Below are 123,170 nucleotides of genomic sequence, written 5' to 3'. Positions count from 1 at the left end.
CAAACAAGTAAATGACATTACAATATTCCCCCGTTACACTATTAGTCATGGTGTTATAGACAATCTTCTCAGCATTTCTCTCCATATCTTGGGTTGCGGCAATGGGTGTAGTGTCAGAACTGGAAGAGGCTTAAGGACAAGGCCTTGGGGTGCTCCGATGGTTAATGCTAGAGCGGTGGTGATGTCAGCAGAATGAATCGTCTGAAGTCTGTTTGAGAGGAATTCCAATATCCATTTTATTAACAACGAGATTTAGTTGAAAACTGAGCCAAAACGAGTAAACTGTATTCTGATGTAGATTTTTTGGTAATGTCCAGGTGTGTGTGAAGTGGAGACATGTTTCATCTTCACTCCTACATTGCTGAAAAATGTTTTTTTAATTTCTTCTTCACAAGAAGACCTGTATTGCTGTGATGTTTCTGCAATTATCAGTGATGGAAAGAAGATCTTTCACAAGCAAGATGCCAGCATGTGTTCTGCCACCAGTTTTCTGGGATTGACAAGTGAACGACAGGTTAAAATATCTCATTGGAACATACTCTTTCCTGTGGCATTCATATATTACCTGTCTCCTTTCCTCCTGCACACAGCACAGGGACACTGTTGGAGTGTCTGAGTTTGTTCTTACCTCAACACAAACACATTCTAATGATGAACAGAGATGGGTAAAGAGATTGACTAATCAGACCCCCATAACAACCGATATCTTGACATCAATTGCAGCCACTCATATTCTGTTTCTATGCTGATTAATGTTGATTTGACATGATTTGTTTTTCTTTCTTTCACCTTTCCTTTTTTTTTTTCTTGCATGGATTTGGAGAGCTTGTACAGTCCTTAAAAGACAAATTCAGATATCTTTGGCAAAGTTTAATTGATTACATTTTAATAACTCTTAACAAATATCTTAATCATCATATGTAATACACACATGTTAATCTCTACTTTTCTATATTGCAGTGCATTTAACGATACTGAAGAGAACAAGCGCAACCGATCAGATGCATACGTCTCCAAAAACAAACATCAATTTTGCACATTTGGGCCTTTGCGTCCGTACAGTTTTCAAAAATTAGCAATTCAACATTGTGCATTGTACATGAATCACAGTTCTTATGTGTTACACAATCCTCTCACCTCTTTAAGTAATGTAGTATTGTTTATTTTATCTAACTTTGCTTGAGCTTTTGCACAATACAATTTTTTTTAACAAAAGCAATTAATTTGGTTAACATTTCAAACAGTAAATACATTGTTTGACATTTTATTTTGCACTTTAATGATCCGTATATTACACAGGGCTGTGTATCCATCCGTCTTCTGCGGCAAGTATAAATCAATCATTCATATTCACGTTGGCAGCTAAGAGACTACAACTCACTAACTGTATTTAGCTGCACTGTGGGAGGATGCAGGCATACCCAGAGGGAACCCATACAGACACCAACATAAAAACTCCAAGAAAAAAGTATTTGATTTGAACCCAGAGCCTTCACCCTGTGAGGCAACATTGTTCTTGACTACACCCATGTGCCGCCTGCACATTAAAATACAAACACCTAACCACAAATATTAAAAACCTTAGAAATGTTAGAACACAAAAATGTATAAAGCTGACAGTGCTATGATATAAATCAGCTAGAGTTGATAAAATGTATAATGGGCACAGTGTGATTTGTTGGAGAGGATGAATGTTTCATTTTCTTAAGCTTTTCTTGAGGATTAATGTTCAACTGCATGGAATTTATCATTAATATTAACATCATTAACCTAAAAAATAATTAGACCAGTTGATTAAATTTACATTTTGGGATTGATCCTGTATTGACACCAACTGAAGGTGGCCTACATGGAGGGGCTTGCTTGGGGCCCAATAAGGCTTTTTTCTAGCTCTGCAGCAGAGTGCTTGACATTAATTGAACCAAACACAGTGCTTGAACAACATCTTCTGCTAGAGTACGGCAACACCACTTGGACAAAAGACACAGAACTGTTGTAGTCTGCACTGTGATGTTAGAACTAAACTCTATCCTCAATTACACAATAGCCAGTAGAGAGAGAATTACATTATAGATGCAATCTCTTTCTGTTCTTCTGGTCAATACACCCACAGCAGCATCCTGGAATCCTGTGGAGAGTTTACAGAGATGTGTTGGAAACAGCCTGAGAATAGAGAATTACAATAATCCAGCTTGCGGTAACAAATGCATAGATTAGTTTTTCAGCATCTGTGTCAGCATGTTTGCCTTTCATGACATTCACTCTGTTATTTAAGATATTCTTATCAAGATGGGGGATGCATATTTGAATAGTACTGTAGGTTTTGATGTTTTGATGGGTCTGGATTTGTTTGGCAACTTTCCAAACTACCTTTCGATTCATTTAACATTTTTTCACAGGTTACATTTGTTCATCTCCTCCACTGTTTGAAGATAAACAGGCATGTTTTTGAGTGCCTTATTTTCCGCACTATAAGGCGCAACTAAAAACCTAAAATTTTCTCATAATCCCGTAGTTTGCCTTATAATCCGGTGCATTTTATATATGGATTAATATTCATATTAATATTGGTTAAAAACATGATCGCTGAAAAAAAGCCAGCAGTCTGGCTGCCAGTCATGCCGCACTCCGCCACCAGAGGAGCCCCCTCACAAGGCACTCGGGCCCACGCCCCCTAACAACGGTAGTCAAGGGGCGTCACCAAAGTCCCGGCTCTGACTGAGCTGCTCTCAGACGGTAGAGCAGACTGTAGGAGCACCGGTGATTACGTAGCAAAACATCAGGAACTTTCAACAATTCTATTAATAAAGTTTGACTGACTGATCTCAGTATTTCCTAACTATTTGGCGTCAGAAATAACCCACTTTAAACTGAATTGGTCTTAAAAATGCCATTGTGCTGTCATCTGGAATCTAGTGACGGTCCATTCTATTAGTCTGTGGAAACACATGGAGAAACTGGCATAAAGGAGAATGAAAGACCCTCAGAGCTGAACTTACAGCCTTTATGAAATTTCAAGAGCAGAGTCACTGCTAGACAAAGGTGTCTGATGTGCTGGATTGATTTACAAATGTAGTTGATAGCTCTGGGGGGGTGTCGGAGGGGCGCATTCAGGCTTGTTGTGTATTCTGTCTGCAGCGACGTGCTGTGAGATTCATGGTGGTGAGACATTGACGTTAAAGTCAGTTCTAGGAGTAAAACAGCGTCATATTTTCCAGTAAATTAACAGCCTGACATTAAAAACTAGTTAAAAAATTGTTTAGGACACACAGCAGCAAATAGCTGCACATCACCTCCGCCTGGACTACCGATCGATCGAAACAATATTTAATTAATAAACGAAGACGAACGTCGGAGCTTAAATATCTGCTTCGAACTTCAGATCAGGAAATAATCCGCTCTGTTCGCACTGACTGCACTCGTAATGAATTTAACTTCTTTCTAAGATGACAAAGTGATCAAGTGATCAGGTTTCCTTGATGAGGCTCAGAATGGATTATTGACATAACAATAGGGGCCGTTCAGAGGTAGTCAGGAAGTCATGAATGCAATCATGACTGCCTGAGCAGCGTGGCTCTATCTAGTGGACGGATTGCGCAACTACAACCGCCGCAGTTTATCAAATGAATTTATTTCTTTTTTATTGTGTGCGCCTTATAATCCGGTGCACCTTATATATGAAATAAATGATAAAACAAACAAATTGTTGAGGGTGCGCCTTATAGTCCAGTGCGCCTTATAGTGCATAAAATACTGTAAACTAGAATTTTGAGTAAACTATAACAAACTACATGAATACTCAAGGAAGAAAAGTGTGGATATTCACACAGTGGAAATGTACGGGGTAATCGATAATGTTAATGATGATAAACGATGTTGCTTTTAGGTGTCAGTGAGGAAAAACAAGCACCCTTCTAAAGATCTGATACAGAAGAAATTCAAAGGAAAGCAATCAATATTAATGTTTAACGTCTGCTTGTTTAATTAATTATTAATGGCTTGTTTGTCACAATATACACCTGTGCACAGAACAACACTGTGGATGTAGAAAGACATTTTGGTTCAGTGTTTTGAGCAACAAGCAAATGAAATAGATTACCAATGAATATTTTACTTTTGTGGTTGTATATTACATTTTTATAACAATATTTCTTCATCATGTTATAGCTTTACTAAAGATAAGCCACCTGTAAAAAAAAATCAAAAAAAAGTTTTTCCATAAAAGGGAAGAAAGTGGTGGAGCATATGGTAAGATGTATGCTTCATTCATTCACCTTCTTGATGATATACTGGTTGCTGGGGCCTATTCCAGCTGGTGACAGACAAGAGGTGGGGTACACCCCAGATGAAATGCCAGCTCATTGCAGGACAACGATGTCTGTCTTTAAAAGTAATTTCTAATGATTTTCATGCACTAATTGTATTTAGGGTGTTTGAAATTTATGAGTTTCTCCAATTTAAAAAAAAACATATATCTGGTAAGTCACATATAAATAAAACCCACAGTTGCACAACTATTTTTGATTTTAGATAATGCTTTGTTGAATTAAGGGGCCTGCTGGCAGAGCCCCCTGCTGTATCGAGTACCATTTTCATCACATTTGAAACCTTAATGTATTTGATGCAATAACTTCTCGATAAAAAAAAAAAAATTCTAGACATGGCTGTCTGTGTTCGATAGATGAATAGGTTTACAGCAGAAATCAGCTAGTTGACATTGCTGTTCACTGAAACCTCTGTCTTCAGCCCATTGAAATTTGACTACTAGTTTTTGAGATATACCTCTTTGTGCTAAATCTACCATCAATTATCTGCTGTGACATTCCACCCTGTAATATTTCAGTGATTAAGACTGGTGATAAATATAGTCTCAGTTTAATAGTTGACAAAATGAATCCTAATAATTTCCTGCAAAAAAGATTTTGCGGTCTCTCAGACCAACAAAGGTCATTTTGGGAATGAAACAATCCCACATGCTGTTGTTACTTATCACATCCCACAAAGCGGTGATGTATTGTAATTGTTAGTGTTTGTGTGTTCGTCGATCTGTCCGTCTGTCCGTCTGTTCGTCCGCCAAACATCTTCACAACCGTTGTAGATAGAAAGATGAAACAAAAAGCACATTACACGGGGAGCAAAGGGGATGAAAATGAGATGATGACATTGACCTTGAGAAAACTCGGTCAAGGTCAAATTTCAACATTTATATTCATCACAGATTTTTGGAAGGCGATCACATGATACCGTACGCGCATTCTATTGGCTGGCGGCATCAGGAAGTGTGCTACGTTCTGTGAGTCTCGGACTTCCGTGAGATACACAAATGTTTAAATTACTGTAAATAATAAGATAAATAGTTCTTCGCTCTATCACGGAATTCATTAACCGTGTGTGGTTCCTGAAACGCACTAACCACGACAAAACTATGACGCACTGTATACCTTTATAGGTACACATCTCTGAAACCTGATGAGATATGATCACAAAACAAAAAGCAACATTTTCAGGAAGCCAGAGACACAAAAATGTGTAGGTCAGGGTAAAATGTTGAATCCAGGGGTGTCTCGCGATGTTGCAGTCTCTGACTGCCTTGGTCACATGGGATTTGTGTTAATACGTTTTGCATAGTATGGTTGAAAACATATAAGACACAACGGAGTGAGTGTTTTGGGTTTTTTTTTTGTTTTTTTTTGCTTTCAATGCTTTGTGGTTCAGCCCAACAGGATGACATTTCTCGGATTAGTGTCTTTGTTTTCTGTGTTATGCATGACCTCCTGTGACAGGATGTTTGCAGCGGGAGGATATGAAAAGGCAATCCGCATGCACTTTGATCAGGTCTGATAATTATCCTAGCAGCAAAGGTAATGCTGTGTCTGATGTTCCTCCTGAGTGATAAACCAATTTAATCATCACCTAATTGCTTGTTGTGAGTTGAACAGCAGCACTTTGCTCTGCAAATTCACTTAAACATAGCCTCCATATGTTTGGGTTGTTTTGGTTGGATATTGACACAGACAGCCTTGACCTTATAAATCCCAGTGCTGTTTGGTGCTATCACTCATATCACTGGAGATTAGAGGTGAAAGTGGAGATGGAACAATTTGTGATAAAAGGCAGCCACTAAACATTTGCAGAAATGGTGTGTCACTGTTAAAGAGGAGGCTGACGTCCCTCCCTGTGGCAGTATATCCAGTTTCAACCCACAAGTTACCAGAGCTAATGGTGATGACATGTAATTCACAGTAGAGGAGATTTATCTTTTTCCTGCAGGTTTTCCTCAAAACATTTTTGTCATTTGACAGAGGAAAAATCGAAAACATGTCAGTGAGCTGATGTTCACCCCCTAAGGCATCGCATGTCCTAAATCAGGCAAAAGGAAAGTGATATATATTGGTACATTTTAAATACACAATATCAATACAAACCTCGAAATTCAGTGATTTTGAAAGAAAGTCAAATGTTTTAATGTCTCAGATTCTTCACCTTGTGATTTGATGACAGCTTTTTCAAACTCGTGGCATTCTGTCAACCAGCCTCATGGGGTCATCACCGGCATGATTTTCCAACAGTCTGAAGGAGTTCAAATACATGTTGAGTGCCGTTGAACTGATTTTCCTTAATTCCCCTGCAAACACTCTAGTATTTATGCAGAGTAAGTGAGATTTCAGTTTTAAATAAATCAACAATGTCACCAGCAAAGCGCCCCCACACCGTCACACCTCCTCCGAGGTTCACAGTGGGAACCACAGGAGATAACATTGGTTTGTCTTCTTCTGTCACATCGAAACGATAGACGGAACAACAAATCTCAAATTTAGGCTTAACAAACCAGCTCACATACTCCTCTGAACAGACGATGTCCAGAACGTCACTGCAACGTGTTCATGTCAGATCTAATCTGAGGTGCTACTGATTTGCAATTCCTGAGGGTCATAACTGATGATCTAACCCACTGCAGCAGACATAAGTCTGCTCCTCTTAAAAACATCTAAAAATTCTTGTACTTTTCTGGACTGAGTGACCTCATGATTGAAGGTAATGATGGGCTGACGGTTCTCTTTGTTGGGCTAAGACATAATGTCACTTAGAGCAAATGTGAATTTGAACAGCGCTACCGGGAGACCAGCTTGTTTGTGTTCTCAGAGACGTGGCTAACTGGTGACGTGCCAGACACTAACGTCGGACTAACCGGCTTCTACTCCGTACGAGCGGACCGGGACACGAACATCTACATCCCTCCACGGGCGGACCCTGAGACTTCACGAGAGACCATCTGTGGGACCACCTCTGCTCTTCGGACCCGGCACCCAGAGGCACTCGTCATTATCACCGGTGACTTTAACCACGTCACCTTGGACTCATCTCTCCCCACAATGGTCCAGTGTGTAGACTGCCCCACACGGAAGAACAGAACCATCGATCTGTTCTACGCTAATGCTAAGGAGGCATACACCGCCACCCCCCTCCCTCCACTAGGTAAATCAGACCACAACCTAGTGTACCTACAGCCCACCTACATCCTGCTGGTGAAACGGCTGCCAGCAACAACACGGCAGGTCAGGAGGTGGTCCCCGGAAGCAGAGGAGATGCTGAGGGACTGCTTCCAGACCACCGACTGGGATGTCATCGTGGGCTCACATGGGGAGGACATTGAGGGGGCAGCTCAGTGTTTTACAGACTACGTGAACTTCTGTGTGGACACCGTGGCCCCTGTCAGGACAATCAGGTGTTACCCCAACAACAAACCATGGGTAACCAAGGAAGTCAAGGCTGTCCTGAACAGGAAGAAGCGGGCGTTCAGGAGCAAGAACGAGGAGGAGATGAGGAAGGCCCAGCAGGAAGTGAGACTCTGCCTGAGGGAGGCCAAGGAGGCGTACAGGAGGAAGCTGGAGAAGCAGCTGGGACGCAACCAGGTGCGGGAGGTCTGGAATGGGATGAGAACCATCACCGGACACAGGAAAGGGCGCAGCACTGTGGAGGGGAATATTGAATGAGCGAATGAACTAAACAGCTTTTTCAATCGGTTCAGCTCCCCCACCACTCCCGGCTCCTCGTCCCGGGCCTCTTCTGGTCCTGCAAACCGCTCCACTTATGCTCCATCCTCCTGTGCTACCTCTCCTTCCACCCCTGCCACTTCTCCCGAGCCCACTCCAAGAACTGCGAAGCTCAACGGCCCCACCTCAACCACTGGACTTCCAACCTCGCCACAACCTCCTGCTCCCACCACGACGGAGACCGTCATCACTGCAGACCTGGTGACGACAACGCTGAGGAGGCTCCGTCCCTAAAAGGCGGCTGGACCAGATAAGGTCTCCCCAAGACTCCTCCGAGCCTGTGCTTCGGAACTAGGGGACCCCCTGCAACAATTGTTCAACCTCAGTCTGCGGCTGGGGATGGTCCCATCACTGTGGAAGACCTCCTGCATTGTCCCTGTACCCAAGAAAGGATGCCCTACTGAGCTCAACGACCACCGACCAGTCGCTCTTACCTCCCACGTAATGAAGACCCTAGAGCGACTGGTCCTGGAGCTCATGCGTCCACAGGTGCAGGGTGTTATGGACCCTCTCCAGTTTGCCTATCAGGCCAAGGTTGGGGTTGACGACGCTGTCTTGTACCTCCTCCACCGCATACTCTCCTACCTGGACGCCAGGGGCTGTACCGTCAGAGTGCTCTTCTTCGACTTTTCGAGTGCCTTCAACACCATCCAGCCCCGGCTCCTGCAGGATAAACTGACCTCCATGGCTGTGGACCCCTACCTCGTGAGCTGGATTACGGACTACCTAACGGACAGACCCCAGTACGTCCGTATGGGGGACTGTTTGTCTTCTATGGTGACCAGCAGCACGGGGGCGCCACAGGGGACCATTCTATCCCCCATTCTCTTCACCCTCTACACATCAGACTTCAAGCACAACTCGGATACCTGCCACATACAGAAGTACTCCGATGACACGGCGATAGTGGCATGTATCCGGGAGGGTGATGAGGGGGGGTACAGGGCATTGGTGGCTGACTTCGTGGAGTGGTGCCAACAGAACCAGCTCCAGCTCACGTCTCCAAGACAAAGGAGATGGTTCTGGATTTCCGGCGGGCACCTCCCTCTCCACAGCCGGTGATCATCAAAGCCAGTGAGGTGGAGGTGGTATAAAACTATAAGTATCTTGGACTGCAGCTAGACAGCAGACTGGACTGGTCACTCAACTCGAACTGTTTCTACAAGAAGGGGCAGAGCAGGATGTACTTCCTGAGGAGGCTGGCCTCCTTCAACATCTGTCCTAAGCTCCTTCTCATGTTCTATCAGTCCGTAGTCTCCAGTGTGCTGTCATACGCCATTGTGTGTTGGGGTGGGGGGGCCAGGAAAAGAGATATGGACCGTCTGAACAGACTCATCCGCAGAGCGGGCTCAGTGGTCGGGCTGAGCCTGGACTCTGTGGATATGCTTCTGGAGAGCAGGACCATGTCTAAAATTAAGGCCATCATGAACAACACCAGGGACCACCTACACACCACCTTCTCCCAGCAGAGAAGCACCTTCAGCGGCAGACTGCTGTCACACAGCGCCTCCACAGAGAGGCTGAGGTCCTCCTTCGTGCCCCGTGCCATCAGGGGGTACAATGACTCTCTCAGGAGGAGCGGGGGGGAGGTGGCGAGGTCAGCAAGGGGTTGAATGGATTTAATTTAATTTAATTTAAATTTAATTTTATACTGTTTATATATTTATATATATATATTTATTTTTTATAATGTTTTATATTTTAATTCAATTTTATACTGTTTATATTTTATTTTATACTGTTAATATTTTAATACTGTAATATTTTTTAAATTTTTTACTGTTTATATTTTAATTTTATACTGTTTATATTTTAGTTATAGTTTAGTATATAAGTCCTGTTAGTGCTTCATGTGTCTGTCTGTTAGTATAGTGTATGTCTTGTGGTATGTCCTGTGATGTCAGTGTTTCTTTTTCTCCTGGTGTTTATCCAGTATTATTTGTTATGTAATGCCTGAGCAGTGGATATATACAATTTCCTCCGGGATTAATAAAGTATCTATCTATCTATCTATCTATCTATCTATCTATCTATCTATCTATCTATCTATCTATCTATCTATCTATCTATCTATCTATCTGAATTTAAAGTGTTAACTGTATACCAACATAAGTTTAATTCATTTTAATAAATGGCCTCAGACTCATGAGAAAGCAGCAGCTGACTTTTGACAAGACCTTTTAGCTGAAAACTGAGATGATGACCTCATGGAGCTGGCTGAGATCAAGCTAATGGTGTGCAAAGCTGTATAAGCATTTAGCATTTTAAAAGCTTTTTTCTTCACTATGTAATTTTATGTGTGTTATTTCATGGCTCTGATCTGTTCAGTATAGATTTACAGCATCTATTTTAGATCTTTCACAGATGATTGTCTCTGCTGATAACCATAGGAACCCAAGCTCGGAGTCATGACTGAGACAAAGACCTTCAAAACCAGAATGTGATAAATGTGTTTCTTGTACACTGGACAATGGTGACATTTTCAAAATAGAATCATCTGAAAATAAAAAAGGTCAAACTGATACTGCTCTGACTTGGACAACAGTGATTTGATAAAAACGCTGGAACCAACATAAATCTCCAGAAAAAGGAGACATAGTCAATTAAAACCTTTGGCCCGAGGTTGGTTTTACCAAATTTAATCAGATAAACACCCATGAAACTGCAATATGCTCCAAACTCCAAAGGTTGACCTGTGTTGGGGCATTTACATTTCTGTTAGTGGCAGGAGTTACACTCAGGAGAGGTATCCACTCACCCAGCTGGGTCAGTTACTGTATATCACACAACCTGGATTCACAGTTGTCATTAAAACAAAAATATGGAACAACAGTTTTGCCAGAGGCAAATTTTCTTATGATGATAAAGTCTCCTGTTCCAATTTCGTCTGTCAGACAAATCAGCACTTCTGAGTCAAAAACTTGAGTTGAGAAAATGTTAAAAGCAGCACTTTGCCATTACGTCTGCTTGTGAGTAATATATCTGGTGAGTAACTGAGATCACTTGAAGGCAGAAAAGCGATGTCATCCTAGCGACTCAAGAAATGGGGCTCAGGAGAATGGAAGAGGTCTTTGTGCCCCAACTTCACACCCCTGGCCCGCGTGTTTGTATCAAATCACTGATCGCTGTATTAGAGGTTTAATCATTCCTGTCTGCTGTAGCAGTTCTTTTCACTTTGTGTATCGGTAAGGTTTAGACAGTTTCTGTTCATCACCTCTATACAATATCACTATGGCAGGTAAAGAGAAAGAGGAATGTCTGCTTGTGATGTATAGGCATTCATACAGGCAGGAGTTCTAAATATACTGGGTTACTGTAATGATATCCAGGCCTGCCAACGTATTGGTGGGCATTGCTTCTCTTGTACATGGTCTGATGAGAGCAGTGGTAGGCCGTCAGGGCAAGCAAAGCCATACCTGCTGGCCTAGCATTACCGGAAAATGAAAAGTGAATGAATGAATGAATGAATGATAAAAATATTTTATATTTATATTTTAATGCATTTTGCTGAAATAAATATATTTCAATGTATAAACACACACACACACACAAACACACACACACACACACACACACACACACACACACACACACACACACACACACACACACACACACACACACACACACACACACACACACACACACAGTGGGATATAATATGACAAGGGCCAACACTGGGTCAGTGTTCTATTTTTAGGTTAGAGAAGTTTTATCCAATCAGAATTCAGCTAGCTTGTGTTGCCAGGTTGAATGAAATCTGTCCAGGACCTTCAGAATCTAGAACGCAGGTCTCACTGCACTGTGAGTGAACAGGAACATACTGTATAGTTAATAGACAGATGCAATAGCCAATCAGATCACGAGTTGGCTTTCTAGGACCTGCTAGCTGGCCCACATTATCCTGACATGTACGCGTCCTGTGATTGGATACTGACTTTGAGAAGGCGGTGCTATGCAAACGCTACGAAGATGCACATTTTGAAGAGAAGCTCTAGTGAGACGAGGGTCCGATCCCTGAACTAGCTGAATTGTTGCTGGAATTACAACGCACGGATAAACTGTACAACCAAGTCATCAAAGTGTTCTTGAGGAAAGAAAGATGAATGTGTTTAAATAAGCTGAATAGCTTCTTTGGTGAGTACAAGCATTTCATTTGAGTTAATCTTTCATATTTAAAAGAGACTTGTTTCATTATAATGCCATGACTGCTGGAAAATAGCCATTGTTATACATGATAGAAGTGATGCAACATCTAGTAGTGTACAGTATTAATGTACAGTGGTACTTCTTACGTACGAAATTAATTGGTTCTGGAAGAACTTTCGTAAGTAGAAAATTTTGTAAGTAGAGACGCATTTTCCATGCAAATGCCCTAATCCGTTCCAAGCCCCCCAAAATTCAGACATAAATGTTTTATAAAGCATAAAAATGCATTAAACGTAATAAATATATGTTACAATTAGATTATAATACAATAAATGAGAGTTGTGCATAATGTAAAAAACAAAGAATAGAGTATTGAATATAAATGATGGTCATTTACCTTTTAACAGCTGTCCTCATTGTTTTTTGCCCTCTTTGGTTCATGCCCTCTTGCCCCACCATGAACAACAGATTGAATTCCAGTCCTCCTTCTGAACAACCACCCACGCAATGCCTTAAACTCCTTAAACGTCCTTTTGTTTTAATAACATGGTGATTGTAGATGCATTACGGCCATATTCTTTGGTGGGATCAACCAAACGCATCCCTTTTTCATGCTTTTCTATGATCTCTTGCTTTGTTTGTACAGACAAAAAACCTCTTTTCTTCGTCTTTTGTCTTCCTCTTTTCTCCGTCACTTTCTTGGGGTCCATAGTGAATACTCTAAAAGTTAATATATTTGCGTAACACTATCAGAACACCTCACGGGTCGAGGGCTGAATGACAAGGACGCTACATAGACATCTATCTAGCTGCACGTAGAGGTCCCTCTTAGCCAATGGGATGCCAGGAAGATGCTAGGTAATAGCCAATGGCAGAGCAGCTATAAGAATGCTCTATTCAGGAACCTTTGGGGGCTGCGAGTAGCAGCCCATACTGTATTTTTACCTTTCACAACTTGAAATTTCTTTCGTAACTAGGGGCAATATTTTCCTGTAAGGCGTTTCATAAGTTGAAAATTTCGTATGTAGAGACATTCGTAAGTAGAGGTACCCCTGCCTCCCATTAATCCTCTGCCATTCTGGTCCCTCTAGCACCACTCTCGCCCTTGTTCACTCTATCTCTCTCCCTCCTTCTCCTATTTCCCTCTCTCAGGCCTTTGTGTGGTGGATCATCGGCAATCGGCTACCTCTGTCTGCTTCTGTGGCTGGCGATATCTAAAGCTGCACAATGGTCCTGTTTCACCATCCACTAGGGGAGTCTGGTTTCATCTCATTTGGTTCTGCTGTGGTTTTTAGGTTTTGCCAAGGTAATCTTACACTGTAACTTTTTTGAGAACAATGACTTAGGCACTGTTTGGTCTGTCCTCAGAGTGGTGGATCCTCAGCAATCGGTGACCTCTGTGTGTTTCATCGGCTGGTGGTGACTCGCTCTACTGGATGGATCAGTGTGCCTTTGTCATACATTTATTATTATTATTGTGTTGTTAATCTGTACATGCGGTATCTATTGCTTCGTCTCTCCACTCCTGCAAGAGGGGTCCCTCCTCTGCAGTCTTCCTGAGGTTTCTCCCATCCATTTTTTCCCCTGTTAAAAGGGTTTTGGGGGGACTTGTTCCTTATCCGATGTGAGGGTCGTACTGCTCGCAGTGCACAAAGGTCAGAGGGATATCGTCCATGTGCAGATTGTAAAGCCCTTTGAGACATTGTTTGTGAATCTGGGCTATATAAGAATAAATAAACTTGAAACACTGTATATCTGTATTTAGTTTCTCTAGCTGTGGTGTCATAAATGATGGTCATTTCAGTCGGTTTTGTTCTTTGATGTAGTTGTGTGACGTCTATAAAGGTGTGAACGCGGGTTCTTCTGTGTGAGTGACAATAAAAGGAGTAGGACTGACTCCTCTTCAGAAGTGATGGTTTTTGTCCCATTTGAGAGAAGTTATAAACGCCTCAGTCCTGAACGCTACATTGGTGGCAGCAGTGGGAACCTCTCACAGTATTATGGGATGTATTTATGCAAGTTTGACTAAGCAGGACATCACTGAAGACCTAGGTGTAAAATGCATGGCCCGCCACTGGATGAGAGAGCACAGAGAGGTGTTTTCAGTTTGAGCATGACACACATTGCAGGAATGCAAATTACCCATGAGACATTGTTATTAGTATTATATAATATTGTTTGTGATAAATTATTAAATCTGTTGTAGCAGATCATGTGAGACATTATGTGAGATAGACCCGGGAGGGTGGTCTCTGTCTACAGGAGAGCATGAGAAGGTTTGAAAAGACTCAGTGAGTCCATCATTTCTGTCTTTTATCATTTTCAATCCCTGCACCCAGACTGCTGTCTCATTATGACCGAAGTAGCTTCAGTGATCTCTGTTTGTTCGAAGAAGATGCTTTGTTATCGGCATTAGACAAATTGGTCTTGAAACTTCAAGGTTAGAGTGGAGAGTTAGTCCCGAATCACTGCAACTTGAGCACACCTCCTCGATGGGCCAACATGACCTAATGTTTCCAACATACATGTTTTGAGGGTGGCATTTCAAACTCTCAGCCACCTATGAAACAAACTATGATCTTATTTTATTGGTTTAAAGGCAAAGGAAAAATGAACATCCACTGGTAACATCCACTGGTAACATCCACATGGTAATTCGTAAAATTCTGAAATGATATATTAAGTTGTTCCTATCAGGACAGTTCATTGCTTCAAAAACAATAAACCTTCAATCACTAGCCAGGTGAAGGCTGTTCTGAAAAGGAGGACCTTTGTAATAAAGGACAAGGAAAATATTAAGACGATACAGAGGGAGTTGAGGCAAAAACTGAAAGAGACAAAGGAGCTGCACAGAAATAAAAAACGTGCCAGGAAGATCCAGGAAAATATGTATGAGGGCTGGAATGGCATGAAGACTATCGCAGGTCAAAACCAGACCAAATGAGCACGAAGAAAAAGTATGCTATATAAGAAATATAAGAAATAGGATTTTTTTATATAGAGAGATTTAAAAACAGGTCATTAGTTCAGCTGTAATATCTGAATAAGTTCTTTGATAAGTTCTTCCACAGGTTTGACTCAACTCCAACTACCTTCCTCTACTGTATTCCATGCTCCCTCCTCTCTCTTTGTCCATCCTCTCACACAGCTTGAGAAAGTGACACCAAATTCTGTAAGAATTCAGTTCTTCATCTTTTCCAGTGCCTTTAACTGGACCAGCTGCTACCTGTACATTGGATCACAGTTATCTCACATATACCTCTGGATTAAGGACTGCGCTTCAGAGCCGAGGACTAGTAGTACACGTGCACCCCCCATACAAATATTCTGATGACACAGCAATTGTTGGGTGCCTCAGGGCAGGATAGGGCAGAGGGGTGAGTAAAGGAAATGTATGGATGATTTTGTGGAATGGTGTCACCAGTAGAAGAGGCAGATCAACACAGAAAAGACCCACGAGACTACAGAAGGAAATTCTGGTGGAGGAAGCAGAGAGAAAAACAGCAGGAAAGCTGTTTAGATCGATCTATCCATCCTGTCTTTCCCTCTCTCTCTCTCTCTCTCTCTCTCTCTCTCTCTCTCTCTCTCTCTCTCTCTCTCTCTCTCTCTCTATCTATCTATCTATCTATCTATCTATCTATCTATCTATCTATCTATCTATCTATCTATCTATCTATCTATCTATCTATCTATCTCCATCCATCTATCTATCTGGGAAACACAACAAGAGTTATCTATGGCTCCTGCATACATTTATTACTTTCATGGAAGCAAATACTATAATCTGCATGCGTCATCAATGTAAACAGTGTTGTATTTATTCACCTTTTAGTGCCTTAGCTTAAATAAAGAGCTCATTCTATTGTCATTCAGCATCTCGGATTCTGTATTTGTAACCATTCAATAAGTATAGAACGTGGGAAACTTTGTCAAATATAAGAAATAGCATTGTTTTATATAGAAAGATTTAAAAATAGGTCATTGGTTCATCTGTAATATCTGAAGTCAGGTGGAGAAAGTACGAAATAAGGTCTGTTGATTTTCTAGTGCCTGGATCATTTAAGTTCTTATAAAGAGAGAACGTGAAGGAGAACACGTGACTGCTGTTGGTTTACTGACAGTGGAGTGGATGATTCACATTCAGAAAATGCACTAACTAAGAACTGAAGGAGAGTAAAAAACAAAACAAAATCAAGCTGCCAAAACAATTTAGCTCAGATTTCACTGGCAGAAGGAGTCAACAACATTTGGAGTGAGGTCTGGTGAGCAGGAGCTGGCTGAGAGACAATGTCTTTTATATAGCAAATAGACATAACCATAATAATCAGTGCATTCAAGCCATAAATTGAATGAAAAAGCTTCACAGAGTGGACAGTCTCCACTCCGTGTTCGTTTTTAAAAGACAGGTGCCAACAGGATGTAAATAAGTACATCACTGTCCAAAATGGCACCTGTGTATTCATGCCAGGCAAATTACTCTTCTGCAGACTCATCTGGATGAGGTTTTTGTTTTGAGTGCTGATTTAACATGCAAAATGAGGTCAAATGTAATCAGGCTACAAATGGGAAAAAGGTCTCATGATGGAATGAGTGACTGACAAGTGGCAGGCGAGAGACACACACCGCAGCTAGATGTAAGGGAATGACTTTAAGAATGACCTTTTGTCATTTCTGTACAGGAGAATGTGGCACAAAGTAATGTGATTTTTATAATGTCATGACACGTTCCTCGCTTTCTTCGAGTATTTAGTTTTGAGCTATACTGCAGTAGTTGTGGTTTGTTTATTTTGCAAGGTTTTCACAAACAGAATTCTGATTTTTGATTAACATTCATGACACACTTATTTCATTTAAATCTAAAACATAACACTAACTGTGAAAAATTATTTTGATGCTTCCTGGTGCTTCAAACGAATGTCACCTCCTTTCTCTGGTGACCTCAAGCTATTTTAGTCATGATTATCATAATGACGACAGTTTGGGCTGCACATTTCAAAACATGTAAGGTGTAAGATTATAGTTTGTATTAAATAACTGAAAAGTAGGATAGTCAGTGTGGCCTACGATCATTTGAATGAACTGTGGTTTGTATGTGGTTATCACAGACTCTTCTCAGTGTGTGCAGTTTGTGGGGAGCAGAAGACATGTGGTTCAGACAGTAATCTAGTCCAAGACAAGGCAGTCCGCTCCATTCTGTCTGCACCGTTGGACAAATAACAGATTGTCATATTAACATGTCAAACCTTATGTATTTTTGGTCTGAAGGTAAAAATGACAGCGTAAACAGTGGAGAAAAAAGATTGCACATCGATTCTCCCCTATAATCTTCAGTCTCCAGTGGTTAGTCTGGATTGAAATGCAAATTAATGATGCACAGTTGAATTTACAGGTTTTGTTTGTCAAATCCACTGCCGGACAATTTGGTCAGAAACATTATTCTTATTATTCGTGTGGCTCTGGGTACTTCAGTCTAAATTTGGGAATGTGATCACTCTTAAACCGAGAACAGAGAGCCTTAAGAGCATTACATTAGAGGATAAGCTTGAAGTCTCAGAGCAGAATTACTCATACAGCCTTATCCCCTGTAAATTGTCTCCTAACTGGACAAATTAGTTTCAGTGAAGTGCAATATCCCAGGTGTGCTCAAACTCTGATATAAATAACAACAGGAGGAAAGCATCTTCGTAGCTGAAATAGTATTCTACTGGTGAATAAGAAGCATTTTAAAAACATATTTGGTGATGTAATACCGGTAGTTGAATTCATTTGTATTGCTTGTCAAGGCTCTCAAACAAACAAAGTGATTTGGATGCTGTTAACTGAAAAAATAATATATTTTTTAGAACAAATATTTTTAAAAAGCACTCTGGGGATTTATGGATGCTGTAACTTCAACTCCCATAATTGTTCTTTTTGAACAGTAGTTGGCGCAGGAAACAAATCACACTGATTCATTTGATGATTTTGTGCCAAGAACATGCATCATTTGGACAATTACAAAAAGTTTAAAGCCAAGGCTTAAATAACCAGGATAGAGTGCTTCTTGTTCTTCCTGATTTCAACAGCTTGTGAGGAACGTTCAGTGTCTCGCTCTCAGCCAGGGAGCTGCCACACATCCCTACCTTAGCCTGAACACAAACTTCACCTCGAAGGTTAACACGACATTATCCGTGGGAAGGGGTGTGTTCTCCTGCAGACGGGTTGGGCTATGTCTAACACTCATTCTAAGTGCTGGTAGGGTAGGTCCACCGCGTGTTTTCTGAAGTTGGTGTCCATTGGGGTGGCTGAAATAGTTTTTGAATGTGTTTTTGAGTGTGCGGCTGTGCTTTTAAATTTTGATTTTCATTTTAACCCTCACTTCTAACAAATGACATTTTTTCTAATGACTCTGCAGGTTGATCGGAATCACAAGAGAAATCTACGTCACTCTCTGTGTTTGACATGAAATAAGGTAGCACTATAAGGTATTATAGCTGACATTGGCGCAGTGGGTAGTGCTGTCGCACCACTTCTGTGAGGAGTTTGCATGTTCTTCCCGTGTCTGCGTGGGTTCTCTCGGGGTTCTCCGGGTTCCTCCCACCTCCAAAAGCATGCACTTCAGGTTAATTGGCCTTTCCGAATTGTCTGTAGTGTGTGAGTGTGAGCGTGCATGGTTGCCTATCTCTGTGTGGCTCCGTAGCGCACTGGCGTCGTGCCTGGAGATTCCCCCGCCTCACGCCCTAAGCCAGCTGGGATAGGCTCCAGCTCCCCGTGACCCGCAACAGAAAGCGGTGAAAGAAAATGGATGGATGGAAGATATTGTTCATTATAAATTCAGTTTAAGTTGCCTGGTCAAATTTGATCTGTGTTAAAACCAAAAGTGTCAATAATTACCCAGAACTTTGTTTAGTATGCACAGCACATGAGCTTGATGTCGCCGTGCAGGGAAGGTTCATTTAAACATGTTTCAGTGTCCACATTATGCTCAACGGTCATTAATCACAAAGGCCTTGATGGATCGGATGATTATAAAACAAAGTTTGCTCATCTTGTTTGTCATAGTGTAAGTAATCTTGTGAAGATGAAGCAAGTGGGGGGGATAGTCAATATTTAATCAGTAATATGTAAGGAAGGAGTTGATAAATGCTTTGTCAATATGATCAAATTGCAAATATTAATTAACTAGTAATATCCTAGTGATTCATCAATGCAGGATCTATCAGTTGCCTAGTAACTCATCATTGTCTTCTGTATAGACCTTCATTAACTATTATGAAAGTAGGGAATCATCAATTCTCAAGTCATTCCTGAGTCATTCCTCACTCATTACTTAATTTACTAATTATTATCTACTAAGATTGAACATCATTGATAAAAAAATTAATTGATTAGGATTTACTGATTTACAAACGGTTAAAAGTTAACACTGACAATGACCAAAACTGTGTTCTTTGTCTTAATGAAGTACTTACAAATTTTCTAACTCAAACAGTGGTTTGCAAAATATATAAGGCAGCATTTTATTATGGTTTTTAGCATTTACCTCATGATGCATCATTGCAGACACATTAGTATGACTGTTGTTTTAACATCAGTAAACTGTGAAAAAGTTACATAAATAAAAATTGGTCCTTAGTGATAAATGACAACTGAGTTTCATGACCTGTAAAAATGATAAGAACATACCCATCACCGTCAAAGGAAAAACAAGCAGGCCTTCCCCTGTCAGCGTCCCTTCACTGACAAAACATCGCTAATAGCACGACATGGACAAATGGGTGAACTGTTCGAATTTACAAAGTCACAGAGGATCATAGAGTTGTTAAAAAGTTTGCTGTCGGAAATGAATTTCAAATTTTGAAGACCTGACATTAAATTATTTATTCATTATTATAATCATCTCACTTTCAGATGCTTATCAGAAAGAAGGGTCGCTGGAGTCTATTCCAGTGACTACTGGTGAGAGGTGTAGTACACCCTGGACAAGTTGCCAGTTCAATGCAGGGCCACGGAGAATGACAGAGAACCGCTTACGCACACACTCACAAATACAGACAACTTTGAAGTGACCAATTCGCTTAAGTTACATTTTTCTTTGGTGGTGGGAGGAAACCAAAGAACCTGGAGAGAACCCACACAGACACAGGCAGTACATAGAAACTCTGTACAGAAAGGCCCCAGGGGGAATCGAACCAAAGACCTTCTTGCTGTGAGGCAACAGTGCTTCGACAAAGACATTTACGTTACACTGAAACATTCACTGCTGAAGCAAGAGACAGTGGAAGGTGCGATTGACTGACCTCTTTTTGCAGGGTATATTCTGTTGAGTGTAGCTGCTTCGGTAATTAGCTTGTTTGGGGCATGTGGGTTAATGTGAGTGAAGAGCTCTTGCAGGAGAAGTCTGTGAATTTTTTTACTTTGATGACGATTTGGATGAGCAGCAGGAGGTCGATTCCTACAGTCACTGTTTGGCTTTTCATCAAGTCTCTGAGGATGTAAAAACTACACCTACAACATAATCGTTGTCTCACGCTGTGTGAATCCTGCTGAAGAGTTGATAATAGCATTAATAACAGGATGATGTGTCTTTGATCATAACTCACGCAAGCTGTGGTGTGGTTTAATCAACTCCATGTCATGTTCGAATTGTGATGAAAACATTTTTTCCCCCTTGTTTAAATATCAGTTTGAGGATGCTAATTTTGCACAAAAGCCCCCAAAATCAACAAATCAACATCAAAATATTATCAAGGATGACTTTTATTTAGCCTTCTATAATTCACTTGTATATATAATGTACTTGCAGCAAGACACATGGTGTTTTGTCTGTTAAGTAGCAGCTTGATTTTCACTCCAAAATCTTTACGTTAACCTGTGTCAAACAATTATTCTTTCATAGAAGCCAGGTGTATGTTCATGAACTCATTCGCGTTTGCATTGAGCAAACATTTTTTCAATGGAAATTATATTGCTGTCACCATGTTTGTGTCTCAGCAATCCAAACTTAGACAGGATAGATGTTAACGGCTGCTTATTTTCTCTTTGAAGGGCTGTGAATATTGGTCCACCAAGTCTCCCATGGAGAATAGAAATGGTGCCAATACTAGCGCTGAGCAATTTGTTTTCTATTTGCAAGTCCACCTGCGTCTCTGCGCAGGTCAGCTAACCAGTCTATTCAGCTCAGCCTCTGGTGACCTTTTAAGAAATGCCTCTAAATTGACTTTGTTACCCATTTTGGAGAAGGGGGGAGTTGGGTAGTCATATCTATTCCTCATCTCTGAAGTCTATTTCTGTTCTAACAAATAGCCTTTGAGGAGGAAATATGACATTCATGTGCCACATCGCATGGATCTGTTTAAGTGTTCAAACTGTTCTCCCCAGCTGAAAGATGAGGACAAGATGAGGCAAGTCAGAACAACTACGAACTTATCATATAGTTGTCATCAGAAGATAAAAGCTAGACACCATTCTTTAAGGGGGCTCCTTAATTTGAGTAAGGTGTTAAGAGTTTTTTAAAATCCCTTGACATCTGAGGAATCCGACCATACCATCAATTTTTATTAATATTTCATGTGACTTTTCAAGGGAGGGATGTTTATGATAGACATGATTCACATGTTTATGACATTTTATGCGACATGGACATCAACATATCAAGTTCGATTTGATAAAACAGATGTGGTTTAAGAGCTAGTGGTGCTGTTGCCTCAAAGTAAGATGGTCCTGCAGAGTCAAGCAGAAACACTGTGTTTGCATGTTCTCCCCAAGTTTGTGTGGGCTCTTTCCAGGTGTCCTGGCTTTTACACCATCCAAAATGCACAAAGGGTTAATGCTATTTTAAAGTTTCCATGGGCATAAATGTGTGAGTGAATGTTTGTCTTTCATGGGGCCCTTCGATAAACTGCTGACTTGTTCAGGGCGTATCACCGCCTTCTGCCCAATGTCAGCTGGGAATTGGCTTCCTGCACCTCAACCTGTTTAGTAAACAGGATAAGCCATTCATCCATCCATCCATCCATCTGTCCTTCCATCATCCATCCATCCATCCATCCATCCATGCATCCAACCATCTATCATCGACTGCTTATCCAGAGACAAGTCACGGAACCAACAATCACAGCAGAGATACCCAGACTTCCCTGTCCCCAGACACTTCAACTAGCTATCGAGGCATTCCCAGGCCAGCCAAGAGACATAGTCTCTCAAGGTCTTCTCCGAGGGCTCCTGGAAGAACATGCCCAAAACACCTCCACAAAAAGGCATCCGGGAAACATTCGAAATAGATGCCTGAGCCACCTCAACTGGCTCTGCTCTACGTGGATGAGCAGCAGCTCTACTCCAAGTCCACTGTGGTGACTGAGCTCCTCACCCTATATCTAAGGGTGCGCCCAGCCACTCTATGGAGGAAACTCATTTCAGCAGCTTGTATCCTCGATCTTGTCCTTTTCATTTTGACCCAAAACTCATGACCATAGGTGAGAATGGGAATGTAGACTGATTGGTAAATCGAGAGCTCCGTCTTTTGACTCTGTCACATCTCGGGTCTAATACTTTCTGTTTGTTTTCTTTCTGTTAACATATCATATCATTCCAGATCCTGTCTCATCTACAATCAGTTCATTCCCTACACCTGCCGTTTCTCCACACACCTGCAGCCACTCCCCAGTCTGTCCCCATACTACAAATGCCAGCTCAGCCTTCTGCTCTCTGCTTGTTTAGTGTTCGCCCTGACTCTCCAGCCTTTGATTTCTGCCTGTTGTTCCAATTCTTGTTTCTGACCCAGCCTATTTCCCAGACCCTGCCTTTCGTCGACCCCTCCTTGGATTTGTCTGCCTTATTTTGGATGGCCTTCCTGTGTACGACCTCGTCTGGTTTTTGGACTCTGCCTGTTTGTCTGTCATTTGGATGTTGGACTGATTACCCGGTACCTGACCTCTGCCTAAAATATTAAACCTGTTCTAAGACTGCCCGCTACTCTGTCGTGCTTTTGGGTTCCCCTTGCCAGTCGTGTTCGATCCCCTGACAGACTCAGCTTCTTCTTCACCACGACAGACCTATACGACTGCAGCATTGCAGCCGCTACACAGATCCATCTGTCAATCTCACATTCCATCATTCCCTCACTCGTGAACAAGACACTTGAACTCCTCCACTTGAATTAAAGACTTCCCACTAACCTTGAGGGGGCAGACCGCCTTCTTCTGGTCAAGAAGCATGACCTCGGATTTGGAGGTACTAATCCTCATCCCACTTGCGTCACACTCAGCTGCGAATGAATGAATGGCCTGGCTTGAACGTGGTGTGACACAGCACCTGTACAGAGTCGTGCAGAAGTACACCTTGTTTCCATTGCTTTTTCATCGGTGGCTTATGACCTCCACATCATTTGGTGTTGACATATAAAACAGGTTTTGCGGCTCTAATTGAACTCTGGCAGTTATCACGGGGTGGTTAACTGCTCTCACTAATGTTGTTAGCAAACACATTTTATATGGTCAAAGTTCACAAATGCAAACCTTCACACACCAGCTCATTAGCCTCTCATTCTCTCAGCAAATTAATGTTTGAGTAAGTATAATGGGAATGAGTCCATGCTTAAAAAACACTATTTTTTCCCCCTAGTCTCATGATTTGATTGGAGATGGGCAAATACATTGGCTATGAATGAATCCGTCATTTTCTTCAGTTGGGTTAGGGTTTCTATATGTTTAAGTATTTGATTCACATAAAGTTTATGTTTATTCAAAGCTAAGCAGCTACTGAATGTTACAATATATTTTTACAATACCAAATTGTACAAATAATTACAATGTAAAGTACAGTACACTAATGTAAAGCATTGTACAATATACATTTAAAAAGCAATTAAAACAGACATTTTCTTTTTATTCTCTCTTTGGCCACTGACACAAACACACATTCATAGTGAAGATACAAAGTACTTTGTTTGGTATAGTCCAGGGATCGGCAACCTTTAACACTCAAAGAGCCATTTGGACCCAGGCTCTATGGAAAAGAACTGGGAGCTGCAAAATAGTTTTAACATGTAAATGAAGGTAACACTGTATATACAGTCCTCATACATGTCCTGCACCATTCTAACTTCCTCATACAATACCACAGTTCATCTCTGGGCACCCTGGAGAAAGCTTATGACAGGGTGCCCAGAGAGGAATTGTGGTATTGTATGAGGAAGTCTGGAGTGGCAGAGAAGTATGTTAGAACGGCGCAGGACATGTATGAGGACTGTAAGACAGTGGTGAGGTGTGCTGTAGGTGTGACAGGAGTTCAAGGTGGAGGTGGGACTGCATCAGGGATCAGCTCTGAGCCCCTTCTTGTTCGCTATGGTGATGGACAGGCTGACAGACGAGGTTAGACAGGAATCTCCATGGACTATGATGTTTGCAGATGACATTGTGATCTGTGGTGAGAGCAGGGAACAGGTGGAGGAGAAGCTAGAGAGGTGGAGGTTTGTCCTGGAAAGGAGAGGAATGAAGGTTAGCTGCAGTAAGACAGAGTACATGTGTGTGAATGAGAGGGACTCAAGTGGAAGAGTGAGGTTACAGGGAGAAGAGATCAAGAAGGTGGAGGATTTGAAGTACTTAGGGTCAACAGTCCAGAGCAATGGAGAGTGTGGAAAAGAGGTGAAGAAGCGTGTCCAGGCAGGATGGAACGGCTGGAGAAAAGTGTCAGGTGTGATGTGTGATAGAAGAGTTTCAGGTAGAATGAAAGGAAAGCTGTACAAAACTGTGGTGAGACCAGCGATGTTGTTTGGTCCAGAGACAGTGTCACTGAGGAAAAGACAGGAGGCAAAGCTGGAGGTAGCAGAGATGAAGATGCTGAGGTTCTCTCTGGGAGTGACCAGGAAGGATAGGATCAGGAATGAGTACATCAGAGGGACAGCACGTTAGAGGTTTTGGAGATAAAGTCAGAGAGGCCAGACTGAGATGGTTTGGACATGTCCAGAGGAGAGATAGTGAATATATTGGTAGAAGGATGCTGAGTTTTGAACTGCCAGGCAGGAGGCCTAGAGGAAGACCAAAGAGGAGGTTTATGGATGTAATGAAAGAGGACATGAAGGTAGTTGGTGTGAGAGAAAAGGATGCAGAGGACAGGGCTAGATGGAGGCAACTGATTCGCTGTGGCGACCCCTGAAGGGAAAACCCGAAAGGAAAAGAAGACTATTAACTGTGTATTGGGCGTTTTTTTTTCATTTACGCTTGTGTAAATAATAGTGTTTTGCTTATGAAATCTATGAAGTGCTACAGAGAAAATTAAATGTTATTCACATAATGAACACGTTTAGAACATTGTGAACTCTTAAAATAATCATAACAAAACATGTCGAGTGGAAGGTTTCTTTCAAACTAATTAAAAAGCTGAACTTAAATTATCTAAGTAGCAAACAAATATATGGTGAGTCGTCATTCTTATATCGCCTTTGGACTTTTGGAGTGTGCAGCAAAGCCTTGACCTGAATTAAAAAAAATTAATTGAAAAAAGAAAAGAGCGCTGAACAATGAAAAATAAATAAAAAGTAATTTAAACCTATCTGCAGTTTTATTTTACCTGGCGGCTTTCCGTGACTGTGATGCATATTTTGAGCGAGAAAAAAAATAACAAAAATAAAGATTTTTATTCTAATGTTTCAAGATCACAGTAATCTTCCAATTTACTACAATTAAAAAATGCACTAACACAAATAAAAGACACTTCTACTGAATACATATATTTTATTTTCCCAAGTCACAGGGAGCCGCAGTATAAGGATGAAAGAGCCGCATGCCGGTTGCCGCCCCCTGGTATCAAGTCTTTGAATAAATACTAGACTTGAAGAATACAACTATCAAGCTTGGCATAGATATTATTGTACAAAAGTTTTAACAATACCCTCTCTTAGAGAGTAGTACATTTTTAAATTTGAGTGCAGATTCAGTATTGGTAGACATTAGATGATTGCCCTCCTCTTAGCCCAATTTTTAAAGAAAGTCAAGCAAAACTCAGACGACAAACAGATCGTTTTCAACTATACTTTTCATCATTTTTGCTGCTTGATGACAATGCTGAATTTATAAAGTGCCTTTTGAAAGATATACTGTAGGAAAAGAGCCTTCTGTTTCAAAGTTACTCATTTTTGAAAATCTGAAGTAAGAAGATTCATTTGCGTAAAGAGATTATGAAACCTTTTAGAGCCTTACACAACTATAGACCCTTTTCCTCACCTCAAATTGATCTAAATAGGACTTAAAAGTTTTTCTCATCATAGCAGCCCTGTGAAATCAGTGCGTTCATCCAAAGGGTCTAACAAAAGCAACAGCTCAGAAAGCTGTAGATCTCACATAATATCTTAATTATGGTAATTACATCCTATCTGGCTGCATAAGTCATTAACAGCCTTTAGCAAATAAAGAACGGTAAGAAAGACAAACACGTCACTCTCTCCTATCCTACTTACTGAGATTTTCTGTGAAGGTTAGCATACATTCTGAATTTAACATATGCACTGCTTGAAAAAATCTGGCATCATGTCAGGCTGTTTTTAACAAGGGCAACTGTACCTGCTTTTGAAGGTGCCAAAGAGCTGCTTTACACAATATATTATTAGTTCAGTATTTCAAAATTAATACATTACTTATTGTATTGCTGTGAGAAATGTTGTGCCAGTCCTTGAAAAAGTAATCTTCTTTTTTTTTTCCAAAAGACATCCTGCTTTTGAAAAACTGATGGAAGAACAATACATGTGTTTTCTACAATATTTAACAAACAATTGTTACTGCAGTTCATAATTCATGGAAGTACAATTGAATACATCTAACATGACTGAGCCTCAATCTGAGGTTGGACTGATTGTCTTTTAGGACACAGTATCTTTGAAAAAGCCCTTCGGAAGCTGCTGTGGCAAACCGGGTACAAGAACGGGTTGATGGCAGAATTCAGCCACAGAAGCCAGAATGTAATCTCATACCAGTGGTTCTCCACACATGTACCACTACAGGCAGCACGGATAATCATTAGAAGAGTGTAAGGAGCCCAGCAAATCCCAAAAATACACACAATGATGGCTAAAGATTTGGCAATCTTTTTGTCCCGTAAAAGACGAGATCCCTGCGTCCTTCGGCCAGGGGGCATGGAGGGGGCTGTGTGCTGAAACAACCTGGAGTTTTTTCTTTCAGGAGAGAACTTCTCTCTCTGCATGAATATCTGATTGGCATGTTCCCCACAGGAGGAAGGGGACAGGACATCATCATCCTCAATAACTGCAGAGATAGCTGTGGGTTCGCTGGATGACACCTTTCGAGTCTTCACAAAAAACACAGACAGGACGCCTCCTTCTCTGTGCTTCTTACTGACCGTCTGTGTCCTGGCATCATCCTCAGCGCAGGCACCTCCATTCCTGTTTCTGCGGTGGATGTTCAGGTATATGCTGAGGTTGAAGAAAGCCACAGACACAAACGGCGTGAAGAACTCAAAGGTAGAAGCACTGAGCAGGAAGTACCACGTGAAATAAAACTCGGCATAGCACTCATGAGCTGGGACGACGCTCCGGCCGACCAAAGTCTCCCAAAAGATGATGGCAGGACCGTAGAGGAGGAAGGCCAGCACCCACACGGCCACCATCTTAAAAACAGCCTGGCGGGTCATGTTGCGCTGCGCCCTGTATTTAACCTGCGTGGAAAAAAGAAGCGTAAGTGTGACTCACAGTTATGCAAATAAATCTGTTTGTTACAGCTCAGACTGCTGCAGCTGGTCACATACAAACCCACTGACAAACACACTTGCTTCCACTCCAAGTCCCTCGTACAAATGAAGCACTATTTTTAATGGGCCGCCTCAGAACTGCAGAGAGATGCTGTAAATAAAACAGACTCATGATGCCCGTATTCTTCGGTGTGTCGCTGAAGCCAGTGACGGGAGGCTGAGAGCCACATTCACTGATGAAACACAAGAGAGTGAAAGAGACATCTGGTTTCTCCTGATCCACTCCTACATCGTCTAACGGCTGTCGCTCATTCTCTTTGCACTCGCTCCATTTTCACTTCACGTCCTACATAATGTCTAAACTCTATCATTAAGCACGGCCCCAGTTTTAACCACTTGCTCTCCATTGTTGCCAAAATTACAGATTAAAGCCAGACGCCCTTATAAGGGGATAAATCATCAAATGCCTCTTAGCAGATGCAACACCTGGGCATGTCACTATAAGACAATGGTGTTGCTAATGTGTAACCAATACACTGCTCTGACTCAATAAATAATGCAATATAACCACTTAATGATGCTAATAAAAGATTTTTGCTCAAGCCTCGAGTGGTCATTATAAAAGCAGGACTCCCAATTTCTTTTGTAAATTAGAGAGGTCCTCCTCTGTGGATTGAAAAATACTCATCGAATAAATAATACTGCATGCAGGCAGCTAAAATCAACAACAAGCAAATATTTAGAAGAGCAATAAACTGCTTAGCTAGCAAAAACGTGTAGAAAAACACAGAAAATGTAGTGTCAAATTAAAACTTTTCTATTTTATGATTAGCACAAACCAAACTGATGAGGAGGCCAGATGATTTAACTTTCTACAGAAAGGCTATAGTTTAATTAAATTAACACAATAAATAATTTCATGTGGGACAGCGTTGCGAATACCAAACAACAGCAAATTACATTTTACATTAGAAATCAAATTTTACAGTGATTAAATATATAGAGTAATAAAAGTTTTTAAAACGCCCTTTAGACAGTGCTCTCTAGATACTCAGTGATAGTTGCGTGACACACAAGATGCAGATTATAAAATGTATCAAATGAAATTAAAGCAATGAGGAGGAAGTTGTCATCATTTCCCATAATGCACCTTATCAGCATTTTTCATTAGCTGCTTTTGCACATCCTGTGTTTGCATTTACACACAAACAGGTTCAATACTTTCATAAAGTCCATCATTGCCATCTTGCCTGACATCAAGATCAATTTTAACTTTCAATGGATGAGATGACACATAAGCTGTCTGCCTTTTTTTAGGAGCTGCATGGTTTGAAGGTCAACAAGGTGTATCCTTCATTGACCAAAGGCTGGAACGTACTGAACACTGATTATAAGATGATATGATCTACAGACATTTTTACTTCACCTTATGACACGAAGCTCATCGCCTGTAACCTAGCAGGGGAGACAGCTTGGATTTGATTGGTTGATCTATAGTTAAAGTGGTTGTAGTAAAAAACACTATTGCTGATGGTACTAATAACAATAATACAGTAAAAATTTGTAACAATATAAATTGTGTGAGAAGTGGGCTGTATTCGTTAGCTGAATTTGAAGGAGTCATCAAATTGGCTTTACTGGGTTGCTGTGACCTGGATAGTCACATCCTTCAAAAGATGAGGGACCTTGAATTGGAACGCAGCAAGAGCTGCAAGCAAGCAACATTTTCTCTATGTATCTGTTGGTGCATATCAGAGGAAACAAGATGGAAAATATAAAATGTGTTAAGACGAAAGCTACAAGAAACATTTGAAATAAAATACACGACGGAGAGAAGGCACTTCAGCAGTTTCTTTCTTGTCGATCCCGTTCAGAGGTGCAGTGTAGGCCACACGCGCTTGTTTCTCAAAGTCTCCATCTTCTGGAACATACTTGGTACTGACTGTACTGGGTGGAAATTTGGATATTTTTAAAGTAACTAATTTTAATGAACAATAAATAAAAAGTAACTGAAATAACTTGGTAGATGTCCATCATCGTGAATTACTGTAATTAACAGCCTGTAGCCAATCAGAATGGAGCATTGACAGACATGACCTTGATGAAAGGTTGGTCAGCTCACATTCACATAAAATTATCTACTTTGAAATACCCTGTACTCCCAAAGGGCTTCAGCATGGACAAGCTATTAAACCCAACAGGTGTTTGATGGTAGGATAAGTTCAAGAATGAAAATACACATCACTAGCGCTCTTGTCTAATTTGCGTGTTTCTGTATGCTCAGTTGACACACATTTCATTAGTAAATATCATCATCAACTAACCCCAATCAAGAGGTTACCACAGCAGAAAGTGACCCTGTCCCACGGTTTTCATTTTCATCAGCCTCTCCGATGGCTTCAAGCCATCAAAGAGACTGTACTCTCACTGGTTCTTAGGGAAAGTAATGAAAATCATAAGATGGATGTTTTTAAAACCATTTGAAAAGCAAAGAAGCAGGTTTTTGTCAAGTTGATTCACATTGTGTTTGTTCCCAACAGACAGGGAAAATAAAGTCACCCTTGTCTGTACATTGTGTATCCGACACAAAACAAGGTATGGTTTGTCCACATCTCCTCAGAAAAAAACTGGACAGAATAAAGTGAGATTTCACACATGCATTTGTAAGTCCCAGAAGCTGTGAATTTATTTTAATTTATATAATTTCCTTTTTTTTTTTTTTTTTTTTTTTTTTAAAGCTTAGTTGATTGCTGATATTTGCATTTAGCGTATTTACCAATCGCAACCGTAGAATCCACTGTATTGAGATCGACTGGACAAAATGACAGATTAAACATCTTGGTACACGAGTAACGACGAATGTAAATAACTTGAACGCAGAGAAAACTACACCAGATAGAAGCACACATTTTACAACTGCCCATAGCATCACGTCAATTTCATGAGAGTGTCTGTGTGGTAATAAGCACCTCTGCAGTCAGTACTTACTGCTCTGGTGACAGACAAGAAGCGGTCATAACTAATGAGGACAATGTTGAAGACTGAGGCGGTGCAGAGCAGGTAGTCCATGACCAGCCACACCTTGCAGAGACCCTTCCCCAGCATCCACCGACCTGTCAGGTTGTACGGGATGTACACTGGGATGCAGAAGGCACCTGGAACAATCATGCACACAAACACCGCAACATGATTCAACCAAAATTGTTTTACCATTCACACCTTTCCAGACCTCCTGGAGATGTGGATGTGGGATCCATTATGACAAAGACATGACTTGTTAGATAGTGCTTGTCACACACAGACCCCTACAGCAATGAATAAAGTGAAAGACATTTTGGGAACAAGGGCGGACTGCATTGGCTGTTTTGTTCAAGGAGAAGGATGCACAGTCTAATGCTGCAGATAAGAGCATCACAATAAGAAGGGTGTGAGTGTCTTACAAAAATCCTAGAAATAGACCTGCTACTGTAACTAATGCAGAAAGAAAGGTCACCAGAAACTAGTCAATGAATGGTGACACACTGGGAATGTTACTATGTGTTTGGGGCGTGTAAAAATAGCCTCTTGGTGGGTTTTCATTCAGATGGAGGAACAAAAGAAGCAGCCAAAAATCCTCACAGGGGACAGAAGAGACTCAAAAATAAAGAAGAAAAGGCAACAACTCACCCACGAGAAAATCTGATATAGCAAGGTTCAGGAAGAAGTAGTTGCTTTGAATTCTCAGGCTTTTATCTACAATAAAAGCCATGATGACCAGCGCGTTTCCAGCAACTACAACCACAACCAGTGTCACCATGAGGACCGATAAGATCACCGCCAGGTATCCTGGGAGGACAGCCCCAGCCTCCAACACCGCAGGAGTCAAGTTGCCGCTGGAGTTGGACTCCAGAATATGCGCGCCCATAGTTAATTCACAGACAAAATCATGGTAGACCCTTTTCGTGCGGAGCACCGAAACAACGAACAAGTCCAATTACGCGCCCAAACGTTCCGCTCCACTTTGGTAAAGGGTCCAACGTGACTGAACACCGGTGATTAAATGATAATAATAAAATTCCCATTTTCTCAATAGGACTTCTGTGACGAGGAGATACACAAGTTAAATAAAGATTGGTATGTGATAATATTAATAAGTGATCCTCTGGGTGTCCTCTCCTCTCTCTGGTCTGCTTTATTAACAGTGCTGGCTGTGCGTACTGCGGAGCGCACAGTTCATTTTGTTACCAAGTAAAGTCCGCTAGAAAAGAAGTACTATGTCCGGTCACGATTTCAAAACAAAACATTCAACGGTGCCGTTTTGGGAATAGAGATCAATATCGGAATTAAACAGCGCATTGATAAATTTTGTAAAATAAGTTTACTCAAGATATAATAGAATCTTACAAAAATTCAGTATATATTCAACACGTAGCTTAAAGGGTAGCCATTATAAAATCTATACCTATAATTGTTTCAGTTTTACATAGGGTCATCTTGAACCAAAAAAAAAACAACTGCTTTTTTTGTGATTCAAAACTGTCTTGCAGTAAAAAAAATAAATCGCTCAGAGCGCCTCGTCTTTGCGTGAGGCGAAACGAAAAGGTGTGAAATCTTCGAGCTTTTATTGTGGAGGCAAAACAGATTCCGGTATGAAGTGATTTCTGGTAGTTTTGACTTCTTTGTCCGCCAAGCGACAGATCAAAGTCTGAAGTCAGCAATCAAAAGCTGATCTGAGCAGCCATCTCCATCAGCTGCACGAATTCAGACACATCAAAATGAAATTCACTCACCGACAAGTCCTCCAGACAAGGAGCCCAGAAGTAACCTCCTCTGTCTGCTTTGTGCTCCAAGTTAGAGCAATCAACTAATCACTGAGGGAAGGATCAATGGTGGATGGATGGATGGATGGATGGATGGATGGATGGATGGATGGATGGATGGATGATGGATGGATGGATGGATGGATGGATGGATAGATGGATAGATAGATAGATAGATAGATAGATAGATAGATAGATAGATAGATAGATAGATAGATAGATAGATAGATAGATAGATAGATAGATAGATAGATAGATAGGGGTGTATATATAGATAGATAGACAGACAGACAAATTGCTGAAGCGAAATCATTAAGATTGATAATTATTTTTATTAGACATCTTTATTTGATATTTTTCAGCAGCGGCACATTTTATTTAATAACTATCATTTTTAAATTCAAAGCTGTTGAGCCTCTCTGTTGACCTTCTGGATTCTATGAGCAGGAGCAGACTGGTTATTATTTTGACAGTCCACAGAAATGCAGCCATTGTCTCTCTGCATCAGCCTGTGCAGCTGCAGCTGTTGGCTGGGGATGAAGCGCGCCGTGGCTGTGCAAGCCCCATTCAGAAGAATAAGACGATGGCTGATTCAGAATTACTCTACCTTTGACATTTTCCTCCTAACAGATGCCAAATTGTAAAACATGGTGACATAATGTAATCCAGCTTTAAAATAATCTGGGGGGGGGGGGGTTGATTGGCTGAGAAGCGTGAAGCTGTTGACAGCACTACTGTCTTGAAATATAACAGTATGGAGATTCTATCGTCTGCCACAGAAAGAAGAAAAACAGAAGAATATAATAGTTGAATCTAGCCCTGTTAGATGCAATTCTCACTAGTTGAATACTGGATCAAAACTTCAATTATTGAAAAATATTTATGAAATTCTAACATTTGCCCAAATGTAAAATCACTTCTCCAATGAACAATATGTTTAACAAATTAACTTGGAAACAAACAAAATGCAGAAAATAAAAGTTCCTAAAAGTCAAAGAGCACAACTTGGAGATAGTTGCAGAAAGTTTCATAAACAGAAAAAAACAAAACAACCAGTTTCTGAGATACGGTATTCGTTGTTCCATCGTCGTGTTTGGGATCCATCCATCCATCTTCTAATCACCGTTTTATCCACCGTAGCGGGGGTCACGGGGAGCTGGAGTCTATTCCAGCTGGTTTACGACGCCAGTGCACTGCAGAGCTGTTTGGGATCCCTAGATGATAAATTGATGGAATTATGCCACAAGCATGATGACATCATTTAATGAAATAAAAGATTGAATGAAACATGGAGGTGGTGAAGAAGTGGTCATCCATAGGTTTTCTGAAGAACTATGGTAGTGTGTTGTGATATTGTAATAACTCCACACTTATGGAGACCAAAAATCCTCTTAATACAAGGTTGTAAAAATGTTTATTAAACACTTACTTTCACTGTGGAGTAAGATGCCTGTGCACAACATTCCTACATGCCTGTTCAAACCCTTTTTTTTCTATTTTACCCAACATTGGCTGGAGCGTGCCTTGGTAGTGAAGGAGAACAATGAGTGATTGAAAAACTAAAATATTTCTCCTAATCTACACAACACAAAAAGATTCAATTTGATCATTTTTGTTTGTGTAAATATACTATGTATAACATATTAGCATTAAAATTTTAAAATATTTCTTGTTATCGAAAGGAAGGTGATTTTGAGCAGTTTTAAATGTACAGTTAAGGATTTACACCTGGAGTTCACAGAGTTTCTAGAGAAACATAATTTTAACATGGTTATTCTACCATCCATTAATAATGCTTGATGCTATTGCAATAGCTTTTGGTGCCTAACATTAAAACTATGTCCAGAAAGGTATTTACCTACAGTTAGTATTAGCAAAGAATCGTGTTGTCTCTCCTACCACAACATAATGAAAACTGGCAGAGAAACAACAACCCTAGATTTCTGAGATCTTTTTATTCCAAACACAGAGACAATAAATGATTTTAAATGATTTTATTTTTAAACTGTTCTTAAATTCTGCCACAAGCAGTTGGTTGATATTTTACATGTGAACATTTATACGACCCCAGGAGGAGGACATGCTTTTAGTTGCGTCCCATTGTTTGCTAGTTTGTCAGTGGCGTTATACAAAAACTACTGGACAGACTACATGAAAGAATCTTGCTGGAGCAGTGGGTCCTGGTCTAGAATACTCCAAACCTTTCTCCTTCATTTTGCTCGATGGAATCTTTTCCAAAATTATCATTCGTTTTTTTAATGAATGATGCATTGATCTTGATGCTTAAAAATAATCAGGCAGTCAGTGTCTAGGAAGTCATGAAATGTGATTCATATGCAAAAATCAGACCATCTGATTTAATAATAACAAGGTAGTCACAGACTTCAACATCCCGCGACACCCCTGAATTCTGATTTTCCCCTGACCTACTAGCATAGGTCAAAGATCAAAACTAGTGCTCTGACCTACTGTCATTGTCTATGGCTTTACTCACACTGACCTTGTCTCTCGTCTTTCTATCTTATCCAGTTCCTGAGTGTACAAATGTTGAAGTTTGACCTTGACCTAGTTTTCTCAAGGCCGAGTAATGTGCTTTTTGTTTCATCTTTCTATCTGCAACGGTCGCGATGATATTTGGTGGACGAACTAACGGACGGACAAACAGACGGACGACCACATAAACACTGACAAATACAATACATCAACGCTCTGAAGCGGGACGTAATCATCTTTTCATTTCATAGTGTGTAGTCTTCCCTGGAATCATGGTTACAGAGCTGGGAGGCTGCATTTGGGTAAAGATGGATTGGCTTAATGGGTGCATTTGGGCCGTGGCAGAGATGTGCATTCTTCTTAGAGCCATTCTGGTTTCACTGTGTGTTGTATTATTACTGTTTTTAATACCCTGAGGGTCCATACTAGCATTATTTAAATTTAAATGGATTTTGGTGCAACAATGAAAGTCATGAGTCTCACTGTGTTATAACAATGAACCACTGAAATATACAGTATGAATATGTAGACAAAATTTGAAATGTTTTAAGTGTGATAATTATTCTCTCCACCTTCAAATATGCATTTTGCTCATGGAGTTCTTGGCAAGCCACGAAAAACATGATTAAGGACTGGATGGAGGTTACAGTGTGATGGCAGGCTCTCAGGCAGAAACAACACTGCTAAAAGAATTAGCTCTAGTTATTCTCAATGGCTGTAATGAGCAGCTTTGTGCCTAACTATAGAGGGAATTCAGGAATATCAGCCTTATGTTGGTCATTTGTGTTCTCGTTCAAATTAAATGTTCTTATTGGCTAAAGCTCTTCATTGTTTTCCCTAAAGACAGGAAACACTGATAAGTCTGTGGTGGTGAAACCAAACTGCCATGTGCACAGAGCAGCCCCAAGTATTTTTAGAACGCAGTCCTCCACTGCCTAAAGCCAACCCTGGAGTAGTTAATATGCAGCCCATGTATTCCAGGGATTGAGTTACATGAAAATAGAGAGGTGAGGCAGAATCCCTCAAGAGCTGATGTGTGGTCAATGCACTGACAGAACACACACCTGTGAAAAGTATTTGTCACAACTAAACAAGATATGGTCAAATTAGAGGAAATGGATGAAACATGACAAAATGATTCATTTAGTGGTGCTTTACTTTTTAAAAAAATGAAATTATGGACTGTCAACATTTCGTTTCAAGGGTTTTCATTCATGCTGTTGAAGCAAACAGTTACATTAAATGTAGTTTAAAAACAAATGTGTTTTCAATACATTCTTTGCAACCGCAAGAAAGGCCTGTTTGTCCATATGGACACACCTCTATGAGCCTAAAATAATCTTTTCACAGAAGAGTGAAAACGTGTAATAGAAGTCTGTTTTTCCTTAGACATCATTTTGTTTTCTTGCTTTTTGTCTTTTTGGTCTTCACTCCTGATTTGGCGGCATCATCCTGTGAAATAAGAGGCAAGAATTACAGAATGAACAGACCATCACTTCTTACTTATCGCTATATTCAGTGGTGCCAAAGCCTCTTCCATGTTTAACATATGGGCTTTAAAAAAGCGCCCACAACTCGGTTCTTTCAAAATTATTGCCTGAACTCAAGCTGTGCCTCACTGAAATGTGCAAATTGCTGATTGACTGACCCCATGCTGTTTCAATGTATTGCAATAATTGCATCAAACTAACCATTGCATTTTTCAGCACTCTTATGAAGCATCTTCAAATAATTAGTGCTCTGACAATCCCTGCTGTCAACTAGTAGTTCAACAACTTGGACAGAGAAAAAACAAATGATAATTTGTGCTTCACACAGGAGAGCGACAAAAGATTATTTTGCACGTCACATTTCATCTCATATGGACTTTTTGAAGCCCATGGCATCTTTTAAGTAGTCAGCCATCATTAGAATATGTTATTCTACTTTTGGATTGAAGTTACCTGGAGTTCAAACTGACACAGAGGAGTTGTTTTGCTGTTTCTGAGCGATAATATAGTTCAGAAACTGAGTAAACGTGTTTTTCGTATTTCATTTGTACAACAGAAAGCGTGGGTTACAGTCCACAGCGGGAACATTAATTTAGCCCTTTTTTCTTTTTACTTATTTAAAATAATAGAAATACTTTGAAGAGCTTAAGGCTGCAAACCTTGGTGTTCAAATTTTTCCTGACATCCCCAGCCAACAACAGCAGTGAAGAAACGCCACATTTCTTCACTTTTAAAAGCAGACAGTGAAGTGATAACTAAGTATGTCTTCTGTACATACTGTACAAGTGCAGACTGTAGATTTGTTATTCTGTATCTGACAACTTCTATCCTGTAAATCCAGTTTTTTCCCCCACTTTTAACAAACTGAATTGTGACGTCAAACCTACTGTGGATTTAAAGATAAACACAGCTGTCGATGTGAGGACAGCTGAGATGTATATCTACAGAATCTAGAACACAATGATCTCGCCAACAAGGAAGTAGTTTCATTAGCACTGCATTCCTTGTCATCAGCACTGCAGGACCTTGTCCAGTTCCTTTAAAAGAACCTGAGGCCATCCTATTTGATGGTGCAAGTAAAAGTCAAGATCAGTTTAATTTAATTAAAGGAGTTCTAAGGCCTTGGGAGAGATTTAGGCTCTATTGACTGCCTTTCAAGATGGTAAATACACCCAAAAAGTAGTAATCAGTCTGCATGTGTTAAGTTTACAAGTTAAAATTTTGTCTTATTTTCAAAGTTTTTGCAGGGTCAAGTAGTCCTGATCATGGGATCCCTTTGGTATTTCTGCTTAGCTACAGATTTAACGACAGAAAATGAGATACTACATCACAGACAAGAGATTGACTGACTAGATTGTGACTTTAAGGCCGTCTGTCCTGACAGTTGCCTCTAGTGAGCAATTGTTAAAGTCCAAGATTTACTTTCAGGGGGAACTGACAGTTTGCTGTCAAGATGTCTTCAAGTGCAGATTTTTGGAATGTGTTGACAGGGTTTTGAAGTCAGATCCATTTTTAAGAGTGGGTCTGCTGTGCCTTTAATCTATGTGTAGCAGTAGCTCAAAGGTCAATCACGTTATCATTGGAATAACTTTGCAGGACATTAAGATGACTTCAAAGTAGACAGGACCAAACTTCAGACTGCAGAAATTAATGAGAAAGTGTTTGATGTCAAGAAAACATTGTAACCGGACACTTCAGCCGATGACAGTATCCTTAATCCTTAGTTACAGTGGGAAGACAAAGCAAGTCCAAAAGACACGCTGTGTAATTATGATAAACCGCTGTCTCATCAGCCTGTAACTGAACGGTGTCAAAAGAAATCTGACTTTTAGACATTTGGCTGTGAAATAGGCAGAAAGACTTTTGGTTTCAGTTGATTGTAAAAAGAGCAAGAGTCAAAAAAATGACAAGACATCAGGTGTTTTCAAGGCTTAGAAAACTGAATCAAATTTGACTGATGGTGTGTCAGTGGAGGATGACAGAGTGATTCATAAGAGGCCAAAAGTGTCTCACCACGGAGCCAGTGTATCCCTCCTCTACCAGGATGTTTCTGGCACAGTTGTTGATGTGTTTGAAGCGGTCAGGACCTAACAAAATTCCTCCATACCATCGAGACACAACCACCATGACATTACGCACATCCAGAATCTATGATGAGATGGAAACACAACTTATCAGCAAAAGAAGGATGAATTTGAGAGAGCAGAGCAGGAGACAAACACAACACTGGAAGTGGTTCTCAAGCAGCCGATCACTTTTTATACCTGATGCAAAACAGTTTGGGTCAAGGTTAGTTTTACCTTAGGTTTTAAAAAGCTTTCACACAACAACATTTTGGAAATTATACCCAGTAACACAGATAGCAAAAAACCTACTCCTGCAAACATGTCACATGAGTAGTTGGAAATGCTCCCTTTCAATATGGACTCCCTAGAATAAGATTATGGCATTATTTTTGCAAATCTTGATCAGAGGAGTGTTAATAAAGTCAACAGATTCTACAGCACAGACACACCTGGACAGGCAAGTATTATCTCTCTGCTGCTGGACTGGCCGTAGTGTTCTGTAAGACTGGATTCATAATTGTCACGCACAAAGTAGGGCTGTTTTGTCATCATTTTTGCTCATTTATACGGAAGGAAGCACTTTCAAACATTTACAATCTGTTCGTCAAACTTTGCATTTCCAGTCACAGAACGTTGCTGTGGTGTAAATGTAGAGCCACAGTTCAAAAGTTTACTGTCACAGCCTAAAACTGTTGTTAATGTTCAACTAAATTTTCAATGCATTTTATTCAAACTTGATGTCATGAAACTCCTAAAATCAGTATGAATTAAACACTATCTGTAAAATATTGCTTTTTAGCCAAACTGAAACCACTGAAAGGTCATCCTTGACGAGCACTCCATTGTTGCCTCCAGTCATTCTTTCTGTCAGTCATACATCTGGCCAGTTTGTTGGTATTTTCATGTCCTTCTTGAGTATGTCCGTATGTTAGTGTGGGATGTCCTCATGACCTCTGCCTATGTGTTGGTTTCCACAGCAACAATATGCTGGCTGGCAGCTCTTGATGCCTTTAGCAGTGTCCTGCTAGGATTATTTTCCTTACAGCAATCTTCTCGCCCACCCTTGGTATTCCCTCATACAGGATCCTGTTGGTTACGTGTATCCTTTTGCTGATGTAAAGCATCTGTCTGCAAAATCTTGTTGTAGCACCCATCTATAGACTTCTGTAGGGTTGGCTTCAGGGTCCAGCATTCGCTGCCATAGAGGAGAACACGTTGGGATCCTGTTTTGTTATATGCATAGCCCGTTTAAACTGTCAGTTTCTGCTTCTTGGGGTCCAGGGGCTATGCCAGTAGTTTTTTCCTAACACAACAAACAAACTCTACTGCTGTGTAGAAGAAACTGAGTTTGATTTGGAGGGGGAGGTTGGCATTCCGTACACAGGTCATGCTGTTAGATCTTGCTCAGTTGAATTGAACCATGAGCCCAGTACCAGAAGTCCTCGATTTCAGCACAGTACTTCCTGCTGTTGTAAAACGTTGATGTTCCAGTGGAACGTTGGAGGTTATGACCTCGGTTTTCTTGGCATTAAGCCTAACGCCAACCTTGGCATTTTAGCACTACTCTGTTCAGTAGTTCTTGTGCTTGTTCTACATTGTCAGAGAGCAGGCTGCATATTCAATGTCTGTGAGAACTACTGTGGGGTGTCATCTCTACTTTCTTGGTGTTAGCATGAAGCTAACATCCTGTTCTCACCCACCAATTTCCTTTTTGAGTGTATAATCCAGGACTATCTGTCAGCTTTTCCTAACTTCTTAAAACATGTCCATTTTATAATGAACACAGAAAAATAGTCATTCAACATAAACCTTTACTAAATTCCTAGTAAGAAGCAAATATATAAAGTGTCCCAAAAGGCCAAACTAGTTCCTTAACATAAAGAGGAAGGTTTGGCTCTGCATGGCTACACACAAACTACATCTGTCACTTGAGGGGATATCTGGCTGCTGACACTATAAGTTTTTCCCTGGTCATCAGCTAACACTTCCACATTCATTGGCAGAAATCCGACATCTGAATGAGGATAAGGGGAAAACAGCTTGTGTAGAAGAATTAGAATAGATAAGAATAGATGAAGAAGAAAGCTCTTGACATGAAGTGCTCAGTATGGGAGAAGTGGGAGAAGTACAAGATTTATCAGAGTTGCTCCAATGAGCAGGAGGACAGTGAACTCCATGCTGTCACTTCATTTACAATATCGCAGGAAGTGACCTGATAGCATGTCTTTAACCTGCTCTCATAAACAGTATGTTCACATGGACCAAATGGAAATAATACGAAAGATTCTGCATTTGTCTGTTGTCGTTTACATTCATCTGAATGACAGCAACATTAGCATTAATTTGGCGCTGTGTTCCTGCTCTTCTGTCAAACCAAAGTATTTTTCTCCTTTCAGCTCTGTGAACAAGTTGAACAGTTTATCAGCTGAACACGATCTACTCTAGATGGTGGGGACCAAAACAGAGACACGTATTAACTGCGAATTGATATGTAAAAACATGACTGAGATAATTGAGACTGCACCAAAACAGTAAAACTAAAGATAATTAAAAATAAGATTCAATTTAGACGTCTCAACCCAAACAACAAAATACATATATTTTTCTAAATATCAGTTGTAAAGTTGTCTGCTGCCTGCACTCCAAAACAAAAGTGCTAGATGGCACTTGTGGTGGATTTCTTTTACTTTTTCCCCTTCTTTTTATTTTTCCTCTAAACAGTTTACTGTTTTAATTTGTGTTCCTCAGCATTTAACCTTCAAAATGTACATAAACAATTATAATCACAAGTAATTATTTAACTATTTATTTCATCTTTTAATTTATTCCACCCTTATTGTTAGAAATTACAAAAAAAAACCCATGGACTACATTCCCACTCCACTCCAGGAAGTTCTTCCTGTTTGTTATTGCCTGGTAATTGTTTGCCTGCGTCACAGAACCATTAGCATACATCATCGGCACTCATCCAGATTGTCACCAAATAACTGACTTGAGTGCAATCTTTGCTTCCCGTGTGGTCAGTGCGGCTGCCACCTAGAACCTTAATTCCCAACACTTAAAGTATAACTGCAATAGTATGACAGTCAATGGTTATAGAAGAGCCATTGACTTTGTTATACTATATTTACAGTAATAGATAACAGAAAAATGCCCTGCATGGGCCTGCAGCTGTGGATGTCCGTTCAAGTTCAGTAAATTTGGTGATTTGTGGTATAAGCTCTTTTGACTGCTACCTTTTTGCTGCGGATTAAACAAATCACCTCCAAGTTACTGAGCTCTCCTTGTTGAAATAAAATGTGCTAAGGAAACGCCTCAGCACTTTACAAAATGATCCACAAAGTTCACATCAAACCATGTTTAAGAAATAAAAGTGTCTAATTTGATTTGCCATTTATAGCTCAATAAAATCAAGCAGATTTAGTCGTTAACACACATCAGTCAGACAACAAAGTTTGGAAGACGGCAGTGGCTCAGCGGTAGAGTGAGTCTTCCAATATTTCAAGATCGGCGTTTCGATTCCCGCTCCCTCCCAAAATCACCTGAAGTGTGAGCTGACAGAAGGTGTCAGCTCACCTCTCGAGCACTGCCGAGGCGCCCTTGAGCAAGGCGTCGTCCTTTTTACAAATTGCTCACTGAAGGCGCACCATGAAGGAGCTGCCTGCCGCTTTACCTCCTGCATGTCTACAGGCCCCTTTTGTGTGTGTTATGGGCCTGTATACACTATACAGTATATGCATGTACCCACTAACCTGTGTTTAGAGTGGATTCTTAATTTCCCTATGGAGATTAAAACCGTTAATAAAATTTAAAAATTAAAAAAAAAAAAATGATGGAAATAAACACAGGTGTACACATGAATAAAAGATATCATAGAGATGATAAATAACTGCAGCTAGCTCAAATATTTATGATCAGGCTGTAATTTATTAACTGTGACAAATGTACAAATTCCTAACATAATACTGGTTTTAAGTGTTTTAAAGGTACAGAAATGTATATTAGAGGCGGCTGTTTTGGAATGTAAGACTATATTAGTCTAGAAGACAACTCCATTCAGCTCTCATGCAGCAGAGGACAATTTCTGGCATAGACACCAATCCAATGCACTATTTCACACTGATTTGAAATGGTCACGCTGGAACAGACGACTGTCGTCAGCTTATGAATGAGTATGGACTTTGACACGAGGCATGGATGTCATTTGGAAAAGCTTTAATACTATTTGACACCTACTGGTGATGAATATGGCAGGACTACCACGACCATCGTTTAACTTTCATTGCAGTGAACTTTTTTGTCTCTCAAACCTTTCCCTGGCCTCCATTTAGTGTTAAAAGAAAACAGAAAGGTGTGTGGGCATTTGCACATTTCAGTGTGATGTGGGTGTGTGTGTGAATCACATTGCCATCTGACAGCACAGGCTTATGCCTCTAAGAAACATGAAATGGAAAGATGAATAATTGCATGAACTTGCTATTGTAAACTACTTCTCTGGGAGGTGACAGAGTGGAAAATTTGTCAATATTAGTGGTGTGGGTTATAATGGTGTGGTCTTAAATCCATACAGACTCTGTGTTGACACAGGGTCAATAACCACACTTCATAACTTAACAATGCATATTAACACTCAGAATGAGCAATTTTACCATTTTCCACTCTCAATTTTACTTAATAAGGTATCTGTAAGGAAATCTGTAAAGAATTATGTGACCCATAAAAATGTATTATTTACTTCATGTACATGTGAAGCATGTTTCTTTGTGTTTCCAATCAAGTTTAAAATTGTTCTGCTCAGATATATAGCTTACTACAAGGTCAGTTACAAAGGTAATTGGTAGATTTTATTTCTAAAACAGTGTTTTAAGACATTTGCTGAATCGTTTTTTTAAAAAAGATGACCATTTGCTACTTTCAACTGAACTGGAAACTAGCACTGAACTGAATGTAAGGGGTCCTGGGAGACCGACACTTTAAATACAATTACTCAATCGTCAATCAAGTTTTATTTATATAGTGCTTAATCATGGCAGCAGACATTTCAAAGCGCTTTAACAGACAGAGAAACCCAAACTGAACCCTCCAGAGCAAGCATAAGCGACAGTGGCGGGGAAAAACTCCCTCGATGAGGAAGAAACTCCGGGCAGGACCCAGACTCTTTTGGGCGGCCATCTGCCTTGACTGGTTGGAGGGAAAGAAATCAAAGGAAGATAAGAACAGGGAAAGAGAAAGAGAGACAGAGAGAGAGTGGCAGATAGGCCGGATAGAGACAGTGTCAATGTGGTTAAGGTTATGTTTCCCATTGCTCAAGTCAAGGCACAATTACAGCTGCGTGGATGACTGTATGGCGGCACAGAGGAAGAAAGGAAGCAGAACCCCAGCCGATGGATAGATGGGGGTGATACTGGTGGATGGGAGGTGCAGGTCCACAGCAGATGGTCCACGGCGGATGGGTGGATGAGGGTCGGATCAGTACGGTGGCGCGGAGGAAGAAAAAAAAAGGATGCCGGACCCCAGCCGATGATTAGGTTAGCAGCATAACTCTAGATAATGAAATGTGTTTTTTGTTTGTGGGCCGACTACGGTCTAAGTCAGGTCAAATATTATGTAACAAATCGGATTACAAGTAAATGCCTGCAAAACTACTGAAATGACACACTATCAGAAGCTAGCATAGAGCCCACTCCGTCACTATGTGTCCTCAGTGAGGAAATATTATCTAGGTTTTTGTAAAAAGTAATTTGAGAGCAGAGCAGACACAAGTGTCTACAACCTGTGTCTGAAGTAAATATCTGAGGCTACAAACAACAAAGATCCAATCAATATTCTTTCCAGCAATCACCAAGTCTGCTTTGTCTGAAAAAGAGGCTTAATTCGCAGCACTGGTACTTAAAATATTCTGTCTGGACTCTGTTTCCCTTAATGCTTCCTCGCCCCTCACTCTGAATTAGATGTAAAGGTATCACATCTAATTCAGAGCTGGAGCTTGTTGACAGCGGCAAGATGAAACGAGATGGTTTCACTGAGTTGCATTTTGTTCTTTCGGGTTCCAATGATGTGTGTGTTTTTGCAACAGACGCGTCGCCTTGGTGAGAAAAACAGCAGCTTTTTCTGGTTAAATGAAAACTATTTTACACTCGGACTCAAGTCCATCTCCGTACTGATTCTTTTCGTAATGTAATCAGACATTTGGAAAAACAATCTGAGCCTGCCTCTGGGAAAAACAAAACCTATGGTGATAACACACACACACACACACACACACACACACACACACACACACACACACACACACACACACACACACACACACACACACACACACACACACACACACACACACACACACACACACACACACACACACACACACACACACACACAGAAACACTTAAAATATACAGATATACATTAAATGTGCATTCTGGAAAATAAATGTTTCTGGATGTTGGACATACTGAAAACTACATTATGACAAAATTACATAACCAAAAACAACTGATATAGAATGTGATTGCATTCTATATCAGTTGTTTGAGAAGTACAAAATTTCAAAATTGATTAATGTAAAGACTCAAGAAACTAAACCAGAAGTCTTTAAATGATAGTACATCCACAAAGGCCTCAAGTGGGTTTTCAAGTCGACGCTCTATTCCCTGAGAGACTTGGAGTTGAGTCGCTGTTCCTCCACATTGAGAGGAGCCTGTGGAGATGGTTCTGACATCTGGTCAGGAAGTCTCCTCGAGGAGGTGACTCCAGCTTCTCCATTTGGGAGGAGATCATGGGGAAGAACGAGACCTGGACCAACACGAACAGAAGAAATGAAGACGAAGACAAAGACAAAGATGAAGACGAAGACATTCTCTTTCCTGGTGTTTCATAGATTGAACCATGATGCCTCAGGGGGTCTGGAGAGAGGAGCGAGTGTCCATCCCTCTGCGATGGGGGGGGGGTATCACCACTCAGCTCTACCCTCCTCCTCCTCCTCCTCCTCTGCCAGCCTGGTGGGATAAGTGTGCCATCTTCTTCAGCCAGCGCCATCTGGATGCTGCCCACCTGGTAATGTCTGTGACCGATTCCATGCTGTCCAGTGGGACTATGCTCAGGAAACCCCTGCAACCAATTTCCACCTGAAGGTTCAGGGTTCTCCAGCCTCTCATGAACCTCTTCAGTCCTTTCAATTAAGAGTATCATCAGCTCCAGAGGGGCAGCCTCTTCCACTGTGCTTGACCAGTAGGATGTGAAGTCAAAGGCTGGTGTGGATTATTTCTTCTGGAAGATGGAGTTGCTTCTGAGGTTGACTGTCATTATCCAATCATTTGCCGTTGCAAGAAAAAACCCAGCTTCCATGTCTGCCTGACAAAGCTGATGAAGTAAAAATGTTTTACTTGGAACTGAGTAGAGTTTCGTTTCACTCCTTCAACCGTGTGATCATACTACCATCTGAATCTCTCCTCCATCAAGCTTAAATCACATGGCACCCTGATGTGTGCCTATTAGCTGGTGTCCGACACAGCAGGTAAGAGGGATTTCTTCTGACAGGAAATCTCTGGCCAGCTTTACATGTCACCATCATCAGATGGTAAAATATAGGAATAGAAAATCCTTATAATCTTCTAAAATCCAAAAGAAAAAAAATAACTAAAATTTGAATCAAAATTTAGACTTTACAAACTTAAGTTGTCTACATGGTTCTGTCCTAACCACTACATTATCCTATGTGAACAGTCACATGACTAATTGGGCACTTTACTTTCTGAAGAATCTGAAGAATCTCCTTACGGACTTAAAAAGGCAATCTGCAGCGAGTTTTTCTGAGAGGTTGGATACTGCCTTATTGTCATTTAATAATTTCACTATCCTATTTAACTTCTATCATGTCACTTTAATTCATCACACTAACAGAGATGGTGTACTGTTCACTAAATATCTTAAAACAAGTTAAAAAATGTTAATGTCATGTTGTGCAGTGTACAATTATATCAGTCTTTCTGGAACGCGTTCTTCACACATTTGTGTATTGTGCATCTAATTCATAAAAAATTACTCTCAAATACTGTAACACAGGCAGTGTGCCTTCGACTCGGAACTAAACTCCTGCATCAAAATTGAGAATACAGTATTTTCCCCTCATTGATCAGTTATTGTTATATTAATTTACTTCTTTGAAGAGGTAAGCAATTTACTTAAGAAATAATAACCTGCATTAAATGGAGTAATCTCCCCCCTGCCGCTGTCTCTCCATCGTCTTCACAGTCCTGCAGGAAGCTGTGCTTGTCCTCACAGTAGATCCTATGACAGACACAATCAGCACCACTTGGCATTAATGCTGTGAGAGGCTTCAGACGAACACCCTTTTTATGACAACTTTTTTTTTAAGTACTCCAAATGTCAACAGTAAAGAGTAGCTGGGTGGTACATCAGCAGCTCGAAATCAACTTCATTAGACTGCCCTTAAACAGTCTGCACACACAGGCACAAGGGCAAAACACATGTGCAGGAACGCTTCTATTCACACAGCACTATCCAAAAGCCTTCATTTTCTCTGGGGCTTTTTATGACCTTTAATAATGTAACATGCCCTTGAGAGAAGACATCTCCCGTGTTCCTCTCCACTAATAAGACCCGCTGTAACACTAACCTCAGGGTGTTGGCACACTCTCTAAACAAATTCATTACAGATACTGGATTATAGATAATTATTAGCACATATTACCATCATCCAGATATCAAATTACATTACTTACCTGTAAGCATAAATATTATGAGTGGCACTAGCAATCTTCTTGTTTTCATACAGCTTCTGCAGAACATTTTTCACCTGTAGTAGACAACAGGAAACAATGAACACCATAACAAACTGCTTAATTTTCACATTGCATTTCCTCAACTTCAAATAAAACTATAGTGTAAATAAAACTCTTAAAATCATACACGCATTTGTCACTGTTGACATTGATAACTATTTGAGTACAAGAGTCATGTGAGGTTGTTGACTAATCCACAAGACAACATTTCTCAACCTTTTATGAAGAGAAATAAATTTCCATCCTAGAAACAAAACGGAGATTGCATGTTTTAATACAGAATCTGTGTTTGAACGGTATGTTTTGGATCAAGGACTTTTCTGCATCTCCACCTTTATTCAAATGTTTCAATTAATTGCCGCTCCCTCACTTAGTCAGCTAATCATTTTTCCATTTGCTGCAGCTCATGAAAAGATCTGTTATTGATTTTTAACTACAGGTGTGGATTTTTCTTCCTGAGCATACAGGTTTACAAGTCAGCCTTCATGATGTTTGAAATTCATTAAACCACTTGTATTACACATCATGCTATGTGTTTACTATTTTTTCATTACTCAACGTTTTTTGAGTGGTTTCCAATAAACTCAATTCATCATGATGATAAATTAAACTACTTTACATTGATCCTTGGCAGGGAGATTTCAGGTAATCAATAACTTATACTCTTATGCTATGGGTCTGATTGAAAATATTTCAACAGCATAAAAGCGCTGACAGAACTGAAGTGAAACTTTCATTTACAATATTCTGACAAAATTAAATTCACAGAACACAAAACATTAGAGATCTTAGTTAATAGTCATATTCCAGGTGTAATAATACTCATTCAACCCGGTGACTAGAATCTAATAAAAACATACAAAAAACTAAAAAATTGCATCAAATTTCACAGATTACTTTAGGAGTACAGTCCAAAAGGTTTATCTCTTCAAGCCTAAAATTGCATAAGGTCTGAACCATAAAACAACGCTGACACAAAAAGGATGTACGTCACATTTGCAGCAGGTCAGAGCAGCTGAGTTCTCTACAAAGGACAAAAGGCTCTTGTCATGAAGTGGTTGAATCTGAGGCTGCTGTCCTCAGGAAAAGCAGCATTTTATGTCAATGACCATCAGCAGACAAATTGGGAAATATATTTGGGTTATACTACAGTATTTTGAAATGCTTGCAATACATTACAATTAAACATACACGTTATAATACAGTCAATATGAATTAAGTACATCTTTAATTTACTCTAAGTGGAGCAGCTTTCTGTTGCATCTTTTGTAGAACTGAATGCATCAAGACGATCATAGGAAAATACTTAAATGCTGTGCAGGCATCAGTCTATTGGGTACATATTTTTGCGTAAATAGTGCTTCACAGTCAGCAGAAGCCTTGAAGACTCTTCAGTAAGTTGCATGATAAATAGAGAGTGAAAGAAGCCCTCAGGAATGAGACATAATTTTTTTATTTTTGAAATTACTGATCAAAACTGCACATGTATACAATCTCCTCTAGTCATTTCTACTGAAACTTGTCAATTTATTTTTCACTTGTCTTAATGGTCTGAGAAGAGTTTTAACTGTCTCATTTCAAAACGATTTTTTTTTAGATCTTTGCTGAATTTGTATTTGCTGTTTTTCAACTTAAAAAATCAATTGAGCAAGTACAAAAAAAAATCCAATCTTGTTTTTGCTCCAATTACTGAGTTAAAAAAAAGATTTTTCTAAAAAAGAAAAGGTTTATTTGTCTGTCACGTTGTTAGCATTTGTTTAATCTCTGTTTCAGAGTCTCAATTACAACACACTCTGAAATGATAGACAAAGCAATGTCGCAGATGTTACAAATTTTTGAAATTATGCAACTGGCACCCCGGTTGCAGTAATGTCCACCTCAGTGAGTAGAATATTGATTTCATGAACGTAGGCCATCTCTCATGCTGCTTCAGAGCATTTGGCACAACATCCAACTGGCAAAAGATGAGAGCCCCCTCTAGCCCAGGACCACAACTGGCTGATTCACCTGAATGATTGACAGCTGGAGCAACATCCAGTTTGCACAACCAAAACATTTCTGCAGAAACTGTCAGACAAACATTCCCTGGATCCTCATCTGCGTGCTCGTCATCCTCACCAAGGTTTAAACCCATCTGCAGATCGTCGTAACTGACTTGAGAGGGGAAATGCTCAGGATGGCGTCTGGCACTTCGACAAAGTTTTGTCTTCAGGGATGACTCACAATTTACACTGTACTTGGCAGATGGCAGGTGGTATGGTGCCATGTGGGCGAGTGGTTTACTGATGTCAACAATGATAAGAGTGCCACACGGTGGTGGTGGGGTTATTGTATGAGCCACATGCTATGGACAACAAACGTGAAAATTCAGTGAAAATTCACTGACAACATATTGAGGCCCACTGTTTGCGGTCATCACCTGCATGCTGAGCATGGTGATGCAAGGATGTGATGTCTGGAATTCCCTAAAACCTAACAAAAGCCCAGTTCTTCCATAGACTGTTTATCCACCAGAATTGACACCAATCAAACATGTTTGGATCGACAACAATCAGCTCCCGTCAATATCAAGCCACTGTGGCATGTTTTATGGCAGATGCACCTTGTTTTTATTGATGTTATTGAAACTCAATTTCGCAATGTATTTCCCACAAACAAAGATAAATTAAATAAATTTAGCACGTTCAATAAGGAATTGGTGATTAGATGAACATGAAATGATTTAGACCAATGAGAATGCTTGCAGCATTTCACTTCATTAATTCACAGCAAACACACCAGGGTTCAGGGGGGCTATGCATGGTTCATCATCAACAGTTCAGCTGAAAAATTATTTCCTGTTGCCATCTCTTTTTATGAACTAGCATTCACAATGACTAACCTGCTCAACTCCATGAAAATGAGTTAAATCACACCAGCTGCTACAGTTTACCTCATCAATGCATATCTGTATCCCTTGTCATGTCAGATCCATAATTCAGTGGCTGATAAATGTCGGTTTTTGTCGAATCAGCATTTTGACATGTTACACCTGCCAGGTGAAGGGATTAATTTAAATTAGATGGATTAGCTCAAAGTGTGAAAAAGCCTTCTATGTGCACAGAAAAATGCTTTAGTCCAAATTTTGAAAATTGGAAGAGAGATGAAATGTTGTGCTCATGTTTTTGTTCAAAGTAAAAACATGGCAGTCGTGTTCTGTACCTGTCTGGGAGTCACCACGGATGCAATGTGAGGCTGGAAGGTACTGCGTCGGTCTGTGATGGTATTTCCGTGTTTTATAGGAGGCAACTCTTCATCTACAGGAAAATTTTTATACGTCACACCTCAGGATGTATTTTTGTGCATGAAAGTCTGTGAAACTCTTAAGAGTTGTACCATATGCATGCTCCATGAACAGTTGTGGATCTTCAGTGTTCAGTTTAAAGGTACTGAAGTCTGGCATTTCTTCCTCACCATCCACTTCCTCCTCTGCCGTCATGTTCACTTTTTCTGGTTGATCAGCTGTAAACAGACACGACAGAATATTTAGCCCCACTCAATAAGCACACAAGTTTTTATTTTTAATCCTAAAACCTGAGAAAGGTCTCCAGTGAGTTCTCTCCAAGTGAGTCGGCATGTCATTAAAATGACACATACTGAGCAACTTATTAACAAATTAGCATAACATGACATTCACATGGTATCATGACCTATTATATTAAGACAGACAATTAATAATATATGATGCCAATTACTGGAGTCTGACTGATATTATATTTTTGGGACCAAAGAAGACTCTGACATTAAATTTAATAAGGTTTAGACAACTGTGACAAAAAGGAGAACCATGTAATTGAGAAAGGTTTGAGCCCAGAGTTGTCAAGGTGTTTTTGCAGAGATGATCACAACACATGAAGAAAGGAGCTGGTGTAGGAAGCGACTGTACATGATTTAATGTTTTTAATGAGTATTAGGCACTGTAATCTAATGCAGAGGGTCGGGACGAAGCTGAAATTAGTCCCATGTTGTTATGGAAACAAAGGTGTGCTGTGTGTGAACATTTTCTAAAATCAGATGATTTTCAATGTGTAGCTTGGTGAGAAAACACATTTTCATACTTAATACTGTACTTTATTAAGGAAGAACCCAGAGACTTTACCAAATGCTGAGTTTCCTAAAAATATTTCCAACAGTTTTCTCCACTTTGTGATTGTGGGTGTTTTTAACTTTAGTTCCGTCCTTTGCCTTACAAAAACCACTCTTGCAATGTGTCGTAGACCATTGTCGATGTGGATTGTGAAGCAGCCTCCTGTTAACTTAGCTAAATTTGACTGAATCTGAGAGGACAGTTTATACCAGCACACTAAAGAATTCATCCCACTGCTCCTGCCCTCGGTCATATCATCAGCTAGAAAGCACTGGATTGCACACCTCCACCAACACCACCACTCATTTGTTAAAGCAATGCACCCTGGCCATAGCATACTCTATATTATGCTCCCATGATCAGACATTGCCACATGCCAGATTAAGTCACACCACCAAATTCCATAAACCTGGAATCCTCTGCTTGTCTTTCTTTCTCCTGTATAAAGAAAGTTGTTGCTTACGTTACTTTGATTATTTCTGTTTCAGACACACTGAATGTTTGTGAATGCATATCATACACATGAAACTGTCTCCAGTGTTTACCTGCTTATCAATGAACATCGGGGGAAAAAAACAAGCTGCCCATGGAGCAACTTTCAGGTTAATCATCCGAATTTTGATCAGTTCGTCACAGGGCCAAATAGAAAGACAAACAACCATTAACACGCATTCTAGCTTATGAAACATTTAAATCATAATTTCACCCATATTACATGTTTTGCTTACTGCAAGAAGCTGGAAAACCTGTGGGGAGCCCAGGCAAATATGGAGAGAACATTCAAAATCCACACAGAGAAACTCCAGGTATCCATGTGGCTTTTCAAGCCAGGAACTTCTTGATATGAGGCAACATGTTACCCACTGTGCCACCATGATGCCCACTGGGACGCTGTACAAAATGTAAAAAATGTATCTAATGATTTGCAAATCATTGAATGCCCAAATGTATTTCACAATAGGGTAAGAGATAACATTTAAATCACTGAAACAGAAAAATGGAATAGTCTTTCAACATGCTATTCTCATGATTGAGCGCCATATAAATAAAACTTGATTGATTGATTTAAAATTTGATGCCAACAACACATTTGAAAAATATCGGAACTACTCTCGACACTTTAAGTGTTTGGGAACTGAGGGCAGCAGTTAAGGCAAAGTCACAAATGGACGGGTTACCCATTCTTGACTGACGTAGGAATTCATCTACTCAAGCCAGGCCAGTTTATCACCCGGACGCTTTTACTACAGCCATGTTGTTGTAATTCATGCGAAATGTGGTTTGGCAACACATTGCTTCAATAAGGAAGACCTTATCAAAAAAGGCCACTGTCCACTTGACAACACCTGTTACTCCAAACCTGTATATATAAGCAAACATGCTGCCTCCTGAAAGGTACAGGTTACCCATTCCATGTGCACTAATGCATCCTCAGGCAATCATGGACGCTGGTTTTTGAACTGTGCGCTCATCACATCCTGTATAGTCCCTCTCATCTTTAGCCGGGAGGATGCAGAGTCCATGACGTCCAAAGGTGATTTCAAAATTTGTCTCATAAGAACACAGCACACTCCACCTCAGTCTTAACTGAGCTTGGGTTCAGTGAAGAGAGCAGCAAATTCGTATCTGACTTCCATAAAGTTTGTCTTTACACGATAAAGTTTCAGCTATCATTTGTGGAGCAGCGACAATGTCAGTTCACAGACAATGGCTTTTAGAATACTTCATGAGCCAATCAGTGATATCAATCAGAATAATGTCTGTTTTCAATGCAGCAATGTCACAACAGAATAACATCTGTTTTTAATGCAGCAGTATTTAAGAACAAGGAAGATGTGCAGAGTTGTGGTAACTAAGGAGGAATAAAGCTGATGAGCTATACAATGAAGTTATGGGAGAGAGTAGTGGAAGCTAGACTAAGGGCAGAAGTGAGCATTTAGAGCAGCAGTATTGTTTCTTGCCAAAAAAGAGTACTACAGATGCAGTATTTGTTTTGACGATGTTGATAGAGAAGTACAGAGAAGGCCAGAGGGAGCTGCATTGTGTTTTTGTAGATCTGGAGAAAGCTTATGACAGGGTGCCCAGAGAGGAACTGTGGTATTGTATGAGGAAGTCAGGAGTGGCAGAGAAGTATGTTATAGCAGTGCAGGACATGTATGAGGACTGTAAGACAGTGGTGAGGTGTGCTGTAGGTGTGACAGAGGAGTTCAAGGTGGAGGTGGGACTGCATCAGGGATCAGCTCTGAGCCCCTTCTTGTTCGCTATGGTGATGGACAGGCTGACAGACGAGGTTAGACAGGAATCTCCATGGACTATGATGTTTGCAGATGACATTGTGATCTGTAGTGAGAGCAGGGAACAGGTGGAGAGGTGGAGGTTTGTCCTGGAAAGGAGAGGAATGAAGGTTAGCCGCAGTAAGACAGAGTACATGTGTGTGAATGAGAGGGACCCAAGTGGAAGAGTGAGGTTACAGGGAGAAGAGATCAAGAAGGTGGGAGATTTTCTGGGCTTGCACTAGGAGGTAGCCAATGCGGCTCAGTGTAAAAGAATTGAGCAAGCCACAAAAAGCCACATTCTGTGTTCAAGACAGCGCGCAGCGTGCAGACGACCAAAGCTTATTGTGGGGGGGACACCCCCACAGGGGGGTTCCGGGGAGCCTCCCCCGGAAAAGTTTTTAGAAAATGGGGTTGATAATTGATAATATCTTTCATTTACCTTCTGATCGGTCTGTCACCACTCCTACCCCCTCTCAGCATTCACCATTTGTTGTTCAATTAGATTTTAACGCAAAATCTACTATAAAACACTCTATTCTCATTTTCTTTCGATCGATCGTCTTCGCGTTCTTGTACACCAATTTGCGGGTTTAGCTTGTAAAAAGGAATCCTTTTTTTTTTCATTTGACGAGAGGAGGTCATGACCCGAGTGCATATTTAATGATCGGAAGCGTTCGGGTCACTTCGGCTATTTCCGTCAGCATGCGCACTGACGAAAAAGAAGAAAAAGATGCGCACCGTCTAGCGAGATAAAAAGTTTGCTTTCTTATGTTATCGCTTGGGGATTATCACGAGTCCAAAAAAGTTGTAAGTTTTAGCCTTTTTTTCCGAAAAATAAGAACGCCACTGTGGCTACACAGGCTAAAAACCTTGTAGCCACTCTGGAATTTACTCCGCCTATGGCGAAGTGGCGAATGGCTAGCGCAGGCCCAGATTTTAAGTACTTAGGATCAACAGTCCAGAGCAATGGAGAGTGTGGAAAAGAGGTGAAGAAGCGTGTCCAGGCAGGATGGAACGGGTGGAGGAAAGTGTCAGGTGTGATGTGTGATAGAAGAGTTTCAGCTAAAATGAAAGGAAAGGTGTACAAAACTGTGGTGAGACCAGCGATTTTGAGTTTTGAACTGCCGGGCAGGAGGCCTAGAGGAAGACCAAAGAGGAGGTTTATGGATGTAGTGAAGGAGGACATGAAGGTGGTTTGTGTGAGATAAGAGGATGCAGAGGACAGTGTTGGATGGAGGCAACTGATTCACTGTTGTACTCCCCTGAAGGGAAAAGCCGAAAGGAGAAGAAGAATGCAGCAGTGTCACAATAGAATCATGTTTGTTTTTAACGTAGCAATGCCGTTACAGAATCATTTCTGTTTTTACTTCAGAATCGTGTCTTTTTCCCCATCTTAGCTTCAGGAACAATAATTTCTGACCTGCCAACAGTTATCCTTATTGACAATGAGATTATCTACTATGTGTTCTTCTTTCAATTCATTCTGTTCCTATTTACATGTCACAGAGCTCCTCAGGTTTTTTGGAAATGGGACTATACTTACTGTAAGTAATAATGGATCTCTTGCATTGATGCAAACACTGCAGCAAATAAAGCAAACTGTTTTCCTTTTTTTATTCCGACAACACAGCTTAAACACATATGGTATAAGGACTATTGCTCAGACAACACAGCTATTTACACATCCTTAAGGCTTTGGATTGTGAATGGACAATAATTATATAGTGCTTTTCTAGTCTATCGACCACTCAAAGTGCTTTATAAACATGCCACATTCTCTCTCTCTCTCTCTCTCACACACACACACACACACACACACACACACACACACACACACACACACACACACACACACACACACACACACACACACACACACACACACACACACACACACACACACACAATGATGGTCGAGGCTGCCATGCAGGCTGGGAGTCTTGTATTTCTAATCAAAGCATACCACAATGCTTTTATGCTCACCCAGTCATACTGAAATGAGCTTCAATTTGCTACTGGTTGTTTTGAGAGCAAGGTAATGACTGGAGGTAAATAACAAGCATGTATCATCAATTTCATCAACTCAGACCTCATCTGAACTGGACTGACTGCACAGTTACAGGACCGTCACAAAAAAGTTAAATCAGGAGTCCAGGCGGAAGCAATGTATGTTAGTGAGATAATTGACATTTTTAAAATCTGTGGGAGTTTGTCTGAGTCTCTAGTGGAAATTATGTCATTGATTCAGCATCTTTGAGGAAGCAGGTATTGATTAAAAAAATTTTCTCATGAGCAGATGACTTCATTGGCTTTAATTCCTGAGCCACAGCCACCATTAGCAAACAGACAAAATCTTATTTCAGTAATTTTTTAAAATATCACCAGCCTTGTACTTTGATGGTCTTCATAAGCCATACTATTCAGGAGTTAAATAAAGTTAAATAAATCAGTGAATAAAATTCATCCAACCATCTACTTTATTGTAGACGGGATGACCCGTCTACAATACAGCTGCTTTCCACCTTGCAGATCACGGGTGTTGCTGAAGTCTATCCTGGCTGGTTATAGGACAAACGCGGGGTACACCCTGGACACTTCGCCAGCACATCGCAGAGCCAAATGGAAGACCAACAACCACTCATACTCTCACACCCACATTCAATTTGTAGTCTTCAATTCATCTAATCTGCATTGAAGGTGGGAAGAAGCCAGAGAACCCAGAGAGAACATAAAAACTTCACACAGAATCAAACCCAGAACCTTCTTACTGTGAGGTTACAGCACTACCCACTGCGCCACCCTACTGCTCACTGTGACAAAGTGAGTAATGTCTCTACTTCTAGTCAAAAGAATGCAAACGCAATTAATTCCATATCTCATACATTTTCTGTGTGTATGTGACATTTTATCATGGGATGGCTTTCCCTCTGCTTCATTCATCTCTGACTGCTTTTCTGCCAATAATAAGATCCATCAATGTATTCTTTATGGGGTTAAGATCTGGTCACTGACAAAAACAAAGCATCGCCAACAGAGAATGCCACTCCACACTGACTGTGGTGTTTTCCAGCATTATCATTAAAAAGTTGCATCTCATATTTTATTTCAATTGAAATATCGTCAGGTGATCTTTGGCACTAGTGGACAAGTTAAATCAGACAAGCTCGCCAACACTGTATGCAAAAAACACCCCCATAACACGATTCCACCTCCACAGTTTTTGTCAGTGGTGGAGATTTTCTGGGCTGAATTCATCAGCTGACCTTCAAGCACAGTGTTCTGGAGCTTTAGTACATGTCTCAAAAACCTGACTCATTGTTACAGAATTTTGACTTCAGCACATTTCTAAAAAGTTTGAATTTTTAAACAAACGTGAAAAGAAACAGCTTCACTCTGTAGGCACAGTGCGGTCATTCCCAGAGATCACAGCAATGAATAATGTTTTGTCACCTCAGTCAGTGCATGATGAAGAGACTGCCTCATTTCTTTTTGTATTGTTCATACCCACAAACACATGCTGCCAGAATCAAAGCAAATAAACAGAAACTTCTTTTTCAAATTTGTTTAGAGGAAATTAAAACAACAATTAATATTTTATATCTAACTTTTCCTTTTTATTAACATTCATATCTCTATGAATAAAATAAAACTGTTATGTAATTTAATGGAATGATGAAAACTGGAAAAGATGGCATTAGTAGCGGATCACAAGTGAGCCTACAACAGAAAGACTCAATAGCAACCTAAGTATAAGCTCCATTTAGTTTTAATTATAAGTGACCAATGCTTTGGATTTAAGTGAACAAATATCTGAACTTTGAATAATACATGATTTTCATACCTTCCTTCACAGGTAGTTTAACTGAACCAAAATTCATAAAAGAGTATTATTATTACTCCCTTTTCATTTACTTCACTTCTGTCTCTCTGTCTCTCTGTGAATGTGTATTTCATCACTTCTGTTTTCATTGCCCTCTGCCCATTGTGCCTTCATCATGTGAATGGGAATAAGCAATCAGTCCCACTGCACTAAACCTAGGTGTTGTGATCAGCTATACTTACTAGCACGTAAATCACAGAGGGGGCCATTTATGCAAGACAACCAAGAGGACAGTCAATGTTCTTCAGTCTTGGTGGCCAAAAGAAAGTGTCTACCTCGATAGTAATTACTGCTGAGCTTGGCGATAGATAACCTTACAAAGTGACAGGAGTACAAGATCTTTCATTTCAGTACCTTTTACTCGTTTAAAAGATTCTGTCAGGGTAACAGAAGGCATTACATAGATACTGATCTTAATTCAAGGCAGTCACTCAAAGTCAGAGAAAGACGGGTGTTTTAATGCATCTGAAGTCCTTTGTGCTCATCTTATCATGACTTACGACCACCTCACAAAGCTGTAACACACACAAATGTTATGGCCCACCAACTTTAAGACAAAGCAGTCATACTGAGGTAAAATCTTGTACATGTGAATATATATTAATCAAAAAGATCTAATCAATGAATGACCAAATGATTAACAGTAGGCTTAATCAGAGCAGAGTTGTTAATATGTGTGGATGTTGTCATGCATCTCGACTGGTGGGAATGCAGCAAATCAATTGTTGCTAACCCCATCTTTAAAATGACATCGTCCAGTCAGAGCCTAGCAACTGCAACAAAGACATTTCACAGGATATCTATATTTCACAATGGTGAAGAAATGTTCGAAACAATTTCTTTATCCACATACATATCCAGGCCATTCACTGTTCCTTTCCCTCAGAGATATTTTTGATAAATCTTTTCATGCAAATCCACCCAAAACGTTTAGAAAAATATCAACAAACCAAAAGCCAAACATAAAAACCTTCAGTAACCAAAGTATAACTTTCATGGAGTAGTACTTGACATTACAGAATTATTGTAACATTATTTAACAAGGTGTTTGCTTTTAAAGCAAGTCATTTGAAAAAACAAAAAGATAGCTATTAGGTGCTTGTTTAAGCTGCAAGTATAGCTGGAAACGAGAAAGATGGGTTTGCTCCTTTTGGTGTAAAATTTCCCATTGCTTACAGAGCTAATACAAATTTAGGACAGAATCTCCCTCTGTTATTGCAAACTGTGTGCTCCATAATTGATATGTGAAACCACAGTAGACTTAAAATTTCAGGGCATGGTCAAAAAATGGTGCAAAAATAAAAGACTTCTCTTGACGTGTCTGGACTTATAAATATACCAAGTATAATTTAAATCAAGTTTGAATTCTGGAAGCATACTCCCCAAGCATGAATTTTTCACGTCTCACCTGTTTCAGAGTCCTGGGATTTCTCCAAGAGAAATTCCCTAATTTTTTCCACCCAGAGGTACAGGATGCTCTCCCCCACATGCTCCCTGTTGAAAATTAAATATTTCCTTTTGAAAGTGGACTCTCCAAGAGAAATAGACTAGACAGAAATTGCACTCTGGAAACAACCCTAAAAATCTTTTGTTGTGGCTAATATCAGTGAGCAGTACCTCCTTGTGAAGTCCAAAATTACAAGAAGCACTCACACATAGAGGTCTTCAAGGCTGTTTGCCAATTTGGCTCTCTCAGGGCCTTGCAACCATGCTGCACTACAAAAGCCAAGAACAAATAAAGGATTATTGAGTAGGGCCAGGAGTAGGTAGTTGAGGGGGATGTTGTTATATCAATTGAGCACATCAAGATTAAATTTGAAAGGCAAATAGACTTACTTGATCTGGTAGATAGGGGGTGATGCACTTGGATAATCAGGTGGGAGTATTATCTGATCAGGAAAATAAAACGAAGTCACAAAAAATTGCAAAGCCTAACACTAGTTAATATGCAAATAATTATTTATGTCTACCTGTAAACATGCTGTCAGTTTTGACTCTTTCACGTCACTGGATATTTTGATACAAAATATTCTGGAGGCTTCATCGAGAACGCACCACTCATCCCCATAGATTGAAGATAAAGCCTCAACCTCCTCAATCTAAACAACAGGAATCAATAACACAGAAAAAAACATTAATCATGGTTGGTCGTTGACATTATTTACGACTTTATCAAGGGATGTTCGCCTTGCATGACAAACTAAGAGAAAAGAAATAAAGAAGAATAAATATATATTAATTAAAATAAAAAATTATATTTAATCTAAATTTAATATACATTACCAGTGCCAATATATCCCTTGTATTTAGTCATTTTTATTGAGCTATGTGGATAAAGGTTTAGATTTAGATTAGGTTAAAACATCTTTGAAATTTGGTACCATTGAGATTTAGAAAACAGATGATGAACAAAATCATTGAGCTGGGTTCTTCAACCGTCAACAGATACTTAATGGCCAACATATAATTTAGCAGTGGTTTCCAATCAAATTAAACAAGTTTAAATAGCTCAATACAATACACAGTAATTCCAAGTACTTTTGTAAATGTGTCACATATGCTTCTTCAGTCTCAAGATTATTTAGGAGCTTAAAAGCAAGTCTACAGTACTTTGCAGACCATTTAGATGACATGATCTGTTGAAAATGTGATGTATAGCCAGGGACCAGCTTCTGGCAGCATTCCTGAAGATTAGCCCATCTTTGCCCGTTCCTTCAGAACAAATGCCTACAGTTTTGTAATATTTCTGTATTTACATGCTGCAACCATCTTCTGGAGATCCTATACCAGATATTTTAAGTCAAGCAACAGTGAAGGACACCCTAGAATGATCCAAGACTTTTTCTAAAACCAACTTGGTTTATTTTGCTGTCTGTTTTGGGACCCTTGTTATTTTTGAGTGTCCACTAATGCCAAAGTTTTAGCTACCTCATAGATGGTGGGACAGCTTCTATACTTGAAGAAATCCATGTTACCCTCTGCACACTACTGGTTTCCTGTCTCTGATGAAACAACCACTGTACCAATGACATGTGCATCATGCCACTGACTGAAAACCAATGTTTCTAATATAGATTGTTTTGACAGAGAGGGGATGACTCTTCTTATGCTCTGGGGTTAGCACCATTTTAAGTTTTGACGTTATGGATGGAGTGCTTCTGTGAATTTCATGAGGATGGACAGGATTTGGATGATCATACGCAAGGGAAGTTTGACAGTAGCAAAACGTGCTGTCAGCGGGAGAAAGGTTTTAAAAGTGGAGGTGGGAAAACACCAAGGATCAGCTCTGAGTCTTTTCTTGCAGTGACAGACAGGCTAACAGTCAGGATACAAGAGTTGCCATGGAACATAATGCATGAATATGACATGGTGGTCTACAGTGAAAGAGAAGATTGAGGAGAACCTGGAGAAGTATAGTTTTTCAATAGAGAAAAGATGAATAAAACTGGGTAGGAAATAACAGAGTACATTTGTGTGAAGGGAAAGAGGACGGCGAAACAGTGAGAATGTAGGGAGTAGAGGGGTAGTAAAATAACACAAGTTTCGATACTTTGGGTCAACTGTCAAAGCAGTGGAGAGTATGAAAGAGAGGAGGAGAAGAGAGTACAGCCAGGGTGAACTGAATAGAGAAGAGTGTCAGGACTGATCTACAATGAAGCATCCCAGCTAGGGACAGGACAGCTACAGGATGGTAGCAAACCAGCAACGTTGCATAGTTTAGAGACATGGCACTGACTGAAAGACAGGAGGCTGAACTGGAGGTGGCGGTGAGAGAGCAGAATTGATAGGATGAAGAACAATAAAGATGAAAAACACAGCTCATGTTGGAGAGTTTGTTGTGAAAGTGAAAGAGATGAAGTTGATATAGTCTGGAAATATATGTAGGAAGGATTAAAGTTTTGTAAGGAAAAGGATGCTGATGATTGAGCTGCCATGCTGAGAATAAAGGATGGCTAATGTGAAAGTTTATAGATACAGGGAGTGACAATATGCAGGTGATTGGTGTGAGGAAGGAGACAAGAGACAGAGAGTATTGGAAGACGATCAGCTGTGGTAACTCCTGATGAAATAAGTTAAAAGGATAAAAAGATATTGGAGGGGCAGTTTGGGTAAAACAGCACGGAGATCACATAGACGAATTGGGATTAAACTGGGTTGAGGATGAGAGGTATACTGGAAAAAGAATGGAGCTGAAGCTGCCAGGCAAGCAAAGAAGAGAACGTCCATGAAGCAGTTTTATGGATGCGGTTTGGGAGGACATGAATGTGGTTGATGCAAAAGAAGAAAATGTAAGGGACAGGTTGAGATGGAGACAGATGACCTCCTGTGCTGATCCCTAATGGGAAAAGAAGGAAGAAAAAAATAGAACAAACATTGGGTCTCTACTTTTATAGTAAGTGTATTTAGCTTATTACAGGGTATTAACAATATCTGATTTGAAAATGAGAGGTTGAATAACTTTGACTATTCATTAAAAGTAGCATGTTGTCTTGAATGTGAAAAAAAATATTACATTGAGGTATTTAAAGCGTTCTGTTTGATTTCATAATTAAACCAGTTGCTAAATATTTTGATAATGAACCTAATAAACAACGGGGATGAATTTGGTTTCCATTTGCAGGTGTTTTACAAAATCTATTTTTATTCTGCCAAATTTAAGCATAACATAACAAAGGGTAATCTGGGAATAAACTTTGAAATAAGATACTGGCTCTGTTTCAGCACCCAAAACATAACCAATTTAAGAACACTGTATGATGGTGACAGTGTGATGTTTTAGGAAGAAATACAATTTACAATTAATTAATCCCCATCCTGGAGAAAGTTTTAGACTTCAAGAGACTGGTGGAGTGAGCAGTCACAAAACTGTGCACTGGGAGCATTTTTTAAGGGTTCTGAGTCTTGCTGAAGGCAAGGTGCCTTGCTAAAGGGTACCTCATTAATGTCCAAGAGGTCAACTGGCACCTCTCCAGCGACCAGTCAAGACCCCTACAGCCTGAATGACTGTTATTGTCTGATTTCTCAGTTTCAGCACTATTTTGGCTGCATGCAATGATGTTGGCCTCTGTGTGAACTCTGTACTGCTGAGCCTCAAGTAGCACACATATTAATTTATTAAATGAATTGCTGAACAAACCTATAGTGCATGTTTATTTTTATTCCTCTTTAATTAATGGTCAATGCACAGTTGCTCAAAGGTTCCAGTTTTGCTGTTTGTCATACAGATAGAGAAAAGTAATGGTTTGTTTCCGACCTGGTTTACTGTCAATGATATTTAATGACACTGTTCCTTAGCCATGCCTGTCGCTCTCTACAGGTCACTTCCAAACACTACAACAAAAGTCACTGATCATGCCTGTCTGAGTAGATCAAAAAAGTTGTCAAGACCTACTTAAAGAGCCTTACTTGAGCTTGAAGATCCTCATCCTTTTCCAGATTTATCCTGTCAGCCATTTTATTTCATCATGAAATGTTACGAATTTAAAAACAACAACGATTTTATAGAACTGGAAGAACATGAACTATATGTTACAGTATCTGCCTGAGGTCTGAACCACTTCCGGGACACAGCTTAGTTTTTGCGGGTTTTACTTCCGGCTTTTATTTGTTTGAAAAAACGACTCGATAGAAATATTTGGGAAGGTATTGTCTAATTAACACATTAGTTTAATAGTATAACTTTAAACTTCTGTTCATTTATGACAGTTATGTGTAACTTTGCTTGAAATTACTATTTAAAGTAACAGTCACGACTTTTATTATGAAGGGCAAACGCCGAGCGTGAGTGACTTCCGCTGTGCTGGGATCAGCTGATGACAGTGTAAATAGAAAACAGAGTACAGAGTAAAGGTGACACTGCGGTATGACTTATGGTCGCCGGTCAGGGTAGTTTTATTGGAGGACGATAAATGGAAGAACTGCAGTATGTGGTTGACGTTGGGATAAGTCGGATGACATGACACGCGTCGCGCTGTGGATTTACTAGCGCAGCAGGGAACGCCTCGGAGCGGCTTAGAATATCACATGCATCCCCACAGAGGGCCAGTCTGAACAAGCTGGAGTTGACTTCATTGGAGTGGTTGAAGCAGTAAGTGTCCGGATGGCTGTCGATACATTTTTCCTAATTCAAAAAGTTTTATATTTTTCTTCATCTAACATCTTTTCGACAACTAATTTACTCATTTTCATCACATGGACCGCTAAATTGGCGCAAATTTTACTCCATCTTGATGAGATTTTTGTCCATGGATGTACCTTCTGTTAAGTTTTTTTTTCGATTTTATTTACAAGACTTGAAACAATCTTATGACAAAACAGTCATTCATTCCGCCACTGTGTTAATTATGAATGGAATTATGGTGGAACATAGATTGTGTCTTGTTTTGGTTGGGTGACTCCTCAAGAACCCCAGAGCTTCTCGGACCTCACAGTGGAAACAATTGCTTAAGGCTCCTTAAGTTAAGTGTCAATAAAACATTCTTGCAGGGAATGACATAAGTTTTAACTCTTACTTAAATAAGCTAGAGAATGCTTGTGAGATACTGTGTGAGATTTTCTAATGTTGAAGAGCTGCAATTATTCTAAATTATAAAATGTAATTATAAAAAAAATAAAAACTCTCATTTTGTACAGAAATTTGGCTTTGTAACTGATTAATTAATTAAGGCTTGGAATTTAAAAGCATCTTAGTGTACTTCTAAGTAATGGTTTTGTAATTGTCGTGACTTTATATACTGTATTCAGCTATATGTTAGTCCACTGATTGCTAAACTATGGGCCAGACTTCCTTTCAAAGGCCATGAGATAAACCAGGGAATTGTGTGGGTGGGAATAATTCATCTTTGGTTGCCTTGAGGTCCCAAAACAGTTACACAAATGAAAGAATGTTAAATGTTAATAACTGAGGTGTCTCTTTGATGGAACAATTACCCAGTCACATATCTCAACACATGTTTTTAATTTCAAGAATTACTTAGAAAAGAAAAAACTGGCAAGTACTTTTAGCATGCAAAACACAATATTTCAATGTCACATCTAGTCAAGAAGAAAACTGTGACAATATACATTCATGAAAAATTTCAAATATTGAAAAACAAACTTGTTAAGTCAAAAATGGTAATCAAAGGACAGATTAGATCAAATGTCAGAATAAATTAATAGTGATAGCATGTAAAGCAGAGGCCACATAATTATCTACATCTATTCTGATAGTCTATAAACACAAGTTTAAATGAAAAAACATCACAATGTATTTCTTGAACAGACACTTATCAGATAAAACAGCCTGACTACGCATGCCACATGCTTTTCAATTCCAAGTAAGCCTGTTTCAGGTTATAATTTTTATTTGCAATTATTCCTTCATTGACCATTCTTCCATGTTGGTTTGTGAACCAAGGTTTAACAGTTTTTTTGTTTTGTCATTTATTGGAATTGCTTGTTTTGATGATACAGAATGCAGAATGTCTTGTGGGCAAGGGTGAGGTAAAGGGGAAATAGAGGACTTGTTTCCTCCTTGTACAGCTGATCTGGTGACTGACACATTTTTGTAATTATAATTCAGATGTTCTAGCCATCCACTAGACAGTGGTGTTTTGCGACTCGTGTGACATGTGACACACTCACATGTTTTAACAGATGATTGATAAGTGATTTACTTCCTAAGCAGTACAATACAAAAACCTCCCCCAGCTGAATTCTGGTGGTTTATTGAGACAGTTAAAATATGCACTCCAACATCTTAACTAATTTTGTTCACTAAAAAAAAATGTAAACTGTAATTTAAATAAGAGAACTGATGATGTCACAGCAATGTCGTCAAGTTTATTTATGCTTAATGTAAAGACCCTTTTTTTTTAACAGAAAGACTGTGTTACAAACTGAAGTATTTGAATGAGAAGGTGTTTACTAGGCTGGGTGTCTACTCAGTGATGCTGACCGACAAAATAATGGGCAATGTAGGATGCATAGGTCTGATTTCTACAGCAACAGTTCTTGTGAGAACAGGATATTTAGGTATTAAAATGAAATTATGCTTCAGTCAAGACTACATAGTCTTTGATCATCACTCAGATTTGTGGCTATCCTGTAATATATTTAGGAAAATATATTTAGGCTATGTGTCTGGAGAGTACCCCACCTCTTGCCCTTGGTCGGTTAGGATAGGCTTCAGCGACACCCGTGACCTACAAAGCTGAAGAAGCAGCTGTACAGGAAATTATTATGTCATCACATCTACAAGATAGATGGATAGATGGATGGATCGGTCTCTCTGTTTTTGTCTCTCTGGCTCTGTCTCTATTTCTATGTTCTGTCAGTCAAGACAAATGGGTACTGCTACTATGAGTCTTGGGTTCTGCTCAAGGTTTTTGCCTGTTAAAGATTTTTGTTGTCTTTCTTGCCAAAGTGCTTGTTCATTAAATTCATGACCAGTTGGAGTCTATAAGAGTAGGTCTATACCTGTTTTACCTGGAAAGTCCGTCAAGATGTGTTAAAATCTGGTGTTTTAAAAACTTATAGGTCCCATATTATGCTTTTTTAATTCATGTCATTCAGCTGCAAGATGCCCAACTACGCTGTATTTGAAAGTTCTTGCCCCAAACTGATCCGTGGTCCTCTATATCTTTGATTGAATATTGATCAAATCACTTCTGCCCCCCCCCCCTAAAGTGCGGCACGGTGGTGCAGTGGTTAGCGCTGCCGCCGCACAACACTGCGGGCCCAGGTTTGAGTCCCGCTCTGTGCGGAGTTCGCATGCTCTCCCCGTGTCTGCGTGGGTTCTCTCCGGGTTCTCCAACTTCCTCCCACCTCCAAAAGCATGCGCTTCAGATTGATTGGCCGGTCCCAGATTGACCGTAGGAGTGAGTGTGTGTGTGAGTGATTGTTTGTCTCTATGTGGCTCCGCGGTACACTGGCGTCGTGCCCGGAGTGTCCCCCGCCTCACGCCCTGAGACTGCCAGGATAGGCACCGGCTCTCCTGCGACCTGCGTAAGCGGATTAAGCGGGTTAAGAAAATGACTAACTGACTGACTTCTGCCCTAAAACGGTCTGTGTTAATGGGCGTGCCTCTAAGCTCCCTCTATCAACACATTGTGTAAACAGGAGATGGCTGATCCTACTAAGATCACCGTTGAACATCGCGAAGAATTGAAAGCGCACAGTATTTGCAAATGGGAGAAAAAACAGTGGAGACGATAACTGATGTTTGACAGGACTTAATTAAAGCTGTCTGTCTGTGACTATCGTCACAGACAATGAGAGATCGTTTGCTAACACAAGGGAGCGAAGCTAACACCATCTAATGAAGTGTTACCAGTAAGAGGTAAGACAAAGTGTATGAGTATTGTATATTGAACTGTTGGCTGTCGGGTGCCATCCCTACTTTATCTCCGTCCACTAACCTATGTCACAGTGGGCAGGAGCACAAATGTATCAATATAGCACTTTATTCATACTCACGCACACACACACACACACACACACACACACACACACACACACACACACACACACACACACACACACACACACACAAAACTGAAGGGGACCTAACCAGTTAGCCAAATGCTAGCTGACTTCAACAGCTTGCGAGGAACTTTCAGGGTGTAGTTCTGAGCCAGGTCATTACCAAACACTGCTACTGTAGCCTGAACGAACTCCACCTCGGGGATGACCATGCCCATATCCAGGTAGACCATCAAATATGACTCAGGACAGGTCAATTACACCCCGCTCGTGATGTCACATGCAACGCTTTATGAATCCAAACGTTTCGATTCTGTCCAGCCATGAATTTCAAAAGATTCCAAATATTTATTGATGCAGGAAGCGTTTGTTTTCTAGATTCTATGATTTGGTCAGGTTAGGGAGGATCACTATGTACATGTAGAGACTTGAAAAAATTTTGTTTTTCATAATAAGACCCCTTGAATTGAATTCAACCGAATTGTTAACAATCTATAGTTCTGATATTGCTCCTAAACCCCAGATTAATGTTCTATTTTTTGTTTTGAAGTTTTTAAGAATAGATTTCATAAATCCGCATCTTTAACCCCACCTTGTTTATAACGTTACTGTTTACCTATCCTGGAACATGAAGCTGCTCCTGTTTGTTTCTGCCACATATGTTGCTCAGCTTTTACCTTTTTTCGAAGATTGATATTTTACTGTTTTATTATTCTAAGTAAAACATTACAGATCGCATAAAAAATCGTGCATCTGACAAATCTCTATATAGCAATTTATTACAATTGATTAATGTTATTGTGTACCTTTCTGGGATGCAATGTCAAATGATGACTAAAACATATATGACCTAATGTCCCTCCTTAGTCATTTTGCTTTCAGTTCTTCATCAAGCAGGAATGACAACAATTTTCAGATTCCTAAAATTTATCCAACTAACAACCTGGGGCACAACAGTAGGATACATACCAGCATCTGAGTGGCCATTGGTGAGTGGGGGCTTAGGGTAAAGCAGCCACAATGTGTCTATATATTAAGTAAGAAGGCTGTCTGCAACATGAAAGATGTTTCACATCCATTGTGATTGGGACTGATTGTCAAGAAACCACCAGGTGATTTCAAACTTTTGAACTGTTGTGTCACCTTCATCCTGCTACCCACATCAAAATGCTTTGTTCATTTCAACTCGGTATGATTAGAAAACGACACACCGTGCCTGAGTACTACACTCTGCAATTACACTCTGCGTTCTGCACTAACGGAGCTCAGCCAGTTTAGATTGTCAGGCACACCTCCTCCTACTCCTCCTCCTCTCCTCCTCATCTGAACACCAGAGTCGGTCAGGGCTGCATGGTCAGCCAGCTCTTATAAATTGTACAGCCGTGACTGCAATCCCAGACGTTGAGAGAACCACATTACAAACAGCGATCACAAAATCAACAATCATTGAGATTGGTGTATGCATAGTGAGCTGCTGCTCAATGAAAACTAAGGATCCCTGTTGTTTTTGGGAAAAAGTGGATGAAGACACACCTGTGTTTACTTGGCTGGAGCTGGGGAGCTGTCTCAGCTTCACTCCGCACATTTTCTCGCTGGTACAGGATATTCAGAAAAAACTTCTAATTCTTATTAAAACCTAAAAGATTTCATGAACTTTTTCAGTGAATGTGAATAATTTTGACTGGAAACAACACAAACTACCATAGCCCATGCTCTGCAGAAGACATGTTGGTTCTGCAGTCGGTGGAACTGTCCAAAACATCATCGCTATTAATTTACAAAGCATCAATCATACTGGTTAGGTGAGGTGTCAAAGCATACTAAAAGTCACGATGCACATTGGCTGCAGTCTGTTTAGCCTGCTGCCATCTGGCAGGTAGCTGCTGCTGTATCTTCAGACTTCAGAGCAGTTTTTCCTTAAGGCAGTTAACACCTGAATTCATGACATGAATTTACATGGATTTTTTTTTAATGAACTATAAAGAAACATAACTCAACTGTCATTATGCAGATTTCTGGGGAATGACGAATTGATGAACAATACGCTCCCCATCCACCCCCACCCCCACTCCCTTTAGTCTTTCGGTTTATTTTTAATCATAGTTGAAGCACAGACATAAAGAACATATTTTTGTACCGTTTGTTTTTTCTGCAGGAATCCATGGAGGACTTGGAGCCGGAGGAGCAGTTCCTGCAGTGTGCCCGGAACGGAGATTTACCTGGGATTCAGAGGCTACTGATGTCCAAGACAATGGAGGAAATAAATATCAACATAAATTGCAAAGGTACATAAATAATAACTGAGAATAATGTTAGTCTTAATGTGTGATGTAACACAGCATGCACTGTTGTCTCAGGTAAGAAAAAGTCTAACCTTGGGTGGACGCCTCTTCACTTAGCCTGTTACTTTGGACACAAAGATGTTGTGGAGGAATTACTTAAGGTAGGGCTTCATTAGAATCAAGTTCTTGTTTTTATTTTACTTTAAATCCTCAGTAATTGTATTTCCAAAATGTGTTTGTGTCTGTGTGTGTGTTTCTGCATTCCTCAGGCAGGTGCTGACGTTAACCTGCCCAATAATATTGGAGATACACCCCTGCACAAGGCCGCCTTCACAGGAAGAAAGGTATCTGAATACATTGTCAGTTTTTAAGTCTCTCCATTTCTCATCTCTTTGTTCATAGTATGGTTTTGTGCATGCATTTATTCATCCATTCAGTCAGTCAATCAATTGGTCAATCAATCAATCAATCACATATTGATCAGGAGGTTGTCATGCTGCTGCTGCACTATGATGCATGTGCCACTGTCATCAATGGGACAGCACAGATTCCTAAAGATGTCACTCAGAATCCAGAGATCAGAAGCATGTTAGAAGGTGAGAGAAACATGTCAGTTCAGAGATGTGATGGAAACATATGTGTGATTTAATTTCAATCACCATGTTTACTGCTTTGATGTCAATTTTTCATCTTTTCTACACAATACATAAATTCTTAAATCAACTAATATTTTCTAATGTAAATCTAATCCTTTTACTGATACCAGCGGCTGAGAGAACGGAGGAAAGGAAACTGGAGGAGGAACTTTTGGAAGCTGCACGGGAAGGCAACCTTTCATCTCTAACTCATCTGGTTAGTGCCAGATGTTGATATCTAATTTAATATTCCCAAATAATAGGAGTCTGAAGCGTGCTTTAATTTTACATTTGATGATAGTGTGGATGTCCTCAGGCAATTTGAACTAATTTATATAGCTACTGTAGCATGAAAAAGATAAGTGCTTTGAGGTTTTAATTTGACCTCAAAGTATTAACCATGCTCGGAGTGTCTGCAGAGACTGTAATTAGTCTGTAGGTCGATCAACCTCCTGTCTGGAATGAAGTATCTGTAGCATGTGAGTTGACCTCGCGAGGCAGCTACAGTTCCCAAAGGAGAAATCTGCTAATTTTGACATTGTGATGTGGTCTCTGTTCAGCAAGACTGTTGTTTTAGTTGGGCTCACATAAGGAGGGACTGGCAGATAGGATACCAAACTTTTGTCACCTCCTAAACCTCTTGACTGCAGTACAGCATGGGGGGAGGGGGGTCACAGGAACTAGAGCTAGGCAAAAGAGCAAGCTGAAGAGGCAGAGATTGGCAGCTTTTGGGTGTGGTTGAGGAGAAAGAACAGAGCTTGGGGGGGCAACACCTGGGGAATTAGCAGGAGGTGTCATGGAGAACCAAATAGGCCTCACCATGGTGTGCAGTCTTCTTGCCGACAGATAGAGGTGTGGAGGGGATCACTACAGCCCCTGTGGAGGTGCGATGAGCAGCAATGCCCCACAGGTCGACCACCTACCTGAACTGCAAACAAAAGTGAAATTCAGAATGGGTATTCATAATGCCTGGAGGGAGAATGCTAATGATTTTGGCATTCCTCTGATTTTTCATGTAAGGTCAACAGCAAGTTGGCATGCTTTTGAGTAGTGGAATGCCATAAAATATGGTTGTGACATTCATATTCCCCATGTGATAATCAGCAAGTGTTTGCATCCTTGCAAGCTAAGCTACAGTAAGAAACTGAGCATGGTAAAGATTATATTTTTAAAACATTACATGAATGCGTTTTCACAATGAACTGACAGTTATAGTTCTCAAGTAGCGTCACATGCTCACAATGGCCTTTAAATATCAATGTCAAAAATCTAATTGTCCGTGACACCTCATTAAGGAACAAGTAACAGACAAATTAAAATTGGCAGGTAAATGATGCAAAGCTATTTCAAATATTCCAGTTCTTCGCCATAGCATGAGAAATGAAAGACCCACAGGACATTTGGAACCAGATAACCATTTTGTTGCTCTTGTAGCTCAGCAGGAAAAAGACTCCAGACATCAACTGCAAAGATCTGTTGGGTAACACTCCGCTACACTCTGCAGCCTATCGCGGACAGAAGCAGTGTGCTATGAAGTTGCTCAAGAGTGGAGCAAGCCCCAATATCAAGAACAAGAATGGTGAGACCAAAACCATACTTCTCTATATTTCTGTTATATTGATTGAAAGAACTTTGAATCATTTCACAAAGCCCGCCTCTATTCAGTCACTCAAACAAAAGAAGTATCCGTAGTAATTTTTAAGAATCATTTTACATGTGGTTGCTTCTGATATTGTTTGGTGTTGTTAAAAGAGGCAGTCCTAGGATCAGATCATTGTTATATATTATGAATATTTTAGCATTGCTGTTTTATTTTTGTGATGTAAGGTTACACTGCCGAGAAAGGCACCTGTCAAATAAAATGTATCATTATTATTATTATTATTATAGGGTCCCAGCTCCCAGGAATTTTAATTTTGTTCTGAACTTTCTATTTTCCTTTTAAACAGCCCATTTCTGACATTTTCCTACACGGTCTTTCTGTCTCTGCTGTGTGGTCTGATCACCTGTCCATTCTCTTACTTGGACCTGTCTGTCTCTGTCTGTCTGTCTGTCTTTGTCTGTTTGTCTGTCTGTCAGTCATCTATCATCTACTGTATGTGTCTGTGTCTGACTCTTTCTTACTCTCGCTCTTCCTTAAGAGAAAATCTTGAAAGAAAAATCCATATCAATTAAAACATGATGAATGTATATGTATAGTCATGGTCAAAAGTTTTGAGGATGACACAAATATTAATTTTCACAAAGTCTACTGCCTCATTTTCTATGACGGTGTTTTGCATGCTCTCCAGAATCTTATGAAGAGTGATCAGATGAATTGCAATCACTCGCAAAGTCCGTCTTTACCATGAAAATTAACTTCATCCCCCAACAAAACATTTCCACTGCATTTTATTCCTGACCCAGAAGAACGAGCTGATGTCATGTCAATGTTTATCCTGTAAACACAGGTCTGACTTGACTAGGAAAAGGATGGAGAAAAACAGATTGGAAGCTTTGAAAGTGCTTGAAATAATTGTTCTTCCTCAGCTATTCATGGTCACTTGCAAGGAAATACACTCAACAAAAATATAAATGTAACACTTTTGTTTTTGCTCCCATTTTTCATGAGATGGACTTAAAGATCTATAGTTCATTCCAGATACACAATATTACCATTTCTCTCAAACGTTGTTCACAAATCTGTCTAAATGTGTGATAGTGAGCACTTCTGCTTTGCTGAGATAATCCATCCCACCTCACAGGTGTGCCACATCAAGATGCTGATCTGACGTCATGATTAGTGCACAGGTGTACCTTATACTGCCCACAATAAAAGGCCACTCTGAAATGTGCAGTTTTGTCTCACAGCAAAATGCCACAGAGGCCATAAGCATTGAGGGAGCGTGCAATTGGCACGCTGACAGCAGGAAAGTCAACCAGATCTGTTGCTCGTGCATTGAATGTTCATTTCTCCACCATAAGCCATCTCCAAAGGCGCGTCAGAGAATATGGCAGTACATCCAACCAGCTTCACAACCGCAGACCACGTGTAACCACACCAGCCCAGGACCTCCACATCCAGCAGGTTCACCTCCAAGATCGTCTGAGACCAGCCACTCAGACAGCTGCTGAAACAATTGGTTTGCATAACTAAACAATTTCTGCACAAACTGTCAGAAACCGTCTCAGGGAAGCTCAACCGCATGCTTTTCGTCCTCATCGGGGTCTTAACCTGACTCCAGATAGTCACCGTAACAGACTTGAGTGGGCAAATGCTCACATTCGATGGCATCTGGTACGTTGGAGAGGTGTTCTCTTCACGGATGAATCTCTGTATACATTGTTCAGGGCAACGTGGGTGAGGGCTTTGCTGATGTCAATGTTGTGGATCGAGTGGCCCATGGTGGTGGTGGGGTTATGGTATGGGCAGCCATCTGTTATGGACGAAGAACACAGGTGCATTTTATTGATGGCATTTTGAATGCACAGAGATACCGTGATGAGATCCTGAGGCCCATTGTTGTGCCATACATCCAGGAACATCACCTCATGTTTCAGTAAGATAATGCACGGCCCCATGTTGCAAGGATCTTTACCCAATTCTTGGAAGCTGAAAATGTTCCAGTTCTTGCATGGCCAGCATACTCACCTGACATGTCACCCATTGAGTATGTTTTGGATGTGCTTGACCGGCGTATACGACAGCGTGTACCAGTTCCCACTAATATCCAGCAACTTCGCACAGCCATTGTAGAGGAGTGGACCAACATTCCACAGGCCACAATTGACAATCTGATAAACTCTATGCGAAGAAGATGTGTTGCACTGCATGAGGCAAATGGTGGTCACACAAAATACTGACTCGTTCTGATGCCAATAAAGCAAAAAAAAAACCTGCACATTTAAGGGTGGCCTTTTATTGTGGACAGTATAAGGTACACCTGTGCACTAATCATGATGTCAGATCAGCATCTTGATGTGGCACACCTCTGAGGTGGGATGGATTATCTCAGCAAAGCAGAAGTGCTCACTATCACACATTTAGACAGATTTGTGAACAATGTTTGAGAGAAATGGTAATATTGTGTACCTGGAATGAATTATAGATCTTTAAGTCCATCTCATGAAAAATGGGAGCAAAAACAAAAGTGTTGCGTTTATATTTTTGTTGAGTGTATGTGCAGTCATTATTGCATTGTACAAAAAAAGGTTTTACAGGCAATGATATTGTTGCCAGTTAGATTATACTTAAATCAACCTTTATCTGAGAACCTTAAGCTTCATCAAGAACTTCAAGAAGAGAGGTTAATTATTGCGAAGAAAGCCTCAGGCCCCCCCAAAAAAGGCCAGCAAACACCAGGACCATCTCCTAAAGTTGATTCAGCTCGGGGATCGGAGTACCACTAGTGCAGAGCTTGCTCAGGAACGACAGCAGGCAACTGAGGCGAAGACTTTGGGAAGATGGCCTGGTGTCAAGAACGGCAGCAAAGAAGTCACTTCTCTCCAGGGCCAGACTGATATACTTGAGAAAGGTGCAGAGATTGTACGGCTGAGGACTGGGGTCTTTCAGATTGTTTGGGGCCTCTGCAAAAAAGTTTGTCGGGCGAAAAAAAGGTGAGCACTGCCATCAGTCCTGTGTTAGGCCAACAGTAAAGCATTCTGAGACCATTTATGTGTGGGGTTGCTTCTCAGCCAAGGGACTGGACAATCTTGGCCAAGAACAGTCATGAATAAAGAATGGTACCAAAACATCCTCCGAAAGCAACTCCTCCCAACCATCCAAGAAAAGTTTGGTGACGAACAATGCCTTTTCCAGCATGATGGAGCACCTTGCCATGAGGCAAAAGTGATAACTATGTGGCTCGGGGAACAAAACATCAAACTTTTGGGTCCATGACCAGGAGGCTCCCTGGCCCTGAAGCCCATTGAAAACATTTGGTCAACTCAAGAGGCAGTAGGACAAACAAAATCTCACAAAGTCTGTAAAACTACAAGCATTGATTATCAGTCTGGTCTCTAAAAGGAATGGTCAGCACTGCAAATATTGACTTTTTAAATCAACTTAATTGTCAATGAAAGCCTTTGACCCCTGTGGTATGCTTGTAATTATACTTTAGTATGTTAGAGTAGCATCTGACAAAAATATATAAAAACACTGAAGCAGCAAATTTTGTGAAAGCCAATACTTGTGTCATTCTCCAAACTTTTGGCTGCGGCTGTATTTGTGTTTTTATCTTCGGATTTACAAAAAGGAAGTGGTAAAAGGGCTTTTATTATGGCCAATGTCCTAACCACACCATGCTGCATCTTCTCTTCACCTGTTTCTCCTCTGCTCTTCTCCATTTATGTAGAGGTCTAACCCTAAACGTCGTGCTCAGCAGAGAGGATCATGTGGCCATAATGACAGCATTATAAGCTTCCGCACACAGCTAAAATGTCTGTATGTGTGGACATACAGTATATTTGGGACATAACTACAGGGGTCGCTGAAGACAGTGTGCACCAAGCTTGGCCTCAATAGTTTTTTCCCATTATTGCTTGGGAGCCAAATTAAATTAAAATATTAAAACATTTATTACATTCCTCCAATAGTTTACACCAATCTACATGAGAAAATGTTCGATTCTTTCCTGTGAAGAAAAAAATAGATTCAATTCTTATTAATATTTATAATAGGAGCTTCCCTTTACATTTTTGATTGTCATTGGAATTTTGATTTTCAAATTACATATAAAAATGTTTTGTCTAGCTATGTTGAAGAGAACAAGAATATTTCTAGATCTGAATCGTGGGCATAATTTTTTTTTACTTCGGAAAAGAGAAAATAAAGTTAATATACAGTAAGTACAACCAATTAGAATAAATAATTTCAACAGTTAGATATAGGTGTTCTTTAAGGAGCTTTGAATTACAACCTTCAGGCAAATGTGTTGTGCTGTACTAAAGTCATCCTGGTCTTTTGTCTTCCATGTGCACGCCTCACAGGTCAGACTGTTTTTGACCTGGCCAGTGATACAGCAATGAAGCAGGCTCTTGAAAGCCACAGTCAAGTGAGTATCCCACTAACTGTCGGCTTCTTGAAGTTATTTCGATTTTCTGTCCTTGATCTGTGCTTTTCTTTCTCCGTGTTTTGTGTGTGTGTGTGTGTGTGTGTGTCTCTTCAGTGTATGTCTCGACGTGTCAAGAAGCACGAGGGTCTCCTCTTGAAGGTAAAATTTGTTACGCAGTAATTGCCTGATAAGCAGAATGAACACGGGGACATGCTATGCTCTGGAGCTCTTGGAACATTTTACATGTTGAATTTCCATACCCTGCTGCAAATACAGAGTATTGAGGCACTACTAAATCAATAAAATTAGGTGAACTTTCAGTAAAGCTGCATTAAAGAACTGGAGTTTATCTGTCGTCAGATATACAGTACTGCTGAACATTTGTAAATGATTTTACATAGCATACTTCTTGTCTGTGTTTAATTCTTGTTGTTAAGCTGTTCTGGTAGGTCATCTGCAGAATTTAATTTTGATTTGTGTTATCACACAATGAAATGTTCAAAGTATGTTGTCTTATTGGCTTCATTTTTTGCAAAGGGTAGATGCTAAAACTGTTGCAGAAACAGAAACTGTTGCTTTCACGTCACAAAATAAATGTAAAATTTATTGCATTCTTATCTTTGAAATCCAAGTAAATAAACTAAAGTTGTGAAGGATTGACTGCACAGTGAGTTGGACGTTGATCAGTTTACTTTAGTATTGATGGGATGCTGCTGCGTCAGCATGAGCCAACATGAGGATGTCTTATCAATGGGGTGATGTACTGCAGGCTTCACTTAGTCACTGCAGGCAGGTACAGAAAGGGTTGTTGCGTGATAACAGTTTTAATGCTTGTTATTTACGTCCCTTAAGCTTAATTATTTACTAAATGCAGCCCTAAATGATTTATCATGACTTTGCTTTACACACTATGATGTTGGAGAGTGCTTGTAGTGACAAGAGGCTCACAGTTTAATGATGAATGAAGCGTTTTAGCCACTGGTAAGTGAACAGGCCAGCAATGATGAGCTTTTATTACTGTTGATCTGAAGGTTAAATCCTTCCTGCTCATAAGCGTGCAGGTACTGTATATCCAGAATCATTTTTAACAATAGTTGTTATAAATGAGAATATGGTCAATAGTCAGTGTCACTTTCACCTCAATGAACACGATATAAATAGGTTTTTTTTTAGCCATAACTAACTTAATAAATACTCTGAGCATAATTTTTAGTTTGCTAAACGGAGCTACACTCTCTATTTCAGTCACCACTGACATCAGACTGAAACCGCAGAACAGAAGGTCTGATTGCTGATTCTCTTCTTTGTGGCATTCTGCAGAGCTCCAGATTTTTTGGTTGGCGCTCCTACTGGGTCATCCTTCAGGATGGGGTTTTATCCTGGTATCCGAAACAGTAGGTGCCGTCTTTCACATCGGCTGCGCTCTTTGAATCAAACCTTTGAAAACATCTTAGCATCAGATAAATGGAAGTTCTGCTCACTTTTGATTAGAAAGGTGCTGCAAATGACAGATGAGTAAGAAAATAGAGGGACTGTTTCTTCTCTTCCTTGATTGAAGATTTTTCATCTGAAGACAAAAAAACAACAAAACCAAAATTAACTTTTAAAAAAGCTGTTTTTCTCATGTGAAGGTCAGACGCAGCAGTGAATGTCAGAAGACAAGGCTGTAAGTCTCTCACACATGCTCACTGTTGGGTAAGAGAACCTTTAAGAATTACACTCCATTTGGTGGCTGTTAGTACGGGTATAACTTTTGCTGAAGGGAATGTTTGTTTTTTGCTTGTTTGTTTTGTGGTTTCATTTCCAGAGCCGAGGCAAAGATGGCTTCCTTTTTACCCTCAAGTGCTTTGATGAAAGCGTGCATCATTTCAAAGTGTCGCCTCAAAAGGACCCCACGGCAACAAGAAAAGTGTGTTTTATTTCTCTTCCTGTTGTAAGCTCAACTGCTCATAAAAGGCCAAGCCATCTCCCGAGGTTATTTGACAAATTACAAACATTGTGAGAAACTTTTTTTTTTTGTTACTCGTCATACTATTATGGCCTTGCATTGTGGAAATAAAGGTCAAGTTGGTAACTATCCAACTTGGGTCAAGATGATTTCACCCATGAAGCAGCAGTTTCCTGAATGAAAATTAGAAAATCACCGATGCTTCGCATCTTCACCATCTCGCTTCAGGCCTTGTGACTGAAGCTAAAAAGAATATAAGTTGCTGCTTGCTGTAGTTTTGTCACCACTGTAATGGTTATAGGCATACATCCCATATACCGAGACCTTGGCCCCATGCTGTGGCCGTGGGCTCTGTTCCTCCGCTCTTTCTCTCTATTGCTTGTGACAATCTGTACTGTCGAAAGGGCCAAACAAAGTTAAGTTCAGTAAAAATGTTTCAGAAATTAAATGGAACAATCGTTGGAAAAAATGTTTATAAAAATGCTAAGTTCAAAGTTGTAAAACTTATTTTTGTCATAATGGTAGGTACTTAAGGTGAACAGTCAAAAGCAGTGGTTCTTAACCTTGTTGGAGGTACTGAACCCTGCCGGTTTCATATGCTCACTCACCAAACCCTTCTTTAGTAAAATAATAATAGTATTTTTTTTCAAATTCAAGATATAAGTATATGTTTTACTGGTGTATTTAATGAATTGAGCATTAATGTCACCTTTTTCAAAGAACAAAACCAAGACAGTGCATGAACTCACATGACATTACTTACCTGCAAATCAGTGTGACTTCTGCAGTGGTTATTGAGAGACCAGTTCAGATATGAGTGGTTTCACCTTGGCAAGTGCAATTCTTGTGTCATTTTCACAGCAAAGTCTGTTTCTTTTGTTTTCCATCAGCTTAAGGAAGTGTTCCTTTATTTTTGCCAGTGCCAGACTGGAGTTATTCAACTTGACATTGCAAATCCTGCAGAACACTGAATATCCCATCACGTTCCGTTATACAGTACATGTAAATTCACGTTGCACATATTCGTCCGACCACTTTCTTTTTTTGCTCAACATAGTTACCATGAATTAAAATATTAAGAAAGCAATCAGATGATGTAGCATCATGACAGGCATCAATCGACTACTGAGTGCGCAAAATCCCATGTAGCACAGGTAGGCTCATCGATGTAGCGTGATCACCTGCAGCCAGTGATAGCTAAGGGGGGCGTGTCATCACGAATTGACATGACGTGTCAAACGGCGACAGTAATTCGTGTGTGTTCGGCAAAAACACCCGACACAATGTGTCCAGTGTTTTGTCTTGACGAACCCCTGAGACCGACTCACTTCGCACCCAGGTTAAGAACCGCTGGTCAAAAGACCAAAGGAGCACTTAGATTAAAAACTCCCTTTCAAAAATTATTTTTAAATGGAGATATCTCAATGTCACTGAGAAAGTTTCTCAAACACACTTTGCTCACTAAAGTAGAACCATGATTTATTTTTACAAATGCCTCTCCCCAAAATATCTGATTTCCTCCAGGCATGGATGGATGCAGTTGAAGTGCACTCAGTTTACAGCACACACTACTGCTCCCAAGAGCAGGGCAGTGAAGAGGAAGAGGAAGTGATAACTCTGGAGGAACTCAGACGCTCACTACAGGTGGCTATAAACAAGGAAACCCATAATTAATCAGCGTAATGAGGCAGAAGGCTCCCAGTCCTCCCACACTGCACTCATTTGTTCATTTAAAGTCTCTTCTCATCTTTCTGAAACCAGGCAGCAGAATCCAGCCAGAAGAAACTGGAAGAGGAGGTTGCAGCGTTCCTGTCCATGCTTATAAAAGATGGGCTGGCAGAAAGTAAATCCTATCATTAACTTGCCAGTTACATTTTTTAGATGTTGTAATGTAGTTAACAGAGGAGAAACCTCATGTTAATTGTGAAGCGTGTAAGTGAGAATTGCATGAAGTTCACAAGCATCACTGAGCAGATTAAATGAATGATGCCTTAAATAATCGTAATTAAGTCTGCTCTGCTTTTCTTAGAACAGGAATGAATTTTTTATTTTATTTTATTTTTTTCATTTTAGTCATTGCTGTTTGGTCCCTCAATCATGTGTTGTTCTCTTAGGGTTTCCATCAACCATTCTGCAGAAAATGCAAGAAATCTATGACTTGTCCAGCGAGACCAGCTCCAGTCTCAGCATCTGTCTGAGCGTTTTCTCCAGACAGGAAGGGGTAAGTGTCCGTTTCCTTGGAACATCTTCATGTCAGGGTTTTGGCTGTTGTTCTATGCTCTATGAGCCATAGGTTTACTGTCTACCGCCCATGGAATACAGGTTAGTATGTTTTGTTTTTTAACGTTTAGAGACGACGAGTGCTAAGAAGGAAACATTTTTTTTTGTGATTTTAGAAAAGTGATCTCTAAAAAAATAGCCACAAATGGTCTTGTGTTATCATGAAGTGTACTATCTGCAGCCTCCAGTTATATGTACAGATGTTTTATTAGACTGGCATGTAATTATGAGAAAGAAGTGGTACAATTCACATCTCCTTTTGAATGCAATTCAGTGCAATGAATCTAAGTTTTCATCGTATGAGTCAATGGATTTAATTATAATGAAAAGATTCATTGGCTGGATTGACTATCCTCCAAGAAAGAAGATGTCACAGTTTAAAGCTGGCAAAAAGCACGTACTGAAAATTTTGAAAATATAATGTTTGAATAAAGAGGACAGGCTAATGTCCTCTTGAGGTTTTGTTTTAAATTATTAATGGCTTATTAACTTAATGAACTAAATGCTGTTGTTTACTTGAGTGGTGGCATTGGATCAGAACTATGCTGTATGTGTGCTACTGGGTTTTACTTCACTGGGCTAAATCTCAGCTGCTTAGTCGTGTCACAGAGAGCAGCAGGCAAACATTGCTGAAGGCAATGAAATCTAAATAAATTTCTGTCTGGTGATATTGATGTTGTTTTAGTAGGCTAAATATGAGGAAACAGTTTTCAATAAAGCAATTGGACAGGAATGACTGCGTCTGAATATCATCAAAGGATAAATAAGAAAATAAGAATCCACAGCCACACGAGGGGCTCGATGGGGTTGCACCGTACATGCTAATATTAGCATTAGATTAGCTAACATGCACACAATGACTAGGTCAACTTCCTGATGTTTACTATGTGTGACGTAATTAGCAATAAACACAGAGGCTGCTGGTACCGTTAAATATATATTTATATTGTAAATGTTTTTGTGCAGTTAAATGTATGGGGCCCGAGGGAACTTGTGTGTGAAACTGCTGTTTGCTTTTTCATTGTCGCACTAGAATAAAGTAGAATTGCACGTCCGCTACAGTAGGTGGCAGTGGTGCTTTCACGTCTACAAGTAGCGTACCATTTACTCTAATTTTTAGAGCGTGCGCAGGGAGAAGAGTAGTACAGCGAAGGATGCGGGGTGCAAGATGTTCGCTTCTTTGTGGGGGGTGCAGGAGGGGGAAACACTGTCTTATTTTGAACGTCCATGCGTTGCTGGCACAAGATGAAAAGTTGGCAGATCAAAGATTGTTGCTCAATTTTTCCCTAGAATATTTTGGCAAGATCTGGTAGAACCCATGTGTGTGCACTAAATGTTTGGTTATTTATGTCCGTGTAAAGAAAATCATCACATTGAGTAATAACAATAAACTGCACACATTCATTGAAAGAAGTTCCTGCAAATAAAATAAATTCCTTAGTTAGCTAGAGGTTCAGGACCATATATACAAGTATAATTTCCAGGAAATATGTCAAATTATCGAATAAGAGTTCAGTCATATGACTGTAAAATCTACTCAGCTGTGCAATACACTTACAGTAGTGCAGCATGAACTCAGAGTGCATTTATTACTGCACTGGGCTTGGAGGAAAAGACTACTCCATGGTGCCATCATGATTTGGAAATTTTCCTACAAGAGGTCCAATTATTGGGGTTTCAAACACTCTGACAAGTGCTCTGCAGGCAGCTGTTTCAGAGATCTCTCTTCACCATTCAAGATGACATCATGATCCAGTCCATTGATTGACACTAACAAGAGCGATCAGCAGCGATACTATTAAATGAGAAAATATTAAATATCATAAAATTGCTATATCTGAGAGAATCCTTGAGAGTACATTGTTACATTGTTACATCTTGCTGCACTATTCTTTCTAATACTCTCAGGTTTGTTTCCTAATTGGTTTGGGGGTAAGGGGTTGTACAATTTCATAAAATTTCGCAGCAGTGCTACCAACATTGTCTCAATGATTTAATCAAGGACAAGTTGAAGTCATACCTAAGATGTATGTTCATCCTTGGATTCAGAGTGAAGGTCTCAACTAAGGTGTATGGAAATTCATCATAAAAAATGCTGAGACATACGGGCTGACCCATCCTATTCCTAAAGCCATAATTACCATTTCTGAAAACTTAATGTAACCAGAAATCAATAGAGCTTATTTATTTTTGAGATTGTGTGGAATGACCTAACCTTCTTTTAGAGGGTGTGAGAGAAGATAACAGTTGACTTTTACCTCGTTGTATTTTTCTTCATGTCCCAAGCCTCTAAAATTTAATTATGCCTTAATTATGGGACTGAATGATCCCTGCTTGTGTGGATATGTTCCCTGCATGTGTTAACTAGTTTATATAATGATTTAAAAGTTAGCATTTCAAAAAAAAAATGTTTTTGAGTTAAAAGCAGAGATTGAGTAACGTACCACTAGTTTTTATCCAAGAAAAGCTGCTTACATTCCCAGAGGATGTAAAAACCGTTTGAATGTTGTCAACAACCAGTCCAGTGGTTACACCTGTTCTGGGCTATCTCTCAGATGTGCAACCTTTTGAATTCAGATCTGCAGATGAAGAGCTCACGATCAAAGGCTCACCAAGTTCTGTCAGTGAATAGGGCAAGTCTCAATGGGAATGAGTCCAACATGTACAAATCCCATTCTACACATGATGATATGTATGTGTCTGAGTCCAGCTAGAGTATTTGCTCTGATGCCTCCTGTGGACCGATGCTAATGTACCTCCAACTTCCGTGGCACTGGGTTTACACCACCCAGTCCCAGCTGAAGTAGTACTAATTTAATATTTGCCCTCTGAAAGTTCTATCTGTTGAAAGGAATGATTGTTAGTGTGTAGAAATACCTACTGTATATTGTGAAGTCATTCCTCACTCTGTTTTAGGATTTTATCTTTCTTGATGGTTCTCTGTAGACGACCCTCAACCGTTCTCAAAACTACAATTCTGAAAAGTACTCCTAGAACATGGAATCACTAAGGCGTCATTATTAGATTATTATTATTATTAGATACCTATTCAAGGAAAAGCAGTATTTTCTTTTCTTTTTTTATATATACTAGTCTAATCCCCAAAGGGAAATTAAGAGCACACTCTGGTTAGTAAATACTTCAAAAGGATACATACATGTTAGTTGGTACAGGCCCCTGTAGCGCACACACACACACACACACACACACACACACACACACACACACACACACACACACACACACAAGGGGGCCTGTAGGCATGCAGGGGGAGGTAGAGTGGTGGGCAGCTGTGTTGTGGAGCACCCCAAATGTTCAACTTGTAAAGGGGGACGGGGCCTTGCTCAAGGGCACCTCAGCAGTGCTCCAGAGGTAAACTGACACCTCCCACTGTCAACTCACGCTCCGGGTGTTTTTGAGCGGGAGCGAGAATCGAACCTCCAATCTTGGATCATTGGACGACCCGCTCTACTACTGAGCCACTGCTGCCCTGTTTAGTCTTTATCTGTATTTCTCAGGGGTGAAACTGCCAAGTTGCCTGTGAATTTATACGTTCTGATCTGGAGTATCTCTTTGATCAGTCACAGATTGGTTGATCTCACAGGGATCTCATTGTGTCATTTTTGACCAAGCATCGTCTGCAATATCCATGAAGTTAGAAGCACAGACTGTGATTGCCCCTATCATAGTGGTGTAGAATCGTCTAAATCAAATCCAAATGATGCTGTAGATTTCCGCCAGATCTAAGGACTGTTCCTGGGCCCAAAGCCTACATCTGTAAATGAAAGGTCTTCAAAATCAGCTCACTTTTAGTCAGACTAACCAACAAACCAATGTTGACAAGCAGAACCTTTTCATTGGAGTTAAAGTGCATCATCCACACATTCAAGTACTGATAGATGGTATGTGGAAGCATTTTATTCAACTTCCTAGAAGGGTGCCAACTGCAGCACATCTTCATACAACCAACACTCAAAGGTTGTGCAAAAGGGAGGTTTCTCTGAGGGTTATACTATGTGAGTCCATTACCCGTCATTTGATCCGCTCTCCTCTACAGGAATCATGTTTGCCAGCAGGCCATTTGAGACGGCTGCATCAAGGCAGCTGTCCTCCATTACAGATTACCATGGCTTGCCCTGGCTTCTCTCTCTGCATGGGTGTAATAATAAGAGGGTAGTGCTGAAGAAAGGATTGGTAAACAGGCTGTTTATTTATACAGCCATCACAGCTGGTGGGACCATCATGCACCTTTCTATCTGCAAAGAGTAGCAGAATAAAAGATGTACACTTGAACACTTACTTCAGTCCTCACTTGTAGATGACAGGAGTCACATTTGTCTGTATGGAATGAGTGATTAGTTGTTTTTCGTGCGTGTGCGTGTGTGTGTGTGTTTTGTCTATGTGTGTGTGGCAAGCTCAGGTGCGCAGTCTGAAATTGGAGCAGGAGGTAGAGAAGAATAAGATCCTCTCAGGAGCGCTGCAGACTCTCGCCACAGAGCACCACGAACTTGAGCAGTCGTGTGTCAAGGGATCTTCAGTGCGGAGCGCCCTCAGTGAGGATGAGTTCCACGACGCGGTGTCTGGTGAGTTGACAAGTGATCAAACCTGCTCAGGAGATGAAGGGAATTCTGTGACAAGCTCATCTTTACATTCCATTTGCTGCTCTGCCATTCATCTTTAGGACACCGGAATACTTTTACAGGCTGCTGAATGTCTTTGAAATTTTTCTCCGCTCCTCAAGCTTGACGTAAGCAGGAGTGTTGTCTGGTTGTGATGAAATAATTTAAAGTAATTTCCTATGAGTGATTGTTTTTGGTCTGGAAAACCAGCATGGAGCAGTAACATTTCAAGATACTTGGCTTGATTAATGCTTGAGGATTGAGATAAGAACTCATTATTTTACATTATTATACTGAAATGCCTTTTGAGTTGCAGCTCAGCCTGTCTACTTAATAACAAGGACTGATCTGATGATTTTATGCCTCAGCAGAACTTTTTCTTCTTGCATTAGTGTTACCATCAATTGTGTAGAGTCTGATGCATTAATCAGTAATGGGCATTCACCATCTCACTTTTCCACCTTAAATTAGTTGCTATAGTCAACTCCATTTACGCATGTTACAACACTCATGACTCATAGGTGATATTGGTTTTGTTTTGCCACGAATTGGGGCGATTATGTCAGCATCAAATCAAATTTGGTTTTCTCAAATTTACTAAGTAATTATCTTCTGATCTAAAGATAATGGCAATAATTGCATGCATGACCCTTTTTGACATCCATGTGATAAGGATCATTTCGGACATTACACGTGAGTAGGATAAACACAACAGGTATACATGTTGTTGAATATTAATTAAACTAGACTGGCACTCAATAGAATACAGACCTCTGCCTATCAGCTCTGTTTGATTAAACTAAAGCCTTTACCAAAGTCTAACAAGACATGCACCATCGCAAAAGTCATCATAAAAGTGTAGTTTTGAAATATACAGATATACCTGTAAAATGATGGTTCCCTCTGTTATACAGTTTCTCACCCAGTTTCGTGTGAAGGCATCCTATCTCAGTATTCAGACACAGAAAATACTTGAATGTTTTTTGCTGACCTCAGTATTTTTGTGTGTGTGTGTAATCCCAAATCATAAATGGTTTGCCTTGACTGAATGCAGTGAGACATGAGTATTTTAATAACTACTCACTATCCTAATGTTGGAGTTTAAAAAGAGAAGAACTACATTTTTAAAAAATGCTGAACTTGTCAGTGCTGTCTGGTGGACAGCCTCTAATTCTGACAGTTTCTGCATCGTCTCAGACAGTTTTTCATATTTCTGAATTTACATTTTTTATATTAATAAGATCATATTCTGAATACACAGATACTGAAACATATTAATAAGCTAGTTGCAAATACAAAACTTGACACTTACATATAAGTACTGTCAAGCATGTGTGGAGACTGACTTCATTATAATAGTGAAAATGAAAGACCAGGTGCTAGTTCAGTTGATTTCATGTTGTGACCAGCCCTGCTTTTCTATTTGAATCAGTCTTCAGAGACATTGGTCACACTGAATTTCTCCATTTATATATCCATCAATCAATCAGAATCAGAATCAGATCTCTCCCTGAGTGGATTTGAGACTGTAGCCAGCCATTCCTTTGACGAGGACGAGGAGGAAGACGAGGGCTCTGTCACATTTACCAACCCTTGCAGCAGCCACAGCAGGATGTTGCAGGAGAATCACCATGGAGACAAAGACACTGCTCAACCCAATGGGATCACAAAGCACAGGTCAGTGTGCTGTATGCTCCCCCCATTCCATTAATGAATCACAACCAGTGCTTTTATTCATGCAAAGACTGGCAAACTCCACAAAGGGCCTCTCTCCATTTGTCAGATTTTTTACAATTTTATTCCTGCTGGATTGTGAATTTGATATCTTCAACAGACCCATTTCCCAACATTCTCTAATAAATTATTTTTTTTATTTTTATGCCTTTCTCCAGATCTGTGTGAAATGGGAAAGTTAATTATTGACTTTCTGTCAGTAGGGGTTTTGCCCCCCAACTGATGGGCAGCTGTCACAAATAGAGCTACATCACAATTACCTGTCACTTCACCAGTGCTGACAGGGAGATATAGCCCAGTGGTCCCAGCACTGACACAGTGACAAAACAAAGTGTAGGAATAAGGCTAGCGACGCGAGACCAGTGTGCTCCTCACCCAAAGCATCTCTGTCACGTCAGATGACCTTATTGAGAAGCTGAGTTGTGCCTTGACTCAGTGCGTTGCAGGAGTAGAGCAAAAACACCTCGGAGTACACTGTTTTCTTTAAATGTTCTAGTTGCCTGTTAATTATCCTTTAATGCATAGCTGGGTATCAAAGACAAAATTAAGTGGAACTGACATCCCTGGAGTGAATAATTCAGTCAGAGCCAGCTTGGTAAAGGAAAAAGAAACTGAATAGAAAGAACCGAGCTCTGTCAGTTGTTAAAAATTAATAAGGTCACAGTGAAATGCAATAATCACTGTGCAGTATTATACCATGTTGGCTAATCCATCCAGACAATATAACAGCATTCTTCACACTGGATTGGTGAATTTTAAATTATAAGAACACCTTAAATAACACAGATACATGATACGAATACATTCTTGTGACTTTATGTATATATTGCCAAACTTGTGAAAATTTAGTACGATATTTTGACCTGCCTTGTCTGCTTTTGTTGATAGTGGTGTTGATTGTTAAGCTGGCCTTTGCTCCGGTAAGTAACACAATACATGGAGGCTGTAGTCGAGATTATTCACTGGAATCAGACACGACGCCCGCAGCTACGCAGTGTCTATTTTTAGAAAATGGTCACAATGTCTTTATAGTTGTAACGTGTGTGTGTGTGTGTGTGTGTGTGTGTGTGTGTGTGTGTGTGTGTGTGTGTGTGTGTGTGTGTGTGTGTGTGTGTGTGTGTGTGTTATTTGTAGAACCAGCTTACCTGCCCCAATGTTTTCTAGAAATGACTTCAGTATTTGGAGCATCCTGAGGAATTGTATTGGAATGGTGAGAATGATGTTTATTCCTTTTATTAACTGTGTCTCTTTGAATTAATTATAACTGTGATTCTGTATTCAGTAATTCAGATCTGTGTCAAATGGAAATTTTAATTTGTCCACTACTTCGTTATTGGGGTTTTTTTTTTAGTCCTATGGGTGAAATCGTAATTTTCATCTTAATCTGCAGTTTTAGTGTATTTTTTAATGCCAGTTGCAAAATAACTCACCACTCACCTTTTCATATACGTGCAGCTGTATTATCCAGCTGTATTCAACAACAAAAAAAGACTGTCAGCTGCTCAGCACTAAATAGAAGAGAGAGACAAAAGAGAATTCAGAAGCTAAAAAAAGTCCAGTAAAATGATAATTCTAAACCACACACACACACACAAGCACACACAAGCACACACACCACTTTAGTATTTCTGAGTATTTCCACAGAATAAAACTAAATAGTATTTCTTACTCGATCTTAAAAATAGTCATAGAGATGGGACTGTAATGAATTATTGATCAAAATAGTCTATCACTAAAAATATCAAGTTTTAAATAAAAGAAATAGCTTCTCAAAAGACAGTGTGTTTTTGCAGTATACAACGAGACATTATTGTCAAACATGACATTCTTTCAAAGTCTGCCATGTGAAGGGACTCTATTTTCTTTGTGATTATGGTACTCTGGTGTCTAAATAAATCTCAATGTCTTTTTAGGAGCTCTCCAAAATTACAATGCCAGTGATTTTCAACGAGCCACTCAGCTTCCTGCAGCGTCTGACGGAGTACATGGAGCATACGTACCTCATCAAGAATGCCAACTCCTCCCCAGACTCTGTGGAAAGGATGAAGGTTTGGTCGCTTAACAACATCCAGCAAACAGCTTCAGTCACTCATGTGTTGCTTTTGAGTGTGGGGTTTATCATGTGTGTATTTATTTACCTGCTGTTGGCAGTGTGTGGCTGCGTTTGCTGTGTCAGCTGTGGCCTCCCAGTGGGAGAGGACAGGTAAACCCTTCAACCCACTGCTGGGAGAAACCTATGAACTGGTCAGGTAAGTGGATATTTACACAGCACTTATTCAAAACTAATATTAACTAAACACAATCAGACATCACATTTGAGTGCTTGCTGTCTCCCCGCTGATCCCAGGGAGGACCTTGGCTTCAGGCTCATATCGGAGCAGGTGAGTCACCACCCTCCAGTGAGTGCCTTCCACGCTGAGGGCGTGAAGCAAGACTTTGTATTTCATGGATCCATCTATCCCAAACTCAAGTTCTGGGGCAAGAGTGTTGAGGCAGAGCCCAAGGGCATCATCACACTGGAGCTGCCCAAGTAAGAGCTCACTTCCTCCCCTGATAACACAAATAACACAAAGGAACTTTAACAGAACCTTCTCCCATCGTACGGACTAGGGCTCCTTAAGACCTAAAAAGAGTCTTTGACTTGTGAAATCCCTTAAGTTCCCCTTAATATTATGGCTTTGTCTCCAGGTATGATGAAGCTTACACATGGACAAATCCCACATGCTGCGTTCACAACATTATTGTGGGTCAGCTGTGGATTGAGCAGTATGGAAATGTGGAGATAGTGAACCACAGGTAGGAGGATGACAAATAACACCCAATAAAATAATAGGTTTTTGGACAATCTACTGACTTATTTTAAAGATTACGGCATTTCTTACCTTTGTAAAGTAGATTCGTGAAGACGTAAATATTTTGTGTATAATCAACAAAAAGGAAATTAAGAAAGGTCTCACCGAAAAGATAAGGAAGTCCTTCATGACTCAGCAGGCAGATAGTCATATGATAATATGCTGATTTCCTGCTTTTTTTCACTTAGAACTGGTGAAAGGTGCTTCCTGAATTTCAAACCATGTGGTCTTTTTGGCAAAGAGCTGCACAAGGTTGAAGGTTATATTCTGGACAAGAGGTACAGTTTACATAATACATGATGATCAGAAAATCAATTAATAGGATTCCTTGTAAAACAGGATCTATAAAGTTAGGAAGATGTTCTGTGCACACTTGAACTTTAAAGATTTAGAGACACTAAATTAAACAAAATAAAACCGTAGGAAGTCAGACAATTGCCTGCAATTGTCAAATTACAGTACATGGTGAATAACCATGAAAACATGACCAGCTATCTAACATGAGCTATAGAGATATGCAAATAGAAAACTGGCACAGAGGATTAACAGCCACAGAGGCTGACAACTAACAGAGAAATAAGAAAAACCACGGCAGTCTGCTTGCATGATGTCTGATGCTGCTTTAAACTACCAGTGATTCACCAACTTGTTTGAACCATCGTGTGGCTGCACATGAAAGATCTAATTAGATTTTTGAGCTGTTGTTTGAAATCCCAGATTAATCTGTATGTGTTTTTGTTGTATATCTTTTAGAGCTCCAAAGAGCTGAAACTGACTGAAATAACAGTCAAGTGATCGGTTCTGACTGTGTGTTTTTGACAGTAAAAAGAAACTGTGTGCTCTCTACGGGAAGTGGACAGAGTGCTTATATTACATTGACGCTGCTGCCTTCGAAGCTCGTAAGAAAAACAGCAAGAAAGGGGCAGACGAGAAAAGGGTCAGCACAGAGGTATCCACTGTTTCTCATTGGCCTGCAGGGAAATGTGACTCGGCATGTAACATAAATACATCCAGTCAAAAAAAAATAAAAAATTATTAATGCGTCCTGCTGAGATTGTGATGAAAATGTGGACTTTTCACTCTCGCCTCATGTCTGTTTCTGATGCTCAGGGGGGCAGTGACGATCAGGAGGAGGTTCCTTCTCCCACCACAGACACTGTGGAAGTGATTCCTGGAAGCCAGCTGCTGTGGAGAATCACACAAAGACCCACCAACTCCTCGCAGGTCTTTCTGGCTAATAAGCTGTATACTTTCATCGGAGAAGCATCTGAAGATGTCCTTTGTGTTTGAAATGTTTTCATTTACAAAATTGACCTTTTCTTTAATTGCAGATGTACAGCTTCACATCCTTTGCTATGCAACTAAACGAGCTGCTTAAGGAGATGGAGGGAGTCATTCCTCAGACTGACTGCAGGTGGAGACCAGACATACGAGCCATGGAGAATGGTGATATAGGTAATAATTAAAGGTTTCAGAGTGGAATTTAAAGTGACAGAAGAGTACTCCGACTGCAATTTGAATTCAAACAATTCCATTATTTAAATAGACCTCGCCAGTGAAGAAAAGAAAAGACTTGAGGAAAAACAGAGAGCTTCTCGCAAGAACCGCTCCAAATCTGAGGAGGAGTGGAAAACAAGGTGAGTTGAATGTGGTTCATGTAATTAGCTAAATGTGTGCAGTATGGGAAATCATATTACTGTGTTTTTCTAGTGATTAAATTTCTGATGTTCCCAGAAGGATGATTCTGCTTTAGGCGGTAAAAGAGTGGATTTTCTTCTTACGTCTTGATTTTTTTCACAGGCGATATCTTATAATCAAAGCATTTCCACATTAAAGCTGAAATCACTTTTTGGAAATAGCTCTTCCACTATCGCAATGTATGCTGACAGTTTCATTAAGAGTATTTCATTCACATCGCCAGTGAAGAAACATTTTTAGTACTGTTACATAAATGTAATGCCAGGGATCAACCAGTTCAGGTTATATTAAGACAACATAGATTTGTAATTTTATTCAAGGCTTCTTTTCTGGCTTCTTGTAAAGTGAGCGTGAAGAAGGAATTCTGAGAACATGACTACTGAGTTAGACAGACTGACTGATTGACGGTTCCCTTGTAGCATTTACAAACTGTTTGTTTTGTGTTAATAAAGTTAAGTGTCAATATTGAATATTCTTTATTTGATTTATTGAACCAGAGGTGATATCCATATGAGTAACAACTGAATGTGTACAAATCTAATTTCTGTGTTCATAGCTGTAAACTTGGGTAAACTCTTGGGCCCCGTCCACACGATGCCGGAACTTTTTGAAAACATATTAGTTTTTAAATGTCTTAACGGTCTTGAACCGTCCTATCTATCTGACCTGCTTTTATCATATCAACCCTCGCGGACCCTGAGGTCCTCTGGCACCGGCCTTTTAACCATAACACGAGTAATAACAAACACCCACGGTGAGGCTGCATTCAGCCACGATGGCCCTCATCTGTGGAACAGCCTCCCAGAGAACCTCAACCTCCTTTTCAAAAGGAAGCTCAAAACTCACCTTTTTAATTTGGCTTTTAACTGATTTCTTTTACTCTCTTATTCCCCTCATCTTACTGCTTTTATCACTTTAATCATTTTTATTTTATTTATTATTTCTATTTTTATTAATTTTATTTTAAGCCTTGTGCATTTTATTACTTTAACATTTTCTAATCCCCAACATTTTTATACATTTCATCATTATTGTCTGTTTTTACTCCATGTCTTAATCTTTTAGGTTTTTAGCTCCACTGTTTCCTCCTGGGGGCCCTCCACACCGGGAGTTGTGTCTGGTCTGCCCACAGGGGCGTCGCCCTGGGGGTCCCTGGGGCCCGGGGGACTGGGGCGGCTCTGCAGTTGCTGTGGTGTCTGCCCTGGTCTGTCGGGGTTGAGGGGGGGTCTCTGTGGCGGTGCTTCCTGTGGTTGCGGACTGTTGGGCCTCTCGGTGTGGATGGCCCCCCATGGGTGGCTTCTCCTCACCTGGATCCTCAGTGTCAAGCCATGTTAACAGTCTGCTTACTGTGTGTGTGCGTGTGTGTGCGTGTGTGTGTGTGTGTGTGTGTGTGTGTGTGTGTGTGTGTGTGCGCATGCGCGCGAATGGGGGCGGGTGGGCTATATGTGTCACTTTTTATTGTTGTATTTTTTCATTATTTTATCACGTTTCATCTCCTGAAGCACTTTGAGTTGCATTTTTTATGTATGAAAAGTGCTATATAAATAAAGTTTGATTTGATTTGAAAACGCAACTTTTTTGTTCCGTTTGCGCCTTCCGTCCACACGACAACGCAGATATCTGGAACGAAAACGCAACTTTTGAAAACGCTGGCCAAGGTGGAATTTTTTGAAAACACTGGGTCTGCGTTGTCGTGGGGACGCTGTACCCGCAACCTTTTCTATCCGGGGGGCGTGTCCCCGCGACGAAAACCTCTGTGACGTCATGCATGTGACCCGTATGTACATGTACAAACGGAGCTAAAACCGGCTGTTTTCTGATGTATAACAGCTCCACGTCGAAGATGCGTTGATATGTGTCATAAGGTTTATATATGTATTTATTCATTTGATCTTTCTATCTTCAACGGTTTATGAAGATATTTGGTGGATGGACTGACACACAAACACTGACATTTACAATACATCACTGCTTCATGGGATGTAAAAACTTATCATGTTCACATGAATAAAGTACACTAGTGGCCTGACATCAGTTATTACGGAAGTCTTCACAAAACCAACTCCACTAAAATGTTAAGAATGCAGATACAGTACGTCACGAACAATGGTAAATGACTTTAGATCAGTTTGATAACTTTTGTCATATGACTGTGTCCCTTTACACCAGATAGCGATACCAATCATTTTGTTCAAGTCAGAGCTTCTCTTATCTCAAATCCTGATATGTCAAGACTGCAGCATTTGTTAAAAGGAACCACCAGCTGAAGTAGTGAGTCTTAAAGTCTGGTTCCTTTGAGGAGTGTCACTTTTGCTGTTTCACAGTTTACAGGATTTATGCTAAACTACGTTTAACAGAAGGAGGCGCCGGCTTCATCACATCTCACCTAACAAGAAAACAAATCTGTCAAGTCTTTGAACACTGTGGAATACTTTTGAGGGTTAAAGCTAGGGAAATTTAAATTGTGACACAATATTCCGTTTCTATTGTGAATACTTTAAACGTTGAATCATTCTCTGCAGTTTCATACTTTGTTGCATTAAATGCTTGTGTTTAATTTCTAGTTCATTTTTATGTCTTGTTTTTCTGTTACATCCTTGCTGCGACTATCAGCAGTTCTGGACTTGGTCCAAGGTTAGAGCTGCTCATTTGCCTGAGTGATGTAACTGAAGTGTGTTTATGTCAACCTAAACTCTTGTTATTCTCTATATACTGTATTAGCTCTGTAGTCTGCTTCTGTTACCACCTCACTTGAATCATTACTTTAGAGATTAGTTTAAAACCATCCTTATCAATCCCTTTCAGCAGGATAGTTCTACTTTCTAGAATTACTGATAAAGCAAAGAAGTCCTTTTCTCCAAATCATTTCTCTCCTCGGTGTTATTTGAAAAAGAAATAGTATAAAGCCAGTTTAGTATAATAGTATAAAGCCAGAAACAATCAAAACTCAAGGTCCCATACAAATTCCAGATAACCTTCTGATGAAGCATGCCTAACCTTCCTTCTCTTTCAATAGTTTGAATTCTGATCTTTTGGCAGGTGTCATAGAGGTTTGATAGAAATGCAAACAGAATGCTAACATATTTCTGCTGTGTTTTCAGGTGGTTTCAGCATGGGAAAAATCCCCACACCAGCTCCCAGGACTGGCTCTTTTCTGGTGGATATTGGGACAGAAATTACAACCAGCTACCAGACATTTACTAAAGAACATTTCCTGCACCACAAAGTGTCCCCAGTATGAAGCAGCTTTTTATGTAATAGTTACAGCAACTACAAGGAGTATGCAAGATCATCAAATTATGATGGTTAAACAATGTAATCAAGTCAGTAATCAATACTTGAATATGAAATGTGACAATGCCTTGAAATGTTGCATTTCTTTACATTGTGATTGGAGGAGAATTAATTCAAAAGGTTGCTGATGCACAAGGGTTCATTATTTTAATGTTAATGTCTTCCTTTCCAAACAACGACATCAAAGTGTTTTCACTATAAAATGTATATCTGTATATACAGTATGCCTTCCACTAATGCTTCACTGACCTCGTCATCATTAGTATGTCATCCGTACTTTTACCAAACTACCACCTGTCAGCTCATCAGTGCGTGTCATTTCTTGTTGAATTCATCACTCACTCTCAGTAACAGTCAAACGAGTACATTTTCTATTATATTTCATAAATTGCTGGCAAAGGATTGTCTGGCACTCCTTATGATTACTTTGTTTGGTTTTTTGTTTTGAATTCTTTACGTTGTGCTGAGTGTTTTGGAAGGAACAACACATCTGTTGAACCTTGTTTAGAGGTTAATATAATATTTTTGTTGATAATGTGTCAGACTGAACAAGTTTGAGAGGGTGGTTGTAAAATCACCTGCAGAAACTATTGATTTTCAATATTTTTTTGCTTTCATGTGAAGCATTGCAAGTATTTTATTGGAAACTGAAATAAAACAATTCAGTGTACTGACGTCTTGTATTAACATGTGTCTGTTGAAGACCAATCTGAAAATAAAGTGGGCAAAAAAATTGAAAGAAGCAGCACCTAAAAAAAGATACTGAACTTTTGCACATGAAAAATCCAGTAAAGTTGTGTTTCATGCTCTGTTAGTGACAACGTGTAGGACGTGTGCTGTTTTCTCAACGGGTGAACAGTTGTTCAAAGAAACACAGAAGTCCTGACGAACAGAGAACTTTAAATTATCAATGCATGTCTGGTTTGGTAGAGAATGAGATGAAACAGAATTAAATCTCTCAACCATTTTACAACCATGATGGAAAGAATGAAAAGGCCTATGCAAAGTGGTGAAACACAAAATAGAGGAATAATTATAACCTTGTGGTGACAAACACTGTCGGTAAGTACGTTTTGTGGGAATAATAAGAACAGATGGTCAGCTCAGTGGTGTATTGGTTGTAGCGAATGAGAGGCTTGGATCAGAGGCAGGATTGTCCAGCTGGATATCTACCCCATCTGATGTATTGTCTATAAGGGCTCTGATGTTCTTCTGGGGGACTTCAACACTCACGTTAAAAAGTGTTACCTGGTGGGTCTTACTTGGGAGGAATGACGTGCCTGATCTGAAACAGAGGGCTGTCTAGTTACTGAACGTCTGAAGTAGTTTGTACAAACACCATGTTCAAACATTAGGGTGCTAACAGGCCTGTGACCAGGGTGTGATGTGATGGGTGTGGGAGAGATCATCTACCCCCCCCCCCCCCCACACACACACACACACACACACACACACACAAAGACCACTGAGGTATTCCACCGTCCTAATGTGGATGACTTGCTGATGAGCTTCCTTGTAATAAAAAGTCCAACATGACAGAAACTATTAACTAAAAGGCAGCCGATAGTTTACATTTTTGGCTCTTCAACCTGACAAGAATTGTTGGCAGTCTCTATGGTTACGGACGTCCCCATGAAAATAGATGGTGTGTTCGTTTCCTGCTCAGAAGTTCACAGAAATGTTGATAAGAGAAGGACAAAAACGCTGCAGATGACGTGCCAACAGGAAAGCTTAAAAGGCCACATGAAGTCTGACATCCGAGCAACTGTTCACTTAGTTTTATATTTGCTGAGTAATTTTTACATGATGTGAAATCTTAATCCACTGGGTGTTGCTGTTACGTTTCACAGACCATTTGCTTTAGGCTAAATCCTCTTTCCATGTTTGCGTTCGGCCTTTATCCATCCATAGTCCTCAAGGCTAACAGATCATCTTCCACATCGTGGTTGGCATAGAAAATTAAATATTTCATGTCATTTTAAGTTTGTATTAAATATGTATCTTCAACTGTACGCAATTCAGGCTCATAGATCCAACCATTAACCGAAAAAGGAATTGGGCCTTAGTTTTTATCATGATTTTAAAAAATGAAACACCCCCCTGTCAGTTTTTCTTTTTTTTTTCTTCTTTTTTTTGACAAATCACACTCGGCTTATGACCATATGTTCTGGACACTCTGGCAAGGAGAGCTGCTGAGCTGTCAATTAATCACCTGGCGAGGAGTTGGACCCAGTGGTGGAGGGAGTAGACGGGCTTGATGAACCCGATCATACAGTTTGGAGTGTTGGGAACATTTGACAGAGCAAGACTGAGATACCTCAGGACGATAAAGGAGTTTTCTACTTAGTACTAATGCCTGAAATACACAATGTTGATGCATGTCCATACTGTCCTTTACCAAACCTTGAAAACATCACAACTACACTGGCAGGAGTCTGTTACTTTACTGTTGAGGATGCCAGTTCTGGCTATTGGGCCATGAAATTAACAGGGGAGTCATTGACTCCGACAAACTTTAAATCATTATTTGAAAATGTGGTGTCAAATTAAATCTAGGGAAAAAAATCATAACCTACACGACAGTTATCAGCTATTTTGGATATTATCTCATGCTGATGGCATCAAGCCAGATCCTGACAAAGTCAAAAACATCAAAAAATGGCTCCACCTAGAATTGAAGAGCTTTAAACTATTTTGGGAGTGCTTAGGTATTTGACCAGTTAGCATCCTGCTTTTCTGACCCCCATTGTGCCCACTCTTTAAAGAATCCAATTTACTTTACAGAGGATGCAAAATGTGTTCAGGGATTCAGTAAAATATGAGAGCTTATCAATTCATCAATTTTGACATGGTTATACATCAAAATATGGTCAGCAGTCTTGTTGAAGAATGTAAGCCCTAGTGATATATTGAAAACTTTGAGTGGCAGTAAAATTAACTACACACATTGAGAAAGACTTGCATGGTATCTTTATGGGCTTCAAGCGTTGTATTATGATGTGTATGGCCAGGATGTCATTGAGGAAAGTGAACACAACTCCTACATTTTAAAGAATGATACTATAGCTTCAAAGATATCACTTCGCCTTCACCCACAAACCCTGTAAAATATACCTGTTGCAGATACTCTGAAGATAAATCACTGGTGGGCCATGATAACAGACTCGGTGAAGGAATGGATAATCCTGAACCCAGCTGTGCACAACAGCCTGCACAGGGCATGTGGGCTTGAGTTCAAAGATGAAACTGCAAAGGATGGACAGCCCTCAGTAATAAAATACAATGAAGGAAGGAAGGGTGACCTAAGTACAGAAGAATAATTTCCATAACAGATTAAACTCACAGGGATCTGCATTAAATGTGTGTTGAAGTTGTTCATTCATTCATTCATTCACTGTCTACCGCTTCATCCGCTGTTGCGGGGAGAAGGAGCCTATTCCAGCTGGCTCAGGGTGTGAGGCGGGGGAAACTCCAGGCGTGACACCAGTGCACCGTGGTTGAAGATAATCGTGCATTGTCAATATGAGCAAAAATGCTGTTACACGTTCACTCAGGACACATGAACATGGACACATGAAAAGAAAGAGCCTGTTGCACAATGTTGTGGTCTGTTATGACAAAACACATCAAAGACATAGTACAAAGATATTACCTGTCTTGACCCAGCAGTATTGGCGAAACCTATGCATAATTTGTTTCATGAGATTGTTGGATAGGAATAACGACTCTGGTACCAGATAGAGTTTGCGATCGCAGATGTTTACACCTTCTGGCTCATTGGTTTGTTGTGACATTTGATCGCAAAGCATCCTGTTTGGTAAAGGAGAGTAGTGTGCGTCGTAGGCCAGCAAGCAAATGATCCGCTTCAAAAGTCAAGTAGTTACATGTAATTGCAAAAATAAGGAGTGTAGCATCATGAATATAATCTATGTAGATTTTTTTCTCTCTCTGTGTGTGTGTGTGTGTGTGTGTGTGTGTGTGTGTGTGTGTGTGTGTGTGTGTGTGTGTGTGTGTGTGTGTGTGTGTGTGTGTGTGTGTGTGTGTGTGTGTGTGTGTACATATAAGAAGACAAATGGTTTTTTTTTAAAAAGCCATGCTGACATTCTAAATCCTCAACTGAACATGCAACAGGAGCTTTGTGCCCTTCATTAACTTGACAGTAATAGAATTCATTTCAGCAAACCTGCTGGGAGACGTCTTGAAGTGAGACTGCAGTTGACTAAGAATTGGTTATTTTAATGGTAGTTTAATAAAATTATGTTAAGAAGTAAATGTGTGTGTGTGGGGGGGGGGGTCACAGCTTAGCAAGTAGGAGTTTAAATGAATGTGTTTCAACAGAGCCTGTTTGCACAATGAAATTCTAGAATGATGTCCAGGGGTCTGTGGAATTACAATCAATGGTTCTCACCATTAATTAAATGTCCTTATTCTGCAGGGCATCTATTGATGCTCACAGGGTCGACCACACTGGATCCCGTCTCAAATGCAACAAGCCGTCTATTCAGCTTCATATTTCGCAAAGAGCCCATGAATAGTGAGAACACTGGAACCTTGTTTTTCCCTGTCGTCCCTGAATTAAGTAAAGAAGCACAAATGGATGATTCTTATTCACACAAGCATTATACGCTATCATCAGTTTTTAAATATATTTTGTTGCCTTTCTACTTATTTTCTTTCTTTTGTCTAAATTAGATTTTCTATTTTGTGTGGTTGATTCAAAAGAGGATTTAAAGTGGTAGAAAAATATAATAGTAGCCAGGGTTACTGAATATAATCTGATTCATAAAAGGTGCTGGATTTACCTCCAATGAAAAGTATATCCAGCATAGAAAATGCAGTCAGCATGAAGGGGAAAGCTTTCTGCTCAGATATAGATTCCACCTCTAGTTTGATAAATTTGAGCTGCTTGGACACTGGAGGACAATAACATGATAATTTAAAGTTAAGTGTCATGAGTGTGTTTAAGACCCAAAAGGGGAGAAGATCACATTTATAGTTTAATTCAAACAAAATCCTACGACAGGTTGGCAAAACTGGAACTGAGCTGCTTCTTTATTCCAAAGCTTATTTAATGTTGTCAGCGTTAGAAGTCAAACCTGTAACGCCGTCAAATCTCTCATCACATAGACATTCAGGAGGAGTCACTGTGACTCTGACAGCCTGGTTACCATCTTTCATTCTGACACCCACCTGGTAAAAAACTTAGAGTCACTTATTATAAAGATTTCTTTCCAAATTTTGTCATTTTAACAATAAAGGTTTCACCTTGTTTTCCTTTCAGAACACAGTGAGGCTGGTTTGGGGATTCTGAACATGGAAAAGAAGGTGTTGAGGACAAAACTGGAAGGTCAACTCAAATTGGGCACCACTGGTGAATGATTTATCTGGAACAGGATTCTTCATTCTACCAGAGTCCAGTGTTTGTGCACTCAAACATATTGAACAGGGATGTAAATCAGCGCATCAGGATCCACTACATTTCTCAAACCTAAGATAATGTAACCGCCAATCTGTGAGCCATCGGCTCATAGATATGGGTAAGATTTTTTGGCTCGCCACAGATTCCACAAGAACGTCATTCTTTCTGAAGTCCCGTATACATCCAATGAAGCTTCTCATCGGGATGTTGTATCTCTGAGACAGGATGGCAGAAGAGAAGAGGTTTCTATCTGCATTAGTAAATGTGCTCATATTTTCTATACAGTAGCTGTGAGATACAAACTTTTGTGTTCATACTTTTCACAGCAGCTCCTAGGTACACAGGGTTGTGCAGGTTTAAAGATGACCCCTCATTGTTTGGCAGATGTCCATCAGTCACATGGACTCCATCAACCAGCAGGTGAAACGTGCTCTTCTCCACACGTACCTCGACCTACACACACCGGGAACCCTGTCACACAAATGTCTGGAGCCATGATATCTAAACCTACCCTAACTACACAGCTTTGGATTGGTGTTGAATTCATATGCATGGAGCTGATGGGGAAGTATGTCTTCAAAAAAACATGAGCAATAGTCTAAGAAACGGGTTAAACCTCAGTTATTCGTCTTTTAACATCAGTGCAGGTGGTGACACCATTCCCTACTGCAAACAGCAGCAGGATTACTGCTAAAGGGAGGCGTCAATGTTCGTGAGGCTACGGGTACTACTCCATTACTGTTACTATTAGTATTATCAATTATCAGTATTTTTATGATTTATGTATATGTATTACTATGAGAAAATACCTGTTCATACGACAGCAACCCTGTTAACAAAGTTAGGCCTATTCCAGCTGGCTACAGGTGAGAAGTAGGGTACACCCCAGACACGTCGCCAGCGGATCATTGGGCCTCATTGAATTGTTATGTAGAACTTTTGTGTCAACGCCAAACATTTGGAAACATCCAGGGTTTTAGAGTTATCTTATCAAAGCTGGCTACACCTGATGTACTCTCTGACAGACAGACTGGGAATAATCCTTTGGATCTTTGAGAGGCGACACCATGCTCATCATTCACTACAAATCTGTGATGGGCAGGGATAAGCAAGTGATCAGTTGTGCCATTTTCCATCATTGGTCTTTTGCTTGTGCTGTATGATTCTGTTTTGTCCAAGCGACATCTTAATCTTGCCATTGGCCAAAGAAAGAGCCAGCAGAGGGAATGACACCTCTGCCTGCTGCACGGAGGATCAGCCCTTTGGACGACTTGGTCTTGATATCAAAGGAGAAGTGAGGCCTGAGACACAAGAGAAGTATTCAAATGAATGAATCAATACATGGATAGATGAATGACTGCATCAGCCATCCATCATCATCCAGATTACATACACATAAACTGATTATTTCCACACCTTCAGGAATGTGTTTACACATAATTATCGCTATCTGTGATTAAGGTCTTCTGGTGCCAGGGTGTAGCTGAGCCAGCTGCGATCTTCATAGAGCTGGTGTACACCATGGTGTGTTTGCCATCGTCTGCACTGTTTTGCTGGAGCCTGAATCTGTCATACAGCAGAGAAATGACCCACTCACTGTCTTATTATAAAACCAAGAGGCAATTATTATTGCTGTGTTGCAGAGGTAATGGCTTGTTGCTCTCACTGCTTTGTGTTTCTGGGTGCTCTGCAGCACAGGTGCTGGAAAATCCTGGGTCTTCCTGTAGCCTCTCACACATACAGCTGCGATCCCACTAGTGAAAAGGAACTGAAATCGGTGGGTGTAAAGCTTTGCTCAGGCCTGTGTCAGATCAGATTGTTGTGAAGCATTAATCCATGTAATTGGAGGAGAAATGCACCAATATTATCACCATGAGAACAAACACGACGTTCCATAAAGCATTTATAATGCTGCCAAACATCCTTATGTAAAGATTAGTGATGCAACGTCTGAATATTCCTCCATGTAAAATCTGACCCGGTGTCCTGGCGTGAAGCGATTGTCCCTGCATCAATTTTTCATTGTCAATGCTGAGATCCAGCCAGAGAAAATCACAACAGGTTCAGTAAAGTTTTCAATATTTAATCCAGATTAAAACACAGATTAAATTTTACCCTGTTTTCCTCCTTACTGCAGACATGTAGTGCCAGTTTCCATCACTGAACCGTTGATTTGACATCAAGGTATAATTTCCGCTATTGAAAACTACAAATCCATCAAGCAGAGACAGCTGGAGGATGAGGACACATGTGGGGATCTGCAGGAGATCTGAGAGTACTGAGTTATTTTGATCTTTAGCACTGCTTTCTTTTTAAAGTAGGATGTGAGGCGCTCACACTCTGGAACAGATCACCATGTTTATGCATGCTCCTGAAGCCCAGAGAGACTCTGAGGTCCTCTTCATCCCATGCAAACATGGAGTCAACAGATAGGGATGAATATAATGTAGCTGGACAAACACCTGCACACACCAGAAAACACTATTAAATCACTGTGCTTCTGTTCCACGGTGTTTTTACTTTCATCATTATCTTCATCATTTTATTTCTAAATATAATGACAGATTTTATGACTGGATATTTTAAGAACATATTGAAGAATGTGCATGAAACATTCAGCAGCCACATCCTGGTCATGTCTCTGTGGCAGATTACCAGCATCCTGAGTGGACATCCATGACAGACACCGTTAGTCTTTTTGTATTGAATACTTTCAGTGTCTGCTCTCAGGTGATCCACATATCCTCTCAGTGGTGGAGCCGTGATGTGTCTGAGAACCAAAGGCAAAGATAGATGACAGTCAAACAAATACTCTGAGTAGCTGAAGTTATGACAGCTGCATTATGTATCTTATTACCTTTGTCTGAGCGGAGCTGGCAGATCCCTAACCCTAACCTCTAACCTTAACCCTGACCCTGACCCTAACCCTAACTTACAACCATAACACTCCTAACCCTAACCTGAACCCTAATCCTAGCCCTAAACCTAACCTCACCAAACAGTCCAGAGTGAACGGAGCTCTGAGGAGTCGAATATGCGATATGATGGTGACCCTAAGGTGTAACCCCAACCCAAACCCTGACCCTAACCCTAACTCCTAACCATAAACCAAACCCTAACCCTTTACCATAAACCTAACCCTAAGCCTAACCCCTAACCCTAACCTTAACCCATAACCCTTATCCTAAACCACTCAGTCAGCAGTCCAGAGTGAACAGAGCTCTGACTAGCCGAATGAGCGACATGATGGTGACCCTAACCTCTAACCCTAAACCTAACACCTGACCCTTAACTTAAACCTGACTCCTAACCATAACCCTAAACCTAACTTCATCCAGCAGTCCAGAGTGAACGGAGCTCTGAGGAGCTGAATAAGCGATATGATGGTGACTTTAACCTCTAACCCTAACCCTGAACCTAACCTCTAACCTGAACCCTAACCCTAAGCCCTGACCCTAACCCTAACACTAACACCTAACCATAACACTAACCCTTTACCCTAAACCTAAAGTTAACCCTAACCCTTAATCCTAATCCCAACCTGCTCAATCAGTAGTCGAGAGTGAATGGAGCTCTGAGTAGCCGAATGAGCAACTGATGGTGACCCTGACCTCTAACCCTAACCCGAAACCTAACCCCTAACCCTAACTTCTAATCCTAACCATAAAGCTAAGCCCTGACCCTAACCCTAACCCTAACTCCTAAACATAACCCTAGCCATAACCCTTTACCCTAAGCCTAACCCTAAGCCTAACCCCTAACCCTAACCTTAACCCATAACCCTTATCCTAAACCACTCAGTCAGCAGTCCAGAGTGAACGGAGCTCTGAGTAGCCGAATGAGCGACATGATGGTGACCCTAACCTCTAACCCTAAACCTAACACCTGACCCTTAACTTAAACCTGACTCCTAACCATAACCCTAAACCTAACTTCATCCAGCAGTCCAGAGTGAACGGAGCTCTGAGGAGCTGAATAAGCGATATGATGGTGACTTTAACCTCTAACCCTAACCCTAACCCTGAACCTAACCTCTAACCTGAACCCTAACCCTAAGCCCTGACCCTAACCCTAACACTAACACCTAACCATAACACTAACCCTTTACCCTAAACCTAAAATTAACCCTAACCCTTAATCCTAATCCCAACCCGCTCAGTCAGCAGTCGAGAGTGAATGGAGCTCTGAGTAGCCGAATGAGCAACTGATGGTGACCCTGACCTCTAACCCTAACCCGAAACCTAACCCCTAACCCTAACTTCTAATCCTAACCATAAAGCTAAGCCCTGACCCTAGCCCTAACCCTAACTCCTAACCATAACCCTAGCCATAACCCTTTACCCTAAGCCTAACCCTAAACCTAACCCGCTCAGTCACCAGTAAGAGTGAAAGGAGCTCTGAGTAGCCGAATGAGTGACATGATGGTGACCCCTACCTCTAACCCTAAACATAACCCTAGCCATAACCCTTTACCCTAAGCCTAACCCTAAGCCTAACCCCTAACCCTAACCTTAACCCATAACCCTTATCCTAAACCACTCAGTCAGCAGTCCAGAGTGAACGGAGCTCTGAGTAGCCGAATGAGCGACATGATGGTGACCCTAACCTCTAACCCTAAACCTAACACCTGACCCTTAACTTAAACCTGACTCCTAACCATAACCCTAAACCTAACTTCATCCAGCAGTCCAGAGTGAACGGAGCTCTGAGGAGCTGAATAAGCGATATGATGGTGACTTTAACCTCTAACCCTAACCCTAACCCTGAACCTAACCTCTAACCTGAACCCTAACCCTAAGCCCTGACCCTAACCCTAACACTAACACCTAACCATAACACTAACCCTTTACCCTAAACCTAAAATTAACCCTAACCCTTAATCCTAATCCCAACCCGCTCAGTCAGCAGTCGAGAGTGAATGGAGCTCTGAGTAGCCGAATGAGCAACTGATGGTGACCCTGACCTCTAACCCTAACCCGAAACCTAACCCCTAACCCTAACTTCTAATCCTAACCATAAAGCTAAGCCCTGACCCTAGCCCTAACCCTAACTCCTAACCATAACCCTAGCCATAACCCTTTACCCTAAGCCTAACCCTAAACCTAACCCGCTCAGTCACCAGTAAGAGTGAAAGGAGCTCTGAGTAGCCGAATGAGTGACATGATGGTGACCCCTACCTCTAACCCTAAACATAACCCTAGCCATAACCCTTTACCCTAAGCCTAACCCTAAGCCTAACCCCTAACCCTAACCTTAACCCATAACCCTTATCCTAAACCACTCAGTCAGCAGTCCAGAGTGAACGGAGCTCTGAGTAGCCGAATGAGCGACATGATGGTGACCCTAACCTCTAACCCTAAACCTAACACCTGACCCTTAACTTAAACCTGACTCCTAACCATAACCCTAAACCTAACTTCATCCAGCAGTCCAGAGTGAACGGAGCTCTGAGGAGCTGAATAAGCGATATGATGGTGACTTTAACCTCTAACCCTAACCCTAACCCTGAACCTAACCTCTAACCTGAACCCTAACCCTAAGCCCTGACCCTAACCCTAACACTAACACCTAACCATAACACTAACCCTTTACCCTAAACCTAAAATTAACCCTAACCCTTAATCCTAATCCCAACCCGCTCAGTCAGCAGTCGAGAGTGAATGGAGCTCTGAGTAGCCGAATGAGCAACTGATGGTGACCCTGACCTCTAACCCTAACCCGAAACCTAACCCCTAACCCTAACTTCTAATCCTAACCATAAAGCTAAGCCCTGACCCTAGCCCTAACCCTAACTCCTAACCATAACCCTAGCCATAACCCTTTACCCTAAGCCTAACCCTAAACCTAACCCGCTCAGTCACCAGTAAGAGTGAAAGGAGCTCTGAGTAGCCGAATGAGTGACATGATGGTGACCCCTACCTCTAACCCTAAACATAACCCTAGCCATAACCCTTTACCCTAAGCCTAACCCTAAGCCTAACCCCTAACCCTAACCTTAACCCATAACCCTTATCCTAAACCACTCAGTCAGCAGTCCAGAGTGAACGGAGCTCTGAGTAGCCGAATGAGCGACATGATGGTGACCCTAACCTCTAACCCTAAACCTAACACCTGACCCTTAACTTAAACCTGACTCCTAACCATAACCCTAAACCTAACTTCATCCAGCAGTCCAGAGTGAACGGAGCTCTGAGGAGCTGAATAAGCGATATGATGGTGACTTTAACCTCTAACCCTAACCCTAACCCTGAACCTAACCTCTAACCTGAACCCTAACCCTAAGCCCTGACCCTAACCCTAACACTAACACCTAACCATAACACTAACCCTTTACCCTAAACCTAAAATTAACCCTAACCCTTAATCCTAATCCCAACCCGCTCAGTCAGCAGTCGAGAGTGAATGGAGCTCTGAGTAGCCGAATGAGCAACTGATGGTGACCCTGACCTCTAACCCTAACCCGAAACCTAACCCCTAACCCTAACTTCTAATCCTAACCATAAAGCTAAGCCCTGACCCTAGCCCTAACCCTAACTCCTAACCATAACCCTAGCCATAACCCTTTACCCTAAGCCTAACCCTAAACCTAACCCGCTCAGTCACCAGTAAGAGTGAAAGGAGCTCTGAGTAGCCGAATGAGTGACATGATGGTGACCCCTACCTCTAACCCTAAACATAACCCTAGCCATAACCCTTTACCCTAAGCCTAACCCTAAGCCTAACCCCTAACCCTAACCTTAACCCATAACCCTTATCCTAAACCACTCAGTCAGCAGTCCAGAGTGAACGGAGCTCTGAGTAGCCGAATGAGCGACATGATGGTGACCCTAACCTCTAACCCTAAACCTAACACCTGACCCTTAACTTAAACCTGACTTCTAACCATAACCCTAAACCTAACTTCATCCAGCAGTCCAGAGTGAACGGAGCTCTGAGGAGCTGAATAAGCGATATGATGGTGACTTTAACCTCTAACCCTAACCCTAACCCTGAACCTAACCTCTAACCTGAACCCTAACCCTAAGCCCTGACCCTAACCCTAACACTAACACCTAACCATAACACTAACCCTTTACCCTAAACCTAAAATTAACCCTAACCCTTAATCCTAATCCCAACCCGCTCAGTCAGCAGTCGAGAGTGAATGGAGCTCTGAGTAGCCGAATGAGCAACTGATGGTGACCCTGACCTCTAACCCTAACCCGAAACCTAACCCCTAACCCTAACTTCTAATCCTAACCATAAAGCTAAGCCCTGACCCTAGCCCTAACCCTAACTCCTAACCATAACCCTAGCCATAACCCTTTACCCTAAGCCTAACCCTAAACCTAACCCGCTCAGTCACCAGTAAGAGTGAAAGGAGCTCTGAGTAGCCGAATGAGTGACATGATGGTGACCCCTACCTCTAACCCTAAACCTAACCCTAAGCCTTAAGCCTAACCCCTAACCCTAACCCCAACACTTTACCATAACCCTAACCTCAACCCTACAATAACTCTAACCCCTAACTTTAATCCTAAAACGCTCAGTCAGCAGTCCAGAGTGAACGGAGCTCTGACGAGCCGAATGAGCGACATGATGGTGACCTTAACCTCTGACCCTAACCCTAACCCTAACCCTAGCCTTAACCCCCTAACCCTAACCCTAACCCCTAATCATAACCCCCTAACCCTAATCATAACCAACTTAATCCTAACCCTAACCCAAACCCTAAACCTAGGGGCGGCAGTGGCTCAGCGGTAGAGCCAATCGTCTTGAAGACAGGATCGCCCAGCCATCGGGGGTTCGAATCCCGCTCCCGCCAGAACATCCCCCGGAGTGTGAGCTGATCATGGGAGGTGTCGGCTCACCTCCCAGCCGCTGCCGAGGCGCCCTTGAGCAAGGCGCCATCCCCCCTACAAGATGCTCATTGGGGTGCGACCCTCGTGCGCGACCCGTCACTCCACCTCCGTTGTATCACTGTATGTCCTCTCTTACTAATTGCATGCCTATAGGCCCCTAGTGTGTGCTGTGTTCAGGGGACTGTAACCTCTAACCCATGTGTGTAATTAACACATATATATATACATGTGTGAGTGTAAAAAAAATTTCCCCAAGGGGGATAATTAAAGTATAGATTATTATTATTATTATTATTATTAGTCCCTAACCCTAAACCCTAACCCTAGCCTTAACCCCCTAACCCTAACCCTAACCCCTAATCATAACCCCCTAACCCTAATCATAACCAACTTAATCCTAACCCTAACCCAAACCCTAAACCTAGGGGCGGCAGTGGCTCAGCGGTAGAGCCAATCGTCTTGAAGACAGGATCGCCCAGCCATCGGGGGTTCGAATCCCGCTCCCGCCAGAACATCCCCCGGAGTGTGAGCTGATCATGGGAGGTGTCGGCTCACCTCCCAGCCGCTGCCGAGGCGCCCTTGAGCAAGGCGCCATCCCCCCTACAAGATTGCTCATTGGGGTGCGACCCTCGTGCGCGACCCGTCACTCCACCTCCGTTGTATCACTGTATGTCCTCTCTTACTAATTGCATGCCTATAGGCCCCTAGTGTGTGCTGTGTTCAGGGGACTGTAACCTCTAACCCATGTGTGTAATTAACACATATATATACATGTGTGAGTGTGAGTGTACCCCTAACCCTAACCCTAACCACTTATCCTAACCCTAGCCCTACCCTAACCTCTAACCCTAACCATAACACCAAACCCTAAACCTAACCCTAACTCCTAACCCTAACCCTAACCCTAATCCTAACCCTAACCCTACCATAACACTAACCATAACCCTAACCCTAACCCCAACCCCCTATCTTAACCCCTCACCACTAACCCCTAACCATAACAATAACCCCTCCCCACTAAACCCTAACCTCTAACCCCGAACCCTAACCTAACCTCTAACCCTAATCCTAACGCTAAGCTTAAGCGTAAGCCTAACCCTAACCCTAAACCCTAAACCCTAACCCATAACCCTAACCCTAACCCTAACCCTTACCCTAACCCTAACCCTAATCCTAACCCCAACCCATCTTAACCCCTCAACACTAACCCCTAAACCTAACCCCTAATCATAACCCCCTGATCCTAATCATAACCAACCTCATCCTAACACTAACCCAAACCCTAAACCTAGTCCCTAACCCTACACCTTAAATCCCAACCCTAACCCTAACTGTAACCCTAACCCTAACCCCAACCCAAATCTTAATCCCTCACCACTAACCCCTAACCCTAACAATAACCCCTAACCCTATCCCCTAACCCTAAACCTAACCACTTATCCTAACCCTAACCCTAACCCTACCCTAAACTTAACCCTAACCCTAACCCTCAACCTAACCCTAACCCTAACCCTACCGTAACCCTGACCCTAAGCCTAACCCCAACCCCCTATCTTAACCCCTCACCACTAACCCCTAACCCTAACAATAACCCCTCACCACTAACCCCTAACCTCTAACCCCGAACCCTAACCTCACCTATAACCCTAAACGTAACCCTAACCCTAACGCCAACCCTAACCCCTAACCCTAACTCCAACCCATACCCCAACCACAACCCTAACCCTAACCCCTAACCCTAAACATAACCCCTAATCCTAACCCTAACCCTAACCATACTCTAACCCTAATCCTAACCCAAACACCCTATCTTAACCCCACACCACTAACCCCTAACCCTAACCCTAACCCTAACGTCTAACCCCAAACCCTAACCTAACCTCTAACCCTAACCGTAACCCTAATCCTAACGCCTAACCCTAATCAAACACCCCTAACCCTAACCCTAGCATTAACCCCCTAGCCTTAACCCAAACCCAAACCCTAACCCTGAGCCTAACACTTAACCCTAAACCTAACCTTAACCCTAACCCTAAACTTGACACGAAACTAAAACCTTCACCCCTAAACCTAACCCTAACCCCCTAACCCTAATCTTAACCAACCTAATCCTAAACCTAACAAAAAACCTAGTCCCTAACCCTAAACCCTAAACCTTAAATCCCAACCATAACGCTAACACTAACCCCTAAACCTAACCCAAACCCTATCCCTAACCCTAACCTTAACCCTAACCCTAACCCTATCCCTAACCCTAACCCTACCCTGACACTAACCCTAACCCCAACCCTAATCCTCCCTAACCCTAACCCTAAACCTAACCTAACCTTAACCCTAACCCCAACCCCCTATCTTAACCCCTAACCCTAACAATAACCCCAAACCCTAACCCTAATCCTAACCTCTAACCCCTAACCCTAACCTCTAACCCTAATCATAACACCAAACACTAACCGTAACTCCTAACCCTAACCCTAACTCCTAACCCTAACCCTATCCCTAACCCTAACCCTAACCCAAACCCTAAACCTTAAATCCCAACCGTAACACTAACACTAACCCCTAAACCTAACCCAAACCCTATCCCTAACCCTAACCCTAACCCCAACCCTAACCCCAACCCTAACCCTAACCCGAACCCTAAACATAACCCCTAATCCTAACCCTAACCCTAACCCTACCCTAACCTTAATCCTAACCATCAACCTCTCCCTAACCCTAACCCAAACCCCAACCCCAACCCAAACCCTAACCCCTAACCCTAAACCCTAACTCTAACCACAACCCATAACCCAACCTCAACCCCAACCCTAACCCCTAACCCTAACCTTAACCCTCACGCTAACCCTAACCCTACCCTGACACTAACCCTAACCCCAACCATAACTCTAACCCTAAACCTAACCTAACCTTAACCCTAACCCCAACCCCCTATCTTAACCCCTCACCACTAACCCCTAACCCTAACGGTAACCCTAATCCTAACCTCTAACCCCTAACCCTAACCTCTAACCCTAACCATAACACCAAACCCTAACCCTAACTCCTAACCCTAACCCTAACTCCTAACCCTAACCCTAACCCTAATCCTAACCTCTAACCCCTAACCCTAACCTCTAACCCTAATCATAACACCAAACACTAACCCTAACTCCTAACCCTAACCCTAACTCCTAACCCTAACCCTATCCCTAACCCTAACCCTAACCCAAACCCTAAACCTAAATCCCAACCGTAACACTAACACTAACCCCTAAACCTAACACAAACCCTATCCCTAACCCTAACCCTAACCCCAACCCTAACCCCAACCCAAACCCTAACCCGAACCCTAAACATAACCCCTAATCCTAACCCTAACCCTAACCCTACCCTAACCTTAACCCTAACCATCAACCTCTCCCTAACCCTAACCCAAACACCAACCCCAACCCAAACCCTAACCCCTAACCCTAAACCCTAACTCTAACCACAACCCATAACCCAACCTCAACCCCAACCCTAACCCCTAACCCTAACCTTAACCCTCACGCTAACCCTAACCCTACCCTGACACTAACCCTAACCCCAACCATAACTCTAACCCTAAACCTAACCTAACCTTAACCCTAACCCCAACCCCCTATCTTAACCCCTCACCACTAACCCCTAACCCTAACGGTAACCCTAATCCTAACCTCTAACCCCTAACCCTAACCTCTAACCCTAACCATAACACCAAACCCTAACCCTAACTCCTAACCCTAACCCTAACTCCTAACCCTAACCCTAACCCTAATCCTAACCTCTAACCCCTAACCCTAACCTCTAACCCTAATCATAACACCAAACACTAACCCTAACCCTAACTCCTAACCCTAACCCTAACTCCTAACCCTAACCCTATCCCTATCCCTAACCCTAACCCTAACCCAAACCCTAAACCTTAAATCCCAACCGTAACACTAACACTAACCCCTAGACCTAACCCAAACCCTATCCCTAACCCTAACCCTAACCCCAACCCTAACCCCAACCCAAACCCTAACCCGAACCCTAAACATAACCCCTAATCCTAACCCTAACCCTAACCCTACCCTAACCTTAACCCTAACCATCAACCTCTCCCTAACCCTAACCCAAACCCCAACCCCAACCCCAACCCCAACCCAAACCCTAACCCCTAACCTTAAACCCTAACTCTAACCACAACCCATAACCCAACCTCAACCCCAACCCTAACCCCTAACCCTAACCTTAACCCTCACGCTAACCCTAACCCTACCCTGACACTAACCCTAACCCCAACCATAACTCTAACCCTAAACCTAACCTTAACCCTAACCCCAACCCCCTATCTTAACCCCTCACCACTAACCCCTAACCCTAACGGTAACCCTAATCCTAACCTCTAACCCCTAACCCTAACCTCTAACCCTAACCATAACACCAAACCCTAACCCTAACCCTAACTCCTAACCCTAACCCTAACTCCTAACCCTAACCCTAACCCTAACCCTAACCCTAACCCTAACCCTATCCCTAACCCTATCCCTAACCCTAACCCTAACCCCAACCCAAACCCTAACCCTAACCATTAACCCCTAACCCTAAACATAAACCCTAATCCTAACCCTAACCCTACCCTTACCTTAACCCTAACCATCAACCGATCCCTAATCCTAATCCTAACCCTAACCCTAACCCTAACCCTAACCCTAACCCCAACCCTAACCCTACCCTAAACCTAATCTAACCCCAACCCCCTGACCTCTAACCCGAACCCTAACCTAACCTCTAACCCTAACGGTAACCCTAACCCTAAACCCTAATCATAACCCCCTAACCCTAATCATAACCAACCTAATCCCAACCCTAACCCCAACCCCCTGTCTTAACCCCTCACCACTAACCCCTAACCCTAGCAATAACCCCTCACCACTAACCCCTAACCTCACCTATAACCCTAAACGTAACCCTAACCCTAACGCCGAACCCTAACCCTAACCCTTACCCCTAACCCTAACCCTAACCCTAAACCCTAAACCTAACTCCAACCCACACCCCAACCACAACCCTAACCCTAACCCCTGACCCTAAACATAACCCCTAATCCTAACCCTAACCCTAACCCTACCCTAATCCTAACCCAAATACCCTATCTTAACCCCTCACCACTAACCCCTAACCCTAACCCTAAACTCTGAACCCGAAACCTAACCTAACCTCTAACCCTAACTGTAAACCTAACCCTAATGCCTAACCCTAACCCCTAACCCTAACCCTAACCCTAAGCCTAACCCTAACCCTAACCCTAACCCTAAAACCTAAACCTAACCTTAACCCTAACCCCAACCCATACCCCAACCTCAAACCCAACTCTAACCCTAACCACTAACCCCTAGCCCTAACCTTAACCCTCACGCTAACCATAACCCTAACCCCAACCCAAACCCTAACCATTAACCCCTAACCCTAAACATAACCCCTAATCCTTACCCTAACCCTACCCTTACCTTAAACCTAACCATCAACCAATCCCTAATCCTAACCCTAACGCTAACCCTAACCCAAACCCCAACCCTAACCCCTAACCCTAAACATAACCCCTAATCCTAACCCTAACCCTAACCTAACCTTAACCCTAACCATCAACCTCTCCCTAACTCTAAACCTAACCCTAACCCCAATCGAAACCCTAACCCCTAACCCTGAACCCTAACTCCAACCACAACCCATAACCCAACCTCAACCCCAACCCTAACCCCTAACCCTAACCTTAACCCTCACGCTAACCCTAGCCCTACCCTGACACTAACCCTAACCCCAACCCTAATCTTAACCCTAACCCTAACTCTAAACCTAACCTAACCTTAACCCTAACCCCAACCCCCTATCTTAACCCCTCACCACTAACCCCTAACCCTAACAATAACCCCAAACCCTAACGCTAACCCTAATCCTAACCTCTAACCCCTAACCCTAACCTCTAACCCTAACCATAACACCAAACCCTAACCCTAACTCCTAACCCTAACCCTAACCCTAACTCCTAACCCTAACCCTATCCCTAACCCTAACCCAATCCCTAACCCTAACCCCTAACCCTGACCTCTAACCCGAGCCCTAACCTAACCTCTAACCCTAACTGTAAACCTAACCCTAATGCCTAACCCTAACCCCTAACCCTAACCCTAACCCTAAGCCTAACCTTAACCCTAACCCTAAAACCTAAACCTAACCTTAACCCTAACCCCAACCCATACCCCAACCTCAAACCCAACCCTAACCCTAACCACTAACCCCTAGCCCTAACCTTAACCCTCACGCTAACCCTAACCCTAACCCTACCCTAACACTAACCATAACCCTAACCCTAACCCCAACCCCCTATCTTAACCCCTCACCATTAACCCCTAACCTTAACAATAACCCCTCCCCACTAACCCCTAACCTCTAACCCCGAACCCTAACCTAACCTCTAACCCTAATCCTAACCCTAAGCTTAAGCGTAAGCCTAACCCTAACCCTAAACCCTAACCCATAACCCTAACCCTAACCCTTACCCTAACCCTAACCCTAACCCTAACCCTTACCCTTACCCTAACCCCAACCCCAACCAACAACCTCTCCCTAACCCTAACCCTAACCCTACCCTAACCCTAATCCTAACCCCAACCCATCTTAACCCCTCAACACTAACCCCTAAACCTAACCCCTAATCATAACCCCCTGACCCTAATCATAACCAACCTCATCCTAACCCTAACCCAAACCCTAAACCTAGTCCCTAACCTTACACCTTAAATCCCAACCCTAACCCTAACTGTAACCCTAACCCTAACCCCAACCCAAATCTTAACCCCTCACCACTAACCCCTAACCCTAACAATAACCCCTAACCCTATCCCCTAACCTTAAACCTAACCACTTATCCTAACCCTAACCCTAACCCTACCCTAAACTTAACCCTAACCCTAACCCTCAACCTCAACCTAACCCTAACCCTACCGTAACCCTGACCCTAAGCCTAACCCCAACCCCCTATCTTAACCCCTCACCACTAACCCCTAACCCTAACAATAACCCCTCACCACTAACCCCTAACCTCTAACCCCGAACCCTAACCTCACCTATAACCCTAAACGTAACCCTAACCCTAATGCCAACCCTAACCCCTAACCCTAACTCCAACCCATACCCCAACCACAACCCTAACCCTAACCCCTAACCCTAAACATAACCCCTAATGCTAACCCTAACCCTAACCATACTCTAACCCTAATCCTAACCCAAACACCCTATCTTAACCCCACACCACTAACCCCTAACCCTAACCCTAACCCTAACGTCTAACCCCAAACCCTAACCTAACCTCTAACCCTAACCGTAACCCTAATCCTAACGCCTAACCCTAATCAAACACCCCTAACCCTAGCATTAACCCCCTAGACTTAACCCAAACCCAAACCCTAACCCTGAGCCTAACACTTAACCCTAAACCTAACCTTAACCCTAACCCTAAACTTGACACGAAACTAAAACCTTCACCCCTAAACCTAACCCTAACCCCCTAACCCTGATCTTAACCAACCTAATCCTAAACCTAACAAAAAACCTAGTCCCTAACCCTAAACCTTAAACCTTAAATCCCAACCATAACGCTAACACTAACCCCTAAACCTAACCCAAACCCTATCCCTAACCCTAACCTTAACCCTAACCCTAACCCTAACCCTATCCCTCACCCTAACCCTAACCGTAACCTGACACTAACCCTAACCCCAACCCTAATCCTAACCCTAACCCTAACCCTAAACCTAACCTAACCTTAACCCTAACCCCAACCCCCTATCTTAACCCATCACCACTAACCTCTAACCCTAACAATAACCCCAAACCCTAACCCTAACCCTAACCCTTACCCTAACCCCAACCCTTACCCTAACCCCAACCCCAACCAACAACCTCTCCCTAACCCTAACCCTAACCCTACCCTAACCCTAATCCTAACCCCAACCCATTTTAACCCCTCAACACTAACCCCTAAACCTAACCCCTAATCATAACCCCCTGACCCTAATCATAACCAACCTCATCCTAACATTAACCCAAACCCTAAACCTAGTCCCTAACCCTACACCTTAAATCCCAACCCTAACCCTAACTGTAACCCTAACCCTAACCCCAACCCAAATCTTAACCCCTCACCACTAACCCCTAACCCTAACAATAACCCCTAACCCTATCCCCTAACCTTAAACCTAACCACTTATCCTAACCCTAACCCTAACCCTACCCTAAACTTAACCCTAACCCTAACCCTCAACCTCAACCTAACCCTAACCCTACCGTAACCCTGACCCTAACCCTAACCCTCAACCTCAACCTAACCCTAACCCTACCGTAACCCTGACCCTAAGCCTAACCCCAACCCCCTATCTTAACCCCTCACCACTAACCCCTAACCCTAACAATAACCCCTCACCACTAACCCCTAACCTCTAACCCCGAACCCTAACCTCACCTATAACCCTAAACGTAACCCTAACCCTAATGCCAACCCTAACCCCTAACCCTAACTCCAACCCATACCCCAACCACAACCCTAACCCTAACCCCTAACCCTAAACATAACCCCTAATCCTAACCCTAACCCTAACCATACTCTAACCCTAATCCTAACCCAAACACCCTATCTTAACCCCACACCACTAACCTCTAACCCTAACCCTAACCCTAACGTCTAACCCCAAACCCTAACCTAACCTCTAACCCTAACCGTAACCCTAATCCTAACGCCTAACCCTAATCAAACACCCCTAACCCTAGCATTAACCCCCTAGACTTAACCCAAACCCAAACCCTAACCCTGAGCCTAACACTTAACCCTAAACCTAACCTTAACCCTAACCCTAAACTTGACACGAAACTAAAACCTTCACCCCTAAACCTAACCCTAACCCCCTAACCCTGATCTTAACCAACCTAATCCTAAACCTAACAAAAAACCTAGTCCCTAACCCTAAACCTTAAACCTTAAATCCCAACCATAACGCTAACACTAACCCCTAAACCTAACCCAAACCCTATCCCTAACCCTAACCTTAACCCTAACCCTAACCCTAACCCTAACCCTATCCTTCACCCTAACCCTAATCCTAACCCTAACCTGACACTAACCCTAACCCCAACCCCAACCCTAATCCTAACCCTAACCCTAAACCTAACCTAACCTTAACCCTAACCCCAACCCCCTATCTTAACCCATCACCACTAACCTCTAACCCTAACAATAACCCCAAACCCTAACCCTAACCCTAACCCTAACCCTATCCCTCACCCTAACCCTAACCGTAACCTGACACTAACCCTAACCCCAACCCTAATCCTAACCCTAACCCTAACCCTAAACCTAACCTAACCTTAACCCTAACCCCAACCCCCTATCTTAACCCATCACCACTAACCTCTAACCCTAACAATAACCCCAAACCCTAACCCTTACCCTAACCCTTACCCTAACCCCAACCCTTACCCTAACCCCAACCCCAACCAACAACCTCTCCCTAACCCTAACCCTAACCCTACCCTAACCCTAATCCTAACCCCAACCCATTTTAACCCCTCAACACTAACCCCTAAACCTAACCCCTAATCATAACCCCCTGACCCTAATCATAACCAACCTCATCCTAACATTAACCCAAACCCTAAACCTAGTCCCTAACCCTACACCTTAAATCCCAACCCTAACCCTAACTGTAACCCTAACCCTAACCCCAACCCAAATCTTAACCCCTCACCACTAACCCCTAACTCTAACAATAACCCCTAACCCTATCCCCTAACCTTAAACCTAACCACTTATCCTAACCCTAACCCTAACCCTACCCTAAACTTAACCCTAACCCTAACCCTCAACCTCAACCTAACCCTAACCCTACCGTAACCCTGACCCTAACCCTAACCCTCAACCTCAACCTAACCCTAACCCTACCGTAACCCTGACCCTAAGCCTAACCCCAACCCCCTATCTTAACCCCTCACCACTAACCCCTAACCCTAACAATAACCCCTCACCACTAACCCCTAACCTCTAACCCCGAACCCTAACCTCACCTATAACCCTAAACGTAACCCTAACCCTAATGCCAACCCTAACCCCTAACCCTAACTCCAACCCATACCCCAACCACAACCCTAACCCTAACCCCTAACCCTAAACATAACCCCTAATCCTAACCCTAACCCTAACCATACTCTAACCCTAATCCTAACCCAAACACCCTATCTTAACCCCACACCACTAACCTCTAACCCTAACCCTAACCCTAACGTCTAACCCCAAACCCTAACCTAACCTCTAACCCTAACCGTAACCCTAATCCTAACGCCTAACCCTAATCAAACACCCCTAACCCTAGCATTAACCCCCTAGACTTAACCCAAACCCAAACCCTAACCCTGAGCCTAACACTTAACCCTAAACCTAACCTTAACCCTAACCCTAAACTTGACACGAAACTAAAACCTTCACCCCTAAACCTAACCCTAACCCCCTAACCCTGATCTTAACCAACCTAATCCTAAACCTAACAAAAAACCTAGTCCCTAACCCTAAACCTTAAACCTTAAATCCCAACCATAACGCTAACACTAACCCCTAAACCTAACCCAAACCCTATCCCTAACCCTAACCTTAACCCTAACCCTAACCCTAACCCTAACCCTATCCTTCACCCTAACCCTAATCCTAACCCTAACCTGACACTAACCCTAACCCCAACCCCAACCCTAATCCTAACCCTAACCCTAAACCTAACCTAACCTTAACCCTAACCCCAACCCCCTATCTTAACCCATCACCACTAACCTCTAACCCTAACAATAACCCCAAACCCTAACCCTAACCCTAACCCTAACCCTAACCCATAACCCTAACCCTAACCCTATCCCTAACCCTAACCCTAACCCCAACCCAAACCCTAACCCTAACCATTAACCCCTAACCCTAAACATAAACCCTAATCCTAACCCTAACCCTACCCTTACCTTAACCCTAACCATCAACCGATCCCTAATCCTAATCCTAACCCTAACCCTAACCCTAACCCTAACCCCAACCCTAACCCTACCCTAAACCTAATCTAACCCCAACCCCCTGACCTCTAACCCGAACCCTAACCTAACCTCTAACCCTAACGGTAACCCTAACCCTAAACCCTAATCATAACCCCCTAACCCTAATCATAACCAACCTAATCCCAACCCTAACCCCAACCCCCTGTCTTAACCCCTCACCACTAACCCCTAACCCTAGCAATAACCCCTCACCACTAACCCCCTAACCTCACCTATAACCCTAAACGTAACCCTAACCCTAACGCCGAACCCTAACCCTAACCCTTACCCCTAACCCTAACCCTAACCCTAAACCCTAAACCTAACTCCAACCCACACCCCAACCACAACCCTAACCCTAACCCCTGACCCTAAACATAACCCCTAATCCTAACCCTAACCCTAACCCTACCCTAATCCTAACCCAAATACCCTATCTTAACCCCTCACCACTAACCCCTAACCCTAACCCTAAACTCTGAACCCGAAACCTAACCTAACCTCTAACCCTAACTGTAAACCTAACCCTAATGCCTAACCCTAACCCCTAACCCTAACCCTAACCCTAAGCCTAACCCTAACCCTAACCCTAACCCTAAAACCTAAACCTAACCTTAACCCTAACCCCAACCCATACCCCAACCTCAAACCCAACTCTAACCCTAACCACTAACCCCTAGCCCTAACCTTAACCCTCACGCTAACCATAACCCTAACCCCAACCCAAACCCTAACCATTAACCCCTAACCCTAAACATAACCCCTAATCCTTACCCTAACCCTACCCTTACCTTAAACCTAACCATCAACCAATCCCTAATCCTAACCCTAACGCTAACCCTAACCCAAACCCCAACCCTAACCCCTAACCCTAAACATAACCCCTAATCCTAACCCTAACCCTAACCTAACCTTAACCCTAACCATCAACCTCTCCCTAACTCTAAACCTAACCCTAACCCCAATCGAAACCCTAACCCCTAACCCTGAACCCTAACTCCAACCACAACCCATAACCCAACCTCAACCCCAACCCTAACCCCTAACCCTAACCTTAACCCTCACGCTAACCCTAGCCCTACCCTGACACTAACCCTAACCCCAACCCTAATCTTAACCCTAACCCTAACTCTAAACCTAACCTAACCTTAACCCTAACCCCAACCCCCTATCTTAACCCCTCACCACTAACCCCTAACCCTAACAATAACCCCAAACCCTAACGCTAACCCTAATCCTAACCTCTAACCCCTAACCCTAACCTCTAACCCTAACCATAACACCAAACCCTAACCCTAACTCCTAACCCTAACCCTAACCCTAACTCCTAACCCTAACCCTATCCCTAACCCTAACCCAATCCCTAACCCTAACCCCTAACCCTGACCTCTAACCCGAGCCCTAACCTAACCTCTAACCCTAACTGTAAACCTAACCCTAATGCCTAACCCTAACCCCTAACCCTAACCCTAACCCTAAGCCTAACCTTAACCCTAACCCTAAAACCTAAACCTAACCTTAACCCTAACCCCAACCCATACCCCAACCTCAAACCCAACCCTAACCCTAACCACTAACCCCTAGCCCTAACCTTAACCCTCACGCTAACCCTAACCCTAACCCTACCCTAACACTAACCATAACCCTAACCCTAACCCCAACCCCCTATCTTAACCCCTCACCATTAACCCCTAACCTTAACAATAACCCCTCCCCACTAACCCCTAACCTCTAACCCCGAACCCTAACCTAACCTCTAACCCTAATCCTAACCCTAAGCTTAAGCGTAAGCCTAACCCTAACCCTAAACCCTAACCCATAACCCTAACCCTAACCCTTACCCTAACCCTAACCCTAACCCTAACCCTTACCCTTACCCTAACCCCAACCCCAACCAACAACCTCTCCCTAACCCTAACCCTAACCCTACCCTAACCCTAATCCTAACCCCAACCCATCTTAACCCCTCAACACTAACCCCTAAACCTAACCCCTAATCATAACCCCCTGACCCTAATCATAACCAACCTCATCCTAACCCTAACCCAAACCCTAAACCTAGTCCCTAACCTTACACCTTAAATCCCAACCCTAACCCTAACTGTAACCCTAACCCTAACCCCAACCCAAATCTTAACCCCTCACCACTAACCCCTAACCCTAACAATAACCCCTAACCCTATCCCCTAACCTTAAACCTAACCACTTATCCTAACCCTAACCCTAACCCTACCCTAAACTTAACCCTAACCCTAACCCTCAACCTCAACCTAACCCTAACCCTACCGTAACCCTGACCCTAAGCCTAACCCCAACCCCCTATCTTAACCCCTCACCACTAACCCCTAACCCTAACAATAACCCCTCACCACTAACCCCTAACCTCTAACCCCGAACCCTAACCTCACCTATAACCCTAAACGTAACCCTAACCCTAATGCCAACCCTAACCCCTAACCCTAACTCCAACCCATACCCCAACCACAACCCTAACCCTAACCCCTAACCCTAAACATAACCCCTAATGCTAACCCTAACCCTAACCATACTCTAACCCTAATCCTAACCCAAACACCCTATCTTAACCCCACACCACTAACCCCTAACCCTAACCCTAACGTCTAACCCCAAACCCTAACCTAACCTCTAACCCTAACCGTAACCCTAATCCTAACGCCTAACCCTAATCAAACACCCCTAACCCTAGCATTAACCCCCTAGACTTAACCCAAACCCAAACCCTAACCCTGAGCCTAACACTTAACCCTAAACCTAACCTTAACCCTAACCCTAAACTTGACACGAAACTAAAACCTTCACCCCTAAACCTAACCCTAACCCCCTAACCCTGATCTTAACCAACCTAATCCTAAACCTAACAAAAAACCTAGTCCCTAACCCTAAACCTTAAACCTTAAATCCCAACCATAACGCTAACACTAACCCCTAAACCTAACCCAAACCCTATCCCTAACCCTAACCTTAACCCTAACCCTAACCCTAACCCTATCCCTCACCCTAACCCTAACCGTAACCTGACACTAACCCTAACCCCAACCCTAATCCTAACCCTAACCCTAACCCTAAACCTAACCTAACCTTAACCCTAACCCCAACCCCCTATCTTAACCCATCACCACTAACCTCTAACCCTAACAATAACCCCAAACCCTAACCCTAACCCTAACCCTTACCCTAACCCCAACCCTTACCCTAACCCCAACCCCAACCAACAACCTCTCCCTAACCCTAACCCTAACCCTACCCTAACCCTAATCCTAACCCCAACCCATTTTAACCCCTCAACACTAACCCCTAAACCTAACCCCTAATCATAACCCCCTGACCCTAATCATAACCAACCTCATCCTAACATTAACCCAAACCCTAAACCTAGTCCCTAACCCTACACCTTAAATCCCAACCCTAACCCTAACTGTAACCCTAACCCTAACCCCAACCCAAATCTTAACCCCTCACCACTAACCCCTAACCCTAACAATAACCCCTAACCCTATCCCCTAACCTTAAACCTAACCACTTATCCTAACCCTAACCCTAACCCTACCCTAAACTTAACCCTAACCCTAACCCTCAACCTCAACCTAACCCTAACCCTACCGTAACCCTGACCCTAACCCTAACCCTCAACCTCAACCTAACCCTAACCCTACCGTAACCCTGACCCTAAGCCTAACCCCAACCCCCTATCTTAACCCCTCACCACTAACCCCTAACCCTAACAATAACCCCTCACCACTAACCCCTAACCTCTAACCCCGAACCCTAACCTCACCTATAACCCTAAACGTAACCCTAACCCTAATGCCAACCCTAACCCCTAACCCTAACTCCAACCCATACCCCAACCACAACCCTAACCCTAACCCCTAACCCTAAACATAACCCCTAATCCTAACCCTAACCCTAACCATACTCTAACCCTAATCCTAACCCAAACACCCTATCTTAACCCCACACCACTAACCTCTAACCCTAACCCTAACCCTAACGTCTAACCCCAAACCCTAACCTAACCTCTAACCCTAACCGTAACCCTAATCCTAACGCCTAACCCTAATCAAACACCCCTAACCCTAGCATTAACCCCCTAGACTTAACCCAAACCCAAACCCTAACCCTGAGCCTA

At 41.4% G+C, this 123,170-nt stretch overlaps 3 protein-coding genes and 1 long non-coding RNA gene across 8 annotated transcripts; 1 reads left to right on the top strand and 3 right to left on the bottom strand.

The window, feature by feature from the left end:
- Nucleotides 1-26,993: 26,993 nt before the first annotated feature.
- Nucleotides 26,994-31,785, bottom strand: LOC137599220 (histamine H3 receptor). The gene is made up of 3 exons (XM_068320017.1): nucleotides 31,548-31,785; nucleotides 30,870-31,036; nucleotides 26,994-27,848 (listed from the first exon to the last, which is right to left on the bottom strand). The coding sequence occupies exons 1-3, from the start codon at nucleotides 31,783-31,785 to the stop codon at nucleotides 26,994-26,996; spliced, it is 1,260 nt and encodes a 419-aa protein (XP_068176118.1).
- Nucleotides 31,786-34,720: 2,935 nt separating this feature from the next.
- impact (impact RWD domain protein) lies at nucleotides 34,721-63,361 on the bottom strand. Of its 4 annotated transcripts, XM_068319522.1 has the most exons (11): nucleotides 63,225-63,361; nucleotides 59,789-59,917; nucleotides 59,655-59,707; nucleotides 59,472-59,534; nucleotides 59,227-59,312; nucleotides 50,912-51,037; nucleotides 50,738-50,832; nucleotides 47,477-47,550; nucleotides 46,931-47,021; nucleotides 38,677-38,811; nucleotides 34,721-36,625 (listed from the first exon to the last, which is right to left on the bottom strand). In XM_068319522.1, exons 1-11 carry the CDS (start codon nucleotides 63,270-63,272, stop codon nucleotides 36,566-36,568), a joined length of 960 nt encoding a protein of 319 aa, XP_068175623.1. In that variant the 5' UTR covers nucleotides 63,273-63,361; the 3' UTR covers nucleotides 34,721-36,565. The 4 variants fall into 4 exon arrangements, with proteins under 4 accessions (XP_068175623.1, XP_068175624.1, XP_068175625.1 ...); XM_068319523.1 differs by lacking the exons at nucleotides 34,721-36,625; nucleotides 38,677-38,811 and adding an exon at nucleotides 45,228-45,527; XM_068319524.1 differs by lacking the exons at nucleotides 34,721-36,625; nucleotides 38,677-38,811 and adding an exon at nucleotides 45,549-46,094.
- A 273-nt stretch (nucleotides 63,362-63,634) lies between these two features.
- On the top strand, nucleotides 63,635-95,401 carry osbpl1a (oxysterol binding protein-like 1A). Of its 2 annotated transcripts, XM_068319942.1 has the most exons (28): nucleotides 63,635-63,906; nucleotides 69,439-69,568; nucleotides 69,641-69,726; nucleotides 69,835-69,909; nucleotides 70,050-70,161; nucleotides 70,332-70,417; nucleotides 71,635-71,779; nucleotides 76,168-76,232; nucleotides 76,347-76,391; nucleotides 77,553-77,626; nucleotides 77,864-77,927; nucleotides 78,040-78,141; nucleotides 79,705-79,824; nucleotides 79,942-80,023; nucleotides 80,295-80,401; nucleotides 84,881-85,043; nucleotides 86,570-86,756; nucleotides 87,948-88,023; nucleotides 88,727-88,861; nucleotides 88,965-89,062; nucleotides 89,161-89,343; nucleotides 89,502-89,609; nucleotides 89,854-89,943; nucleotides 90,488-90,614; nucleotides 90,776-90,889; nucleotides 90,997-91,120; nucleotides 91,212-91,302; nucleotides 94,465-95,401. In XM_068319942.1, the coding sequence occupies exons 2-28, from the start codon at nucleotides 69,445-69,447 to the stop codon at nucleotides 94,565-94,567; spliced, it is 2,886 nt and encodes a 961-aa protein (XP_068176043.1). In that variant the 5' UTR covers nucleotides 63,635-63,906; nucleotides 69,439-69,444; the 3' UTR covers nucleotides 94,568-95,401. The 2 variants fall into 2 exon arrangements, with proteins under 2 accessions (XP_068176043.1, XP_068176044.1); XM_068319943.1 differs by lacking the exons at nucleotides 63,635-63,906; nucleotides 69,439-69,568; nucleotides 69,641-69,726 and having other exon boundaries at nucleotides 69,862-69,909; nucleotides 70,108-70,161.
- Nucleotides 95,402-99,776: 4,375 nt separating this feature from the next.
- LOC137599266 (uncharacterized) lies at nucleotides 99,777-102,587 on the bottom strand. Its single transcript, XR_011036779.1, has 3 exons — nucleotides 101,743-102,587; nucleotides 101,493-101,642; nucleotides 99,777-101,377 (listed from the first exon to the last, which is right to left on the bottom strand). It is a non-coding gene; the product is annotated as an uncharacterized lncRNA (long non-coding RNA).
- Between the last annotated feature and the right edge of the window lie 20,583 nt (nucleotides 102,588-123,170).

Source organism: Antennarius striatus, chromosome 7 (genome assembly GCF_040054535.1).
Source record: "Antennarius striatus isolate MH-2024 chromosome 7, ASM4005453v1, whole genome shotgun sequence".
NCBI classification, from domain to species: domain Eukaryota; kingdom Metazoa; phylum Chordata; class Actinopteri; order Lophiiformes; family Antennariidae; genus Antennarius; species Antennarius striatus.
Note: the sequence above shows the minus strand (reverse complement) of the source record. Positions and strands in the feature narration are given on the sequence as shown.

Coding starts and splice junctions, on each gene's coding strand:
- LOC137599220 (XM_068320017.1), bottom strand. CDS start 31,785: ATGGGCGCGCATATTCTGGAGTCCAACTCCAGCGGCAACTTGACTCCT. Junction 31,037..31,547: donor TATATCAGATTTTCTCGTGG/GTGAGTTGTTGC, acceptor TGATTGTTCCAG/GTGCCTTCTGCATCCCAGTG. Junction 27,849..30,869: donor TCTTGTCTGTCACCAGAGCA/GTAAGTACTGAC, acceptor TTTTCCACGCAG/GTTAAATACAGGGCGCAGCG.
- impact (XM_068319522.1), bottom strand. CDS start 63,272: ATGGCTGACAGGATAAATCTGGAAAAGGATGAGGATCTTCAAGCTCAA. Junction 59,535..59,654: donor CCCCCTATCTACCAGATCAA/GTAAGTCTATTT, acceptor TGGCTTTTGTAG/TGCAGCATGGTTGCAAGGCC. Junction 47,022..47,476: donor CATAATATTTATGCTTACAG/GTAAGTAATGTA, acceptor TGTCTGTCATAG/GATCTACTGTGAGGACAAGC.
- osbpl1a (XM_068319942.1), top strand. CDS start 69,445: ATGGAGGACTTGGAGCCGGAGGAGCAGTTCCTGCAGTGTGCCCGGAAC. Junction 78,142..79,704: donor ACCCCACGGCAACAAGAAAA/GTGTGTTTTATT, acceptor GATTTCCTCCAG/GCATGGATGGATGCAGTTGA. Junction 90,890..90,996: donor GACCCACCAACTCCTCGCAG/GTCTTTCTGGCT, acceptor CTTTAATTGCAG/ATGTACAGCTTCACATCCTT.